The sequence below is a fragment of the Panthera tigris genome, chromosome A3 (assembly GCF_018350195.1).
Source record: "Panthera tigris isolate Pti1 chromosome A3, P.tigris_Pti1_mat1.1, whole genome shotgun sequence".
NCBI classification, from domain to species: Eukaryota; Metazoa; Chordata; class Mammalia; order Carnivora; family Felidae; genus Panthera; species Panthera tigris.
The window spans coordinates 52128386-52272564 of NC_056662.1; the positions used below are offsets into that span (position 1 = coordinate 52128386).

At 40.5% G+C, this 144179-nt stretch overlaps 2 protein-coding genes across 2 annotated transcripts; both read right to left on the reverse strand.

Moving 5' to 3' along the window:
- Positions 1-15329: 15329 nt before the first annotated feature.
- LOC102952042 (sulfotransferase 1C2) lies at positions 15330-29257 on the reverse strand. The gene is made up of 7 exons (XM_042979753.1): positions 29107-29257; positions 28548-28673; positions 22580-22677; positions 18733-18859; positions 18205-18299; positions 17893-18073; positions 15330-15442 (listed from the first exon to the last, which is right to left on the reverse strand). The coding sequence occupies exons 1-7, from the start codon at positions 29255-29257 to the stop codon at positions 15330-15332; spliced, it is 891 nt and encodes a 296-aa protein (XP_042835687.1).
- Positions 29258-56169: 26912 nt separating this feature from the next.
- LOC102952335 (sulfotransferase 1C1) lies at positions 56170-106118 on the reverse strand. The gene is made up of 8 exons (XM_007097761.3): positions 106072-106118; positions 84996-85180; positions 82658-82786; positions 63226-63323; positions 60247-60373; positions 59209-59303; positions 57844-58024; positions 56170-57609 (listed from the first exon to the last, which is right to left on the reverse strand). The coding sequence occupies exons 2-8, from the start codon at positions 85165-85167 to the stop codon at positions 57497-57499; spliced, it is 915 nt and encodes a 304-aa protein (XP_007097823.1). The 5' UTR covers positions 85168-85180; positions 106072-106118; the 3' UTR covers positions 56170-57496.
- Between the last annotated feature and the right edge of the window lie 38061 nt (positions 106119-144179).

The following is a 144179-nucleotide window of genomic DNA, read 5'->3' on the forward strand; positions in this document are numbered from 1 at the left end:
AGCAAGCATTCTGCACAGAGTCCAATGCAGGGCTTGAACCCATGAACCGTGAGATCCTGACCTGAGCCAAAGTCTGATGCTCAACCTACTGAGCCATCCAGGTGTCTTGCTTATTCTTTTTTTTTAAAAAGTTTTTATTTTAATTCCCATTAGTTAATGTACAGTGTTACATTAGTTTGAGATATACAATATAGTGATTCAATAATTCCGTACATCACCCAGTGCTCATCATGACAAGTAAGGTAGTGCTTATTCTTTAACTTTACATTAGTGGCATCATATATTGTATACTCTCTCCTGTCTTGCTTTGTTCTCTCAGCAGTTTTTGATTTGATTACAAGTGTCAGTAGTTCGTGTATTTCTATTGCTGTATACTGTACCATACTATTTGTTTATCCACTCTTCTTTTGATGGACATATGTGTTGATTACAACTTTTGGTGGTTATCAATAAAGCTTCTATGAGATTTTTGTATATTTTATGAGATTTTGTACATTCTATGAGATTGTGTGTGTGTGTGTGTGTGTGGACATATATCTTATTTCTCTTGGGTATATGCCTAAGATCTGAACTGCTGAGTCATAGATATGCTTAGCTCAAGTAGAAACTGCCAGTTTCCCAGTGCACAGATAAGCACACAGATTAATGACTTAATGACGTCAAAGAGCCACATGACTACTTGTCTGAATGACTTCCAAAAGCTTCTAATTCTGAGATTCTTTCTAGTAGAGTAGGAGGAAGGGCAGCTTTTTGTTTATCTCAGTTGCTGGCTCAGGTGGGATCGGCCTGGTAGGATTGTAAGTTTCACTCACTTTGGAGTGAATCCAGCATGTCCCCATGTCACTCAGCACCACTGTGTTGGACAGTCAGGCTTCTCTGGGAATCACCTCTGCTAGAATTTCTCTCAGCCTCAAGATTGACAACACTGGAAGGGGACTCTTCTCTATGTCACCTTAAAGGAATTTTAGAGCCCATACTTTTCATCTATTTTGTAGTATGTTTCCTTTGGCATGCTGGGCATTGGCTATAATCACAAATTTCAAGCAAGCCATTACATAGGCCATCCAGGAAACGTTCGTTTCTCAACTTCAGCCTCAGCTACTACTGCTGCTTCCTCTGAGAGCCCTCCAATGTGCTGCAAGAGTTTTTCCAGAGAAGACCCACCACCTGGAATCCCGGAGTGAAGGTGCAAAGAAAGGAAGAGTGTGCTAACTGTATCAGAGCTGATTGCTTTATTTCCTTTAGATAAGTCTAGATATTTTCCCATTTATTTTACTCTATCATCTATCTATCTATCTATCTATCTATCTAATTAGTTTGATCTATCTGAAGTTGCTTTTGAGATTAAAAATGTCAGACATTGGCTGGCCCAGCTTTAAATTATTGCCTCTCATGTCTGAGTCCACCAGTATGTGGTATTTCTTGAGATGCAGGGGCTGGAACAAGGCAGTCCAGGTTTCTGCTTGGCTGGCTGGCCCCTCTGAGTCTCTGCACTAGGGACACTGAGAGACAAGAGGAAGAACTTGGATTTGCTCCCTCTGTGAGCAGAACCCCAAGCCGTTTCTTCCTCCAGTGTGCAATTCCCTCCTGTAGCAGCAGCTGAACCCAGTGTGCAGGTTACCATCACTTACACGACCAGACTTTTATGGCCTCAGGGACATGAACAGGGCCAAGCAGTACTTCCTCCCCAGAGGTTGGGGTTTCCATTCCAGGTGCCCCATCCCCCAGCTTCTCAGTGTTAGTAATTTTAGTCATTCTGAAGTTGCTGCCTTTTTGATACTTGTTTTTTCTATTTTTTTGTGGCCATTTTCAAATGATTCAACCTCATATTTACTTGCACATTTGAATTTAATAGTACAGGTCACTCTGACAAAAGGAAAATAATGTTCTCTTTTTCAGTGAGACGCAGACACTTGGCACATGAGAGATTTACTGAGGACAATGTTTGTGAAGGAAATCAGGAAGGGGGCTGTCAGAGCATGGTGCAGGACAAACCCCTGTGGAGGAGAGGGGGAAAGAAGAAAGACCAGGTGAGAAAACTCTTAGGCCGTGGTCAAGGTCTAAGAGTTTTAGCAAAGACACTGTGGAATTCTTGAGCCAAAGTTGCCTAGTAGAGAAGATACTCTTGCAGGGAAGGTCAGGGACAGGTGAAGGATGAACTTGGCCAGCAGACCTCAACAACTTCATACCTTGCTTTAGAGACATAACCACCATTTTCCTAAGTTCCATAGTTATTGTTACAACTATAAACTCTGTGTTTAAAGACCTGCAAAACCAGCACATTAGTTAACATAATGTTTTTATTTCCCAGGTGCATGCAAAAAGGAAAAAATGTACATAATTTCTAGTTCTTGCCTGAACAATTTGAACAGGTTCAGAAAGTCATTTCTAAATGGAAACTGATAAAGAAAATTAAAAAAAACCCACAAGATAAGGTAATAAAATTTCCCCTGAATATTCTAGATTTTGTCTTCCTCTCTGTAGAGTTCCGTGTGGAAGGTCAGAGAAGTGCCAGGCATCTTCCTCTCACAGTCTTCACTGAACCTCTCATTCTGTGCACTTTGAAGTAACTCTTCCAATCTCCCATTATCCCTGAAAGACAATGAAATCATACTTGAGAGATTGGGTAGGAAGTCTATTCTGAATGCTTTCCCCTTGAAGTGAAATTTTAGACATAAGTGAAAAGCACTAATTTCTGTTACTAATTTTATTGCACGTCACAAGCTATTTTCTTTCAAATAATGGTTTGAGAAAATCTCAGTTATTGGCAGCCTAGTGACAGTTAAAAATTTAATGAGCATATTCTTTCCCAAAATAATAGTTACACAAGAGCATTGTTCTCAATGAGCTTCTTGATGTCTGGAAAGTATCTTTTCTCATAAATGGGGAGATGTAGAGGTTCACAACTTTAGAAGACAAGGTTTTGTAGCTGGTCATTGGGTTTGTCTTCATAACTGTGAGTGAAGTGTGCTGAACAATCCTTTGACAGTTCTCTCCCTCTAGCTTCTTCCCCACAAATACTCCATCTTTTCATGTTCCTGATGGTGTGTGGGGGAAACAAGTGTTCATTAGGGGATTTTGGTAAGAAAATCAAGAAAAGCAAGGAAACAAAATTTGGGAGAGGTTTTTTCAATTCTCTTTATCTTAGTAATCATGCTCTTATTGGTCTTGCTCACCTGAAGAACATGAGGTGATCTTCATCTTGAATTCATTACATTATTTTGATTTATTTCTCTCTGTGTTTCTTCTGCTTTTCTCACCATTCAACAGTCTTCACTGTAGCTTCCCTGTCAGAAGATACATTACCTTTCAGTAAAGGACTGAACATATCTAGAGCTTCTACCCTACTCTGATGGGCCTGTGTCCCTGCTCTATTACCCTATCCCTAATCCCTGCCCCAGACATAGACCCTAATTATTTTCTTTGTAGTTTCACTGAGCAGCTCCTGCTCTGACCTTCCCCATTCCCATTTTTTTCTCTTACCTACAGAATTTTCTTTATTCTTGATTTTGTACTAGAAACCCCTTCATTAGAAAAATATTTGAGGGGTGTCTGTGTGGCTCAGTTGGTTGAGCACCTGACTTCGGTCACGATCTCGTGGTTTGGGGGTTCAAGCACCATGTTGGGCTCTGTGCTGACAACGCGGAGCATGCTTCAGATTCTCTGTCTCCCTTTCTCTCTGCCCCTGTCCTACTCACTCGCGCGGGTGCACGCGCTCTCTCTCTTTCTCTCTCTGTCAAAAATAAATAAATATTAAAAAAATAAAAAAAAATATATTTGACTAATATTCCACCTGGAGTACTCTCTTAGTATGAGAGTATTATGAGTATGTCTTTACATATTTATTTTACTTTCTAAGGAGCACGAATGCCATGAATAATATGAAACATGTAGGAAGATGACTTTCATTTCTGAATTTTTTAAATTAGAGAAATAAAGTAGTGTAATCACCCTGGTAGGTATTTTTCTAATCCAAGTATTAGGCAATATTTGCACCAAAGATTGACAGAACCTTTTCCCAGGGAGTTGAATAAACTAACTAATGGTTTCTGAGTCAAGTAGAACACGAGTTGGAGAAAAAAAAATGTTTTATGTGATTTATGGGTACTTTGAGGTAATAACCTTACATGGATCTGATAAAGAAAGAAGTAAATTATCTCTGAGAATAAAGTGAGAATACAGACAATTTGAGAACTAAGAAGTCTGTAGAAACCAGTTGCATAATTCTTGCCTTCCAAGAACCTCTTAGAGAGAGAAAACTATTTTGGATTTCCAAAGGCTACCATGGTTCGATCTGCTGTCCCAGACATAAAGGTCTAGGAATCTGGTTCCTGCCACATGGCACAAGGCAGTGTATGTGCATATTTTATCCTGGTAGTTTGCTTGCTTTGCTGATATGTGTGCAGTGAATGGAGGGGGTATATTGCCTCCTCTCTTTCATTTCCTTGTGGAAACAGTGGTTTATTAAATTCCACCTTGTCTTTCTCTTTCCATCATCCTTTTACATGGTCATACCAGGAACCCCTGTGCACTGAAAGAAAGGAAGAAAATGTGGGCGTGGGTTGACTTGCCTAAATGCTAGTATGTGAAGGGTCCTTAGGCTGGGGCTGAGGTGTCAAAGGGAGGTGCTTAGTGAAGTTGGCTTCAGAGCTGGATTGTTTTTGTTTCCTTTCCTCTCACTGTAGAGTAGACATTACTAAGACTTCATAGGACCCCACAAGATCCACTCTCCCCTTTCACAGATGCTTCAGAGTACTGATTCCATGTTCCAGGGCCAGTGAGATGTGGTCATCCTGTGGAAGTAATAGCAGGACACTGTGTTGTCTTTGACATTCCTTGCCAAGTAGGTTATCTGTGATGATGGGTGAACCAGAGGTGAGAGAAAGAAAATTTTATTATTTGTGTTGTCACTTGTTTGTAAATCAAAGAATGTTCCCACAGGGAGTAGTAAATGCATGGGTTCTCTAGCAGAATTCAAGGAGCAATTTAGTTCAGGAAATATTTTAATGTTCTTTTTCTTAGTTTGTGAAAATTTAATGTTTTTCTTCTTTGTTCAGTGAATATAGTAATATTTTGTTTCTTTCAGGCTAATACTGAATCTTCTGAAAAGCTCCTAGGGCTTTTGCTCAGGCCTGGATACCCTTACTTCCTTTTTCTCTTTGTCATAGGATCCAAGGACTCAACGTGTTTGAGTTCTTTTTTAAATCTGACATTGCCCAAATTAACTCTCTGTGTTGGTAGTACTAATATGACTTTCCTAACTACTAATACTAATTACAGCAAAACAAAACAAATAAAACTTACTGAGCCTTACTAGCAGGAGACTTTCCCAAGGGCTTTATATGCTCCAACTCATTTATCCTTCAAACTTTATAAGATAGATAAGAGTCTGACATGAATTCATGAGTGTTTTCCCAATACCACCAGGCAATTCTTCAGCCCCAACTGGGTGTCTTACAGTTCAACTCAATTCTGACACTATCTACATAGAGATAGTGTCAGATCCCACAGGTTAAGGGCTCAGACTGACAAGCCTATCCTCCCTACACTCCTACTTGAGATATTAATTGCAAGTCCAGGTTGTTACCCAGGGTTTGGACCTACTGGCTATAGATCAGAGTTTCCCATGCCCCCCTTCTTGGGTTCAATTAATTTGTTAGAGTGGTTCACAGAACTCAGAAAAATATTTTCTTTGCTAGATTACCAGTTTATTATAAAAGGATATAACTCAGGGTCAGCTAGATAGAAGAGATGGGTAGGCAAGGTATGTAGGAAGAGGCATGGACTTCCACATTTCATGAGTGCATCACTCTTCCCAAATCACCACATGTTTACTAACGTGGAAGCTCTAAAAATCTAGTCCTTTTGAGTTTTTGTGAAGTCTAATTACATAGACAATTGATTAAATCATTGGCCACTAGTGGTTCAACTCAATCTCAAGCCCCTCTCTCATCCCCAGTGTTTGGAGTGGGGCTCAAAGTTCCAATCCAGCTCCCATTACTATGTGACCCAGGGGCTTTCCAGAAGTCACTTCATTAACGTAACAAAAACACTTTTGCTGCTCTCAGGACCTGGGAAATTCCAGGGTTTTAAGAGTTCTGTGCCAGGAATGAGATAAAGACCAAATATATATTTCTTATTATAAATCATAATATCACAGTTGGTATGATCATTGACCCCATTTTCCAGATGAGGAAACTAAAGCCAGAGAAGTGAGGTGACTAGTACAAGGATGCACATCTAATAATTGGCAGAATCAAGGCTCAACCCTTGCAGTGAGTTCCAGAACTTATTAGATTGCTTGTCTAGGTTGACAGAGTCATTAGCATGCCCCTTTCATGTGACCTTGAAAGCAGGACCCTCAAGCTAAGCATGAGGACACTTTTTGAGAGTTTTATGGCTGTTCACTGTGGGGAACTAGTCCTGGGACATCCTTAAAATAATTTTAAAAATTTAAGAATCTTAGCAAGTTCTGACAGTCTCTGTGACTAAAGTCGCAGATTCCCTTTCTTGATGTGGAGCTTGTGCAAGCCTCCCCTGCTTCAGCTCCAGCCCTTCACTAGGCATGATAATTTCATCAGTTTTTCCTGCACTGATCTGAGGGCAAGCATATCAGAAGCTTTAACACAGGAGTGAATTAGACTCCTAGCACCCACTCACTGTGAATTTATGGGGACCTTCAGAATGAGTGATGCCCATCTCCTTGCTAAGGAAACTTTTTTCTTTCTTCTCTCTTGTCCTTTCTATAAGTTGGCTACTATTGATCACTCCTTCCCTGATGTTCTCCCTTGCTCCTAGGTTCCTGCATTCATTTATTCATTCATCAAATACTTATCCAGCACCTGTTATACACCATCTAACAGACATGATCTCTTCTCCCAAAGGCACTTCAATACTAACAAGGAAGTCAAGGGTAAACAATTATTCATGTAATTAATTGAGTACATTGTGTTTTGTAAAAATGGGAGAATTTTTTTGAAAGTTTTTGGAGACACCCCTCCCTCCCAAGCCATCAGAGAAATGAGACAAGGGATCATTGAAATGACACCAAATAGACCAATGGAAGAGAATACAGACTCCAGAATTGGACCCACGAATGTATGGCCAACTAATCTTTGACAAAGCAAAAAAGAATATCCAATGGAAAAAGTCTCTTTAACAAATGGTGCTGGGAGAACTGGACAGCAACACACAGAAGGATGAAACTAGATCACTTTCTTACACCATTCACAAAAATAAACTCAAAATGGATGAAGGACCTGAATGTGAGACAGGAAACCATCAAAACCCTGGAGGAGAAAGCTGAGAAAAGACCTCTCTGACCTCAGCCGTAGCAATCTCTTACTCGACACATCCCCAAAGGCAAGGGAATTAAAAGCAAAAATGAATTACTGGGACCTCATGAAGATAAAAAGCTTCTGCACAGCAAAGGAAACAACCAACAAAACTTAAAGGCAACCAACGGAATGGGAAAAGATATTTGCAAATGACATATCGGACAAAGGGCTAGTATCCAAAATCTATACAGAGCTCACCAAACTCCACCACAAAAAACCAAATAATGCCTTGAAGAAACGGGCAGAAAACATGAATAGACACTTCTCTAAAGAAGACATCCAGATGGCCAACAGGCACATGAAAGGATGCTCAACGTCACTCCTCACCAGGGAAATACAAATCAAAACCACATTCAGATATCACCTCATGTCAGTCAGAGTGGCCAAAATGAACAAATCAGGAGACTATAGATGCTGGAGAGGATGTGGAGAAATGGGAACCCTCTTGCACTGTTGGTGGGAATGCAAATTGGTGCAGCCACTCTGGAAAGCAGTGTGGAGGTTCCTCAGAAAATTAAAAATAGACCTACCCTATGACCCAGCAATAGCACTGCTAGGAATTTACCCAAGGGATACAGGAGTGCTGATGCATAGGGGCACTTGTACCCCAATGTTTATAGCAGCACTCTCAACAATAGCCAAATTATGGAAAGAGCCTAAATGTCCATCAACTGATGAGTGGATAAAGAAATTGTGGTTTATATCCACAATGGAATACTAGTTGGCAATGAGAAAGAATGAAATATGGCCTTTTGTAGCAATGTGGATGGAACTGGAGAGTGTTATGCTAAGTGAAATAAGTCATGCAGAGAAAGCAGATGCCATATGTTTTCACTGTTATGTGGATCCTGAGAAATTTAACAGAAGACCATGGGGGAGGGGAAGGAAAAAAAAAGTTGGAGAGGGAGGGAGTCAAACCATAAGAGACTCTTAAAAACTGAGAATAAACTGAGGGTTTTTGGGGAGCGGGGGGTGGGTGGGTGATGGGCATTGAGCAGGGCACCTGTTGAGATGAGCACTGGGTGTTGTATGGAAATCAATTTGACAATAAATTTCATATTTAAAAAAAAGGAAATGACACCAAAGAAGTGATGGGGTGGATGAGAGCTGAAGCATCGATGGCATGGTCAGCCTTGGGTGGGAAGGGGGTTTTATCTGCCCCAGAGACAAGAGGGGGAGATCTAGATAGTCACTGGGAAACTTGGGGGGGGGGCGGTTCAGGCTTTGAGAAGTCAGAGGAAATTTTGGCACAGAGACAGAAGGACATGGGGAGGAGAGACACCAGAATTTGCAGTGATTTCTGCAGCATTCTTACACAAGTTTTGTCAAACAGTTCTGTGGCTTGAAAGAGAGAAAGCTAAAAGGTGAATTGATCCAGACCTGGGCATTGCAAGTTGAAGACAACAATTAAAAAGCAGAGTAATTGGAAGTAATGGAACCAGAAAGAAGGATTCCAATTCAGACAGGAGGCAATTGGTATTTAAGATGTCTGAGGCACAGCAGTTGGTTGTTTCTATTTAACCACCCATTAAAGGCAAAATGGGCTAGTTTCTTCATAAGACATGGAAGAATTTTCAAGGGCCATGAAAGCTACTGGGACTCAGATTCCTGAATGTTGTGAAATGACATTTGGGATCTTACAGTGGCCTGTTGTCCTAATGGTCAGGGTTTTTAATTCTATTGCAAACTATGATTTGCTATGGTGTATAATTAGGCAGGAACATGGTACCCAAGGTAATTCTGGGGCTTCTTTAAAAGACCTGATAACAACTTTGAGTAACTCACAAATTTGAGCTAATGGAGAGGGAAGTTAAAGAACAAGCTTAATTTCAGAATTACTTCAAAGCAACAATAATGTATTACATTAAATTACATTTGATGATTTAGGACAATTGCTAATCAATGTTCCCAAGAAGAGGTCTTACCAATTTTACTTCAGAGAGTCTAAGTGTTCTCTATAATTAGCAGTAGGGTATTACTGTACACATCACAGGTTATCAGTGGAAACATTGATAACCACATAAACATATGGAAACGTTGATTTGTGTAGGAATAATGAACATATAAGAGTGGTTTGGTACCATTTAATCCTGTACTGGGTTATAACATTCCTTCTGAAATCTTGTTTATACAATTAATAGTTTAGCAAGACATTTTTCCTAGGTGTTACAAAAAGCAAACAAGTTCAGCCTAAATTTCCACAAATCCAAAATCCTTTAAATTAAGTGGCTGTTTAATTTTCATAAAATAGCACTTTTTTTTTTTTTTTGCTTCTTAACTTGCAATCCCCCCCCCACAATGGATGGTGACATCAATTGCAAAATGAGTTGTTTTAATGATTTGTTGGAAAGCATTACATCAGCCTTTTCTAAGCCTGTAAACTGATTTGATTTTATTTATGTCTGTTTAAGAAACTTAATTTGGGGGTGCCTAGGTGACACCATCAGTTAAGCATCCAACTTCAGCACAGGTCATGATCTCAAGGTTCATGAGTTTGAGCCCCACATCAGGCTCTGTGCTAACATTTCAGAACCTGGACCTGTTTCAGATTCTGTCTCCCTCTCTCTCTGCCCCTTCCCTATCAGCACTCTGTCTCTCAAAAATAAATAAAAACATTAGAAAAATTAAAAAAAGAAAATTAATTAGTAGATGTTTCTACATAGGTGATTTTGTTTGCTGGGTGATGAAGGAGAATGCTCTATCACTAAGTACTTTACCTGCTTCCTCCCCCATATCCTGGGAGCTATGGTCACAAAGAGATGTCTTCTCTAACAGCCTACCTTGCATAAGTTAGTGCTGTGGCCACAGTCGATCCCACTTTCCTCTCTTCATCCAAACACATCACTCACAACTCTCCCAATCTGTCCCTCCTTTCTGCCTTCACTGTGTCTATTGTCCTTCACTGCAGCTACTCTTGCCAGTGCTCTCAATGCCCTTGCTTTTTTGTCTTTCCTTTTCATTGGGAGTTTGGATAAATATTGATCAATGTTCTCTGCTTCCACAAGAGGGCCTTTTTCTCAATCTATATGCTCTCCATGGTTAATCCTAGTCCCTTGCTGGGCTTCACTTCCTGGCCATGGTCTGGTGACTCTCCTATTTACCTCTCCAGTCCAGTGGCCTCTCTCTCTCTTCTTAATTTTTTCTATTAAAAAATTTTTTTTGAGTTTATTTATTTATTTTTAGAGAGAGAGAGAACAAGCAGGGGAGGGGCAGAGAGAGAGGGAGACACAGAATCTGAAGTAGGCTCCAGGCTCTGAGCTGTCAGTAAAGAGCCCAACACAGGCCTCAGACCCATGAACTGTTAAGTCATGAACTGAGCCGAAGTCAGATGCTTAATTGACTGAGCCATCCAAATGCCCCTCTAGTGGTCTCTTTGGAGTCCTATCTCCACTAACACATTTCATGGGCACCTCTTAATTCCCCAAAGAAAACTAAACCCACCATATTCCCAGGTGCTCAAGTTGGGGACTTGGTAACATGGGAGGCCCAGAGAAGTTAATTAACTTGTCCAAGATCACACAGCTTGTAAGTGGAAGAGTCTGAGGTTGAAGGATTTTCTCTTTCCACTGATCCACATAACAGCTTCTCTTTTATTTGGGGGTTAGGACTATTTTCCTATGCATCTTCAGGTCTCCAGTCATACATAGCACAGTGCCTAGCACACTGCAAAGTTCAGTAAATTTTTATTAAAACAAAGAATGCAAGTATATTCAAACATTTTCTTCTACTTTCTCACTATGCATGTAAGAAAATGAAAGCCAAAGGAGTTAGAGCATTTTCTCATGGGTGTGGTGCAGACTCACTCTTGGCACTTCATACACATCACCAACTGACTAGGAATTGTATTGATTTCTCTTCTGCTTCTTCCATCATCAATAGTTAATGGATCCAGTCAGTTAAGCGTATAACTTTGGCTCAGGTCATGATCTCGTGGTTTGAGCCATGTGTTGGGCTCTGTGCTGACAGCTCAGAGCATGGAGCCTGCTTCAGATTCTGTATCTCCCTCTCTCTCTGCTCCTCTTCCCACTCATTCTCTCTCTCTCTCTCTCTCTCTCTCTCTCTCAAAAAGAAACATTATTAAAAAAAGAGCTAATGAAAGGAGAAGTAAGAGGATATGAGGAGAATATCTAAAATAAAATAGAATTATATGGAAACACTGCTGAGGGGATGCTCATGGTCAAGATGAAGCAGGTTTAGGAAAACTTACTTCCACCTGTATATATCTCACTCCTGGGCAGGAGTAGATGACAATGCTGCCTGATTCTGTATGTGTGTGTGTGTGTGTATGTGTGTGTGTGTGTGTGTGTGTGTGTGTATGTGTGTGTGTATGTGTGTGTGCATGTATGTGTATGCGTGCATGCATATGTGCCAGTACTTTGGTGTTTTGATGCATATTGCCTAGCACTATTCACACTGATGCTTGCTCTGCCAAGGGGAATAACCAGGAGATTGGAGGTGATGTGTGGGAGCACTAACCCTACGTTACCCATGAGGGTACACATGTGAGAAGCTTTTGCTCTTAGATGTGCTCTTTGGCTTCCCATAACCTGCCTTCCTATCTTCCTCAGCAATTTTGCACACTTGCTTTAGGATATGTAGCAATGAGATCATTAGGCCAGCCTGGAAGCACTGAATTTCATTCCAAAAGGCATACATGGCTTTGGTCAACAAAATTCCCTGCACATCTTCCATTTTGGGGTGCTGAATTTGGCCTTTCTGCTCTGGGCCATTGGGAAATGGTATTCTAAAATAAAACAAATAAAATAAAAAAGAGAGGGAAAAGTATTTTATTTTAGTTGATGTAGTTTGTCTCAGTAGAGATGTTCAGAAATGTACAAGCTTGTAGCAATGTGTAAGCTTGTCTTATTTGGGGACAGTGCTAGCTGCCAAGTGGTAGGGAAGGAAATGCTCCCCGGAAAGAGAGGATCAGGGTGTGATTTCACTTGCAGTGCTGTTGATTATAGCTGAGGCACTGTAATTTTTATTTTATCACATCATGACTAAGCACAATGGGAGATGTCAGCGTGTTAACTCTTGGCACACTCTGAAATGGTTCACCAGAAGACCTAAGAACACATCTCATTATGGCTTGGTTGAGTGGTATTCTGACTGTCTCCACAACTGGATGAAGAGCCTGAAACAATTTAAACTGGTCATGTGGGGTTAGGTAGCTTGTTATCTTCTCTTTTTTCTTTTTGTTCTTTCTTTCCTTTTTCCTTCTCTTCCCACTTCTTCTTTATAAGTTAATATTCATTAGTATCCTGCACAGTTTTACCATGGCTTTATTTTGTTGAAAATTTCTATAAGTGTTCACTCATTGGAGTGGTGGGAGAGGCGGACAAGAGAGCTTTGCCTAAACATGACCTACATTTCGTGTGCCATTTGTTTACTAAATCATACCACTAATGTAATATTTCATTTTCTTGATTCATTCTTCATTCTTGCTTGGTTACTACTAATCATTAGAGAGTAAATTTCCATTTTAAAGATATTATTCAAAATCAGTGGGGCACCTGGGTGGCTCAGTAGGTTAAGTGTTTGACTTTGGCTTAGGTCATTATCTCATGGTTCATGAGTTGGAGCCCCACATTGGGCTCTCCATTCTCAGTGCGGAGCTTGCTTCAGATCCTCTGTTGGCCTCTTTCTCTGCTCCTCCCCCATGCTCTCTCTCTCAAAAATAAATAAAAACTTAAAAAATTTAAAAATATCAGTGAGCTATTTCCTGTAACAACAAAACTTTGCACTTACTAAGCAAAAAATTAATACCTTTCTGTTTTCACTTCTTTAAAATTTTTTTAATGTTTATTTGTTTTTGAGAAAGCGTGTGAGTGGGAGAGTGGCAGAGAGAGAGGGAGACACAGAATCTGAAGCAGGCTCCAGGCTCTGAGCTGTAAGCACAGAGCCTGATATGGGGCTCGAGTCCACAAACTGTGAGATCATGTCCTGAGCTGAAGTCTGATGCTTAACCAACTGAACCACTCAGATGCCCTTATTTTCACTTATTTAAATTTCACTGAATTATGACTACAAAACCCCAAGCAGTCACATAGAATGACAGAATTGAAGAAACTAAAAATTTGCATCTTTGTTTTTATAATTACTGTGCTATCACTGTTCTGAATCTACTACTGTTGAAACAGGAATATTCATATACAACAGGGACACAAATTGTACTTGAAGTGAGTTTGAAGGATTCTGAACCGTTATGAACTTACCCTGAAAGGAAGCAGGCATCACTGCATCTGTGTGTCAGTTACAGAGGCTGGCTGTATACTTGGGTGTTCTCTGAATTAACTTCCATACAGAGGTAAGTAGACATGAAACCAAATCGCAAAAAATTAAAATCTAAAATTGCCAAATATGAGGGATATAAACAACTTTTTTTACACAGGAAAAAGATGCTAATTTGAACTTACATACATATGATTAAAATTTAGTAGTAACCAAGCAATTGTTTAGAATTTAGGGCTAATAGAAGATGGCCTTTTGCCCCCCACTGGAATATTTATCACTGATATTGTTTAGAACTGCCAGAGGAGGGTGATTATAAAAAACAGTCAATTTTAGTTGGCTTAAATCAAACTCTTATTGCCTTCTCCCCAGGTAAACTGCTCCTGTTGCCCTCAGCTTTGGAATGCCACTAGTTGGGACTAAAAGTTGGGAATCTGTGATATGAAATGTGCCCACCTTCCTATAGTCATTCATCTATGCATTCATTTGCTTATTCACTATATACTTGGTGGACACTTGTTATGTACCTTGCATTGCATTACGTATTGGGAGTAAAATGTTGAATAAGACGTGGAACCAAGTGCTAAAGAATTTATGATCAAGTACGAGATATAACAAGTAAATTGACAAATAAATGTGGAGCAAGAGGGCTACAGGTGGGGTAAAATATGGGAAACCAGTGAAAAGGTCTTGCATCTTGGTTATGCAAGCCCTCAGTAGCCACAGCATTGCGGCTGAGACTATCTCTAAATCTGACAACCATGCCTGGGCTGACTTTGCTGATGCTATCTCCCGTTTTCTGCTTTTAGCAGGATATGACTCAGGCTCCCAAGTGGACACCCTTCAACTTCCTGTTTCTGTAATTAAGCACGCTATGACTCCTAATTAGGTTTTGGTCATCTGGCATCCCCCTCCATGCCCTTCCCTTTTCTTTCTCACCAGATATATTCGCATTATGGACTACTGCACAGAAGTGAAAAGCAGTGAACTACTGATGCAAGCCAATGGAGGAATCTCAAATGTTACATTGAGTGATAGACACCAGACACAAGCAGGTACATACTGTACGATTTCATTTATATGAAGTCCAAGAATAGGCAAAGTCAATCTGTGCTGACAGAAATTAGAATGGTGGTTTTATCCAAGGGTAGAGATTAACTGACACTCTGGACATGTTTTCTCAGGGCTGGCTGCATCAAGACTACCCTCAAAGTGTCCCTTCCATGCTAATCAGGTGGAACCCCAGAACCTAGCACAGCTGGAGTTTCTTGAATGACTGGGACAGATATCAGTGATTTCATATTTTCAACATAGATATAACCTAGTATTTGCATATTTACACCCAAGGTATTTTATATTACACACTAGAAAACTAGGATGCACTTTCCAGAATAATGGAGACCTAAAAAAAAATCTTTGCAGTATTCAAGTCTTTATTTTATATTTTATTTTATTTTATTTTATTTTATTTTATTTTATTTTATTTTATTTTACTTTGTTTTGTTTTGTTTTACTTTATTTTATTTTATTTTATTTTATTTTATTTATTAAGCCATTTTATTTCTTACTTTGGAAAGGATGGTTGAGAAAATAAGCATTAGACATAATCCTTTTGAAAAATGAGGTTGGTAATAATCACAGAGACAGTGGTACCACAATTGTATATTTTTACAATATGCTTTCAGAGATTCTTTGGGCTTGACTGAAGGATTGAAGATAGCTTCCCCATTCTTGTCATCTACCTTTCTATGTACATCTTGTTCAGAGTTCCATGCAGAAATTTATTGAGGTTCCTTCCATCTTTTGTCTGTAGATTTCATCAAATCTTTCACTCTGAACCACAGTGAAGTGGTTTTTCCAATCCCCCACAGTTCCTAGAAGAGGAAAACCAAGCTCGACAACACGTTTGCCTTTCTCCCCCTCCCCATCGATGCCTACACTTCCACCTGCAGCCCTCTGATCTAAGAAGGACCCTAGCATGCTCTGCACGGGGGGTGGACTCTTAGCTAGAGTGGATAATTGCCGCAAAGGTGCTGGTGCTTGGCCTCACTTGTGATATATTCACATAATGGACCACTGCACAGAAATGACACAGACCAATGGAGGAATCTCAGACGTTACACTGAGTGATAGACACAACACACAAGAAGGTACATACTGTATGATTTCATTTATATGCAGTCTAAGAACGGGCAAAATCAATCTGTAGTGATAGAAATTAGAACGGTGGTTGTATCTGAGGGTAGAGATTAACTGGGGTGCTGGTTATATGGGTGTATACATTTTTTAATATATTGAACTGCATATTTCAGAGTTTGAATTTTTTGGTAAGTTACTTCTCAATTAAAAAGAAATAACTTTTGGGAAAAATGTCATTGAGACACTGGATATGTATGAGCTTTTTCACCAACTAGTAACTACAAAAATAATGTTAAAAAGGGGAAATACTCTATATCTCCGCAGTGCCTCTTCTGAAAATTTGTGCAACAGAAATAAAAGCATCAGGACATAACGTGCATACAAAGATGTTTACTATAACATTATTCATAAAGATAAAATATTAAAAAAAACAAACTGTGGTATCTTTCACTAGGGGAATAGTTGAATGAGTTATGATGCATCCATGCTTCGGCATAACATGAGACCACTAAAAACAGTGAGCTATATGGACCTACATGCCTTGCTCTGGAGGGATGTCTTATATTCTGGCAAATGAAGGTGTGAAGTATGACCACATTTGGGTTTTAGCCTTCACCATGTTCTATATTTTTGTTTGCATATGTATGAGCCTGAGGGAAGGAAGGTGTATAGAAAGATAAGTTTGTCTGGATCTGAAGAAGGGCTACTTGCCAAATCTTCACCATTGATTATCTGAAGAGAAAAGGAATGGCATTTTTTGGTTTGCTGTACTAGCATGGGATGATGCTGTAAATTCAAAAATGCAACAAAATAAAGTAATAAATTAAAAAAAGAAGAAAAGTTGCAAAGCAGTAGTATACCATGGTTCCTCTGTTGTGCAAAAGAAGTCTGTGTTCTTAAATAGAAAGGGAGCCATACTACTGGTGGCTACTTCTGGGGGGCAGGGTTTTGGTGAAGAAAAAAAAATTTTTTTCATTAAAAATGCAATTCCATATTGATCTAATTTTTTTTACAATGATATATATTACTTTTTAAATAAAAAATGATAAGGCTTTTTTTCCTCAAAAAATATTAGCTGGAGCCAATTAGAATTCCTGTTTTGGGAAGTAGAACTAAAAAATTAAGACAATGAAGCAGTGCTCAGTAGCAGTGATAGTTGGAAGTCATGATGGCCCATGTGTGGGCCATCATCAAGACCAAGCTATGAGCAGGGGTGCCTGGGTGGCTCAGTTGGTTAAGTGTCTGACTCTGGCTCAGGTCACAATCTCAGAGTCTGTGAGTTCAAGCCCTGTGTCGGGCTCTGTGCTGATAGCTCAGAGCCTGAAGTCTGCTTCAGATTCTGTGTCTCCCTCTCTCTCTGCCCCTCCGCCACTCTCCCTCTGTCTCTCTTACTTTCAAAAGTAAATAAACATAAAAAATAATTTAATAATAAATAAAGACCAACCTATGAGAAGAAGCCGAGTCAGCAGAAGCTATAAAGTAGAAGTGTAATGGGCAGAGTGACAGGAAGCTGGTCAGTGGAGGAAAGCACTCCTAGCAGATATGTGAAGGGCAGCTGAGTCCTGTAAGGGATGAAGCTTTCTAGCAAAAAGCTGTATCCTCCTGCTGCTGAGGCTCTTACTCTGAGATCCAGGGATCCCCACAAGGTCTAGACCAATGGTGGCTCTTGCTCTTAACTACCTGCAAGACTGCATTTCTCTTATACCTCTGCCTGACTTCTCCTAACAAACCCGTTTCTTACAACCAAATACCCCAGAGAGCTCTCTTCTGTAACAAGATTAAATCCCCACCTTATTAGTGGCATATTATTTTTAATAGGCTAAGTGTATTGTCTTGAAATTAATAAAACCTAACATCTTCTTGGGGCACTTGGGTGGCTCAGTTGGTTGAGCCAATGACTTTGGCTCAGGTCATGATCTCGCAGTTTGTGAGTTGGAACTCCACATCGGGCTCTGTGCTGACAGCTCAGAGCCTGGAGCCTGCTTCGCATTCTGTGTCTCCCCCTCTCTCTACCCCCCCCCCCACTCACACTCTGTGTCTGTCTCTCAATAATAAATAAATTTTAAAGAAAAAAATTAAAAAAAAACCCCTAACATCTTCTTGATAAGAGGCAGACAGATATTACTAGACAAACTGAGTGTTTGGTTTATACTTATATTTATATAGTATTTGAGGCCACACACACCTTTTCTTATGAAGGGGGAAATGGACTGGTCCAGGATGGATTTGGGAACTGTAGATCGATTTGTCATGGGATTTTCTTTCATTTTCTCAAATGATGTCTCTTGGACAATTTTATCTAGCACTGTTTCATGCAAGCTCTTTCCCATGAACTGCATCACTTTCTGAATTTCTTGCTTTGGGTCCTGTGGTGAGGGTAACATTGCATTGGAATGGAAGATGGTATCAGGACACACATAAATTCTTCAGGGTGTCCCTCCCAGAGGTGCAGCCCTGAAAGAGCCTAGAATGATTTTTCTGAAGGGCCATTACTCACCCGTTTTATGTCCTCAAAGAAGAGGAAGAGAATCTGGTATCTGTCTTTCATCTCCCACCATCCCTTTACATGGTCATACCAGGAACCCCAGCCCACTGCAACAGACACAAGAAACATAACACTCTACATAAGGATCACCCAAAGTCCCAGATATATCCTGAGTCCTGATCTGTTTGACTTAGAGGGTGATATTGTATGGTATAGCCCTGGGGTAATTTATCCCAACATGCTACCTAAAATGGATTCATATTTATTGTGTATAATCACATATGCCCTGATATTGGAACAAGGATACTCTTTGGAATGGGGATGACTCTATGGGTCAGGTAACCTGGGGTAAAGGCTTTCAAATTGGGTGAGAGATATTTGCTGGGACTATGGGTATTCACTCTGAGCTCAGGCAGCCTGCCCTTCTCAGTCCCAGTCTGAGGTAGGACACATATAAGGAGGAACACAACCTTCTAAGGAATCAAATGATTCCTAGATACCTGGATTGGGAACCCAAAGATGTGAAGGATTATCCTTTACCTTTCCCATTGATGAAGGTTTCAAAATACTCTTCCCAGGTGCCAGGGTCAGGAAGCATTTGATTCATCCTTTGAAAATGGTAGTAGGAAACCATGCAGTCTTTGGCATTTCGAGCTACATAAAGGAACTTTGGGGTGACAATAGAGGAGGGTAAAAGATGGTATGAAAAGTGAATTTTCACAGAATTCACTCAGTTTGAGCCATGCCAATGGTGGCCACACACACCTGCCTCAGCTCTCCTGTGCTGACAGTTCAACTTGGCCATGACCTCTTCCTCCTCTGGCTGTCCCCTGCTTCTCTGCTGATTGTCCTCTTTATCCAAACTCAGTCCTGTTAAGTAGCCTGATTCTTGCTTGCCCCTTTAGTGTCAGAGTCCAATCGTTCTCTAGCAACTATGACCTCCCGTCACACAGAAACTACCACATGCATGTGCTGATGATCCTCCCAACATCTCATCTCAGTTTCCCGGAGAAGCAGGATGACGTCTCGGTCTTATTTCTTTCCTGTTCTCATCAACTCTATTATTTTCATCTTGAATCACTTCAGGTCTTGCCCTACAAAGCATCCTGTTTAGGTTTCATTTTGACCACAACCTTGTCTCCTACCCTCCCAGCCTTTCACTTTAACCAAATATGACCTTTAATGATTGCTAAGTACTCAACTCACATTCTGACAGCATCAATCCTGAGCTGGTCTCATTGACTGGTCACCTTAGATCCATAACTAGTCATTTCAATGTTGTTTGTTTGTTTGTTTGTTTGTTTGTTTGTTTTTACCTTAAAACAGTTCTCAACTAGGAATGATTTTGCCTACTGGGGGACATTTGGCAATGTCTGGAGGTATTTTTTGTTGTCACAACAGGGGGTGGCAGTGCTACTGGCATCTAATGAGTAGAGGCTGGGGATGTTGCTCAACATTTTACAGTGTACAGGGCAGCCCCCTGCCTCTCCACCCAAAAGAATTATCTCGCCCAAAACGTCAGTAGTGCTACTTCCTATATTCTGATGCTTTGACATCCTGGGGCTTTGCTAACCTTGGATGGACTGCCCCTGCCAGGTTTAGCAGGTTACTAGAGATAGTAACAACTCACAAGCACGCTCACTTATCACTCCACCAGTCTGGAGCCTACATCTCAAACACCTCCCTTATTGGGCTCTCACACTCTGTGCCACTATCCATCTGCTCTAATCACCCCAGGGCCAGGACCACAAAAGCAGAAGCATCATCCCTTTTGCCCCAGAGACTGCAGAAATCATCCAAACTACCCAATCCTAAACCTGCTTACCTGCCTCACCCATTCCTTCCTTCGGAAACCAGAATAAAGGCTCTTGACCACATGTTACCCTTGCTCCCTCTGCCTCCTGACTGACCCTGGTGCTTCCTAGGCGTGAGAAGTTTAAAAAAAAATCCACCTGAATTCTTAGGCTTTTTAATTTCTGGTTGGCTAATCATTTAATTAATCTTCCTATCTTATTTCTCACTTCCAGCCACAAGGCTCTCCCTTCCCTCCTCAAAACTTCATCCCATTTCCCCCACCAAGTTCATTTATTCTCTCTTTTGTGGTGTCCGTTCTGCACTTCACCTGTTGTTGAATTTGTGTGTGTGAGTGTATTATTAGCTTTTTTTAGTTCAGAAATTGAAAGGGCTAGAAAGAAAGGGACTAAGTAACAGTGTGAAATAGCCACAGGTAATTAATAACACATTTTTTGGAAGGTGTATGACAATAAGTGGCGACAAAAGCTATTTCTGTGGCAATCTCACATCCCACAAACACTGACAAGAAATTTGATTGTCAGGGCTTGGGTTCTACTTCCAGTTTTGGGGTCGTGGTTCAGGTCTGAGGAACACCATCTTTCTAACGCTGGTGGTTTTTATCCGAAAGCAGAGACCATGGTGATGGAGCTTAAGGCCACAAACCCGGAGACAGCGAGAGGGAGAGAGGAAGGCTTGGCTTGTGAGGGTCAGTCCTGCAGGCGCAGATTCGCGATGGGGTCCTAGTGCACAGCAGGAGCGGATACCCTCCCGCAGGCAGAGGACCCAGAAGCAAGTGGGGAGATGAAGTGGGACGGGGCGCCTCCTCTCTCACCCACGGCGGTCTCTCTGTCCCCGTGGCCACCCTGCTGCAGCCAGCCCAGGCACCCTGGCCCTTCCGGGGCCTCGGCGGCCCCTCGGAGGCACCACGTGCTGTGCCCTCCCAGGTCCATGTGAGAGAGCCACCGCAGGTGTTGGCAAATCAGAGAGCTTTGGTTGGATTTTTATAGCAGATGCTTATATATTGTTTCAGTCACAGAAATCCTGATTATTTGTTTAACTTAATAAAAATTATGCTTTAAAAATAGCATCTTATTCCCTTCTTTGATTTTTGATTCAATCTTTCAATTTTCTTACACAACTTATATTTCTATATCTGGTCATTTTGATATCTGAAGTCCTTGAGGTCCAACCCTGCTGTTTGTTCTTTCTGCAGACTCTTTCTCTTGCTGGCTTGTTCCTTTTGTTGTTGTTGTTGTTGTTCAGTTTATTTGTTTGGTTGGTTTTTAATATATTTTTAGCTTGTTCCTTTGTATATTTTGTAATGTGAGATGGTCGACTCAAGACGGAGCACTGCAAGCAGAAGGTATGCCCCCCTCCCCCCGACCATCCCATGTTTGTGTTTGCTGGTCATCCTGGGGATGCCACCAATGGAACCACCTTATACAGTTTCTCAGCATGGGGCTTCTTGGACAATGCAAGAAGTGCAGCTTGAATTTCCTCCTTTGAAGAGGAGACCTTCAAAATGTGGCCACACATTTTTAGGGAAGCTGAGAGCCCAGGTCAACACAGAGAGACTTCTGTCCATTGACAGTGAAGCCCTTCAGCTGTCCCAGCTTGGGCTCCTTACTTTTCTGGTTCCTTCTGCTCTGGGATTTGCCCCTGTGCAGCCATTGAAACTCACGCTGCTGCATTCTCCAGGTCATCAAATACCCACAGGACAGCTACGGTGTCAGTGACCTCTCTGAGTTCCAGTGCCCTCTTCATTGTGGGACTGAGGGATTTCCTCAACTGTATCTGGATCTCAGTTACACATTTACAAGGAAACCTGTCATTTGTTATGTGTAATTGCTAAGTGTTTTATACAAGAGGTTTCAGGGTGTTTAGTCTTAACATAATCCCAGAAATGGAGGTTCTTGTTCCCTTATATAACTTTACTGAAAGGACCCACATAATCGCTATTGTTCCCTAGAAATACACCCTTCCTAGCCCTTTGTTCCCTTCATTCCCACCTTTGAGAAAACTTCCTTAACATCGCTGGCTGACACCTTAGTTTCTTTCCTTGACCTAATTCATTTGTTATTCATTCAGCAAACACATTTTGAATGTCCTCTATGTGCCAGGAACTGATTAGACGCTGAATACAGAATAAATAAAGTCCCAGAAGCAGTAAAGCTAAGAGCCCAGAGTTTACTAGAGGTTAAGGCCAACTGCTCCCCTCAAGAAACACTGCTCCATCTATTTACCCTTTTAAACAATCATCAGGGTTTTTTTCTCCTCACTTTTTCTTCTGTCCTCTATTATGAGAATTCCATTGCCCACACCCTTGGATCAACTGTGGACACTCACTATCTCTTGTTCTCTCCAAAAATTCGTCTGTACCTTCAAACAATCCACATCTTATTTGAAAACATTCAGGTGAATATCCTGCTGAGTATAGAAGTTTACATTTTCTCTTATTGCTGATCAACAGCAATACTGCAGAGATAGCGGAGAAGTAAACATGATGGCAGTGTTGTGAGTTAGGGTCTGGCGGATTTGCTCTCAGGAGGGTTAGTCTTCCCGCCTGTCCCCAGGGAAGCTATTGCTGTCTTACCTTGCAGTTATTTTCCCAGAAAGATGGAGGCAAGAGCTGAACTGGAAGGTGAGTCCTTAGTATCCGTGGAGAGGGCATTGCTTTGGCTTTTTCCACCCCTTTGAAGTAAATCAAGAGGAAACATCTGTGTAATACAAGTACTGCATGGGGGAACTTATATTCTTGGCTCTGTCCAGAATGTCCCATCACCCCCCACCCCCATCTTTCTGCTTATCTCTTGACTTCCTTTGGGATTTCATAATAAGATTATTTATTTTACCATCACTTCTGTAGACTCAAACAGCTTGAGAGTTGGAAGGGAGCTTAGATTAATTTACTCTGTCACTTCTAGGATGTGGAGACAGAAGCTGAGAAGGGACAAGTGAGTTCTTATTGTAGCAGAGCCAGGGGGAACCAGAGTGCAGGCCTCTCTTGCCTCCCAGCCAGTGCCCACCCCTGCGTGTCTGCAACAGGCTGCCCATGTACTTGGCCCATTGGCTAGTCACTTGTTTCATCTCTAAAAACATATGTACTTGTCACATGAGTTGTGATTTCCACTCTGTCCTCTAAAACACTGACTAGACACTTGCTCTGTGCAATCATTGTGTTAGACTGACGTAGGGGATGTGAGATAATAGAAAATTTATATTTGTCTCTGCTTCTGCTTCTCGGCACAGAATTCCTGAAACCCCTATAATTTCCTGGGTGATAAGGGTGCCCTTCTTTTTGAAAAAAGTTTTTTTAATGATTATTTATTTTTGAGAGAGACAGAGAGAGAGAGAGAGAGAGAGAGGAAGTGCATGAGCAAAGAAGGGGCAGAGAGAGAGATGAAGACACAGAATTGGAAGCAGGCCCCAGGCTCTGAGCTGTCAGCACAGAGCCCAATGCAGGGCTTGAACTCATGAGGTGTCAGATCATGACCTGAACTGAAGTTGGATGCTTAACCAACGGAACCACCCAGGCACCCCAGGGTGTCCTGTTCTAATGAGCTGACTCTAAGTGGGCTCCTGGATGGAGGCTGGTCACCAGCAAGACCAGCCATGATTAGAAGCTTGGAATTTTCAGCCCTATCCCCCATTCTCCAGAGAGGGAGGAAGGGCTGAAAATGGAGTAAGTGATAGATCATACCTGCACGATGAAGCCTCCATTAAGTCCCTAAAGTCTGGGGTTTGGAGAGCTTCTGGGTTGGTGAACACACGGAGACTGGGGAGAGTGCTGCTGCTTTTGAGCAGCTCAGATCATGTGCCTCTTCTGTTTGGAAACCTTCTATACTAAAGGTGGTTTTTCACACTTGCTCCCCAAGCTATGTGTTTGAGGTAGGGGATTCAAGGTGGAGTTGAAAGGATGTGTTTCATTCTGGTCATCTTTGGTTTTGCTTATTTTATATGTTTTGAACCCCTAATAATTTTTTTTAAAACTTGTGGCAAGATACACGTAAAGTAAAATTTTCCATCTTAACTCTTTTAAAGAGAACAGTTCAGTAGTGCTAATTGCATTCATGTTGTTGTGCAACCAATCTGCTTAAACACTGTACCTTTTAAACACTAACTCCCCATTCCACCCTTCCCCAGCACTGGCAGCCACCATTCTTTCTGATTCTATGAATTTGACTCCTGTGGATACCTAATATAAGTGGAATCATACAGTGTTTGTCTTTTTTTGGTGACTGGCTTATTCCACTTAGCATAATGTCCTTAAGGTTCATCCTTGTTGTAGCAGGTATCAGAATTTCCTTCCTTTTTAAGACTGAATAATCTTTCATTGCATGTATGTATCACATTTTACTCATCCATTCATCTGTCCTGGACACTTGGGTTTCTTCCATCCTCGGCTATTGTGAATGATGCTTCTATGAATGATGCTTCTTTAGTCTCGGTCTTTAATTCTTTAGGGAATATACGCAGAGGTGGAATTATTGATTCATATGGTCCCAATAATTAAAAAAAATTCTGGTACTGAAAAGAAAAATTAGCAAGCTACTGGTCTATAGTTAAAGCCCATATTCCTTAGCAAGACTGTGAAATTGTCCTGCGTCTAGCTCCTTTCCTCAGCTTCCATCGTGTCTCCTGCTCACATGTTACCCTTCAGAGCTATTTACACTTGTTCTGCTTCTCCAGGTCTCTTGTCTTCCTTGCCTATATCTCTGGGCACCTGGTTCGTCCCAGTCACTTTTTAGAGTCTCTCCAGACACTTCCACTGCTAGCAATATAGTGTTCCAGACACTATGAAGACCTCTTCTGTTGTAAAGCACCTGTAAAATCTGATTAAAACACCACAAACATCCTTTAAATGCATAACCAATCTCGCAAGAAACTAAGAAGGCTCCCCAGGGGCCCAAGTGTAGAGGGACTTGCAAGACAGGGAGGTGAGAAGGAAGAAGAAGATAAGGTTGTGATGACCTGAGGATGTTTGCCCCTCAGATCCTGGGCTCAATGACCCCTGTGTGGGAAGGGGGCTGGTAGTCTTGGGTTTTCATCCTCTTACATGCAACCCTCCCAGCAGGCTTGACCTAGCTCCAGCTTCAAACTTTGCTCCCAAAGAATCCTTACAATAGACAGAGATTCTGCAGGTTTAGGGCTTTACATGGAGCATTCCACCCATGTTTTATTTCACAGATTCAAGTAAATTATATGTTTTCTCCTTCTCTCTCTCTCTCTGTCTCTTATCAGTGCTTCAGGAGAGCTGGTTGGGGTGGTCTCATTTCCTGGGCACTCTGCCATGAGTGCTCAGCCTCAGGGGGTGAGAAGGGCAGGGGAGAGTGTCCATGAACACACCTCAGGTCATAAAGTCATTCCCGAGCCTGCCCCGTGGAAGAAGAGGGCCAATGGAGTAATTTTTGGCCCTCATCATCTGCATGAGAAGCTTGCAGTCTGGCAGGAAAAACACAGCAACAGCAGCAGTAGCAGCTTGTCATTGCAGGTGTCAGCTTCTCCAGGCATTGGTTTTCAGGCACGTTCTTCACCCTGCTGATGGTGTCCTATGCTAACCTCTACCCAACATATCCACTCCTTGTCATCATATGGTCTGCCTTTGCCTCCTCCATTGGACCATGAACTATTGAAGGCAAGTGGAGGTATGGAGTCATATATGCAGCCCAGGGCCTGTAGTATAAGTTCTTGTTGAGCTGTAGGAGTTATTTCTAGATCTCACCTATATACAGTTCTCTCTCTCTCTCTCTCTCTCTCTCTCTCTCTCTCTCTCTCACACACACACACACACACACACATGCACCTTTTCAAATTCTTCCCGGCCTTGCTTTTATTAGGTCATATATGCAATGCTTTAGATGTCAAACAGCTCTGTTGCTAGGAGTTGGTGGGAGAGTAGGAGGACTCCTGGGAGGGAGACTGACCATGCGGGACACAAACTTCCATTACATCCAGGAGTGTCCACTCACTCTTGAACCCTCTGAGGGTGGTTGGTATACTTGACCAACACCCATCAGTCTATTTCAGCAACCATATTACCCTCCTAATGGTAGCCCTCACCTCAGGTGGCAGGGACCATCTGCTCTTAAATAAAACTACTGCCTAGCTGAGTCTTCACCCAGCCTCTGTCTGTTTATAGCTGGAAAGACCATAACCCTTTTCAGTGTTTATCACATCTTTGGACATGGGGCACCTTGTTTTTTTTTAAATTATTTATTTATTGTTGAGAGAGACAGAGAGATTGAGAGAGAGAACAGGGGAGGGGCAGAGAGAGAGAGGGAAACACAGAATCCGAAGCAGGCTCCAGGGTCTGAGCTGTCAGCACAGAGCCTGATGTGGCGTTCAAACTCAAGAACTTGAGTCAAAGTCAGACGTTTAACTGACTGAGCCACCCAGGCACCCCAAGGGCACCTTGTTTTGTAAAGATCCATCTTGATTTCTGTATGATGTGCCATGCTGGGCTATTGGTTATTATCCTTTCTTGAATTCTGTAGCTACTGGCATTGCCTTGAGAGAAGCTCTATCCTGCTTTTTATGCTGACTTAACAATAGCATATGCTTATGCTGGATACTCTGCTCCCCCACTGCCAAGAATGTCTCACTAGAAATCATGTTTAGGATTTTTTTCCCTCTCCTTAATCTCCCAGATTGTCAGAGGTAAGATGATAGTGGCTGGGGTTGAATGTAGAAATAAGATAAAAAAATGGGCTTGGATGACCAGGGAACACATGCCGTTGTGGGGCAAGGGATTTAGCCTAAGAGGTGATCGGGAATACCTAACACTTAAATGGTATCTACTCTGTGCCAGGTGTTGTTCTAAGCTTTTGACACATATTAACTCATTTAATCCCTACAATGACTTTTTAAAGTAGGCACCAATTCTATTGACATTTTGCAGTGGAGACAATTGTAACACAGAGAAGGTAACTTGCTAAAGGTCACTGAGCTGAGTGAGTGATGGCATCAGGATCTAAACCCTTGTTGTCTTTATTCCTTATACCATCCTGCTGCTCAAGGGATCAAAGGACCAGACACCAACAAAAATGGAAGGCCCTGGCTACACACAGAGTGGGGTCACAGTTAAGCAGGCAGAGAGTACTCTGCGTGCAGTGTCAGAGACTCACAGGTAGTTCAGAGCATCGATCAGACCAGGCACTGGATTGCTAAGCTAGTGAATAACCAGACAGGAATTGAGGGTCAAAGGAGTCTGAGTGGCTAGGCAAGTAGAACCAGAAGGACAAGAAAGTACCTAAGGCTATTCTAACTTGGACACAAGTTTAAGGTTTGATGGGCATCAGATAAGGAACTTCTCTATCACAAGGCATTGGTAGCTCCGTCCACAATTGGTTCAACACTAGAGTTGTGCTGCTTATAATATTGCAGCTCTAGCTAGTTGTGTTTCCAGTTTTTCATTGTGCTGTCCTATGCAATACTGAAATAGCAAAGTAGGTCTTCCTCTTATCCTTGTTCTGTAACATGCTTTCAGCAGCTGCCAGTTACCTGGAATGGCTTCTTTTGCCTTCTGGTTGCCCTTTTTTTTTTTTTTAATTTCAAGAAGTGTATTGAATTCCAAGAAGTTCTGGTTGTCTTTTTGTCTTTTTTTTTTTTGTGTGTGTTTTGAATACTCAATTCTAGGTTGAGTATTACCCTAAAAAAGTCTCCCTACAGAACAGAAATAGTTGGCTGCAAACGCATTATTTTTGATGATTATCTGTCACTTTCTTGGCTGCTCTGGGATTTTGTATGGGTGGAGTAAGGAGAGGAGAGAGTGCAAATTGTTTCATAAATAGCTCTCTACCTTCTCTGTGTGTTCTATAGCGTGATGGTCAGAGGGAGCATTTAAGAAGAAAATAAGGCAACTCCTTTTTACTTAGATTCACTTTTGGCAAATAATTTTAGGTAATATGTAGAAAGAATCAGAGAGGGAGAAAGGAGGAAGAGAGAGGAAGAGAAAGGGATAAGGAGAGCCACTGGAATGCCCTTCAGTAGGTGAATGGATAAATTGTGGTACATCTAAGCAATGGAATATTAGCACTGAAAAGAAACGAGCTATCATGCCATGAAAATACATGGAGGAAACTTAAATGCACATTGCTGAGTGAGAGAAGCCTGTCTAAAAAGGCCACATACTGTATGATTCCAACTATATGATATTCTGGAAAAGGAAAAACTGGAAAGAGTAAACAGATTAGTGGTTGTCAGGGTTGGGGAGAGAGGGAGGGATGAACGAGTGGAGCACAGAGAATTTTTAGGGCAGTGGAGCTACTCTGTGTGGTATTACAGTGCTGGACCCAGGTCATTATACATTGGTCCAAACTCATAGAATGTACAACATCCAGAGCAAACACTGGGCTTTGGGTGATTATGATGTGTCAGTGTAGGTTCATCAATTGAAACAAATGCACCATCTGGGGGAGGGGGTAGATATTGATAATGGAGGAGGCTATGCATGTGCGGAAAATCTCTGTGAGTCTACTTTGTTGTAAATCTAACACTGCTCTAAAAAAAATCTTAAAAGAAGAGAAAGAATGGAATCATAGCAATAATGGGGGAACTCTCACCAGAAGGCTGGGGTGGCCGAGCCCACTCGATGAATGGATGGCGGTGTTGAATTACGGCTCTCTGACATTTCTCCACATCTCCATTCTGCTCAGTCATGTCCACAATTTCCTGAATCCACGTGGTCCCTGGGGCCCAAATGGAAAGGGTGAGATATAGAAACTGGTTAGACAATCTGTCTTAAGTGTCCTGGGTGAAAAAGGGGACGTGGATACTGATGGTATTTGGTTCAACCTCCCCTCAGGTCAGGATCCTGTCCTGAACATCCATGTGGGAAAACCCCACAAGGTCTCTATGCACAGAAGGAGCTGCATGACGTTGTCACCCAAGAGCAATCCATAATAGAGCACAACAGGCTGGGTCCTCTAAAGCCATTATGCTTGACCCTAATAAACCCAGGGACATTAGGCATCCCAAGATTGCCTCATCATGGAATAGCGAGAAGGAGCAGCTTTCCTTGAATGAGTGAGTGCACTGTATCAAGGGGGATTATAACTGACATGAGCAGCCCTTTCTTACTCCACAGGCTGAAGTTTGGTTGTCCCCTAACCCCACAGTCACCTGATTTAGGGTAGGTACAGATGAGGAGATCATCTGGCTTGGCCTCAAAGTTCTGGATCTGGCTCCAGTTGTCCACAGTGCTAGCCTGCAGGGGGATCCCTGCCACCTCTCTCAGTTGTAGCTGTGTCCTCAACTCTGTGGTCAGGGCCATACTGTCTTGCAATGGGAGGGGGAGTCCCTGTGGGCACAGGATAGAGGACTTTTAAAACAATTGCGGTAAAATACACATAACATAAAATTTACCATTTTAACCATTTTTAAGTATCCAGTTCAGTGGTATTAAGTACATTCTCATTGTTGTGCAGCCATCACCAACATCCATGTCTAGAACTTTTTAATCTTCCCAAAATGAAACTACACCATTAAACACTAACTCCCCATAGTTCTTTTCCCCTATCCCCTTCTACTTTTTCTATGAATTTGTCTACACTAGGTCCCTCATGTGAATGGAATCATACAATATTTGTCCTTTTGTGACTGGCTTATTTTACTTAGGATAATATCTCCAAAGTTTATCCATGTTGTACAATGTGTCAGAATTTCATTCCTTTTTGAGGCTGAAAAACATCCCACTGTGTGACAAAAACTACATTTTGCTTTTCATTCATTCATGTATGGACATTTAGATTGCTTCTAATGTTTGACTTTTGTGAATAATGCTGTTATGAACATGGGTATTTAAATATTTCTTCAAGATCCTACTTTCAATTCTTTGGGGTATATACCCAGAAATGGAATTGTTAGATCATATGGTAATTTTATGTTTAATTTTTTGAGAAATTGCCATGCTGTTTTCCACAGTACACAGTATACTATTTAACATTCTCACCAGAAAGGAACAAGGGTTCCAATTTCTTCACATCTTCAACAATATTTGTTATTTTCTGTTTATTTTATTTATTAAGTATATGTTTAAAATGTTTTTAATTTCTAGAATAGTCATTCTAATAGGTATGTGGTGATATTTCATGTAGTTTTGATTTTCATTTCCTTAATGATTAATGATGTTGAGCATCTTTTCATGTGCCTATTTGTCATTCATATATCTCTTTTGGAGAAATGTCCATTTAAATCTTTAGCCCATTTTTTGAATCAGGTTTTTTGTGTGTTTGGTTCTATTGAAAGAAATGTATGAAATGCACAAAATGAGAAAGCCAGGAGAATGGGCCACTATTACTCTAGAATAATTGGCTACTGCGATCCCAGAAGACATTTATTGCTACTGCTAGTAATTAAATATTACTTAAAAGCTAACATTTATTGAACACTTCAATTTGCATGTGCTGAGATGAGTTCCTTGTATACATAAATTTAACTATTGTATATAAATTCAGTGCCAGGACTTTAGAGTTGAAAGCATCCTTACAGGAAATGTTCCATACTTACTGGAAAATGAATAAGAGAATCTGGCCCAGCCTTTCCAGGCAGTGGGTGAGAGGGAGTTTGTGCTACCATAGTAAGGCTCATTTTCAAGGCTCTACTCTCAGAGTGAGGTAAATCTCTTAGAATGGAGACTATGTTTTAAGAAAATGAAAGATGAACTATTTCCAAAAAAAAATTTCAAGTGTAAGAAACAGCTGGTTTGATGATATGTCAAAGAAGGTAGAGTTTGGATAATATCAAAATTACCATGTGATCAACATTAAGAGGGAGGTGGGAAGAGAACTAACATTTCTTTAAAAAAATATTTTAGTGTTTATTCATTTTTTGAGAGACAGTGAGAGACAGAGCATGAGTAGGAGAGGGGCAGAGACAGAGGGAGACACAGAATTGGAAGTAGGTTCCAAGCTCTGAGCTGTCAGCACAGAGTCCAATGAGGGGCTCTAACTCACCAACCATGAAAATCATGACCTGAGCTGAAGTTGGACATTTGACTGAGCCACCCAGGCATCTCAAGAGCTAACATTTCTTACAGGCCTTCTATGTTAGATCTTTTATATACTTTTCTTTTCTCTTTTAATTCATATCATGATTTTATAATTTATATTCATAAATGTGAGGAAGCTGGGAGTCACATGATCAATAAGTTGTCCAAGGTTGTAGCCAGTGTGTGTCTGCAAATTCCAGATTCCTTTAAAAAAGATTAGCTCTCTTGTTTTTTATTGTGAGTGTATATATGTACCAGAAAATTTGGAATAAGCCCAAATGTATGAAGAAAAATTATTATTTTTATGTTTTTATGTTTTTTTCAAATATATATTGATATGTCTATATTGAGGGGCGCACACAATTATAATCTACAATATAAACATATTCCAAAAAAGATTGGATTCAGAGAGCTTCTCAGCTGATGAACACGTGGAGGTGCTGGAAGCATGGTACCCCTGGAGAAAGCATGGAAACTCATGCCCCTTCCCACACACCTTTCCCTATGCATCTTTCCCATCTGGCTGTTCCTGAGTTATATCCTTTTCTAGTAATCCAGTAATATATTAAGTGAAGTGTTTTCCCAAGTTCTATGAGCCATTCTAGCAAATGAATCAAATTCATGGAAGGGGTCATGGGGACCTTCAACCTAAAGGTAGTTGGTTAGTGGGGTGACTGGGTGGTTCAGCTGGTTAAGTGACCCACTCTTGATTTCACCTCAGGTTGTGATCTCATGGTCGTGAGATCGAGCCCCATGTGGAGCTCTGCTCTGAGTGTGAGCCTTCTTTAAGATTCTCTTTCTCCCTCTTCCTCTGCCTCTCCCCCTGTTGTGTGCACACTTCCCCTTGTCAAAAATAAATAAAAAAATAAATAAAAAGTGGTTGGTTAGAAACACAGGCTGTAATATGAATTTGTGACTGGCATGTGAAGTCAGGGTTGAGGGGAGCAGTCTTGTGGGGACTAAGCCCTTAACCTGTGGGATCTGATGCTATCTCTAGGTAAAGAGTGTCTAAACTGCCAGTATCCAGAAAATCTGAGGATTGCTTGGTAAACCGCCCCAACCCTGCCCCATATCTGGTCCCAGAAGTATAAAGTATGTATGAAGTATGCTACTTAAGTAGCATAAAGGAGAGGCACAGAAAGAGTTCTTCCTTTACAGGCATAAAGGCATAAAATTTCCACTTGAGAAACCAGCTGGAAACTTTGTCATCCCTGCAGGTCAGGGGCCTCCTTTGTGAAGCTGTCTCTGACTCCATGGACAGAAAGAGTTGTCCCTTCTCATGGGATCTTGTAGCATTTTGTGTGTAGATTTTATAGCTCTTACTCCACTGTCCTACAATTACTTATTTTTATTTCTAGCCATCCCGAAGCTCAGGGACCTACCTGGTCTAGTCCCCTTTGTAGGCTCAGCATGTAGGGGAGAGATCCAGGTGGGAAGGAGAGATGATATTATGGGACAGGCATTTTGGAGATTTTTGACTCAGCTTCCTGAATTTCTAGACTTACATTGTTAAGCTGGTATTTGTTGGTTATAAATAACTTTTATTTTTTTAGGTTCCTTAAAATATTCTCTGGCTTTAGTTAAGCACTTCTATTTATAGCAATATAGCAGCACCTACATAAAAATTTGAAAAATAAATCAGTGAGTTGAGGATTTCTTTTAAGCCATATTCTTACCTTCAAGTTCCAGCTGAAAATCAGCAGCCCAAAGTCCTGACCAAGGGTCAGTGGACACACAAAATGCATTCCAAGGAAGCAGGGTAGCATTCCCTGGGTATGGCAATTGCAGGGGCTCAAATTACCACTGTGTCTGAGGCATACGGGGCCTTCAGCAGGTAAAGGCCCTTTGGGGGCTCTTGGCATCCATGTGGTAAGTTGGAGCCATTCGTGGAAGAATTAGTCCTGAACAGGAACTAGCCCTGTGACCTGGCCTGATGTGGAAGAAATGTAAACAAGGTCAAATGTGGCTTTGACCACTCTGCAAATATCAGCTCCCTTGACTTGATGCAAACTTGAGGGTTGTGTGGATGTTCCTTCCTCTGAATTGGCTTCTCAGTATCTGTGCATGCTCGGTGGATAGCTGAGCTTGGCAGCAGAATCCAGATTTCGAGTTGCTGCAGTTTCTCTGCCTGGCAGAGAATCTAAAACACCTGGGCCTGTGGGAAAACAGGAAGTTGGCTTCAGGAGCAGATGCATCCAGCTCCAGGTAGACTCTTGCTCCTTTGGTGTTTTTTCGTTTGACTTCTTAGCCTGACTCACTGTGAGTGACAGTTCCTGTCTCCAACTGATGTTTTAAGATTAAAACCAGCAATATTAATGAAAACACCTTTCCTAGTACATAGTAAGTGCTTAAAATGCTGGTTCTTCCCAACCTGTATTTAGCCAAGCCTAAATGCAGAGAGGACAGAACCACAGTCTAGAGCTTGGTGTATATCTATTTATACCTTGCCTTGTCCTACATAGGGTGTACTTTTATGGAGGCAAATTATATTCCCTAGTATCCTTGGCTACCTGGAAATTTAATCCATTCTTGTGTTAAATAATCTCTGTTACTGCTATAGTTTTTGCCAACTCCCAACCTTGTTTATGACCCAGTGCTTTTCTTTCTTGAGTTCAAGTGTAACCAGGAATCCTAGCCTCCATTTCTGACAATGTCTTCTTGTATTCTTTGACCGCACCCTCGGATGCTTCTTCACTGACATCTCTGCCTCCTGTTTTCCAAAGGTTTTTTCTATAATCTCAACCCATTTTTCTTCATTCTGCTCTCTTCTCTTTGACAACCTCACTGATTTCAGTGCTGTTAACTCATGGAACCTTGGATAACTCATAAGTTCCCAGCACTAGCTCGCTATCTTTCTCTGTGAAATCCCTCATTACCAGCCACCTACTAAGGTTCTTCCAATGTCAGAGACACCTGGCGTTGTGTACTTCACTTGCCCCACATTCTCTGCTGTCAAGGTAGCACCATTATCCACACCTGAAGCATCACCTTGGACTAAGGATGGGAAAGCCCCCCTACTTAGCAATGTCAGTTATTAACATATAGTTACTGAACACAAATGTAAGCAGTGAATAAACCCATGGCTCTCAAAGAATTTGCAGTTAAAACTACTGTACATGTCTGCTTCTTCCATATCCACAGCAGATGAAGTGTAACATCACAGAACTTTCTAGCATATCTGCTCACCTCTGGCCTCTTCTTTTCTGGTCTCTGGTGCACTTAGCATATGAATTAAGTTTTATGAGTCCAGATCAAGTTATCCACTGATTGTTTATGGCCCAAAGCTTGAATGCTTTTAACTTAAAGTATCTGATATCAAGATTTGTTATAAAAGCACATTAATTAAGGAAGTGTGGTATTTGTGTAAGGACAGACAAGTAGTCTGATGAGACAGAAAGGAGAGTCCTCAAATGGAACCACACAGAGACAGCTATCGAGTTTAGAAGATGGAACTGCAATGGAGAAGAAGAAAGTGTGACCTTTCCAATAAATAGTGCTGGAAATTGGATATCCAGCTGAAAGAAGCTGAATCTTCACCTCATTGTATGCCATACATGAAAACCAGGCCTAGGTGGATTGTAGATCTAAATGTGAAAGGTAAAACAATAAAGGTCCTAGAAGGAAACATGAGAGAACATTTCTATGACCTTTGGAAAAGCCACGCTTTATTAGATGGGCTAAAACAGACATCCACCATAACGGAAAACAATCACAAAATTGGATTAAATTAAAGTGAAGAACTATGTTCATCGAAAACACATTAAAAGAGTAAAAAACAATCTACACAGGAGGAGGAAGCATTTTTCAAAGACTCATATCCGGATTACATATAGAACTCCTTCAGATCTTTGAGAAAAAGATTAACAGCCCAATAGGAAAATGGGCAAAAGACTCGAATGGGTACTTCACAAATGATGACATGGCCAACAAATACATGAAAAAATACTAACGTCAATAATATCTAGAGAGATAGATTTAATCAATAAATTAATAAATTAAAATTAAAATTAATGAAATAAAAACTTACATCACAAATGCAACTACCCAACCACCAGAATGTGTAAAGATGAAGACCAGGTTTCCCAAGTTTGGGGGATGATGAGTAACTAGGCTCCAATTCCACTTGCCTTTTCTTTTATTTTCTTTCTGTTTTTCTGTATTTTCCAAATTTTCTACTGAATTTGTGTTCTTTTGTAATCAGAATATAATGATATTTTTCTCCAGAGCATATTTTATTTTTTTAAATCCTTCTCAGCTATGCATCTGAAAGCAAAGTTACCAGCAGAATGGAGGGATCTATCCAAATAAATCTGGTGGGTTTGCCCTGATTCCTCAGAGTGCATGGGAGGGTAAACTAAGGGGAACAACTTTTGAATTCTGAAGGAAGAACTTCAGGAACATGTTTTGGGTTCATGCCTCTCAACAAGTAGAGTACAGATGACTTTCATGGTAGCGGGTGATTGTCCCCCTGAGTCTAATAGTTTATGGGGTCAGTGACAGGTCACTGTTGCTCTTTCTTTGGCCTCAGTTCTTCCAGGACTTCCTACTCTGCCAGACTTCCTGCAGAAATCATTACAGTTGTTGGCTGTCCTGGTACACAGCAGACTTACCTAGCCTGGTATTTTATCTCTGTGTACATCTCCATGATGTGGATGTCAGCCAATGTGAGTAGGATTTTCTTTCTTGACATTATAGTCATAATTCTTCAAGGTGTTTGTGTTTGTGTTCTGGTGAATAAACTTGAATAAACCACGTTAGTTCATTGTTTAGCAGCTTCCTTTCTTTAAATTAAAATCTCTCTTATGACATTAAGGATGATATAATAAGACTTATTATTATAATTATTATAATTATATTAATTATATATAATTATATTAATATAACTGGCACTGTTCCAAGAACTTCACAGTTTTTGGTATTTAATTTAGACCTCTAAATTATTGTGGGGTGGATGATACTTTTGTGTCATAGCAGAATGACACTGAAGCACTTGGGTAAATTCCCCACTCTGGGTCACAGCAGCAGAGCCACAATTTGAACCCTAGGAAGCTACATCCCTAACACAGGCTTTTAAACAGACTATACCATGTTTAAGTCCATCTACTTCTATAGCATTGTTTCCTGTTGAATGTAGAGTAGCAGCACTAGTACACAATGAGGAATATTCCAGATTGGGTCATATTTTTTGAGGTCAGAGCTCCAGGCTCAATTTCTGGACACAAAAGTCCTCAGATACTTTCTCATAGCATAGCTTACTTCCGACTCCCTTCCCCATATGTTCCCTGGGCCACATCTCTAAATCACTTATAATTCACCTTCTCCTCCAAAGGAATTGTTTGTTCATCTTTGTGGTCTTGTATGTTAAGTATAAAGGGTGCTTTGATAGTTCAGAGTATGGAGAAATATAACTTTTTAAAAACATTTCTTTCCCAGAGGAACTGAAGAGAGATTTTTCCAAATAAGATGTGCAAATGGCCAACAGACACATGAAAAGATGCTGAAGATCACTCATCATCAGGGAAATACAAATCAAAACCACAATGAGATACCACCTCACACCTTAGAATGGCTATTATCAAATAGACAAGGAATAAAAAGTGTTGGCAAGGATGTGAAGAAAAGGGAACGCTTTTGCACTGTCAGTGGAAATGTAAATTGGTGCAGCTACTGTGGAAAACTGTATGGAGGATCCTGAAAACATTAAAGATAGAACTACCATATGATGCAACAATTCTGTTTCTGGATATATAAAGAAAATGGGGAAAAAAGGATATTGAAGATATATCTACACTCAATGTTTTTTTGAGCATTATTCTCAATAAGCCATGACATGGAATGACTTAAGTATCCATTAACAGATGAATGGATAAAGAAGATGAGGCATACACACACACACACACACACACACACACACACACACACACACACATTATTCAGTCATGAGAAAGAAGGAAATTCTGCCATTTGTGACAACATAGATTGAGCTAGAGGGCATTATGCTAAGTGAAATAAGTTAGATAAAGACAAACTACTGTATGATCTCACTTACATGTGGAAACTAAAAAGAAGCTGAACTCCTAGAAACAGATAGTAGAATGGTGGTTACCAGGGGCTAGAGGGTAGAGAAAATGTTGGTGAAAGGGTTATAAGATGAATAAGTTATAAGATGAATAAGTTCTGGGGATCTAATGTAAAGCATTGGGATTATAGTTAACAATATGCGTTATAAACTTGAAAGTTAAGAGAGTACACCTTAAATTTTCTCTCCTCCAAGAAGTAATGGTAGTTATGTCACATAATGGAGGTGTTAGCTAATGCTATGGTGGTAATCATTTCAAAATATTTAAGTGTATCAAATCAACACGCTGAACATTTTAAGCTTATACAATGTAATATGTCAATTATATGTCAATAAAGCTAGAAAAAAATAAAATGATAAAGAAGTAAATAAACCATTTTCAAGTTTCAAGTTCACCTGAAATTTAGTTTTGTCTTTTAAGAGGCTAACAATCCTATCCCCTTTCAAAATTAATAACATTTCATTTTCAATATATTTTTTTTTAATTTTTTTTTCAACATTTATTTATTTTTGGGACAGAGAGAGACAGAGCATGAACGGGGGAGGGGCAGGGAGAGAGGGAGACACAGAATCGGAAACAGGCTCCAGGCTCTGAGCCATCAGCCCAGAGCCTGACGCGGGGCTCGAACTCACGGAGTGCGCGATCGTGACCTGGCTGAAGTCGGACGCCCAACCGACTGCGCCACCCAGGCGCCCCTCATTTTCAATATTTTAATCCATTTCATTTAAAGGAGTAACTAAAGGCAGAGCTACAAATATATCCTCCCTCTGTTTCTTTTTTTTCTTTTTTTTTTTTTTAATTTTTAACGTTTATTTATTTTTGAGACAGAGAGAGACAGAGCTTGAATGGGGGAGGGTCAGAGAGAGGGAGACACAGAATCCGAAACAGGCTCCGGGCTCTGAGCTGTCAGCACAGGGGCCCGATGCGGGGCTCGAACTCACGGACCGCGAGATCGTGACCTGAGCCGAAGTCGGCGCTCAACCGACTGAGCCACCCAGGCGCCCCTCCTCCCTCTGTTTCTACTATTACTTACAGTTTGTGTTTAAAGGCAAGCAATGTATCTTCAGACGAGGAAGATCTAGGTTTTGCTTAGAGAGATTTTAACCAGGCTTCACTTTCAGGATGTTTGAACACCTTGACACAGGGAAAACTGGCAGCATGGAGGTCCAATCACCATTGGTCCCACCACTGAGGCATGTGGTCACATTCTTAGTGATGCTGTAGCCTGTACGTTGCTACAGCTTTCTTATCCAAGAATTCATTTTCTGTTATCACTGTATTAGAGCCCTGACCAAAGAGTTTACTTTTGATAGCATTCACCACACCTAGGTACAGAATCAGGGTCGGGTTTCTGTTCAAAGTGTAACACAGGGTGAATTCATTCGCAACCATGGGAGGAAATGATGGAATGAGCACCCTTCCATGAAAATAAGGCCACAGTGAGAGGACAGAGTACTCTCTTGAACTCAAACTACCACATGATCTAGCAATATTACTTCTGGGTATTTATCCAAAGGAAACAAAACACTAACTCAAAAAGATATATGCACCTTCATGTTTATTTTAGTATTATTTAAAATAGCCAAGTTATGGAAACAACCTAAGTGTCCATTAGTGGATAAATAGAGAAAATGTGATACATACATGCTGGATATTATTAAGCCATAAAAATGGACATACTGTCATTTGTGGCAACATGGATGGACCTTGAGGCTATTATGCTAAGTGAAATAAAATGGAGAAATACAAACACTGTATCTCCCTTATGTGTGGGATCTTAAAAAAAAACAAAAACCAACAAACTGAACTCACAGATACAGAGAACAAACTTGTGGTTGCCAGAGGTGGGGGGTTTGGGGTGGGCAAAATGGGTGAAGGTGAAAGTGGTCAAAAGGTACAAACTTCGAGTTATGAAATAAATAAGTCCTAGAATATAATGCACATCATGGTGACTATAGTTAATAATATTGTACTGCATATTTGAAAGTTGCTAAGAGAGTATATCTTAAAAATTCTCAACATAAGAAACAAATTTATAATTGTGGGTAGTGATGGTTGTTAACTAGACTTCTTGTGATTATTTCACCATATATACGTATGGAATCATTATGTTGTACACCAGAAACTAATTTTATGTCAATTAGGTCTCAATTAAAACAACCAACCAAACAAATGAAAGGGCCTGTGTCCTTAGTATCAGGACAAATGGAAGTGGTGTTGGGCCATGCTTTCTATTGTATAGCCCTGAGCACAGAGATGAGCAGAGGTTCAAGCAGAGGGTGACAGCTTGCGGAAGAAGCGGTAGACAGAATTCTGGGGGTCTGTGTCTAGGACAATAAGGATCTACTTGTTCCTCCTCCATCAAATCTACTCTCTGAGCAGCAAGCAGAGTTATCTTCTCAAAAACTCTCACTTCCCCAGGCGCCTGGGTGGCTCAGTTGGTTGAGCGTCCAACTTCCGCTCAGGTCATGATCTCACAGTTCGTTGGTTCAAGCCCAGCGTCAGGCTCTGTGCTGACAGCCTGGAACCTGCTTTGGATTCTGTGTCTCCCTCTCTCTCTGTCCCTCCCCTGCTCATTCTCTGTCTCTCAAAAATAAATAAATGTTAAAAAAACTCTCACTGGCTTCACCCTGTATAATATCTATCAGGGGTTAGCAAACTTTTCCTGTAAAGGAGGAAGTAGTGAATATTTTAGAGTTTGCCAATCATACGGTGTCAGTTGCAACTACTCAGCTCCACCATTGCAGCATGAAAGCAGTTACAGACAATACTCAATGGGCCATAGTTGTGTTCCAATAAGATTTTCTTTACAAAAACAGGTGGTGCGTCATAGTTTGCTCACTCTGGTATATAGAATAAGGAGAAAAGTCTTGAATTTAGAATAAAAGCCACTTTTGGTAAATTCCTCCTACCTATAGCTCTGGGTTCTCTGCTGCCATTCTTCTTCACTACACAGTCGGCCAGCTATCACCTTCAAGGTGATGTCACTGTTCTTTTTGGTTCCTTTATGTAACAGTTTTGTTTAGATATAACTCACGTACCACAAATTTGCCGATTTAAAATGTATAATTTAATGGCTTTAGTGTCCACAGATTTGTGCCACCATCAATTTTAGAGCATTTTTATCACCCCAAAGAGATCTTGTACCATTTAGATACCTCCTCCAGCCTAGGTAACCACTAATTTCCTTTATGTATCTGAAAATTTGCCTATTCTGGATATTTCATACAAATGGAATCATACACTATGTGGCCGTTAGTGGCTGAATTCTTTCATAATATTCTTAAACTTATAATTTTAATTTTGTGGTCTTTTCAAGGTTCAGCCATACTGTAAATAGCATTTCATTTTAGGTATACACCACATCTTTATTCATTTATCAGTTGATGGACATTTATCAGTTGATGGACATTTTGACTCTTATAAATAATGCTCCTATAAACATTCATATGCAAGTTCTTATGTGAACAAATCTTTTTCATTTATTTTGGATATATACCTAAATATATATGAGTAGGGAGGGGATAATACTAAACATTAAAATAAGGTAAGTATTTAAAAACAGTATAATAGTAATTTTTAAAATTCATGTATTTCCTTAAGAGAATTCACCACTACAAGCTGAATGTACTTTCTGAATTGTTCATATAATCAAGGCAGTGTTTCTTCTTTTAAAACATCAGAAAATGTACTAAGGCTTATACATAGATGTAGCTGCCCTCAAGATTTCAGTATCAGTGGCTTTCTTTAAATTAAAACTCACAAAGTGCATAATTAAGGCATATCAAAAAACTAAATCTTTTACTCTAATGACAGGTTTCCATGCTTAATATTTAGTGGCTTATGTGACAAAATTAGGTCTTTTCAGGGAAAAAATATAAGCCACTGTAAAACATTTAGTTTGAAATGTATTTTAATATCTTCTTAGAAATAAAAATTTATTGGTGCCCAGGTGCCCAGTGCCAAGTGTCTGACTTGATTTCAGTTCAGGTCATGATCTCATGTTTCATGTGATCCAGCCCTGAGTCGGCCTCTGTGCTGATACTGCAGAGCCTGCTTGGGATTCTCCCTATCCCTCTCTTTCTTCCCATCCCCAGATGACACTCTCCTCTCTCAAAATAAACATTAAAAAAAAAAAAGATTTTCTCCCTCTTCCTCTGCTCCTCCCCTGCACACATGCTTGCATGGACATGCGTGTTCTTTTTCACTCTCTCTCTCTCTCTAAGGAAGAAAAAGAAAGAAAGAAAGAAAGAAAGAAAGAAAGAAAGAAAGAAAGAAAGAAGAAACAAAAGTTTATAGAGGAAAGGGGTCATCAAAAGGGAAAGACAAAACCCCTGTTCAGGACTCTTATCTCCTCCTGGATATTAGCCTTTCTTGTATTCAATTCTGCATCCTCTCTCTTGCTGGACAAGAAAGAACTGCACACTCAAAGTCTGTGACGTGTGTGTGTGTGTGTGTGTGTGTGTGTGTATTGAGGCAGAGGCCAGCTTACTAGAGTTATTTTTTCACAAATAATAGCAACTGACCATGCTTAAGTTAGACACAAAAATATTTTATTTGAAAGATACAGGGTAGCCTACAAAACTGAAAGAAAAGAGGAAGAACCAGGGCAGTAAGTGAAGCAGCCCTAGGAATGTGGGAAGAGTACTCAACGGGCAATCTCTCTTCAAGGCACTTCTCTCAAGTTGAGTGAGCCCCAAATAAATTCAGTGTCTGCTCATAATTAAAATTCCAGGGCTAAGTATCTGACTGACCTAGTTTGGCTCATATTTTCACCCTTTGGCCAGAAAAAGGTGGGGTTCCTTTATGGCTAATTCCATGAAATTATATACATTTGGGGAGGAGAAGTTTGTCAAAGCAAAACTGAGATGGTAATAGTGGAAGGGGGAATTAGTGTTGGAAAGGTGAGAACAATGTATGTGTACAAGAAGAAATAAAATCAATACATAAACAGCAATAATGAAAGGGAAAATTCTATAAGTACCATAGAAGAGACATAAATAAAATACTCTGAAGAGTCTGCAGAAGGAAACTTACACACACACACAGATACACACACACACAAATGGTGGTGGCCCATCATGAAAAATCTCACAAAGGAGATGACATGTAAGTTCCTCTTTCAAAGGAGAAGAAAAAGCCTTGTTATATAGATTAGAGTTAGTGGGGCAGATAGGACTCAGACTGAGGAAACAGCCTCATTAAAGATGAGGATCTTGGGTGTGTGTGTGAGATCTGTCTGGGGAACAGAGACTAGTCCTGTTTGACTTGAACAGTGAGCAGCAATTTCCCAACATGTGCTTTGGGAATCCATGTTGACCCCTGAGACTCTTTCAGGGGATCTTCAGGTCAAAAGTTTCCATAATAATAAACGATGTTTGCCTTTTACACACTCATTCTCTCAGGATTGTACAGTGGGGTTTTCCAGAGCTATATTATCTGTGAGAATGCCATTGTTTTGATGACAGATGGGATGATGGAATTAATATGAATTATTCTTGTGTTTTAAAAATTTCTGTTTTAATTTGTAATATGGAAAATATTGCTAGATATAAACCACATAAGTAAAATCTATTTGGGATTCTCAAAAATTTTTTAAGAGTGTGTAAGGATCCTGAGAACCACTGGTATAGACCAGATGGGTAGAGAAATGGAGATATACTATGGTGACTTTTTTAGTTTCTCATGACAAAGAGTGTATGGTTAGTTTGACAGTCAGTGGATTACTGCTGAAGCAGTAGAATGACGTACTCAGAGCTGCCTTTTAAGAACCATATGAACTAGACTATAAAATGGGCTGAAGAAACAAGAGTAGAAGCTGGGAGCAAACTTACAAGGTTATTACTAGGTTGCTCTAGGAGCCTAGGCAAGGGGTATGTGCTACTGAAGCAGAAGGGAGAGTGGGAAAGAGAAGGTCAGCAGAAGTGGACATTACTGGACCCAGCATATGACTAACATGGGGATTACTAGAGAGTGAGATGTTAAGAATACATGACTTCAATGTTTAAACCTAGATGCTTATTATGATTAATTTTATGTGTCAACTTGACTGAACCATAAAGTGCTCAGATGTTCAGTCAAATATTATTTTCTGTGTTTTTGTGATGAGATTAACATTTAAGTTGGTAGACTGAGTACAGCAGATTGCCATCCACCATGTGAGTGGGCCTCATCCACTCAGTTGAAGGCCTGAATAGAACAAAAGACTGACTTCCCTTGATTAAGAAAGAATTCTCCTGACTGAGGGGCTTGGAACTGGGACATTGGCTCTGCAAGTCTCCATAATTGTATGAGTCAATTCTTTAATACATATACTGGTTCTGTTTCTCTGGAGAATTCTAACAAGATTTTGGTACAAAGAGTGGTTCTGGAGGAATAGAATCTTAAGGATGAATTTTCCAAATTGGTTCTGGGAGTTCCTGGAATTGGTTCTCTAATATGATAAGATTTAAAGACACTAATGATACTATTTCCGGTAGTAAAGAGAACATCCTTTGGCATGATTTAGCAGTAGAGATATGTGAAATATCACCATTGGATACTCCTAATCAAGCACTTGGGAGAAGCAAAGATCTGGGTTATCATGCATGTGATATGTTCAAACATTTGTCATTATAAACTGGTGAGTGTAATTAGATTGGCTGGTTGCTTGCAACATCACTGGACACAGATATTGCTGGACAAAATGAGGAATGAAAATGACAAGCTCAGGAGCTTGAATTCCCTGCTAAAATGCCACATAAGTGATCTGAAAGCCTCTATGTCTTGCCTGAAAGAGATCCTCATCTCTTACATCTGCAGGGCTGAGATGTCAAAAACCAAACCCAGAAGCTATCCTGCAAGTGGCTGGATTACAATACAATGCAATTATTAGAACACAAATAGAATACCCAGCTCATTGGGTATCTACTGTTAAAGTGAGGTTATTGACTGGGAGGAGTGAGATACTGAAATTTAGAATGGGTGTGTGTATAGAAACCATTGTGGAGCTGGGTATTCAGTGCCCCCTGAATTCTGATAAATCTTCATTGCCAGTAGAATGGTCTCTCCACTTCCATTGGTGGGGATTGACCCTGCATTGCCTGAGGAGACTGTACTGGCTTCTCCTGAGACAACTGCCTTGTAAGAAACTGCTGATTCTTCTCAGGACTCACTCTAGCACCTTCTTTGATTCTAGACCAATACCTAGACTCAAGTCCCAGAAGATCCCTAAAGGTGAGGTACAGTGTGACTCATAAGAAGGTGCATTGCACTCCAAAGAACTGAGTTTTTTAATTTATAAAACCAAATCCTGGGACTATGTGTAGGAACGTATATAAGGGTGAGGAGTAATGGTGGAAGGAATATAAAATTTAATTAAGCCAAATTCATGCATGAGGGCCCACTAAGCAGAGATTCTGCATTTACTGTTGCAACTCTGGGGGTTAGGGAGCATTGCACTGTGTGGGTGGTTGCCTGAAGCATGGCCCAAGAGATGGCCCACTCTAAGCCAATGAGAAATACTGTGCCTGAATTGGTTTAATGTAGAGGAAGACATTCAAAGGCTTAGGGAGACCAGAATATTAGAGTGGATTTGTCATTTAGGACCTATTCAGCCACACTGGGAGGGTCCAAAAGGCATCCTTTCCACCACGGCTGTGAGGAATAAATTTATGAGGGAAGCCTGGCATCCTTGTGGAGTTTGGTGACTGTAAGTCCCCACCTCACTGTGGGTCCTGCAGTCTGTGAACTGGGTAGCCTAATGCAAGGAGAGTAGTTAGATTCTGGGGTGGCAGGGCCAAGGGATGGCACTCAACCACCAGAGACAAAGTGGGTATGGTTGTTACCAATCCATCTATCACAGCCACTAATTCAGGAAACAAACAGGTGAGTCTTGGCATGCTGCCATGGCCAACTGCTTAAATCCCAATGGGGCTGGACAAATGGGAAGCATAGCACCTGACTGAGTTTGCCAACACTGTTGCTGAACAAACATGGATAAACTTGTAGCAAGAGAAGCCAATAACTCAGAAGGCAAGGGTTTGGAAAAGAGGAAGGGAAAAATTTATTTCAAGTGCCAGCAGTTGAGGGAGGTGGCAGGCTCAAGCCTTAACAACTGACCTCTCCACCTGCAAGATGGGCATCTAGAGTTTTATAAGGAGAGGCTGGGGGTAGGTGATGGGTGTGTGCAAGAGAGCAGGCAGAGAGTACGTGGTCACCAGTGGGGGTCAGTGTGTGTTAAGCATGTGATCACGTGCCAGATGTGGTCTTCTAGGCATTCTGTTGCTGTCAGGGCTTTTCTGATCCAGTCATTGTAAAATGTCCTTGTCACTGTCTCAAGAAAGTGAGATAAGGAATAAGCACAACGTGTTTCTGTTAGAGCCTTAGTTAAGCGGTATTGTCTATTTCTGGTTTTAACTGTTGGGGTCTATAGTTGAGCAAGAGGTCGCTGTAAAGGACAGCTGAGTCAAACCAGTGCTCAAGTACTCTGATGTGTACAGACCTACGACATTGCCTCATTGATTGTGGTGTCCCTAGAAGTGAAATAGGAAGCCTGCTAAATTCTTACTTGATCTGTATAAGCAGAAAAGTTCTAGGTCAAGTGAACAAAGTCTAACCTCACTCATCAAAACAGATCGTTAAGGCTCCTCACTCAATTCTGAGACAGGAGTCAGTTTACAGACGTAGAATCTCATAGGATGAAGGAAGGCCAGGTCCTCTTGAGGAGAGACCCTGGTAAACTATCAAAAACATACTGTTAATCTTTCTCTCTCCCTCCCCAAAGGAACCTACAGCTATTTACCAGGATAACTGTGCACTTGGGAAAGGGAGATAATCAGACCTGTTAAGGACTACTGGACACTGGCTCTGAATGGACACTGGCTCCAGGAGACCCCAAATATCACCATGGTCCCTTAGTCAGAGTAGGGGCTTAGGTGATCAGTAGGTCAGGTGATCAATGGAGTTTTAGCTCAAGTCTGTCTTGTAGTGAGTCCAGTGGGTCCTCAAACCTATCCTGTGGTTATTTACCCAGCTCTGGAGTGCATAATAGAAATACACATATTCAGCAGCTGGCAGAATCCACCCTCATGGTTGAGTGTAGAGTAGAGCCCACCTGTAGAGTGAGGGCTATTGTGATGGGAAAGGCTGAGTGGAAGCCACTGGAACTGCCTCCACCCAGGAAAATAGTAAACCTAAAACAATGCCACATTCCTGGAGACACTGTAGAGATTAATGTCACCATCAAGGACTGGAGGGATGCAGTCCCACTACATCCCCATTCAACTCTCCTATTTGGGTTGTGCTGAAGACAGATAGAGCTTGGAGAATGATGTGGATTATTGTAAGTTCAACCAGGTATTAACTCTAATTGCAGCCTCTGTACCAGATGTGGTCTCCTTGCTTGAGCAAATTAATGCATTGCTGGTACCTGGTATGCAGCTATTGACCATGCCAATGCTTTTTTCTCCATATTTGTTCATAGAGACCACCAGCACTTTAGATTTCAGTGGGCAAGGCTGGCAATACACCTTCACTGTCCAACCTCTGGGGTACATCAGCTCTCCAGCTCTATGTCATAATTGATCACCTTTCCGTTCCACAAGATATCACGCTGATCAATTACGTTGTTGATATTATGCTGATTGGAACTATTGAGCACTAGGCTTATTGGACACTAGACATATTGGCATGTCACAGGGTGTGAAATAAATCCAACAAAAATTCAGTGGCCTCCTACCTCAGTGAAATTCTTAGGGGCTCAGTGGTGCAGGGCATGTTGAGAAACCATTCTAAGGTGAAGAATAAGTTGTTGCACCTAGCCCTTCCCACAACCAAAAGTCCCAGTGCCTAGGATGCCTCTTTGGATTTGTTGGCAACATATTCCCCATTTGGGTGTGCTACTCTGACCCATTTACTGAGTGACCCGACAAATATGCTAGTTTTGAGTGGGGCCCAGAACAAGAGAAGGCTCTGCAGCAGGTCCAGACTACTGTGCAAGGTGCTCTGTCACTTGGGCCATGTGACCCAGCAGATCCAACAGTGCTTGGAATGGCAGTGGCAGAGAAGGATGCTGTTCAGAGCATCTGATGGACTCCTACAGGTGAAATGCAGCCCTTGGGATTTTGGATTAAAGCCTTGCCAAGCTCTTCAAATAACTACTCATCTTAAGAAACAACTCTTGGCCTATTACTGGGTCTTAGTAGAGACTGAACACTTAACCCTGAGCCGCCAAGTTGTCGTGTGGCCTGAGCTGCCCATCAGGAATTGGGTGTTACCTGACCCACCAAATTATAAAGCTGGGTGTGCACAGCAGCACTCCATAATCAGATGGAGGTGGTATATACATGATCAAACCCAAGCAGGCCCTTGGGCACAAGTAAGTTACATGAAGTGGCTCCAATACCCATGGTCCGGCTCCTGCTACATGGCCTTCTCTCTCCCAGCCTACACCTGTGGCCTCATAGGGAGTTTCTACCATCAGTCAACAGAGGAAGAGAAGACTCAGGCCTGCTTTACAGATGCTTCTGCAGGATATGCAGGGTCCATGTGAACATAGAAGTTGCATGCTATAGCCCCTTTATGGGGCATCTTTGAAGTATGACTTCAAGCAATGAACCTCATTGTTCACTTTGATGCAGAAATGACCAGATGTGTAATTATATACTGATTTGTAGGCTATGGCCAATTGTTTGGCTGATGGTCAAGGACTTGGAAGGAATATGTTGGAAAATTGGTGACAAAGAAATTTGGGCATGGTATATGTGGATAGGCCTTTCTCAGTGGGCAAATAATGTGAAGATATCTGTATCTTGTGAGAATGCTCAGTGACCTCAGTGATAATCAAGTGAGTAGGATGACTTGTTCTGTGGATGTCAGTCAGCCTCTCTCCCCAGCCACCCTTGTCATTGCCCAGTAGGTTTGTGAACAAAGTGGCCATGGTAGCAGGGTGGAGGTTATATGTGGGATCACCAATATGGGCTTTCATTCCCCAAGTCTGGCTATGGGCACTGCTGAGTGTCTTATCTGCCAGCAGCAGAGACCAGTCCAGAGTCCTAGGTCTGCACCATTCCCCAGGGTGATGAATCAGGTATAGGTTAATTAGGCCACTTCCACCATGAAAGGGGCAGCATTTTGTTCCCACTGGAACAGACACTTACTCCAGATATTGTTGCAGGACAAAGGACCAGTTCTGAAATCAAGTTTGGCCTGCTTGCTGCTCCAAAGTCAATACTCAAGAGACAGGTGATGATGAAAAAGGAAAAGTTGCTTTATTCAGGAAGCTGGCAACCTGGGAAGATGGTGGACTCATGTCCCAAGACTGTCTTCCCTATCCAGAGGAACCAGTGGAAAAGAGAGAAAATGGGGGAGCGGGCTACATGCAGGAAAAACTGATGCTCAGGGGTTAATCATTTGTCCTTGCAAGGCCTCCAGAATCCTCTGTTCTGCCAGTAATCAAGGCTCCCAGGTGTCTCTCAGTAAAGGATGCCCCTGCAGCCAGCAAGCCATGTCCTGGCAAGGAAGTCCAGATTCCCACTGCCTGTACTAGGAATCAAGACACCCAGATGTCTCTTACTGAGGATACCATGGTCAGTGGTGGCTGTTTTCGAGTGCGGTAAGGCCTTATCTTCCAGAAAGTCTAGTCCTTCCTTCCTCAAGGCCAGGGGTCTGCAGGCTCTGAAGGGAAGTAGGTTGATTCTGCTATAAACTATGGGGTTTAGGTCAGCAAGCAAAGAGTGCCTACCTTGAAGCAAGTTAACATATAAGACCTGTTGGAGTGCTGTTACAATACGATTTGCCTTCCTTGGATGCAATGCTTCTGCCAAAACTATTATCCATGGTCTTACAGAATGCTTTATCCAGCACCAAGGTATAGTAAACAGCCTTGTTTCTGATCAAGGAATCATTTCATGGTAAGTGAAGTGAGCCAAGGGGCTTGTACTCACAGAATCAGTTCACTGGTCTTACCATTCCCACTGTCCTAAAACAGCTGGCTTGATAGAACTGTGGAATGTCCTTTTGAAGACTCAGTTACAGTGCAGGTGGGGTGGTAAGATATGTTAGGAGGCTCTATAGTCTCTGAATCAACATTCAATGTATGGTGTTGTTTCTCCCATAGCCAGGATTCATGAGTCCAGGAATGAGGTGTGGAAATAAGAATAATGGCACCAATTGCTATCAACACCCAGAGACCCACCAGCAAAAGTTTTGCTTCCTGTTCCTGTAAGCTTCTGCTCTACTGATCTAGAGGCCTTAGTTCCAAAGGGAAGGATGATTCCAGCAGGAGACTCATTGAATTGGAAATTAAGATTGCTGCCAGGCCATTTTGGGCTCCTCATGCCTCTGAATCAACAGGTAAAGAAAGTAGTTGTTTGCTACCAAGGGGACTATACTCCACAATGGAGGTGAGGAAGAGTATGTCTGGAATACAGGAAATCCTGTAGGGCATCATTTAGTATTACCATGCCCTGTGATTAAGATCATTGAAAAACTACAACAACCCAATCCAGGCAGGATACTAATGGTCCAGATGCTTCAGGAATGAATATTTGGGTACCCCCACCAGGTAAAGAACCACAACCTGATGAGGTGCTTACTGAAGGCAAAGGGAATATGGAATAGAAGAAGCTAATTATGAATACCAGCTATGACCACATTACCAGTTACATTAATGAGAACAGTAACTACTATGAGAATTTCCTCCTTATTTTGTTATGAATACGTTTGTGTTTATGTACTGACTTTACATCATGTTATTTAAGTATTTACTTCATAACATCATAGTATTTAAGCTGTAGGACATCAAGGAGAAAAATTCCCAAGAAAATAGTGCTCCTATAAACAGCAACTGGAAATCAGGAGCAATTGTTTATGAGGGAGAGGGAACAGGGGAAGAGAAGGAGAATGAGTTAGGTTTTAAACATTTCTGAGACTGAAGTGCCACAGGTACTGTAGGTGGGAATATCTATGAGGCAGTTGAAAATATAACAATCGTGGGGAGGGTTTGAGACTGGATATTTCAATGTGCGAGTGAATCACACAGGAGCACCATTTGGAGTTTTTGAAGGGAGCAGAATATATTCAGATCTGAATTTCAAATTCATAGACGCTAGACTTAAAGGAAACTTAGATGATTCTCTTGTTTCCACCTCCAACCCAGAGGGAAGCATGTAGTCTTCAGTCTCTTTCTTACAATGAACCCCCAATCTCCTAATAAGAAATATATGTACTATGAAATGCCCTTGGATTAGTTGACAGAGGTGCAAGCATGCTCTCCTATTTGAGTGAGAAGATGAGTCAGGTTCCTGAGGAATGGAGGACTTCTACTTCTGTTGATGAACGACTTACATTTTTCACAACATTCCAGAAAGAAGCTGAACTCCAAGGTCTTTTATCACTCACCTTGACAGGCTTGCTGTATGAAGCTTTGTATGCAGATTGCTTTATGATTTCAAAGTATTTTTTTCAGCTTTAGATCTTTTATTTTTTTAGATTTATTTATTTTTGAGAGAGAGAGTACAAGCAGGGAAGGGGCAGAGAGAAGGGGACAGAAGGTCCTAAGTGGGCTCTGTGCTGACAGCAACAAGTCCGATGTGGGGCTCAAACTCATGAACCATGAGATACCATGACCTGAGCTGAAGCTGGATGCTTACCCAACTGAGTCACCCAGGTGCCCCTAGATCTTCTTTGACATAATATAATACCAGCTTGAATTCCTAAAGACTGTCTGAAAAGACAAATCTTTCATCTTGCTGGGGTTGATGTGCCAGGCAAACATTGTGCCAGGCGTTAAGACATGTGCACAAAATCAAATGCACTTTAAAACAGCTTCAATTTTTTTTCTCTAGGTCTATCATCTATCTATGTATGTATCTCAATAAGAGATTTTGTTGTAAAATTCAATGTCAAGCAGGAAAGTATAAAAGTTTTCAAATTTTCAACTTTCTCTCAGAAATAAAGTATTTAATAAATATTTATATCCAGAAAATAAGGCAGTATTTTGTCCCTTTTAGTGAAGTGGTGCTCACCTGGTTAGGAATTTTGCCATCATCTTACTTCAAGGGTCCAGTATTTACCCCCAAATCCTTTCTGATGCTCACTTTCCCCACCCATCTTGTCCTCTTTCCCATCCCTTTCTCCTTCAGCTTTGTGTCGCAGTCCTGACACACGCTCAGGCCCTCTCCAGGCCATCTTCTCTAGCCACCTTGTCTCTCAGTCCCCCATTTCAGACTTAATTCTTGACTCTGCTCTCTTGATCACAGTAGGACTTGTGTGACAGGGGACATGCTCTCTGGCACCCCTGCTGGCTGGGACCTCCTACTTTCTGCTCCATGGGAGGGGATTAGGGTATGCGCCTAAGGTTCCAGGTGGTTCCCACCTGAGTGGCTACACACCATGTGTCAGGGAACAGGGTGTGGTGGGATAAGAAGGGGGACTTGAGCTGGCAGGCCTATCCCACGTGCGCCCACACTGCCATTCCTCTCCCTTGCCAGTCCCCATCCTCACCCTGTGGTCTGACTACACAGGGCCTGGCCTCAGAATAAAGCATTCTAATTATGCAGAACTCATGGTTCTTGGTGGCACTACCACAGCGGTGTGCTTTTCACATGGGACTCAGGGTTGGGTTCCTCTTTAAAAGCTCTGGAATGGGGCAGCCCTACTGGTGCCCTGCCCAGATTCCCGTGGATTGGCACCCCCAGCCTCCATCTCATGCCCCAGGAATGTGCTTCCTTCTTATAGGCCCTGGCCTGCTTCCTTCAGAGAAGGAAGTCTGCCCTTTGGCACTGAATGGCTTTGCCCAGAAGCTCTGACAGCACAGGAATCTGGGAGCTGACATCCCTCTGGGGCAGCCACATGGAGGGACTGAGGGCAGGAAAGGAAAGCCCAGCTCCCTGCCCTGCCTCTAGGAAGGACTCTCCCAGGAATGAGGGACTCCCTAGAGAATGAGACTGAGGCTGGGACTGTGCAGAATCCCTCCCCTTCCTGTTTCCCATTCTCTGATTATTCTCTCATGGGAACACTTTTATTTTTTATTTTATTTTATTTTTATTTTTTCAATATATGAAATTTATTGTCAAATTGGTTTCCATACAACACCCAGTGCTCATCCCAAAAGGTGCCCTCCTCAATACCCATCACCCACCCTCCCCTCCCTCCCACCCCCCATCAACCCTCAGTTTGTTCCCAGTTTTTAAGAGTCTCTTATGCTTTGGCTCTCTCCCACTCTAACCTCTTTTTTTTTTTTTCCTTCCCCTCCTCCATGGGTTTCTGTTAAGTTTCTCAGGATCCACATAAGAGTGAAAACATATGGTATCTGTCTTTCTCTGTATGGCTTATTTCACTTAGCATCACACTCTCCAGTTCCATCCACGTTGCTACAAAGGGCCATATTTCGTTCTTTCTCATTGCCATGTAGTACTCCATTGTGTATATAAACCACTATTGCTTTATCCATTCATCAGTTGATGGACATTTAGGCTCTTTCCATAATTTGGCTATTGTTGAGAGTGCTGCTATAAACATTGGGATACAAGTGCCCCTATGCATCAGTACTCCTGTATCCCTTGGGTAAATTCCTGGAAGTGCTATTGCTGGGTCATAGGGTAGGTCTATTTTTAATTTTCTGAGGAAACTCCACACTGCTTTCCAGAGTGGCTGCACCAGTTTGCATTCCTACCAACAGTGCAAGAGGGTTCTCATGGGATCACTTTTAAAATAGGTTACTTGCAGAGGTGTCTGAGTGGCTCAGTAGGTTGAACGTCCGACTTCAGCTCAGGTCATGACTTCACGGCTTGTGAGTTCGAGCCCCTGCATGGGGCTCTGTGCTCACAGCTCAGAGTCTGGAGCCTGCTTTGGATTCTGTGTCTCCCTTTCTTTCTGCCCCTCCCCTACTCACACTGTGTCTCTCTCCCTCCCTTTCTCGAAAATAAATAAACATTAAAAAACAATAAAATAAAATAAGTTACTTGGAATCTTCATTCCAAGGTCTGCTTCTGGAAACCAATCGCAAACAGGGGATGCCATGGGCTTCTGGAGAGCCCTGAGAACTCTCTGCCTTGGGGGCAACCTGTGGCCAATTGCAGCTTCCTGCTGCTTCTAGAAGCAGGGTAGTGACCTGCCATTCCACCAAATCCCATCTCCCTAGGACCTGAGAGGGCAGAGCTGGGACATGCTCTGTGCTAGTGTCCTGTGTTCATAGCACATGGTGCTGGCAAGGATAGCTGAGCTTATATTTGGGTGTCACAGCCTACTCTGTAAAAAGAGCCTCATGTAGGAAGCTTGCCTGGCCTGCTTCTCTGCATACCCCGACAGTTCCCTACTCCACATTGCTAATCCTGGTGGTGGTCGGGGATGTTCTCCAGCTCCCAGGAACTCAGGGAGGCAGTCAGTGGTCTTCTGGTCAAGGCTATGATGGACTGTGGAATTTTAAGCATAGTGTGGACCAAGCCCTAGCCATTCAGTCCTGCTTTTCCTGCCAAACTTTGGACTTGAGCCTGACCCCACCAATGACTGCTCCTGGGGGACTGATTACCCACAGACCTAGGCAATACAGGGGTTCACTGGGGTGACCTAATACACAGAGAGATGTCCATTAGCCACTTGCAACCCTTCCTGGTCCTCATCTTCTCCTGGCTGGGGACCTTGTTCCCACTACTGCATGATAGCCACACTCTGTACTTACTTTATAATCCCTGCTAGCCTGGTCCACACCCACCATGGGTCCTGGATATGCTCACCTGCTTGCTCCTAGAACCCAAAATATGTGTGCTGCTTCTCGGAGATGCGTCCAGATGAGGGTGGTGGGGCAGACCCCACCTTAGGAGCTGGGCATCTCTGCTGCCCTGGGCCCTGTCTGGGCCTACTTGGCTGGAAGTACTGCCCCCACAAGCCTCAGAAGGAGGCAGGCCTCTCCTAGGTACACATACTTTTGTTGCTGGAGGTGCCTGCACTGTTCTTTGGGAAGCAGAAGGAGAAGCTCTGGCAAGATCTAGATTTCTGGGGCTTCAGTTTGATCCCATCCAAGACTCCTGCTCTTGCATTCCAAATGTGGGAGTCTGAGTCTTCACAAATATGGACCTTCAGGATGCCTCTAGACTCATTCACACCAAGTCCTGGTCCAGATAAAGCAGATCCAGAAACTCAGGTCTGAGACAGGATAGTAGATGATATTTCAGGCTTTAAGGATCCCTTCTTCTTTGTTTCTGGTGTTTTTGCAACAACCTTTTTAAAATAGAAAAATCCTCTTAGCTCCCATGCATACCAAATGAAATGAATTTGGCCCAGGAGCTATAGTTTTCCAGCCTTGTGACCCCTAGACCAACAAAAAAGTAGGGAGAGAGAAGGGCAGGGCAGTGATGATGAAGGAGGGTGGATGGTTTGCCACTGAAAAGTAAACTCAGAAGAAAGCTGGTCATCAGATTTCACTAGTATAAACTCTAATTTCTTCAAGCCAAAAAAAAAAAAAAAAGTGGATACCTAGAAAGATTTAGGAGTTTTTATTCCCATGCCTTGCCTTCCTTTCTCCATCATTTTTTAAAGTTTATTTATTTATTTTGAGAAAGGGAGAGAGAGAGAGTACAGAGGAAGGGCAGAGAGTGAGAGAAAGAATCCCAAGGAGGCTCCACACTGTCAGTGCAGGGCTTTAACCCATAAACCATGAGGTCCTGACCTGAGCTGGTATGAAGAGTCAGACACTTAACAGATTGAGCCACCCAGGTGCCCCTCTCCATCATTTGTTATTACCATTTCACATACTTGAATTCAGAATATTCCAGATTATGTGGACTAAGTTTGATGCAGATGGATGTTTTGAAGTTTCATTACCAGCAAACCCCACACAGGTTTATTATGAGTGAGATGGGTAAGGGACAGAAGACTGGTGGATGCAGGGTGGGGAATGAGATCCTCTTCTCCAAGGGTAGGCAATGGGCTTGGGTATGTTAGGATGGGAAACCCATAGAATACCAAAGAGCAAAAGAAGGGCCCAGGAGCCTGGGACAACAGATGGCTTGGAAGGACGGAGGGACCAAGAAGGCTACACTATTTTGGGAAAGGGGAGCTTCTGCTCAGGGCTACCTCACACTTACAGACTTTTCCATGACAAAGACACTCTGATCCCAGCGTTCTACTAGGGAAAAACTGCCTTTCTAACCATATTTCCACTAAGCCTTGGTTTTCTTTTTCTAAACATGCCAGTTAGGAAGGTTTTGGTATTTGTTAGATAATCAGAAAGGATCCCCGGAACCCCAGGTTGTGATGGCAGTGTTCTGAGTGCCCAGATGAACCGAATTACAGCCTGGAGGAGGTGCAGGCAATATGCTCCAGCTCCAGGAATGTGCTAAAAAATGGGCCTGGCCAGGAGCAGGGACATGAGTTCACTTAGCTCTGCTGGGTCCCACCTGTTGATTCTTAGTCATCTCATCACCAGTGAAGTCTTTGGGCAGTGTGACCGGATTCCTCAACCTCTTATTCTGGTTTCAGGATTCCAAGCTCAGTTCCATTTCCCATTACTCTGTTTTTCTCTCCTAAGTGCATGGCTCCAAATCCCTTAGGCATGAATATTTACAATATCATCTTACACGACCACAGTATATAGAGGAATGTGTGTGTGTGTGTGTGTGTGTGTGTGTGTAAATATGTAATATGTGATTAGAAGGATATTATATTGACCTGGATACGTGGATAGTCACCTTCTCCATCATCATCATTTTATAGAGCTGGGACTAAAGACTTAAAATTGAATGAAGCCTGGGACACCTGAGTGGCTCAGTCAGTTAAGCCTCAGACTCTTGATTTCAGATGTGATTCATGAGATAGAGCCCCACTTTGGGCTCTGCTGACAGCATGGAGCCTGCTTGGGATTCTGTCTCTCTCTCTCTGCTCTCCCTGCCCCCTTCTCAAAATAACTAACCAGGTAGCTAACTAACTAACTAAAATTGAATGAAGCCATTACTTCTTGTTAGTACTCCAAGTATTGTTTTAAAGCATATATCAGAACGTGAGAGAGAAATCCATGAATACTCTGCAACTGAAACTGATGGAGAATACAAGAATGGAATTTATTTTTATAATGAAAGTAAAAAGAATCTTACAATTCATAAAAGAATAGCTGCACATTTTCCCAATTTGTGAACTCCAGACGCATTACAGATATTCCCTTTATTTGCCCAGGTCATACTGTGTACAGAAAGGGAGTTTTAGCAGTCTGCTGTCTATATTTTTAGGTAGCTCTTAGAATGTGAGCTGGGAATGTGGTGTGGGTGTTCACTGATAAAAAATGTATTTACTATTCAATCATGCTGGTTCACTTCACCATGTATTTCCTCAGAGCAGCTTGGCACTGCACAAATACTGTACTGGATTATTTGCCATGTGGTTAATGATTTTCATGCTTAGAAAGTATGACGATGAAAGAATGCAAATGGGGCTTCTTTTGTTCCTGCACAGAGTTGATAATATTCTCTATATTATGATTTAGTGGCATAGGAATGCAGTACTCCCACAAACTGTACCTTCCTGACATCCTTTTAAAATAATACATTGATATTCACACTACTTGTGTAAATGATGCTAGACACTTTCTTGAGACAGGTTTTAATGAAAAAAAGAGGCAGAACATAATTACATGTGTAGCTGAATAATTTATCAATATTGACCATTTTGCTTAGAGCTTCTTTTTAAGAAGCATGAAAGATGATCCTTCCAGAGATGTGATACTCAAGATTTTCTTAAAGTGCATGTGGTGCTGGTACTTTATTTTCTTTGAGGGAGGGGGGCTAATTTGAAGATTTTTCCTCCATTTCTCTCTAAAAAGCCCATCTGAAATATATATTGTTTTCTGCCTGTCTGCCTTGTGTTGGTCTCAAAAGTGAACTGCATCTGTTTCCGTTTCTTGTGCTGCTTATCACCCATTCCTTTCTGGCCTTTCTTCATGTCCAGCTTGAGACCTCCTGAGTCAGGCACAGTTCACTGGCTTCCCTTCTTTTTACCTTCTGCACCTCATAACCTAATACTTCCAAGAGCTGGGCCATCCTCTGTGTCTCGTTGTTGATGGTTAAGGATAAAACCTGGTTCCCTTTTCACATTCTCCATAGTGTTCACCTTCTCCTTCTCTGCTTCTCACTCACTTTATCTTATGTTGAAGTTCTACTCTACTCTATTTCTCTCTTTTAATGAATTTTGCATCCAGGGAGCCAGGCTATTGTGAGATAGTGATTGGGTTATATCACGGGTTTGCAGATAAGCACACCATCATGTGGTGGGTGTCTATGTGAATGATCATGTAATTTAATTTTAAATTTCTACCCAAGATTTGGTTGCATTTGGATGAAGTATATCACAGTGGCATAGAATTTCTGAGAGTGTAGGAAAGCTCAGGATTAAAGTTTAAGTATTCTTGATTATGAGGCTCAAGTGTCTAAAATCTAGGAAGGAGGTCCTTGACTGATGGGCTCCCCTGTTGCCCTCAGATCTCTGTGCGGAAGGTCAGGGTGCTCCCTGCCATCTTCTTCTGGTAGTCCTTGTCAAATTCTTCATTCTGGGTCACAGTGAAATGGCTCTTCCAGTCCCCAGGCATCCCTGAAATGGAGCAAAGTTTCAGTGATTACCACACAAGAGTACAGGGTGGAGTGAGCACACACCCTTGGAACGAGGATAAGAGTGGGAAAAAAAAAGGAAGTTTGCCTCTGAAAAATTATGTAGTGTCACTGACAAGAATGCATAATGGGGCAAGAAACATTACTGGAAAATCTAAGCAGAGCATGGGGACCACAGCGTCCAATCTGGCATCTGAGAATATGAGTCTTAACGTACCTTTCCTCATAAAAGGGGAGATAGAGTGGTCCAGGAAGCTGATAGGCAAAGTGGTGTAGTTGGCCATTGGGTTGTGCTTCATTACATCAAAGGAGGTGTGGTAGATGATTTTATTCAGAATTTCCTCTGGTATTTCTTTCTCCAAGAACTTCAAAATCTTCTGAATTTCCCGCTTTGGGTCCTGTATGTAGAATAGTTATACAAAGCAAATAATTTGAGTTTTCCATTAAGGATGACATTCTGTGTGGACAAACAGTGTTTGGGGAGAAATGAGTTAAGGGATCAGTTCAAATATATTCAATAAACATCCCTCAGGTGACGACTATGTGCAAAGGTGCTGCCAAGACACAAAAATGAGAGCTGTTCCTGCCCTCAGGAGGCTCATGCTGCAATAGGGAGATGAATGTAGACATAACTAACTGTAAGAACTGGCCCAGAAAACATGCTGTACACACACACACACACACACACACACACACATACACAGAGAGAAAGATTGAGAGAGAGAGATCCATGAGATTTGTTGAAAGCAGCAATTATGTTTCCTGGTAGAGATGAGGAAAAGTTGTATAAAGGAGAAAAAATGTTGCAGGTGAGTCATGGTATGACCAAATTTAGTATTTGAGCTATAAAAGATGACAAAAAGTCTGTGAATTTAATAGAAGGTCAGTAAGGGGATGAATACAAAGGAATCTCAATTTGATACAGAAATGTGAGTTCTTGTGCACTGGTTCTTTGATCAAAGAGTTGCAGAAAAGGAGCTATAGCTTTTGATTAGATTTCTCACCATTGGCACAAGAAGTAGTTTAATTCTAGGACACTAACCCTGGGGTCCTGAGAGTGATTTTGTCATGCCTCTCATACACAATGATTTGAAATGGAAAAATCCGTCCTCTGTCCCAATATGTGAAGCCAGTCCTGCCAATGATTAAACTTCAGTTTGTGATGTGGGCCTGGGGTGTGGAAGATGGAGAAGGAAACTCTCCCTGCATGTTCACTGAACACAACTAGGCACTTTGCATATGTGATCTTATAAATCCTTATAATAATTTCATGAGATACAAAATGAGATGATACCCACTTTGTAGGTGAAGACATGGTTCATGAGTGTCAGAATTAATTCAACTATAAAGACATGTGATATTTCCTGAGGAGGAAGGATCTTCCAGAAACTGTGAACTGAAGCAAAGAAAATTGAGAAGAGCAGAAAAGTAGTTAGAACTTTCAAGGGTAAAACTGAGTCAAGAAGAGTGTCATGGAGAGAAAGGACTTGCACTGAAGGCTCTCCTGTGGGCAAGCCCACAAACAGGATCACGACTGTGGTTTGCTGCCCTGGAGAATATGGTAGACTGCACTGCCCCTCACCTCCTTCATGTCCTCATAGAAGATGTAGAGAATACGGTGTTGGTCTTTTGCATCCCACCATCCCTTCACATGGTCATACCAGGAACCCCATAGCACTGGAGGGAACAAGAGAGAAGTGGGGGGGCATCAATATCAACTTGAAACTTATAAAATGAGCATGGATGTCTCAAATAAAAGGGAAAAAGGCAAAGAAGACAAAGACCCTGGACAGAATTCTTATTTGCAGAAGACAGTTTTTTTTTTTAATATTTAAGGAGATGATAAGAAGTATTCTGGATTCCTTGGTTTTATATTTCTTCTCTGGAACTTAATAGCACATTAGATACTGTGTAGTTGCCAGGAGTCATAATCTTTCTTTCTTTTGCATCACTACATGATGCCTAGATTAGTGTTACACAATAAACATTGTATCCTAGTAGGCTGATTTTCATTCTGAAAAATCTATAATTACCAGATATTTGGGCACCTTTACTCTCTGTAATGGTGAATGAGAGGAAGAGAGGTGCACTGGGTGTCTTCTGTTGGCCCTGCCAAATCCACTCTGCACCCTCCTCCACCCTGTGAGGTTGACCTCTAGGGACTGCGTCGATGCCTCCTTTGTGCTCAGACTTCCACCTGGGCTTTGCCAGGAAAAGGTACTCAGAGGCTTTTGGGGGTAAAGGAGAGTAGGGAAGGTATGTTTATTTCCCTGATGCTCTTCCTGTTGGCTCACTGTTGTGGTCTGTTTCCCTTAATGAAGGCTTCAGCTCCTGTTAAGGGGCCCTGTCCTTTTTCCAGGGGGCAATGGCTCCCTGCTCGTACTCACCCAAGAGCACTGTATTATCACCTGTTTGTTTCTTTAAACTCTGCCCGTAGCTTTCTAAATAGTCTCTTGGTTAAATTCTCCCCAAATGATCCAGTTTGAATGTGCCATCACACCCTCCTATGACCTTGATGACTACAATCATTCACTGAAAACCCATCCTTTCTGAAGTCAGTAGTGAACAAGGAAACATGAATGAATAAGGACACATGCACCCACAATTTCCTTTCACTTACCTTTACCAGCTTTGAATGCCTCAAGAAACTCCTCCCATGTACCAGGGTTAGGTAGTAATGCAGCCATTCTTGAGAAATGGTAGTAGGACACCACGGTGTCTTTTGCATTTCTAGCCACATAGATAATCTGAAATCAGCCAGCAAGTGATTGAGACAGAGAGAAAACAAAACACAGAAATATTATTGCTTGATGCAGAGGACCTTAGTATTAGAAGAATCTTAGACTATCCCATTTGAGTATCTGAACGTGTGTGCCTTTTCTGTGATCGGGATGACCACATTTTCCGGTTTGTCCAGAGTTCCAACATATATCTGTGGTTTCAGATAATGATTAGGAGCATCCCTCCTTTTCTTAAAGGTACCCTGGTTTGCCTGATAAATACTATGGTCACCCTAACTATGATATTCCTGGAGGCTAAAGAGGCCCCTGTGTTTTTTTCCAGTGTGTAAGGTCGGTCCTCCTTGGCTTGCACTAAGTGAGGACTCTAGGTTATTGTATGGGGGTAGCTAATGCAGTCAGCCATTTGGTCTCATCTGCGCATGAACTGCAGCTTTATAGATTAATGTTATCACTCCTACTTTTCATTTGTGATAAGATTGCAGGACCTTTGACGGCAGTGCTAAGTCTCCCTTTGGAGCTGCTTGTGATGATTCTTTTCATTGGAAAAGCAGGGGTGTGGTTTGGCCGGGGAGATCTCACCTCTTTGCTTTGTGTCCTGTGGTTCCCTTTCTCCCACTCACTGTCCAGGCTCTAATGCCCACCTGTGCTGCTGTGTGCATTCTCAGCAGAGCCAGAGAGGAGGAGCACATTAATGGTGTCACAAGCATTTTCCCATGTCTCACTTACTGAACAGAATTTCTGTGTCCAACACAACCATTCACCCAGTGGTATTTCTCTCTCAGCCAATCTCCCCAGGCTCTTGCTTTCCCAGCTGCCTTTCCCCCACTGCTGTCTTAGAGGAGCACAGACCCAACATGTTTCTCTGCCTCTTTTCCTACTGCTTGATTTTTCTCTGATATTTGTGAAAGCATGTAGGGAACCAAAAAGTGTGACACAGCTGCACCATCTTATAATGTAAATACATTTCTTAATGCTGGTGTTGGTTACTGCCTTTTTGTAAACTTGAGTAATTGTGAAGGGGCAGTCTGTGCTAGATGGGGAACATATCCAGTGTGCTTGTGGCAGGAGTCTGATGACTGGATATGACCTAATGTCCAGGACATTTTCTGAGAGCCTGCTGACTTATCTGTGTGAATCCCTCATGGCTGCTGTAACAAATGTACTGGCTTACACAATAAGAGATTTATTCTCTTATGGTTCTAGAGGCTAGATTTCACTGGGCTCAGGTCAAGCTGTTGGCAGGGCTGGTCCCTTTGGTGGCAGTAAGGGAGAATCCCTTCACTTGCTGTTGCTAGCCCTCAAAGGCCACTTGCATTCCTTGGCTCTTGACCCAATCCCTGGCTTCACTTTTCACATCTCCTACTTTTTACTTTGATCTTCTTGTCTCCCTCTTCTAAGAATCCTTTTGATGATATTTAGGGCCCACCTATTAATCTAGGATAATCTTCAAATCTCAAGATCCCCAACTTAATCAAATCTGCAAATCTCATTTTACCATATAAGGTAGCATTCACAGGTTCTGTTGATTAGGACATGGATATCTTTAGGGGATGGCTATTTAGCTTACCACTGCATCATAAAATGAAAATCTTGGCCTAAACTCTCTAATGTCACTTCCTGCTCAAGTAATCCACAATTCTAAACAAATAAAAGGAGGTGCCATCATTGAGATTTTTACATTTTTAGAAGGCCTGATTTTTATAAAAAGAAGGTGCTAGTATGATGACTAACAAAATGCTATTGTGTCTTCTCACATTGAATCTATAATACCATTTGGAAATAATATTGCTTGTTGAGCATCAAGAGTCACATGAGTTATCTACCTGTGGGAACAAAGCAGGAAGTTTTCACAAATCAAAATGACCTGGGTGTAATCTCAGAGAAGCAGGTAATGAATGGGATAGCATATTGGAATGTGGAATCTTATTCAATTGTATTGTACCTTGTTTGGAGATGGGAGATGGGCAAGATGAAGAGCTGGTGACTCATGGAAGCCCAGAAAAAAAAAAGTCAAAAGCAATCACTTGCCCTGTGTATCTGAGCACCACACATAGGGGAAATTGTCTTGACTAAACAGACTTGACCCTTATGGTTTTCTTGGTAAGGGTTCAGTCTGGGTTTCTAAAGTAGCTTGCCTGCAAGGAGATGATGTTCTGGTCTAGTTGATACAAACATTTTGATTCTGCTGGATGGTTACACTTTTCACTGCAAATTTATAAGTCCGTATTTTGCTTATATTCCATATTTCATTCACTTTAAGACTCACTGATGAAGCATATATCAAAAAGCAACACTAGCATTTTGCTGTACATTACACATTGATCCTGAATTTGGAAGGTCAAAATAAATGAAAAATTTTGAAAACGGAGGACATAGTGTTATAACAGTTCCTGGGAGCTTGCTCCACAAGATATTCTGTAAGGGTTGTCAATGTAGTATCATGATCTTATGGTTGTTCATCCTTCTTTGTATTGCTCTACCTTTCCCTTCACAAGTTTTCCCTAAATAAATCACTTTTATGCCTTGGCTTTTGCTTCTTAGATGATTCAAACTAAGATAAAAGCCTTCTTCAGGAAATATGTGCTTTGTTTCACAACTTGTTGTCTTTGGATGTGGCTTCACTGGCAGCTAATCAGAATGATTTTGTATGAAAACTTCCTAGTATATACCCAGAAATAATATTTTGAAAGAAAGTTGGATTCAGGGTGGAGTATGTGGGAATGTGGAGGTAAGGACACCATCTGCTTTATACCTTCATTGGTTATTTATCTTTCAACATCTTTGATTGTTTCCACTTAGATGGAGATAGTGTTTGTCCATATGAACAAAACTGGGCTTGAAGAGTTGGATTTTCCTACCTTTGAATTTTCTTTCCAGAAGGAAGGTGGCAGCAACTGAACAGGAAGGTGAGTCTTCATAGTTCTAGGAGAAGGCATTTTTTCGGCCAGATCTAGACCTGGGAAAGAAGGCCACACCATTTCCTTGAACATTTTTCATCATCAGCCCCCTGAATTCAATATTATTGTTTTGTTAAATATCTAGAATGAGATTTACCAAATAGTTGTCTTTGCCTAAAATTATGGTTTTACATGTCTAAATGCTTCCCTCCTGGTGACACCTCTACCATCCATTCAGGTAGAGGAAATCACTGATGAGATACTGGAAACCACCAAGGAAGGCAACATTACTCTTCTTATTTGATGGATTGGTTGTACTTGTGTGGGAAGATGAAGATGCTTTGGGAGGTCTGAGGATGGTGATAACTATGACCCCAACAAGCACTTGGATATTTTGTCCTTTGGAGTTTTCTATTACTGCAATGGAGAGTAGATTAAAGCAGCTGGAGAAGAGCTGGTGTCCCTCTTGATGTAGGTGAATTACTGGCCAGCTCTACAACACAAGCAGTTCCATTGATCTTTCTTCCAACCTTTACTTTCCAGGCCAAGAACTGCAACAGCCACTATCTAAACACCACACTGGTCTCTGTGCTAGGATGTATTTTCAGATGAAAAATTGAGCCTTACAGTAGTCAAGTAATTTCAGTAATTTCTCCAAGTTAGTAACTATGACAGCCAGGGCTGGAAATCAGTTAGTCTTTGGTGTGGAAAGCCAATGGAGCGGGGGGAGGTGGGGCTCAAGAGACTTTGTGAAAAGCACCAGAGAGGCAAGGAACAATTAGATAAATCACAACCAAATCCTCCTTGGAAACAGAATGTCCAATCCTGAGTGTTAAAATACCAAATATAGGCTGGGATTTGGCCACACAGAGTACCAGTCTCAGGGAGGGGGCTTGTCACTGAGGCAGAGAGGCAGACTTGGTTGGAGAAGCACAGCTTCTAGTGGAGAATCAGAAGGAGGAGGCACCCCCTGGAGACCTGGCAGTGATGGGAAATAAGGAAGTAAAAGAAAGAAAAATAAAGATCCTGCAGAAATGAAAGAAACAGCATGCCAATTCTTCCTCCCCACCAACCACCAATGTTGTCCATGAACAAAACTGCACAGTAGAGGGCAGAATGGACAGAAGAGGGTGCTTTCAAACTAGAAATTATGACAATAAAATGAATACAAACATAAAAAAGCAGATCTCATGAATACAAAACTGCTATGAAAACCAGAAAAGGCAAATCAAAGCCTTTAACCTGATGAAAATTCTCCCCTCAAAACCAACTACAATCCTAAACAAAATTGTGATACAATACTCCAATCTTGATTAAATATCCAAAACAAACGTTTGGGAAAAGGAACAAACAACTCAGAAATATAAAAATTAGGAAATGAAATAGACAAAATTTATTTATAAAAATAAATAAAATAAAATAAAATAAAATAAAATATATAAAAAAGAAAAGGGGATAAATGAGAAAAGATTTTATGGAACTGAGAAAAGAAAAAGCACAATAACATAAGAAGGGAAGATTAAATCATAAGGTTGACAATGAAGGATAGGTTTGAAAGGAAATTTAAAAAAGGATGTTGAAGAAAAGCAAGAAGGTAACCAAGAGATGGACGATGAGGTAAATAAACAAGTAAAAAGGGTCAGAGAGAAAGTGTCTGATTTGGAAGACAAGCCTGGCAGCTCTAACGTTGGTATAAACTGCAGTTCCTGAAAAGAAAATGAAAATGGTGGAATAGAACTAATATTTAAACTTATAATATGAACAAACTTTCTTGAAAAGAAGACTTGAATTTGTTGAGATTTTAGCTAAACTATTCCATAATGTCTCGTAATCCATTCTGGGTGGCCAAGCAGCCTACAGGGGCCTTGAGCATGCCAGTTCACGCCCCAGCTGCATAACAGTCTGCAGAGACTACCCAATGGCCCTGAGATCAACAGTGTCTGTTACCTCCCAAGGCCTTCCCTGGGAGCACCCTTTTAGATAAGACCCCTGTAGAGCCTACCAAAACCCTGCTCCTTTTGGTTTGGATTGACTGTTCTGGACTTAGCCCAGAAGCCCCAAAGCTTTCCACTTATGGACCTTAATAAGGGCATGTGCCCCAGGTCCCATCTCTCTACCAGCATCCTGCCTTGACCTCTCATTTGGTCACTCAAGGCATGCCCTGCACTTCCTCCAGGACCAAGGAGTAGTGGACAGTGCTATTTCGATTCCTTATGGTCTTTCCTTGAACTGAGGCTCACCAGACCACCAAATGTTAATTTAACAAAGTCACAATTAGGTTCACAAGTAGGATGGACTAAATCAGCTTGCTTTTGATAATAAGAAATGCATTTTAGTTTCAATGGCTTACTGATGGGCTTTATCATGTGCATAATTCCATGGGGGAGGAATCCACTGCCTACTGGAGTTTGGTTGCACTGTTTTGCCCTACTGCATACTGCCTTTTCAGAGAGCTGCACCAAGTTTCCATCCCAAAAGTGCAAGTTACAAAAAAAGCAATGATAATTCTCCCAAACCTTGAGAGTATTGCTAATCAGAGCTGGTTTGAGGGGCCATGGATGTATTTCCCACTTATTAATGCCCAAGGGTTACCCTCAGTGGCTGTTAGACTTTGAGCATGTTTCTCAGCTTGTAGTACAGACCCAGATGCTGACTGTTAGGGGCAACTGGCTAAGATTTTAGCAATATCCTGTTGCCCTTAGTTAACAGAAGAGAATATGTGAGTTGCACACCCGGCTCACACATAGGGCCAGATAAATGTGCAGTGCCCCTAAGAGGAGAGGGACACTCCCTGTCTCTGATTGGCGGTGCTTATGGGATGTACTAGGACTCTAAGTTATAACTTGGATGATAGGGATGTCCTCACTGGGGAGGTAATGGCCCCTCAAAAAGGCAAGAGTGGCTGGGTCCCACAGTCCCTCTGTCACTGCATACCTTGTTGCTGTGGCAGTTTGTCCCCTGACCCTATGCGGTATCAGGGGTCCCACTCCTGGTGTATAGGGGCACAAAATCTAATAGCCAAGTACAAATGACTTGAGCACCTGGTGCCTGCATCAACTAAAACTGTCTGAGGAAATTAGCAAGCTCTGTACTAAATGGAAAACACTCATAGAGGTGCTGTGGGCACTGCTCAGTGTTGTGGTGTACCAACAGACCAAGGGACTGGTTCTATACTCTAGGGACCTGGGGCCAGCCCTAATGAGTCTGCCACTGCTGGTCTGATGGAGACTGACACTAAACCCAGTGAAGTCAATTGGGACACCCTGGAGAGGGAAGCAGCAGGTATTGGCCACTGGGGACTTCTACCACAGATTTTTCCAGTGAGGATTCAGAAAGTCAAATCAGTGGTGGGTAATAGAGAATTAGAAACTGAAATTTGAAGCTTTACACATCTCAAGATTAAAAATATCTGAAAGGACTGTAGAGCAGGAGGAAGGAAAAGGGGCTGACTGGCTGTTGAGAGTGTTTAATACGGACTCTGAGCTATTATTACTCAACTCACAGACATGAGTCAACTAGTTAGTATTTACAAGAAGCCCCAAATGGATAACTTCTTAAAAGTCCAAATTCTGGACAGACACAGATGACCCAACCCCCAACCCATAAGAGACTACCCCAGGACTAATTCAACCAGAATTAAAGCAAAAACTGCAGCCACAGATTGTTTCCATGTCCTAACTGGGATTTCTAATAACAAGGGAGAATCCAAACCCAAAGGCACAAGCCCCAAAGATATAGAGGGCAAATCCAACTCTCTGCTTACTTGGATTTTCAAGGTTTGTTGTGAAGTTTACCCTTTTATCATAGTTATTACTGCAAAGATTCAAAGCCAGTGGAAGATATTCAATGAGGCCCAACTCCTTTCCTGTATGATTGATATGGTCCTGTGGGTATATCACTCCTTTGAATATAGCAACCTATCCAGATGACCTGGATTTCATCTCCAGTCTGAGGAAGTCCCAACTGATTATGAATCCAAAGAATTCTTCTTGCAGGGAGCCTCCACCAAATGACAGGACCAAACTTCATTTTAAGAGGACCTCCCATAATATTCTGGAGGCCATGCTGGGAATAGACTTGACAGTTCTTCCTTCATGAGGGAGACACTCTGCCAGCTGGGGGTCCAGATCTCATATCTGGACAGTTATGGTGCAAGCTCCTCTCAAAAACTCATGTTCATTTTGAAAAAGACCCCAATCTCAATGGCCCAGATGACTTTAGGGGGTCTCAAAGCTCCCTCTGCCCCAAAGAACATCACTGACCTGTGGGCCTGACAAACCCCCAGAGCATTACCCTACAACTGAATGGCTCATGGAACTTGTCACCTCCTGGGGATAATTGCCTATTCATGACTCAGTAGTCCACAGGGACTAAGGCAGTAACCTGACATTCTTTTCTTTGTCAAACACCATAGCCCAAGTCATAGAAATCCCAGGTAATCCTTCTAAATTTCTCAAATAATCTCCTACAGCCTACATGTCAGAGCCAATAAAACCACAAAGGGAGTACAAGGAAAGCTGGCTATGGCTTTCCAAACCAGTTGCCAGTGGTGGTGGCCTCCCTGGCTCTCTTTTTCCCTATTATAGGTTTGCATGCACTTACTTCATGACATGCCTAGTAGAATAAACCCAAATTCCTGGATTTCTCATAAAAGGTGCCAGACAATAACCTGCCCAATTTCCTCCTCCAGGAAAAAAACTAAATACACCACATTATTGACTGAGTACACAGGACTTAAGGTCTGTCATTAGAGATATACTTGAATTGGGGTCAGTAGGCCCCCCATCTCACACTTTAATAGCCTGGCCTGGTCAGTGTGAAAACTGGCTACCAGTTAATGGAGATTAACTATTGACTATTATTGGAGGGGGGGGTGCCTGGTGGCTCAATCAGTTAAGTGTCTGACTCTTGGTTTCAGCTCATGTCATTATCTCATAGTTTGTAAGACTGATCCCCACGTTGGGCTCTGTGCTGTGTGGAGCCCGCTTGGGAATCTCTTTCTCCCTCTATCTCTGTCCCCCCGACCCCCGTTCACCTCTCCCCTTCTCTCTCAAAATTAATAAACTTAAAAAAAAGAAATACTTAAAAAACCACAATTGACTATCAAAACTTAAATGCACAGGTTTCTGTCATTAAGTTTCCCATTCCCAGTATTATAGACATGGTAGATGACATCCAAAAAGCATGCGGTCCTTACTTTGATGTCCTAGATCTAGCCAACGTGTTTCACTTGATCCTGATAATGGAAGACTCACAACTTCAATTTGCTTTCCGTTTCAAGGGCATTTTGAACCTTTACTTGGGTGCCCATGGGTTATTTAAACATTTAAGCACCCTGCTTTTGCATATAACCAATGCAGACAAGATTTAAATTCACTCCAATTAACCCACTGTAGCCTTTGATATTATATAAGTGACATTGTCCTTTTGGAACCTTTTGAGGATGCCATCCAGGAGACTTACACTTAGTAATGTATTTATAGCAGAGAGGATGGGCCATTACCTTGCATAAGATCCAAGGACCAGCCACTTCTTTCAAGTTTCTAGACATAATGTGGCAGCTGTGGACTGTGAAGTTTCTCTCACTATAAAACATTAACTCCTTATAATTAAGCCTCCTGTTACATTATAGCAGGCAAAACACATATCAGGTGTCTTCATTTTTTGGGGGCAACACATTCTACATTTACCATTTTACTAAAACCTATTTGTGTTGTTAGATGCAATCCAGCTTCTTTCCATTTGGGAGAACCTCACCAAACTGTCTTGCATCTGGCCCAGCAAGCAGGTCCTGTCCTTAGTCTCTCTGGGCTCAGGCTTTTGAGTTGAATCAGTGGAGATATTTGATTAGGCCTTGTGGAGTCTTGGGACTAAGCATGGCTTTATCTGACTGTCCATGGGACCTAGATCAAAGATCTGCCCCAGACAGCAGCTTAGCACATGCCACTTGAGCATGAAATTTTGGAAGTCCACTGGGCCCTTTTGGGAAAAAAGGCATTCATAGCCCACCCTGATTTGCAAAAAGTCCCCATCCTTCATTGGGTTAGCAATTCAACCCAGCAAATGTTCAGCATGGTCCTGAGACCTCATTGTTAAAGTGAAAATGGTACCTTTAAAAAAGCTCAATCTGATGTCAAGGGCCTTTCCAGATTACAGGAGGGTGTGGCTCCTCAAAGCTCAGCCTCTTGCCTACTATTAATGAAGGCAACTGGTGGCAACCCCAATGTTGGCCCCTATAGCATTTTGAGAAGCTCCCTGGGACCAGTTGTCTGGCATGGAAAGGGAGTGAGTGTTCTTCACATACAGCAGTGCTGCCATCATACACAATGCTGCCCACCAGCAGGCTGCAGTGGTCATCCCTAGTCAAGAAGGCCACTCCTGGCTTGGCCCAGATGGCAGGGTTGGTGGCAGTGTGCTTGGTTCCACAACAGACCACAAAGTGAGACTCCCAAGGGCATATATTTTTACTGACTCCTGAGCTCTTAGCCAGTGGGCTCTCAGTCTGGTCTGGATAATGGCAAAAGGATAATTCAATGTCTCTGGGTGTCTCCATTTGGAGAGGGACAGCCAATTCACATATGCCAATTATAGTCACTCATGTCTGCGTACAAATGCCAACAAACAGCAGAAGCACATTCTAATAACATTGCAGACTCCTTGTTCCAACATTCCAATAACATTCCAGACATAACCACCATATAACTATTCCTCCAGAGATGCCATGCCCACCAGAAGAGCAGACCCCTATTTCAGGCCACAGGGGAGCAACAACACTCACTGATTGGGGAAACAGGCGTGGAATCCTTTTCACCCTTGCTCTATCCAAACTGGTGGTAGATAATTGATTGCTCCTTTGTCCCCAAACAAAACTCTGGAAGATTATCAGGTCAGTGTGACAACTTGTGATGGCAAATTTGTTGTATCAGACTGCTGCTGCCCTCTGCTGGAGCTAGTGGGTATGTGAACACCATCATCAATACCTTCTCAGGATGCCTACAGGCTGTTCTCTCCAGAAACACTGCTTCCTATTGCTCAATATCCTCCTTAACCAGATATGTGCTTGTCCCCTTACACCCACCAGACATTACAGATTCAGATCAAGATAGCCTTCCACCTCCCAAGCAGTTCAATAATGGGCTCTGGAACATGGAATCTTGTGGAATTTCTGCCTAGCTCACTGACCCCAAGCAGGTGGATGTATGGAGAGGAACAATGGCTTTCAGAGACATGCTTCTCAGATTTTAAACAGAAGGGAGGCCCCAAGTGGACAGAAATTTTCCCCGTGGCTCTAATACTGCTTGATTCCTGGCTCTCAGCTCTTCCTACCCCCACACCAAATACATCTTCTCCAAAAACCCCTTTCTGGTACTGACAGGGAACCCTGACTCCTCTGACATCAAGGAGGATGTCATTCACTTCTGTTCACTGGATGAATGCTTCCCTCACCATTGTGATCTTTCCATTGTCTCACTGTCGTCCATATGCTGGCAACCTCATCAGGGGTGGATTGTACAATATGACCCTCTTCTAATAGAGAGCTCAATGGAACAAACCCTACCAAATTGCTTAGAGATCATGATTATACCAATTTCTTTGGCATGGATGATGTCCCAGTATTAGCCACAAAGCTAAGAACACTGGCCTTGCTCAATATTCTGGTTTTAAGGCAGGTTAATTAAAGCAAATTCATAGAAAGTTTTGTGGGAGATTGAAATTATGGCTTCAGGGTCAACTAGTGGGATTGTGGATCTCAGAGAGAAGAAAAAGGTATTCTGCCCAGTGGATGCCAGTCACATTAAGAAATGAAGCCCCAAAAGAACCATAGAATCCAATGGTGGGTCTCAGTGGATGCAGGCCAGGTCTCTACCCCACCTTAGATGAAGAGGTAAATGACCTCTTGCTCCTAAGCAAACATGCTCCTCCTTTTGTTGCTATCCAGATTGCTTTCCCTGAAGGACACCCCACAAGCTAGTCAAATGCAAATGCTCTCTTTTACTGTGGCTACCTTGGATAATAGGGTTGTTGGTAGATCCCTCCAGCCTAACTCTATCTCAGGAGATGAGCTGGAACAAAATTAGCCAGGTATACAACTGTACTGAACGATGGCTGAGCACCAAGTGTTGCAGGCTCTATGTAGCAGGGGTCAATTCAGCAGGCACAAATTCTGACCCAGAGTTCATCTCTTCTATATTAAATGGTGCCAATGGAAGTGATGCTTAAAAGAGTCATTCCATCCTTACACCATGCCTCAAATTATATTTACCCCAGGCCAAATGGCCCTACTGTCATAACCAAATCAGACCCATCTTGGCTGGCAGGTTTGTGCTCTAACCACCCTATCATAGTTTTCATGGGGTTATCTCTGGATTGTACATCTGCCATCCACAAAATATCCCTACTGTGAGCCTATCAATGTATCCAGAATCTATATGCATTATGGATGTGGTCCCCACAAAGTTCAGTCATGGATATTGCATGCTCCTTTGCAAAGTGCACCCTGATGATCTAATGGAGCCCAATGAGGTCTGCCCATCTAGTACTAGAGTCCACACTTGTAGTCCCACCCCGAGCCAGGCCTCTAGGACATGTACTTGGTATTTAACACCAGCAGCCACTTCTACCCTTCATGGATCTTCACCTGGGAAACCACCCTCTCCTGGCCTCACCATCCCCAAGCACAGCAATGCCTCAGATAACACTGCCCCAGCCCAAGAGCTCTTGCTGCCATTAGAGTTGTGACTGCCTTACAGACAGCAATGCCACAACCCAAGGGAAAGATGAGAGACAATGTACTTCAACCTTACTTGACCTTGGGATTCCCACCCTGAGATCACCTCTGCCCCAGGAAGGAAATGACTGTGGTAACTGTCAGCACAGAGGCCTCCATTTGTAAAAATGCCTCCACTTGATGGAACCTGAAGACCTCATAGATTCTACTTTTCTGAAAGAGCTATCTGCTTCTCTGGAGAAACTTGCCTCCATCAAAACAATTGCAAAACCTCTGTTGACTGCCTGGTGGTGGTAGACATCATTTTACCTTTGTGGCAAGCCAAACAATGTATTCTTTTTTTTTTTAAACAATTTTTTTTTGTTTATTTATTTTTGACAGAGAGAGTGTGAGCATGAGCGGGGGAGGGGCAGAGAGAGAGGGAGACACAGAATCTGAAGCAGGCTCCAGGCTCCAAGCGGTCAGCACAGAGCCCGACGCGGGGCTCGAACTCACAAACTGCGAGATCATGACCTGGGCTGAAGTCAGATGCCTAACCGACTGAGCCACCCAGGCGCCCCCCAAACAATGTATTCTTAACCACGCTAGCCAAAATATAACACTTCTCTGCAACACTTTCTTAACCATGCATATCATAAAAAGTTGATTATTATTGATCAACTCTGAAACATACCAAACTAAAATTATTATATTTTAAGATAAAGAAAACAATTCTTACTCCAGGTAAAAGATGAAATGATTCATAAAGTCAAGAGAATTAAACTGGCATCAGACTATCAAAAACAGCATACAAAGCAAGTAAACAGTAGAACATTTTCAAGAAACTTAAGGAAAGAAAGTGTGAATGAAAGATATATCCAGGCAAGCTGTGCTTCAAGTATCAACACTATAGAAAACAGTTTAAAACATTCAAGAACACACACAGAATACAATATATATGTATTTTCCTGAACAATTCACTAGGGTAAGTTTGATTTAACCAAAAGGAAAACATTAGTACAAGGATTGATAGTGAGAATTTCACATTATTTAATACTAGAACTAAAACTTAAAAGGGATGAAGGGATAGGTGGAAGAACAATATGTAAACCTTATAGGCTCTAATAAAGTAGAAAGAATGCAACTTAAAATTTAGAGTAGGATTACTGGTGGTTGTATAAGTAACAGGGGGAATAAAAAATTCCTTTGAAACTGGCAGATCAGGTAGTAAAAGCTTAAGTAAGAAAAAAGAGGATTAAGTACTTATAAAAGGTGATAATAATACATAAGCAACCAATTGCTAGAAAAAACTTAAGAATTTCCTAAAGAAAAAAAAATGAAAAACTCCCACACAAAGCCATCCAAATTGGTAAGGAAGAAGTAAACCTTTAACTATTTGCAGATGACATGATACTATATATAAAAAAACCCTAAAAACTCCACCAAGAAACTATTAGAACTGATAAATAAATTCATCAGAGTCACAGGATACAAAATTAATGTACAGAAATCTATTGCATTTGTATACAATAATAACTAAGCACCAGAAAGAGGAATTGAGAAAGTGACCCCATTTATAATTGCATCAAAAATAATAATATACCTAGGAATACAGTTATCCAAGGAAGTGAAAGATCTGTACTCTGAAAACTATAAAACATTGATGACATAAATTGAAGATGACACACAAAAAATGGAAAGACATTCCATGCTCATGGATTGGAAGAACAAATATTGTTAAAATGTTCATACTACCCAAAGTAATCTACACATTTAATGCAATCCCTATCAAAATACCAACAGCACTTATTCCAACAAATAATCCTAAAATTTGTATAAAACCACAAAAGACCCCAAATAGAACAATCTTGAAGAAGAAAAACAAAGCTGGAGGTATCACAATTCTGGACTCCAAGTTATACTACAAAGTTGTAGCAATCAAAACACTATGGTACTGACACAAACATAGACACATAGAGCAATAGACCAGGATAGAAAGCCCAGAAACAAACCCAAAATTATGTGATCAGTTAATCTTCAACAAGCAGGAAAGAATATCCAATGGGAAAAAGACTCATTCTTCAACAAGTAGTGTTGGGAAATTTGGACAGCTACATGCAGAAGAATGAAGCTGGATCACTTTCTTACACCATACACAAATACACTTCAAACTGGATGAAAAAAGCACTTGGGTGACTCAGTCAGTTGAGCATTTGACTTCAGCTTAGGTTATGATCTTGCAGTTTGTGAGTTTGAGCTCCACATCAGGCTCGCTGCTGTCAGCTCCTTCAGATCCTCTGTCCTCCTCTCTCTCTGTTCCTCCCCTGTTTGTGTTCTCTTTCTCAAAAATAAATAAAAGTTAAAAAATGGGTGAAAGACCTAAATGTGAGACCTGAAACCATAAACATCCTAGAAGAGAGCACAGGCAGTAATTTCTCTGACATTGGCCATAGCAACATTTTTCTAGACATTACTCCTGAAACAAAGGAAATAAAAGCAAAAATAAACTATTGGAACCACATCAAAATAAAAATCTTCTGCTCAGAAAAGGAAACAATTAGCAAAACTAAAAAGACACCTTACTTAATGGGAGAAGATATTTGCAAATTATATATCTGATAAAGGGTTAGTATCTAAAATATATAAAGAACATATATAATTCAATGCCACAAAAACCAAGGGCACTTGCCACTAAAGTGGGAAGTTTTGCCACTAAACTGGGCAGAAGACATGAATAGACATTTCTCCAGGAAGACTTACAGATGGCCAACAGACACATGAAAAGATGTTCAACATCACTCATCGTCAGGGAAATGCAAATCAAAACTACAATAATGGGTGCCTGAGCGGTTCAGTCGATTGAGTGTTGGACTTTGGCTCAGGTCATGATCTTGCAGTTCATGGGCTTGAAACCTTCATAGCTCAGAGCCTGGAGCCTGCTTTGTATTCTGTGTCTCCCAATCTCTCTCTGCCCCCTTTTCATGCTCTCCCTGTCTCTTTCTCTCTCTCTCTCAAAAATAAACTTAAAAAATATATGTATATATTTTAAAAAAATATGAGATATCACCTCACACCTGTCAGAATAGCTAAAATCAAAAACACAAGAAATAACAAGTGTTGGTGAGGATGTGGAGAAAAAGGAACCCTTTTGCACTGTTGGTGGGAATACAAACTGGTGCAATCACTGTGGAAAACACTATAGAGCTTCCTCAAAAAATTAAAAACAGAGCTACTCTACAATATAGTAATCACAGTACTGGGCATTTACCCAAAGAATATAAAAACATTAATTCGAAAGGATATATGGACCCCTATATTTATTACATCAGTATTTACAATAGCCAAAATATGGAAGAAGCCAAGTGTCCATCAATAGATGAATGGATAAAGAAGATGCAATATTACTGAGCCATAGAAAATAATGAATTCTTGCCATTTGCGATGAGGTAATGACATGGATGGAGCTAGAGTGTATTATGCTAAGTGAAATAAGTCAGCCAGAGAAAGACAAATACCATATAATTTCACTCATATGTGGAATTTAGGAAACAAAACAGATGAACAGAAGAAAAATTAAAAAAAAAAGAGAGAGACAAATCAAGAAAAGACTCTTAACTATGGAGAACAAACGGATGGTTACCAGAGGGGAACTAGATGAGGAGATGGGTCAAATAGGTGAAAGAGATTATAAATACACTTATTGTGATGAGCACAGAGTAACATATAGAATTGTTGAATCACTGTATTGTATACCTGAACTAATATAACACTGTATGTTTACTATAATTGGAATTAAAATAAAAAACTTAAAAAAATAAAAACTCCCACACATTTTTAAAAAAAAAAAAGAAAAACAAAAAGGATATAACAAATAGGGAAAGAAACTAAATATTTCTTATTGCACATGACAATATTGTCACTAGCTAGACACCAAGACCTGATCTTACCCACCTGCTTGTTAACCACCAACATTTGTCTCACATTTTCCGTCAAGCTCTTCTTTTCAGCTTATCTCTTAACTCGGGCAAAAGACCCAATGGTCATGGCATCCTGTGATGGAAACCAAAACTATCCCTCAAGCAATAATGACTGCCCTGATGATGAGCTCCAACTGGCCCAGACCACCCAGACCAGTTTGAGCTCAACACTCAACTCACATCTGTGCAGATGGACCATGGAGTGACCTGTGGAGTGACCAACAGTTACCTTTACTTCATTATAATATTAAAATCTCCACCCAAGGAGGAGCACAGGCCTCAGTAACATAACATGCAATGTATGTATAGGCATGGTTCCTTAAGGCGCATGCATGACGTTATGCCTCCCCCTTAACATACATGACAAAACTCCCCTTTCTGAATATTTATCCTAACCCTAAATAAAATGAACACATTTACCCTTGTTGTGAGAGTCATGGCTTTGGAAATTATTCCCCATGATCTCCTTATTTGCTGCAAATAAAGTTTCCTTTGTGTGACAGCTCTACCTGGTGTGGTTTTTATCTGTGACTCACTAAGGAGTAAACTCATGTTAGTTTGACATATGACATATGATATATGACATAATTGTGAACAAACATATCAGTCATATCAATAAATGTGAGTGGGATTAAATCATCTATTATAAATAGATGATTCAAGGGGTGCTTGGCTGGCTCAGTTGGAAGAGCACATGACTCTTGATCTTGGGGTTGTGAGTTTGAGCCCCATGTTGGATACAGAGATTACTTAAGTGAATAAAAATAGGTTCAAATTGGCTCATAAGAGAAAACCCAATCATATGAAGCATAGAAGACACACCTAAAACACAAGAAAGAGTAAAAATAAAAGGGTAGATAGATATACAAAATGCAAATGGAAACTACAAAAAAGCAAGGATTATGATATTATCAGATAAAGTAGTATTCAACCCCAAAAGCATTATATAAGAGAAGAAAGGAACTCTGGAGGTGCCTGGGTGGCTTGGTCAGTTAAGGGTCTGACTCTTAATTTTGGCTTAGGTCATGATCTCATGGTTCATGGGATTGAGCCCTGCATCAAGCTCTGTGTTAACAGTGCAGAGCCTCCTTGGAATTCTCTCTGCCCTTCCTTGTGCATGTACTTGTATGTGCTCTCTCTCTGTCTCAGCATAAATAAATAAACTTAAAAAAAAAGAACTTTATAATGCTAAAGTCTCCATTATAATAATACAATAGAAAATCACGAATATTTATGTACCATATAACAGAATAACCACTTATATAAAACAGAAACCACAGTAGATGTAAGGAAAAATAGAAATACACTAATAATAGGATGTTTAATTCTTAGTACATGACAAGTCAAGTGGACAAAAAGAAAAAGCATATATAAGATTTAAGCAACATACAGAATATATTAGATGTGGATAATAGAGAATGTATTTTCTCAAGTGCACACAGAATATTTATAAAAATTGATAATATAGTACAAATGAATAATTTTCAAAAAGGTGGAATACTACAAACAACACTCTTGATCACAAGTGCAATAAAACTAGTAATTAAATACAAAGCCCCCCCCCCCCCAAAAAAAACACCCTTCCATCCGGAAATTAAAAACTTCTACTAAGTGCCTCTGGTGTAAAATTACAGGAATTCTGAAAAATGTGGTAAAATGAAATGTAAAGAAAACACTACATATCAAAACCAAATATATTTAAAATAGCAATCGAGAAAAAATGTATAGTCATAAACAGAGAATGGCTGAAAATGAATGGATTAAATCCCCAGCTCAAAGAACACTGACAAAATTCAACAGTGATTTATGATTAAAGACTCTGAGAAAATAAAGAATTGAAGGGAGCTTCTTTGCCCTGATAAAGAATATCTACAAAAAAGCTTTAGCTAGCATCATACTTGATGGTAGGACCTGGATGCTTTTCCCTTAAGATCAGGAAGAAGACAAGGATGTTTGTTTTCATGATTTCTGTTTGACATTGCACTGGAGGTTCCAGGGAATGCAATAAAGCAAGGACAAGAAAATAACAGATATCCAGACTGGAAAGGAAGAAGAAAAATATTCATTATTCACAGAACACATGATGGTTCATGTAGAAAACCCAACAGAATATACAAAAAAGTTACTAGAGTCAATAAGCTAGGATGCAGGATACAAGGTCCAATACAAATAGCAATTATATTTCAGTATACCAGCAACAAATAAAGATTAAAATAGAAAAATGCCATTTATAATAGCATTAAATAAACATTTTTAGGGTTAAATTTGATTGAAGATGTGCCAGACATAAGTGATAGAAGGTACCAGACACCAGCAAGGGAAATTAAACAAAGCCTAAATAATTGAGATGAACCACATTCCCAGATCAGAAATCCTGATTTTGTTAGGGTAATACTTCTTCCCAAACAGATCAATAGATTCAATACAATCCCAAACAAATATTGGAAGATATTTTTTTCCTAGAAACTAACAGCCTGATTCTAGAATTTACAAAGATCCTAAAATAGCTAAAGCAACTTTGAAAAAGAAGAAATCTGAATTAATAATACCTAATTTCAAAGCTTATAAAGCTACAGCAAGCAGAAGGTGTAGTGTTGGCATAGAGATAGACACAAAATGGAGAGGAACAGAATAGAAAATCTAGAATATACCTATACATATATGGTTAGTTGATTTTGGAAAAGAGGCCAAGGTTATTCAATGGGAAAAAAAGATATATTTTTTTCAACTAATGGTGCTAGAATAGTTGACCCAATCAATAATGGGTTTTCAATAGGTATTATTTTAAAAATAAAAAAATAATTTGGGCTTGAGAGTTAATAATTTGCTCAATGTCACCCAGATAAACATTTGAAGCTGGATTATTTGATTCCAAAGTCTATGGCTTTTCATCATCGGGTTGTCATCTATTACAAAAGCTAGTATTTGCCACTATTTACTTTATAAAAACATGTCCTTTATTCTTAACTGATTTCAAGCTCTTCAAGGGTGCTGTCTGTGACTGTGTGCTGTTTCCTTTTTTTTTTTTTTAATTTGTAAGTTTAATTTTGTGGTTTTTTTTCAAACTTTTACTTACATTCTAGTTAGTTAACATATAGAGTAATAATGGTTTCTGGAGTGGAATTTAGTGATTCATCACTTACATATAACACCCAGTGCTCAACACAGCAAGTGCCCTCTTTAATATCCATCACCCATTTAGCCCATCTCCCACCCACCTCACCTCCATCAACCCTCAGTTTGTTCTCTATGGTTGAGTCTCATATGGTTTGTTTCCCTTTCTTTTTTTCCCTTCCCCTATGTTCATCTGTTTTGTTTCTTAAATCCTACATTTGATATCTGTGTATGTGTGCTGTTTCTTAGTATCTTTGGTGTGAAGTGTAATTGTTTGTTAATGATAATGATGCTATATATAATTTTGTTGGATTCTGTGGTTGACTGGTTATAGATGAAATATATTTGAAGATAATCCTCTATGCCAAAGGAGCACAATCACAGAGGAATATGGTTCTTTTTTTTTTTTTTAATGTTTATTTATTTTTGACAGAGAGAGAGAGACAGGGCATGAGTGGGGGGAGGGGCAGAGAGAGAGGGAGACACAGAATCTGAAACAGGCTCCAGGCTCTGAGCTGTCAGCACAGAGCCCGACGCGGGGCTCGAACTCACAGACCACGAGATCATGACCTGAGCTGAAGTCGGACACTCAACCGACTGAGCCACCCAGGTGCCCTGGAATATGGTTCTTAATCACTGGATGCTAGGAGTCCTCACCCTGCCTTCTCTGTGTTATACATTAATGATCACTCTTGAATTCCCAATCACCAGTAGGAAGTAAGCTGTCTGATGTTACCCAATTGCATATTTTATTTTATTTTATTTTATTTTATTTTATTTTATTTTTAGATTTTCTGTTAACAAAATTTCTTTTTTTTTAATTTCTTTTTAAAAATTTACATCCAAGTTAGTTAGCATATAGTGCATCAATGATCTCAGGAGTAGATTCTTTAATGCCCTTTACCCATTTAGCCCAATCCCCCTCCCATCTGGTAACCCTCTGTTTGTTCTCCACATTTAAGAGTCTCTTATGTTTTGTCCCCCTCCCTGTTTTTATATTATTTTTGCTTCCCTTCCCTTATGTTTATCTGTTTTGTATCTTAAAGTCCTCACATTAGTGAAGTCATATGATATTTATCTTTCTCTGACTGACTAATTTCGCTTAGCATTATACCCTCTAGTTCCATCCATTTAGTTGCAAATGGATTTCATTCTTTTTGAATCTTATGGGAGTCCTCTGTGCTTCCTGGATTTTGATGTCTGTGTCTTTCCCAGGTTAGGAAAGTTTTTCTTTTTTTTTGAAAAGTTTTGTTTGCTATGATTTGCTCACATAACCTTCTACCCCTTTTTCTGTCTCTTCATCTTCTGGGACTATGATTCAGAATCATAGTTTTTAATGAGTCACTGATTTCTCTAATTCTTAAATCGTGACCTTTTGCCTTAGTCTCCCTCTTTTTTTCTGCTTCATTATTCTCCATGTTTGTCCTCTATATCACTGATTCACTGTTCTGCCTTACCCCTTCTTGCCACCGTGGCATCCATTCGACATTGCACCTCAGTTATAGCATTTTATTTCATCTTGACTAGCTTTTACTTCTTTTATCTCCATAGAAAGGGATTCTAATCTATTTTTGACCCCAGCTAGTATTCTTATTATCGTGATTCTAAATTCTGGTTCAGACATCTTGCTTGTATCTGTGTTGATTAAGTTCCTGGCTGTCATTTCTTCCTGCTCTTTCTTTTGGGGTGAATTCCCTCGTTTCATCGTTTTGAAGGAAGAAAAGGAATTAATAAGGTAAAAATTTTTTTTAGTTAAAAAATTAAAAACAACACACACACACACACACACACACAGACACACAAATCAAATAAATGATGTTAGGCCCTAGGTGTGTTTTGGTCTGGTTGTTGAAAGAAGCTTGATAGATTAGAGAAAAGAGAGGGGGAAAAAAAAGAAAAACATTTGAAAATTTGAAAAAATGAGTAGAATGAAATATAATAAAATGAAATGATGGAATAGAATTTGAAAAATTTTACAAAAAAGTAAAAAAAATATAGTAGAAAAAAGTTAAAGAAAAATATTTTTAATAAAACTGGAAAATAAAAATAATTTTTTTCTCTTTCTGTTTACAAGAAAAAGAAAGGAAAGGAAAAAGGAAAAAAAAGAAAATTGAATAGATGGACCAGTGAACGACTGAAATACGACTGAAATTACATCATTTTCTCCTAGATGTCAAACTATGAAGCACTTTATAGTCCATAAACTAAGCAGGCAGAGAGAGTTGTGGTGTTCCTGAAGAGCGAGATTGGCCCATTTGGGCTAGGCTTAGTGTAATGGTTCCATTCTCCAGTAGGTGGTGCTGCTTAGCTTACTGGGGTGGATTGTTGTGGCACTTGTAGATGTGTACACGCATGCACGGGAGGGGTGAAAATGATGCCACCCAGCTACCTAGTCTCTAGTATCAGAACTCTGTTCTCCCCAATCAGCAATTGTGCACCCATCCTTTGTCTCTGGCTTCCATCTACTGCCTGCTTTTACACTGTCTGTGACCACGCCATCAGGTTGCCATGTGGCACCTCTCTCCTGAGTTCTATCTCAGATGTGGCTGTGTTTCCTGACCCCTTGCTTCTGAGGGACTGCAGCTTTGACCCTCTGGAGGAGGGTCTCACCAAGCAATGGCCGGATGCTGGCTGCACCCAGGAACGTTTGTGGGACCGAGCTGCTGCCAGTGCCCAGAGACTGGCGCTGGGTGTCAGCCTTCCCCAGAAAAAGTTCACATGATCATGTAGCAGCAGCATTTCAGGGATTATGGAAAGTCACAACACACATCTGGCACCAGGCTTCACCCTTAATGACCTTGTTCCAGCAGCAGCAAATGTGGTTGTTCTCTAGGGTCTGCTGGGACCAGGTGGCCACACAGCCTCTTCCAAATGTCCTTCCAGCAGGAGAACCACCTTTCCTCATGTGGCCTGATGATCCCCAGACCTCACTCTGCTCCTGGGAATTTGCCCTTCCCACCAAAGCACTGCCAGGTATTGAGCTGCAGAGTTTCAGACTCTGCACTCCCCCTGTTTATAGAGTCTCAATGGAATTTAAACCCTCTCCTTTCTCCTTTCTCCCTTTTTAGTTCAGTTCCTGCAGCTGTTTCCACTTTTCCACTTTCTCTCCAGCTGCTTGGGGGGGGTGCCTTTCCTGTACTCTCCCCCCATTTCTGTCCTCTCTCCTCAAGCAAAAACAGCTCCCTGCTCTCCATGGCTTCTCTCTCCCCAGTTCACCTCTCCACACCATATACCTGCTGAGTTCTCTGGTTCAGGTTGTGCAGATTGTTGTGTTAATTCTCAAATAAGTTTTCTAGGTGTTCAGGATGGTTTAGTATTGATCTGGCTGTATTTCATGGACACGAGGTGCAAAATAAAACTTCCATGCTGTTCTGCCATCTTGGCTCCTCCCCAATCATATATTTTAGAAGAAGAATTTAAGAGTATTATTTCTCAATTGAAGTGAGTACTTTGATTGTAACCTTTTCCCCAGTAACCTTGAAATATTTTCCAGAAGGTTGATTGTAGAAATAATTCTATTCTCGGATGCAAACTCACCTAACACAGTAGTCATGGGTCTTAGCTACAACATCATAGGCCTTATTTGGGCACTTACCTGAGTTGAAGGGTGGGGGTAGAGTCCACTCAATGAAAGGATGCCGGTCAAAGGTGTTGGCCCGTTGGCACTTCTGCACATCTCCGTCATTTTGGATCATGTCCACAATCTCCTGTGTCCAGGTTGTACCTAGAGGCAATACTGATTGTCAGTTCCATCCACTCACTTCACAGTTCAATTCATTTCCTTGATTATTTATGTATTCAGTAAAATTTACATTTGCTGAGTGTTAAACAGAATCAGCTTACTTACCTTATTCTCTTTAATTCCCAGTGCCTTGCATAGGGCTTTGCACCTGGTAAATGTAGTCTGAGTGAATGAATACTGAATCAAGTGAATGTAGGGACATACAGAGATGAATTAGCCACCCTCCCTGTCCTATGACATTTACAATCTTTTTGGAGGTGATAAGATAGGACAATGACTGCTTTTTGCCTAGCTTATATCCATTCTTCCTTTCTTTCTCAAGTTAATAGATCCTTAATTTTTAGCTGGGCATATAGCTACTTGCCTCAAAGGTAATATTTTTCTTGCATGATGTGGCCATGTCATTTTGGGAAGTTGTCTTTAAAGGGAAGGGACATGGCCTTACTCCTCCCTTCTTACCTTCTTGCTGCTTTTTGGAATGCGCATGTGATAGCTAGAGCTCCAGGAGTCAGATTGGACAATAAAACCAAAAGCTACACCTGGAGATGGTGCAGCAGAAAGTTAGAAAAAGCCCAGGTCTTTGATGATCAAGGCAGCCACCATTTCATAACTGACTACTAATTCTCCAGACTGCTTTTTCTTTTGTGTTATTTTGGGTTTTTGACACTTCTGGCCAAATTGAATCCAAATAGACACAGAAGAGGAGTGGACATAGACATAGAGATAGGCAAAGAGGCAGACTGTGCTCATTGTCCATCAGATACCCATTTTCCTCTTTACATAAGAAGTATTTGTGTCTTTCTGGCTTTTAGCAAAACCTGCTCCTTACTGATACATATGACATATACACAGATAACTAGAAGATGAACAGTATATAGTAAAAGCCAGAAAGGATGTGCAAAGGGCTAGAGGACTGGTCTACAGAGGAGAAGATCCAACTTGCTGTGGAAGAGGTCAGTAAGTCTCAGCTGAGATGGCTTTGGAGTGTAGAGTCAAGCAGGACTGAAGGTCCATTCACATTAAGAAGCCAGGGCATCCCAGGCAGGGAGCCTCAGGAGCAAGATAGAGTCACATTTCCTCACTGGGAAGTATAAGCAGGCTCACAGTGGGTAGGAGGTGGTAGGGAAGGTGAGGGAATAAGGCTGGAGACTTGGGGACTGTCTTATGAGGGGCTTTGGGACTGACTGCATAATTTCAAAGGTGAGCTGAAAAACATTTCTGCTCTGAGGTGCAATGCAAATTCAAATTCAGTTCTGGGCAGGAGAAATGTCCTGTGCAAATCAGACAGAGAAGGAGATTCTTGAAACAACTGAACCCTGATGACAGGAAGACCCTTCTCTAGTTTAAGTAATGCTTAATCATGAGAACAGAGTGAGGTTAAGGAGGGAATTCCCAGCCAGAGAGGACAGGAACAGTCTAATGAAGGTTTGAAGAACTGTAGTGACCAGACTATTTTCTGAGTTCTTTCTGGTTATGAATACCTAGAGTCCCTCTTGGTGAGTCAAATGGTCACTGAGACTTTCCCAAACTGGCTACAGCTTCAACTTCCATGCCTCACTCCGTCACTTGACATTATAAGCACAGGTAATGCAGGGGGATCATCAGTCATTCCTGGAGCTTCCCCAGTTAGGATTCTTCCACCCCTGTACAAGCCTGGGAACACTTGCCTTTTCAGACCTTCACTTTTGTCACAACCTCCTCTTCATTTTATGAGGTCCTGGTAAGTATCATCTCCCCTCCTCCAGATTCTTCCCACTGTGCTTGGGGTTTGGACCCAGTACTATCAGAACATTTCATATTGGGGTGAAAGCCCTCATTTCCACATCAGTGTCCCCCACTAAGAGATGTTTTTTATGGGCAAGGGGTGCTGTCACTCCAGGATTTCCTCGTGGATGGGAACCAGGAGTGGCTGGGTTGGCAAGATGACTGTCATAACTTCTGTGCAATTTCTCAGACTCTGCTTTTAAATAATTCATTCAGTCCTTTGAAGATTTGGGATTCTGGCAATCTCTTTCTCCATCAGAGACCTAAGAAAACAGGAGAACCTTGGATCCTAGGGGATTGGAGCCCAGAAACAAGTCTGGTTTCATTTTTCCTGGGGCCAGGCCTGGAGAAAATCTGCATTTTTTAAAATCAGGAGGCCCCTGCTCCTCTATAGCTGGCCTCCCCACTTCCAGTTTTGCAAACCTACCTGCCTTGGCATAGGATGCAATGAGGAGATCATCAGGTCTTGCTTGGAAATTCCAGATGTTGTCCCAATTTTCACTCATCGTCTTGGTCACAAGGATTCCATTCACTTCCTTGGTTTCTGGTTGTATGTATTTTTCCCCCAGCTGAAGATCTTTCATTTCCTCCAGGGACATCTTTCTACATAGACTTATGAGACAGATGCATAAAAGAAAAGTGTGCTTGTGTCTGCTTAGAACAGTCATTCCTGTCAAGAAAATATTCTCTGAGAAAGTTAGGAGAAGGGCACTTGGGTGCCTCAGTCAGTTAAGGGTCTGACTTTGGCTCAGTTCATAACCTCTCGGTCTGTGAGTTTGAGCCCCCATCGGGCTCTGTGCTGACAGCTCAGAGCCTGGAGCCTGCTTCAGATTCTGTGTCTCCCTCTCTCTCTGCCCCTACCCACATGTACTCTCTCTCTCAAAAGTAAAATAAACGTAAAAAAAAGAAAGAAAGAAAGGAGAGACATGGTGGGCATTCATTACTATGCTTAATGTTAACTTAAGTAAGAGAAGTCATGGTGGAGCCAGAAAGCATTTTCAATAGCTTTGTTTTAGAGCATCAGGATGGTGAAGACAGGAACATATTTTAGAGGAAAGCACACTGGGAAATCAGCTAGACTGCATGGGTTTCAAGGAGCTCATCAGAGATGGCTTGTCTGAGGCCTGAGTGACAAGAGGGGACCAGGGCAGAAGGCCACTGGGTTCACAGGCCCTTGTCAAGTTTGAGCAACAAGAGAGGGCAAGAACAGAATCAGCACTTGGGCTAATTGGGTCGGTGAAATCACGTCTGACCTAGACAGCTCTAGATCTGACCAGAGTCATAGAGCGGGTGGGGCAGAAAGGGATCTCAGTGTGTCAGGTCTGCATTACACGAAAGTCTCCCTGCAGGTCTACAGCTCCAGGTATCACTCCCTGCCCCAAATCTCTGGCTGAAGAGCAACATTTGCCAGCTGAGAAGGTAACCTCAGTTTGCTTGGGGGAGTAACCCCCACTGGCTTGGGATGCCACAGCTGTTCCCTTTGCAGATAACTTATTTCAGTTTCTTGAAATCCTACATCTATTATAGAAATGTAGCACACTAAATCAAACCACAGCATTACTAGTTTTAAGTTTAAGAATAATCTTGGCACACTTAGTAAGCACTTATTATGTAGAAGAAACTTTGACATACTGGAATATCCAACAGATAAGCCTTGCAATTAGAAGTTAAAATGTTATTGGGGTGTCTGGGTGGCCTAGTCGGTTAAGTGCCCAACTTTGGCTCGGGTCATGATCTCACAGTTTGTGAGTTCGAGCCCCGTGTTGGGCTCTGTGCTGACAGCTCAGAGCCTTGAGCCTGCTTTGGATTCTGCGTCTTCCTGTCTCTCTGCTTGCACTCTCTCTCTCTCTCTCTCTCTCTCTCTCACACAAATAAATAAAATGTTAAAAAAATTAAAAAAAGAAGTTAATATCTTATTATTTTAATGTTTAGACTTGGGATTTTAGGCTGAAAGTTTAGGCAATTTTACTTTGTTTACGAGAAATGTTTAAGAGAATTTAAGAGTCAATTCAAAGCTTAATTTTGCTAGATTTGTGAGATTTAATGAAGTAATTAGGATTTCTTCCTATTTTGTTATTGTCAGACAACAAAAGAACTTAAAAAGAATAAATGTAATTTAAAATATTTAGTGGAATCTTATTAACTAGGTTGAAGAAGCCTTTGTAAGTGGAAAACATTTACACATATGCCCTTGATATTCTGTGATCTACTGTTTTAATCTTAATTCTCAGTTTTGCTTTCTCATCTGTAGCATGAGGGGATCAGGCTATAACTCCAAGTTGCCTCTGACTTAACTGCATATCTAATTTAACATTTTCTTTAGCTGAAAGTCAGATAAAATCATGACCACTCCATTCACAAGGAGGTTTTTGCTTCCTGAGATCTCTTCCCTCAATCCTAAAATTTAAAGTGATCAAGCAGAATATGCAATTGCTCTCTTGACAGAGCTTGACTGTGGCATTTCCCTTCACCTGTTCTCTACCTTGGGGGTCTTCATGCAGGCATGGCACACCACATCCAGGTCTGTCATTCCAACTGGTCTGTCCCTCCTCCATCCCTCTCCTAGCTATTTTCAGGCAGCAATAGATGCTTCTGGATCACTTGGGATGCCTTTGTGACTGCAGGGGAGGCCTGGGAGCTTGTGGTTCTCCAGCAGATGGGCTCTGGGTCTTGTTCTTCCATTTGGATGGGGCAGGTTTGCATTTACCTATCTTCTATTTTGGGTTTCCAGATACATTTTGTTTTGAAGAAAGGGCTCTGGGATGCCTAGAACAAGTGTGACAACCACCTTTTTAGGACACTGCTCTCCACTTCTAAAGCAGCAATTACTGTACTTTTCCAGGAATTAATGTCCCTAAAGTCAGAGGAGATGAATATTGGGGGTGGAGGAGGAGAGACAGGTGGAAGTGTACCCTAAAGCATACTGAAGCAAATGAAACAATTTTGGAGAACTTTATTTTGTCTTAATGATTAAATGAGTTGCAGTGGAATATTGTTCATAACTAAAAAGATGTGAGCTATTAAGCCATGAAAAGACATGGCAGAAACTTAAGTGCATACTACTAAGTGAAAGAAGTCAATCTGAAAAGACTTTATACTGTATGATTACAACCACCTGCCATTCTGGAAAAGGTAAAACCATGGAGACAGCAAAAAGATCAGTGGTTGCCAGGGGTTGGGGGGAGGGAGGGAAGAATAAGTGCAGCAGAGACTGTCTTTAGATACTCTGTATAATACTATAATGATGGACACATGTCATTATACATTTGTCCAAACCCATAGATAAGACAGCACCAAGAGAGAAACCTAATGTAAACTATGAATTTGGGATGATTATGACGTACTGATGCAGGTTCATCAATAGTAACAAATGTGACACTCTGGTGGGGGATTTTTCAAAAAAATTTTTTAGTGTTATTCATGAGTGGTATTTTAAAAAATTCAATTTCTGATTGTTCCTGGTAAATGGAAATACAATTGATTTTTATGTATTGATCTGTACTCTGCAATCCTGCTAAATTCACTTAATTAGTTCTACAGGGTTCCTTATTGGTTCCTTCAGAAAAACAATATTACTTGTTTTCTTCCCATTGCCTTATTGCATTAGCTATGACTTCTAGTAAAATGTTGAACAGAAGTGGTAAAAACAAACCCCCTGGTCTTGTTCCAATTTTGGGAGTAAAGCATTCCATCTTTCGTCTTCAAGTATGACATTAGCTATAGGTTTTCTGTAATGCCCTTTATTAGTTAAATGAAGTTCCCTTCTATTCCTAGTTTGATGAGAGTTTTAGCATAAATGGATATAGAATTTTGTCAAATTATTATTCTGCATTTACTGAGACCATTACACAAATTTTTCTTTTTAAGTCTATAAAAAATTGTGAACTACATTGTTTGATTTTCAAATGTTAAACCAACTTTGCATCCTTGGGATAAATCCTACTTGGTCATGACATATTACCATTTTTGTCAATTGTTGGGTTGGATTTGGTAGAATATTTGAATCCATGTTTGCAAGGAATATTGGTGTGTAGACTAGTTGTTATTCTTTAATTGAAATGTCTTCATCTGGTTTTGGTGTTAGGTTAATGCTTGCCTTTGACTATTTATGCCTTTAAATTGTGTGTTTAGATCATTTTCATTTGCTGTGATTATTGATATGGTTGAGTTTAAATGTACCACTTTTCTATGTGTTTTCTATTTGTCTCATCTGTTCTTTGCTGTTTTTCTTGTCCTACCCTCTTTTGGATTAATTAGAATACTTTTTATAATTTTATTTTATCTTCTTTATCTGCTTATTAGTGATATATAGTTGTTTTTGTTTTTAAATGATTGCTCTGGAGTTCACAGTATACATGTTTTAATTCATCACATTCTACCCTATGTAACATTATACTAATTCATATATAGTATAAAGATGGTAATAGCACATACTTCTTTTTGTTTCCACTCAGCCTTTGTGCTTGGTTGCCATTCATATTTACCTCCACGTACATTATAGACCCTACAATACCTTGTTGTTATCTTTTGCTTTCAACAGACATCTTTATTTTAAATATTTTTTAAATTATGAGAAATGCCTTTTATATTTACCCACATATTTACCATTTCTAGTGCTCCTCATTCTTTGTGGAGACCTACATTTCTGACCGGTTATCGTTTACCAGAAGAACTTCGTTTTCTGTTTCTCCATTTCTTCGACTGGTCTGCTGGTAATTCTCTCAGCTTTTCTATGTCAACAAGTGTTTTTATTTTGACTTCATTTTTGGAAGCTTTTTGCTGGGTCTGGAATTGTAGGTGCATGTTTTTGTCTTTCAGTACTTTCAGGATGTTGTTCCATGTACTCTGGCTCATCTCTGTTTCTCTGTACTGCATCTTGTTTCTTGGATGGCTCTTAATATGTTCTTTTTGTTTCTGGCCCTCAACAATTTCATTTTATTGTGCATTCATGTGTTTTACCTCATGTTTCTTTTGCTTGAGATTTATTTGGGCTTCTTGGATCTGTGAGTTTATACTTTTCATCCAATTATGAAAATTTTGGTTATTACTTCAAGTTTATTCCATTCCTCATCTTTCTCCTCCCATTTTGAGACTCACACTACACATTTGTTAGACTGCACAATGTCCCACAGTTTTTTTATTTTTATTTTTAAATGTTTATTTATTTTTGAAGGAGTGACAGAGTGTGAGTGGGGGAAGGGCAGAGAGGTAGGGAGACACAGAATCTGAAAAAGGCTCCAGGCTCTGTGCTGTCAGCACAGAGCCTGATGCGGGGCTTGAACTCATGAGCTGTGAGATCATGACCTGAGCCGAAGTCAGATGCTTAACCGACTGAGCCACTCAGGCACCCCCACAATGTCCCATAGTTTAATGATGCTTCATTCTATTTTTCCCCTAATCTTCTGTGTTTCATTTTGAATAATTTCTATTTTGTTACACCTCCAAGTTTACTAATCTTTTCTTTAGCACTGTCCAGTCTGTTGCTTATCCTGTTCATAGTGTTGTCCATATTTGATGTTGTTTCTTTTTTTCATCTCTGGAAGTTTAATTGGGTCTTTTATATATCTTACATATCTCTGCCACCATGATCACACTTTCCTCTACCTTTTTGAGGATATGGAGTATTTTTAAAATAGCTGTTTTATTTTATTTCTTTTTTGGGGGAGGATATTTTTTAAAAATTTATTTTATGTAACCAAAACAGTTCACCCATTTCTCATAACACTTTCTCCTCACCTCTCCTCACCTCTGACAACCACCAATCTGTTTTCTGTATCTATGAGCTTACTTTAAAAAATACATGTATATTTTTTTCTGGATTTCACATAGAAGAGAGATCATACAGTATTTGTCTTTCTCTGTCAGATTTATTTCAGTTAGAATAATGCCTTTGAGGTCCATCCATATGGTTGCAAATGGCAATATTTCATTATTTTTTTAAGTAATCTCTACACCCAATGTGGGGCTTGAACTCCTAACCTCGTGAACTTCAAACGCTCTACCAACTAAGCCAGACAGGTGCCCCTTATTCTTTTTTTGTTTATGTTTTGTTTTTAATGTTTATTATTTTTGACACAGAGGGAGAGAGAGAGACAACACATATGTGTGGGCACATGTGTGTGAGAGGGGGAAGGGCAGAGAGGGGGGACATAGGATCTGAAGCAGGCTCCACACTGACAGCAGTGAGCCCGATGTGGGACTCGAACTCATGAACCATTAGATCTTGACCTGAGCCAAAGTCAGACGTTAAACCTACTGAGTTGCCCAGGCACCCCCCCTTTTTTTAATGGCTGAATAATATTCCATTGTATATGTACACCACAAATCCCTTGTCAATTTATTCATTGAAGAACACTTAGGTTGTTTCCATATCTTGGCTATTGTAAATAATGCTGCAGTGACATTGGGGGTGCATGTATTTTTTTTTAATTAGTGTTTTCATGTTCTTCATTAAATACACAAAAGTAGAATTGTTGGATCATATAGTAGATGGATTTTTAATTTTGTGAGAAATTTCCATACTGTTTTCATAATGGCTGCACCAATTTACCTTCCCATCAACAGTGCACAATCCTCACCATCACTTGCTATTTGGTGTCATTAAACAGGTGAGCCTCCTTCACTTTAAGTCTGGGAGTGGTCAGCTGCCTCTGTGTTGAGCCCTGGGGCAGGGAGTCTGAGCACATGAGCCCCTTAAGAGCTGTTTCTCGGTTTGCTATATATAGTCTTAGGGGTCTTGGGACATGAGCTTCCTTGGTTTTCAAAGTTAGATGTTTTAGAGACCCATTTCTCAGGTGTATACCTTAAAAGTTGGGGTGCTCGATGTGGGCTCTTCAGGGAGAAACTGTGGGTTTTGATTTTCCTCCCAGCTGTGAGTTGCAGCACCAAACGTAGGATTTTTGGTGAGATTTTCTCCCAGTCTCTCTACCTACTTCAATGTGGTCTTCCCATTTGCCCAATCCATAGCTGTTGCTCAGTCAGCCTTTAGGTTTTTTATTCAGGAAATTGTTCCATATGTGGCTATAGACTCAGTGAGTTTGTGAGAGGAGGTTGAGTTCAGGATCTTCCTACATTGTAATCTTGAACTGGAATTCAGTCTTTGGTGGGAAATATCCATGATGCGGAAGCTAGGCATACACTGGGAGGGGATATACAAAGAATCTCTATACAATCCTCTCAATTTTTCTGTGAACCTAAAATCACTTTAGAAAATAAATTCTTGAAAGATTGGAGGAAGATGGCGGCGTAGGAGGACGGCTGGGCTCACCGCAAATCCTGCTGATCACTTAGATTCCACCCACACCTGCCTAAATAACCCAGAAAACCGCCAGAGGATTAGCAGAACGGAGTCTCCAGAGCCAAGCGCAGACGAGAGGCCCACGGAAGAGGGTAGTAGGGGTGGCGAGGCGGTGCGCGCTCCACGGACTGGCGGGAGGGAGCCGGGGCGGAGGGGCGGCTCACTGGCCAAGCAGAGCCTGAGTCTGGCTGGCAAAAGTGGAGGGGACTGACGGACTGTGTTCCCACATCAAGCGCAACTTAGCATCTGGGAGGTCATAAGTTAACAGCTCTGCTCAGAAAGCGGGAAGGCTGGATGACAAAGGGAGGGAGAGCTGCTGAGCCCCCAGACGGCAGAGCTCAGCTTGGCGGGGAACAAAGGCACTCGCCAGCGCCATCTCCCCCGCCCATCCCCCAGCCAAAATCCCAAAGAGAACCAGTTCCTGCCAGGGAACTTGATCGCTCAGCGCGCAAACACCCAACTCTGTGCTTCTGCAGAGCCAAACCTCCGGCAGCGGATCTGACTCCCTCCCGCTGCCACAGGGCCCCTCCTGAAGTGGATCACCTAAGGAGAAGCGAGCTAAGCCTGCCCCTCCTACCCCCGTGCACCTTGCCTACCCAACCCAGCTAATACGCCAGATCCCTAGCACCACAAGCCTGGCAGTGTGCAAGTAGCCCAGATGGGCCACGCCACCCCACAGTGAATCCCACACCTAGGAGAGGGGAAGAGAAGGCACACACCAGTCTGACTGTGGCCCCAGCGGTGGGCTGGGGGCAGACATCAGGTTGGACTGCGGCCCCGCCCACCAACTCCAGTTATACACCACAGCACAGGGGAAGTGCCCTGCAGGTCCTCACCACTCCAGGGACTATCCAAAATGACCAAACGGAAGAATTCCCCTCAGAAGAATCTCCAGGAAATAACAACAGCTAATGAACTGATCAAAAGGATTTAAATAATATAACAGAAAGTGAATTTAGAATAATAGTCATAAAATTAATCACTGGGCTTGAAAACAGTATAGAGGACAGCAGAGAATCTCTTGCCACAGAGATCAAGGGACTAAGGAACAGTCACGAGGAACTGAAAAGCACTTTAAATGAAATGCAAAACAAAATGGAATCCACGATGGCTCGGATTGAAGAGGCAGAGGAGAGAATAGGTGAACTAGAAGATAAAGTTATGGAAAAAGAGGAAGCTGAGAGAAAGAGAGATAAAAAAATCCAGGAGTATGAGGGAAAAATTAGAGAACTAAGTGATACACTAAAAAGAAATAATATACGCATAATTGGTATCCCAGAGGAGGAAGAGAGAGGGAAAGGTGCTGAAGGGGTACTTGAAGAAATTATAGCTGAGAACTTCCCTGAACTGGGGAAGGAAAAAGGCATTGAAATCCAAGAGGCACAGAGAACTCCCTTCAGACGTAACTTGAATCGATCTTCTGCACGACATATCATAGTGAAACTGGCAAAATACAAGGATAAAGAGAAAATTCTGAAAGCAGCAAGGGATAAACGTGCCCTCACATATAAAGGGAGACCTATAAGACTCGTGACTGATCTCTCTTTTGAAACTTGGCAGGCCAGAAAGGCTTGGCACGATATCTTCAGTGTGCTAAACAGAAAAAATATGCAGCCAAGAATCCTTTATCCAGCAAGTCTGTCATTTAGAATAGAAGGAGAGATAAAGGTCTTCCCAAACAAACAAAAACTGAAGGAATTTGTCACCACTAAGCCAGCCCTACAAGAGATCCTAAGGGGGATCCTGTGAGACAAAGCACCAGAGACATCACTACAAGCATAAAACATACAGACATCACAATGACTCTAAACCCGTATCTTTCTATAATAACACTGAATGTAAATGGATTAAATGCGCCAACCAAAAGACATAGGGTATCAGAATGGATAAAAAAACAAGACCCATCTATTTGCTGTCTACAAGAGACTCATTTTAGATCTGAGGACACCTTTAGATTGAGAGTGAGGGGATGGAGAACTATTTATCATGCTACTGGAAGCGAAAAGAAAGCTGGAGTAGCCATACTTATATCAGACAAACTAGACTTTAAATTAAAGGCTGTCACAAGAGATGAAGAAGGGCATTATATAATAATCACAGGGTCTATCCATCAGGAAGAGCTAACAATTATAAATGTCTATGCGCCGAATACCGGAGCCCCCAGATATATAAAACAATTACTCATAAACATAAGCAACCTTATTGATAAGAATGTGGTCATTGCAGGGGACTTTAACACCCCACTTACAGAAATGGATAGATCATCTAGACGCACAGTCAATAAAGAAACAAGGGCCCTGAATGATACATTGGATCAGACGGACTTGACAGATATATTTAGAACTCTGCATCCCAAAGCAACAGAATATACTTTCTTCTCGAGTGCACATGGAACATTCTCCAAGATAGATCATATACTGGGTCACAAAACAGCCCTTCATAAGTTTACAAGAATTGAAATTATACCATGCATACTTTCAGACCACAATGCTATGAAGCTTGAAATCAACCACAGGAAAAAGTCTGGAAAACCTCCAAAAGCATGAAGGTTAAAGAACACCCTACTAACGAATGAGTGGGCCAACCAGGCAATTAGAGAAGAAATTAAAAAATATATGGAAACAAATGAAAATGAAAATACAAGAATCCAACGCTTTGGGACGCAGCAAAGGCAGTCCTGAGAGGAAAATACATTGCAATCCAGGCCTCTCTCAAGAAACAAGAAAAATCCCAAATACAAAATCTAACAGCACACCTAAAGGAAATAGAAGCAGAACAGCAAAGGCAGCCTAAACCCAGCAGAAGAAGAGAAATCATAAAGATCAGAGCAGAAATAAACAATATAGAATCTAAAAAAACTGTAGAGCAGATCAACGAAACCAAGAGTTGGTTTTTTGAAAAAATAAACAAAATTGACAAACCTCTAGCCAGGCTTCTCAAAAAGAAAAGGGAGATGGCCCAAATAGATAAAATCATGAATGAAAATGGAATTATTACAACCAATCCCTCAGAGATACAAACAATTATCACGGAATACTATGAAAAATTATATGCCAACAAATTGGACAACCTGGAAGAAATGGACAAATTCCTAAACACCCACACTCTTCCAAAACTCAATCAGGAGGAAATAGAAAGCTTGAACAGACTCATAACCAGCGAAGAAATTGAATCAGTCATCAAAAATCTCCCAACAAATAAGAGTCCAGGACCAGATGGCTTCCCAGGGGAGTTCTACCAGATTTTAAAGCAGAGATAATACCTATCCTTCTCAAGCTATTCCAAGAAATAGAAAGGGAAGGAAAACTTCTAGACTCATTCTATGAAGCCAGTATTACTTTGATTCCTAAACCAGACAGAGACCCAGTAAAAAAAGAGAACTACAGGCCAATATCCCTGATGAATATGGATGCAAAAATTCTCAATAAGATACTAGCAAATCGAATTCAACAGCATATAAAAAGAATTATTCACCATGATCAAGTGGGATTCATTCCTGGGATGCAGGGCTGGTTCAACATTCGCAAATCGATCAACGTGATATATCACATTAACAAAAAAAAAAGAGAGAAGAACCATATGATCCTGTCAATCGATGCAGAAAAGGCCTTTGACAAAATCCAGCACCCTTTCTTAATAAAAACCCTTGAGAAAGTCGGGATAGAAGGAACATACTTAAAGATCATAAATGCCATTTATGAAAAACCCACAGCTAACATCATCCTCAATGGGGAAAAACTGAGAGCTTTTTCCCTGAGATCAGGAACACGACAAGGATGCCCACTCTCACCGCTGTTGTTTAACATAGTGCTGGAAGTTCTAGCATCAGCAATCAGACAACAAAAGGAAATCAAAGGCATCAAAATTGGCAAAGATGAAGTCAAGCTTTCGCTTTTTGCAGATGACATGATATTATACATGGAAAATCCGATAGACTCCACCAAAAGTCTGCTAGAACTGATACATGAATTCAGCAAAGTTGCAGGATACAAAATCAATGTACAGAAATCAGTTGCATTCTTATACACTAACAATGAAGCAACAGAAAGACAAATAAAGAAACTGATCCCATTCACAATTGCACCAAGAAGCATAAAATACCTAGGAATAAATCTAACCAAAGATGTAAAAGATCTGTATGCTGAAAGCTATAGAAAGCTTATGAAGGAAATTGAAGAAGATATAAAGAAATGGAAAGACATTCCCTGCTCATGGATTGGAAGAATAAATATTGTCAAAATGTCAATACTACCCAAAGCTATCTACACATTCAATGCAATCCCAATCAAAATTGCACCAGCATTCTTCTCGAAACTAGAACAAGCAATCCTAAAATTCATATGGAACCACAAAAGGCCCCGAATAGCCAAAGTAATTTTGAAGAAGAAGACCAAAGCAGGAGGCATCACAATCCCAGACTTTAGCCTCTACTACAAAGCTGTCATCCTCAAGACAGCATGGTATTGGCATAAAAACAGACACATAGACCAATGGAATAGAATAGAAACCCCAGAACTAGACCCACAAACGTATGGCCAACTCATCTTTGACAAAGCAGGAAAGAACATCCAATGGAAAAAAGACAGTCTCTTTAACAAATGGTGCTGGGAGAACTGGACAGCAACATGCAGAAGGTTGAAACTAGACCACTTTCTCACACCATTCACAAAAATAAACTCAAAATGGATAAAGGACCTGAATGTGAGACAGGAAACCATCAAAACCTTAGAGGAGAAAGCAGGAAAAGACCTCTCTGACCTCAGCCGTAGCAATCTCTTACTTGACACATCCCCAAAGGCAAGGGAATTAAAAGCAAAAGTGAATTACTGGGACCTTATGAAGATAAAAAGCTTCTGCACAGCAAAGGAAACAACCAACAAAACTAAAAGGCAACCAACGGAATGGGAAAAGATATTTGCAAATGACATATCGGACAAAGGGCTAGTATCCAAAATCTATAAAGAGCTCATCAAACTCCACACCCGAAAAACAAATAACCCAGTGAAGAAATGGGCAGAAAACATGAATAGACACTTCTCTAAAGAAGACATCCGGATGGCCAACAGGCACATGAAAAGATGTTCAACGTCGCTCCTTATCAGGGAAATACAAATCAAAACCACACTCAGATATCACCTCACGCCAGTCAGAGTGGCCAAAATGAAGAAATCAGGAGACTATAGATGCTGTAGAGGATGTGGAGAAACGGGAACCCTCTTACACTGTTGGTGGGAATGCAAATTAGTGCAGCCGCTCTGGAAAGCAGTGTGGAGGTTCCTCAGAAAATTAAAAATAGACCTACCCTATGACCCAGCAATAGCACTGCTAGGAATTTATCCAAGGGATACAGGAGTACTGATGCATAGGGGCACTTGTACCCCAATGTTTATAGCAGCACTCTCAACAATAGCCAAATTATGGAAAGAGCCTAAATGTCCATCAACTGATGAGTGGATAAAGAAATTGTGGTTTATATACACAATGGAATACTACGTGGCAATGAGAAAAAATGAAATATCGCCTTTTGTAGCAACGTGGATGGAACTGGAGAGTGTGATGTTAAGTGAAATAAGCCATACAGAGAAAGACAGATACCATATGGTTTCACTCTTATGTGGCTCCTGAGAAACGTAACAGAAACCCATGGGGGAGGGGAAGGAAAAAAAAAAAAGAGGTTAGAGTGGGAGAGAGCCAAAGCATAAGAGACTGTTAAAAACCGAGAACAAACTGAGGGTTGATGGGCGGTGGGAGGGAGGGTAGGGTGGGTGATGGGTATTGAGGAGGGCACCTTTTGGGATGAGCACTGGGTGTTGTATGGAAAGCAATTTGACAGTAAATTTCATATATTAAAAAAATAAAAAAAAAGAAAATAAATTCGTATAAAAAATTAAAATGAGTTTTCCATTCTTCCTTGTGATATAGCTATTAATGTTTCATATAACAATATTTTGTCTCCACCCAGAATGTTCAAGTAAACTTGATTCTTCAGAGATATGTAGTCTGTTTCATGCACACCCAGAGCCACTACACATATTTTCTTTAGCATTTGTAGATTCGTAGATGCTATTTAAAAACAAAATTAACAGGGGCGCCTGGGTGGCGCAATCGGTTCAGCGTCCGACTTCAGCCAGGTCACGATCTCGCGGTCCGTGAGTTCGAGCCCCGCGTCGGGCTCTGGGCTGATGGCTCGGAGCCTGGAGCCTGTTTCCGATTCTGTGTCTCCCTCTCTCTCTGCCCCTCCCCCGTTCATGCTCTGTCTCTCTCTGTCCCAAAAATAAATAAAAAAAAAAAAGTTGAAAAAAAAACAAACCAAAACAAAACAAAATTAACAGGTTACCAGTCTGACAGGATGGCTTTAATAGGGCCATGGAGACATAGTCATAACTTTAAGAAGTGACTCTAATGGTAGAAAATCCTGACAGGCCAGTGAAGCCAACTTTGGCAGGTGTTGCCCGCCATACCTGTTGGTGCTACCTCTTCTTCCTAAATGGGATGTATGTTTTGCCTGGGTTCTTTTAGAAATTGTTCTAGGTTCGGGTAGAAGTATGAGATATTTAAAAAACGGCATTTTTTCCAAATGTAGAGAAATATGATTCTACCAGTGATTCCAAAGACAGCTTCAAGGAAGAGAGAATCTGGTCCATGATGGAAATCCCTTTTCATCTACTATCATCTTCCTCTCCACCATGCCTGTGCTGTACCCATACTGGACTTATTTCCATTTTATGAACCAGTCACAGTTAAGATTACTCCCATTTCAGCACATACAAATGACCATACCAGAGGCTGTATTTAACCACAAGGTGGATGCCTCTCCCCTAATACAGGTCACCAACCATTTGGGGCTTTCAACTTTTGACTCTACCAACAACTCTACAGCCTCCACTTTCCATCATAAAACCAAAGCTCCCACCCCCACGCCCCCGTCATTCTCTAGGTCTCACCTCCACCATTTTGGCCTTTCTTACTTACCTCTCCCTCACTACTTACTCTTCCCGTGTCTCTTCAGGTCGCGGGGGAGCTGCTGCCACACTGATCTGGGCCCACTGTAGGGCAGTTGACAGCCCTTGCAAAATGCATTGTTCTGAATTGCAAACTATACTCTCAAGCCAAACACTGGAAATTTTCAGGTCATGCTTCAGTTCAGGGAGGGGACTGCCTTTTCAGCCACTGGCAGTTTGATTTCATAGGACCACTTCCTCTGTTAGTGGGCACTACCCACTTCACTATTACCTGCGTGGATACTTTTACCAGCCTACTGCTTGCTACACCCACAAGGAACATTTTCATAGAGCAGATAATATTTCTTTTCTAAGTATGTCCTGCCCCCATTCAGCCCTCTTGATACCACTGACTCAGTTCAAGGATCTCATTTTACTGCCCTGGGCCCTCCTGCAGGACATCCAATGGAAATTTCACATCCCATACCACCACAGTCCTCTGGCATTATTGAATGTCACAGTGGTCTTTTGAAGTCTTTGCTCCTTAAGTGACAGGGCAACACACAGACTCCTAAATGAATTTCATTGCTGCAGGCACACTTTAAACTCTTGGCCATATGGCCACCACTCTCCTCACACCAATGGGCTTGTCTGGCCCTGCTGCCTGATTCTTATCACAAGAATCTAATGCCTTCACCTTATGGGAGATATTATTTACATGTTTTCCAACATTTTTGAGTCCCCTTCCTGATTTCAAACGTCAAACATCTTGCTTTCCAATATTCACTGGTGACCCAATGGGGGACAGGTGGTTAGTGATGATCCCCTGGTTGTAGGTAGTCCTGGCCCATTAGAAAAACAAAGACCCCCTCTACTGCTGCTGGGCCACACTTACCCACTTGATATGCAAATTCCAGCTGAAATTCCGAAGTTTAGTGGCTTCAGTGGATAGCTCATTTTTCCTAACCACACCTCCCCACAAGAAGTGAGACCCTAAAAGCCAATAAGGAGCTCAGGATGCCTGACACCAGAAATGTTAGATGATGGTATGTTGTGACAGTCACAACACTTTGTCCTATCCCACTTTGGAAGAGGTTACCAGCAAGCAGCTGACCCACAATGGTCCCATAGTAAATCACTACGAGGAGCAGTCAGTGCACAGGCATGAGATTATAGCATACAGATGTTTGCTGCTGCTGGTCTTACTCTGTGCCTCATGTGCCATGCCATCTGGGTCATGGGGCTTTGCCTGGATCCCAGAGAGGCAACACTAGAGAGTTGCTGAAACTGCCTGGCCACTCACCTGAAATTGCACCCAGAGTCAGGGGAAGGCTAGTGTTGGAAGTCAGTTCTGGAGGGGCTACACCTGAAAGGACGCCACATGTGGATACTAGCCGGCAATTCAAGCCCTCTCTCTTAAATGGGACCAATGGCACAAATGCTTAAAGGCCACCAGCCCTGCCCAAATGATCACCAGCATCCTCACCTCTGGAAACAGGCCATTACACTGCCATAATTTCAATCCTAATTGGCTGATAGGTGTATGCAGTTCACACCAATCTCTGGCAAGACAAGGCCAAACATCAAACTGCCAAGCGCATATCACTAAATTTTCTTAAAACCACGGCTATATGTGTGCCTCCAGCTGTTCTGTTCAATGATGGAGACTCATGCCTTGGAGGAGAGCACCACCCAATCATTTGTGAGGTGCATCTCTGAGGACCCCCAAAATTTATTGAGAATTTGTGATAAATTCTCCTGGCAGGGCAAGCAAACCTTAATCAGGGTGTTTTAAATCCATGAGACCCTGTTAGACCTCTTGGCCCCTCAGTCCCCCTCCTAAGTGGCTTCCTGGAAGAGCCACTCTACTATGGCATGGCTCCCTTTGACTGTGGCTATGCTGGAGATGGCAATGCCCATGTCCACAATGGCATGAAATCTGAGACATGACCATACCAACAGCATGGGACTTGAGGATTCTGGACATGATAGAACCCTAGCCCATGACACCCCAGGACACAGCCTCATCCTGAATGCTATCTCTGTGACCTTCTCCTGTAGCAGAGATGACATCCAGGAACACATGGCAGTTGATGATGGTGAATACTCCTCGGGACTTGGTTGTGAACTGAACAGAATTTATTTATCAGAATCCGCTGCTGTTGATCCCCATTTGGCATAGTTAGCTATGTTTATCCCAGGCCCCCTTGCTTGCTACTTGACTGTGAGGCAGGCTGCTCTCTGCTGTGCCTTTAAGCTTTGGGAAGCCAAGGTATGTGTCCAGTCTTACCACTTTGTGGGGCCCCTTTAAACACATCACTCAATTGCTTGCTGTCATCCCATCTGTTAGATTGGTCCATATCATGCATCCTACTAGGAGTTAGTGATTTTAATTTCTGTTGAGAGGACCCTTCCCTGGCTGGAGGTGCACCTGGCATAGCACTCCCCACTTCAAGAATAAAGCCACAGGGTTACCTTCCCACACCACCCTTCCCCATAGTCACTGCTCAGGGCTCCATAATCTCCCTGTTAAGCCCTCTAATAGTCTTGTTTGTTAGTGCATTTCTTACTGATTTCTTAATACAGATGGTTTTAGATAACGATGTGGCTTTAGATTACTTATTGGCCCAGCAAGGAGGTATATGTCCTATAAAGGCCACCTCCTGATGCATATGTATTAATAATTCTGGACAAGTTCAGACAGCCCAACAGGTACAACTATCTTATCCAAGGGCTTTATTTTCTTGGCTGGACTGCAACAAATGAGGGGAAAGATTTGACAGGATTTCGAACTGTTGTTCGTTGAATTATATTGTTGTTTGGCATTTATGCTTTGTTCATATGTTTCACGTGCTGGGTGACCAATCCATGTCAGCAGCTTTTATTATCTCTGCTGTCTGGACAGTGCCCATGAGTTTCCCTAAAGACTAAAGTCTAGGCATTGAGGGGTCACTTGTGATGTGAAAACAGCTATTTTGAGTTGCTGCCCAGGGATTTCACAGTATGACAACTTGCTCACACCCAGGGTCTGAAATTCAGTTTAGGATGCCCACCATAAGTTCCTGCTTGACTTTTACCAGGGCACCTTCTAAAATAACCACTTAGGGTTAGGCCCATGAAAAGTCAGTGACGACCATCCTGATCACCTTGTAAGAGATGCTTGCTACCCCACTCTTGATCTCCTGCTTACTGGTGACCTGGGACTGAAGACAGCCCTTCCCTGGGCTCATTGCATCACCTCCCTTCTGGGATCTCTAAATAATAAATCTGTGGCTGTACTTCGTTTGTGTGGGTATACTGAAATTGCATCTTCAATCAAAATGACTCCAGGGTTTTCATGGCCCCAGACTGGGAGGTCAGATGTTGAGAGAGCTACCTGTTGCCCCTGAGCTTGTGCCTCTTCATTCAGCAGGTCAGTCCTGCATATTCATACTTCAGCACATTTGCTCTGGCTTCTCAGCACAATTTATGGTCAGGAACACTTGATATGTGGAACTTCTTTAGTTCTATTTTGAAGGTAGGATCCTCCAGACAACATTTTTGTTTGCTCTGCTGGGCTCTGTGACTGCTTTTAAAGCATTTCAGCTGATCTTCTTTATGGATGAATACAGCTAATAAGTGTAAAAGGAACGGTAGATATAAAAACAATACCAGTGGATGCTAACCACCATTGGATACAGTGTTGAGAGAAATAGGATATTCACACAAAGTATCCACTTGCAGCAGATTATAGAGGGGAAAATGTACTTTCTAATTAAGAGATGGGGAGGCGATGACCTCCACCAAGTGTAAATTAGCATTCCTGATAGCAGAATGACCTGGATTGTGTGCCAGCTGCAATGCAGCCAGATATCAGAGGCATCACCTGGGGCATTTTCTAGTAACAATGTCTAACCTGAATTTCATCATCAAGAACAAATTGGATGCAACCAGAATGTGGGCTGTTCTGTGAAATAACTGGCTTGAATTTTTCAAAAGAATCAATATCAGGGAAATAGACAACAAAAGAGAACAAAATGGTTTGGGCCACGGGTACTGATCCAGATTTATAAGAGACAAAAGAGACATAACAAAAGGCAACGCAAGGATCTTTACTGAGTTCTTAACAGGAAAAAAAGCAGCTTTACAGGACATTATTGGGCAAGTTGGGGAAGTCTGAACATAGATTGCCTGCCTAGTGGTGTTCTAATAAGAGAAGAGAATGTCCTTACTTTTAGGAAATATCAACTGCAGTATGTAGGAGGTGAAGTGTCACAGTGACCTCAATTTACATTCTGATGTTCCTTTAAAATATTATACATTTATTTGTAAATAGAGGGAAAGGGTGGGGAATAGATGCAGCAAAATCTTATTCCTTGTTGAATCTAGGAGAATGTTTATAGGTGTTCTTCACACTATTTAAACAAAAATTCACGTAGGGGCACCTGGGTTGTTCAGTTGGTTCAGCATCCGACCCTTGATTTTGGCTCAGGTTGTGATCTCAAGGTTGGTGGGTTCCAGCCTCGCATGGGTTCCAGTACCACATCAAATACAAGATATATTTGAAAAATATTTTGTCTAGTTTTTTAAAAGGACGTTCTATAACTATCGGCTTGTTCAGGGTATTTGTTTCTCTAAACATACAATTCTGTCTCTGGCTATGCCTAATATAAACTTTAAAATATTGATGGCTTCATAGTCATATTACCTAAAGTTCTAAGAAGTCTTCATATGCTGTTTGACCTTTCTGCTGGTTCTTTATAAATGAGGTTTTAATTTTGGAGTTGTGAGTTTGTTTTCTGTGGGGACACATGTCAGAGTCCTATGTGGTCTGGTTGCGGGCTTGTCTGTCTGAGGTTTGGATGTGCCCCTGTGAGGTGGACCAGAGCTATTTCTAATTTGTGACTTATTTTTATGTTAATTTATTGTTTTGCAGTTGCTGGGCCCAGTGGGTTGTAGAATTTGATCTGTAGCACAGACTCAAGCTCACAAATCTTTAGGGGACACTTGTTTCCATCCATAACCCACGAAAACATAGTCAAGCTTCCTCACTGTCTCCTGGTACAGAGAGACAAGTTTTCTTCAGAACACTTTTTTTTTCAGAATATTTTAAAGAATCCAAGTTCACAACAGGGCTGTTTATCTTCAGTTCCCTCAGGTCCCCTCTTCTGACCTTCACAGGCGAGGAGATGGGCATTTTCCCCACCACACCCAGCAGTGGTCGGTGCCCTGCTACACCAAGCCTTTTTTCCCCTGGGTACCTTTAAATGTCCTTTTTTCTTCCTCCATGCTCAGCTTCACATTTAGGTGGATGGGGAAGCAAGATACATCCCTGGCCCAAAAGTATGCTTGTTGTATGTAATAGAATTTCTTTGCATTGGCAGGATTTTCAAGCAATTTTGTTTGTTTTGTTATTGGAACCAGTTTATTAATCTATTATTTTTGGCTTAAGGGAAGAAACTATTATTCTGTACACCAGCAGAAAGGACTCCCCTGGGTTTTAAACTTTTAAAACTTCTTACATTGATTGAAAAATTAAATAACATTTATTTAAAAACCAAATCCTTCTTAAAAGATCATCTAAACATAATAAGTTCGGTGAAAACAATTTCCATGACACAGGAAAATAGTGGTGCCCTGGAAATCTATAAACAAACTAGTTTCAGCTTCTTGATCTCAGGAACCACATTCCATTTATCTCAGGGCCTCCACAGTGCTGGTCTGATAACTGGCACAGAGTGGGATCCTGATTTTTGTTATTGTCATTAACTGACTTTAAATGTGCTTATCTATCAAATCAATTAGGAAGACACATCTTTTTCTTCCTGAATCACAGCTTGCCTTCTGTGCGACCTTAACCCCAACAGCATATCATCATTGATACTACTTACAGACAAAGCCCCAGCCTGTGTATTTCGTTGTGGGAAAATGGAATTGGCATGTGGTCAGCTCTCCTATGCACTGTGAAGGTGGGAGTTTCCTCCTGATTTCAAGCCCTCTGGGTCCAACCTCAATCACAGCTAAGCCAGTGGAGGCATGCATGAGATAGGACTTGCCCAGGACACTAGCCCATGAGTGCCCACCTGCAGGCCCCTAGTTCCAGTCCCCTGTCTTGGTGGAATGTGAATGTGTCCCTTTGGGCCAGGGATGTATCTTGCTTCCCCATCCACCTATTTACTGCATTCTGACACGACTTTGTTGGGCTCCCAGGCAAGGTGAAGGGCCCAGGAGCCCACACTGCCCTGTAGAGCAGCTTTCAGGAGGTTACTGGGGGTAGTAGTTAACACTACTAGTGCCCACCTGAGGGGAGAACTTCAGCTCTGGAATGTCACAGAATTGACCTGATGCAGTTCACTCACTTGATCATGCTGGCCACACAGGGACTGTCTCCACCACCCAAGTTCTGGCATCTCGGGAAGGGGTGGAGATTTCAGTAACGGGACAACCTGTTACCGAGGTAAAGGGTGAAGCTTTCAGAGAACCTCTGAGCCTCATTTATGCAAGATGTAGGTTATGCAAGATGCCCTGCACTACCTCAGGCTCCCGTTTCTCCTGTGGCTTTGGAATGTCACAACTCAATGTCACAGCTCCCTGGCCTGAGGCTCCAGAGAGCCTGCGCATTGCCCTTCCACTCCCAGAACTAAATGTCTATGGTTGCCTAGCCTGAACCTTTTCTGAAGATAGTAAGTTAGGAGGAGAGAATTCTTTCTGTAGCCACAGAAAGGCAAAGAAGGCCTATGGTCATCCCTGTAGGCTGCTTGCCTGGGCTCCTGAATCTGCTGCCACTGTGCCCTTCAACTTTTTCAAAACAACGTCCATTGAACAGGCAGGGAAATCTGGCTCAGTCATGACACCCTTGGCAGAGAACCTGAGACCTAAGTGTCTTGGTTCATCTGAACCCTGTTTTAGGATGGTCTCTGTTATTTGACAGACACAGATTGGGAGCCTTACTCTGTGCAGGTAGACCAGCAGTGTCTCCCACTTGCAGGGAGGGGAAAGACCTGGCAATAGTGTGCTCAGAGAGAATTTAAGTTAATTCTGAGGAAAGAGTTATACTTTAATCCAGTAAGGCCACCATAGGAGCAATGGACAGAGGCCTTGGGAAATTTGGGACTAGGGGCAGAAAAGTATCTTTTTTCTCCTTCAGATCTTTGAAAAACAGATTTCTCCTTTATGAGCTGTAGAAAGTAATCGGCTTTCATTCCATCTTCCTGACCTTGCTTTATGTTCTCCTTGAAGGAAACTAATCTGGTGATTCCATATAAGGACTTTTGGGTAATACTCACAAGATTCCAGGCAAGTGGTTTTATGAGACCTTGATCGTTGCTTTCTATTTGTTGACACTCGATGACTCTGCTTATTTTAGGATTTTCTTGCAGGATTCTTTGTGATTCTGAAGCCTCAGATGTGTGCCACAAACAAGGACAGGATGTACACTGATCCTGTCCCTCAGTTCCCTTGATATAGGACCCGCTAAGGTAAGTCGAGCATCAGGCTACATCTAAATGCTTAACAATGGAAAGAGGAAGTGAAAGAAGTAGCCAATGAAAGCCCTGGTCATTATCTCCAGCAGATCTCACTGACAACACAGACAGACCTTTGGTTCCAAACTGTTTGCTATATGGCTGTCTATTTTCTGGCACTGGTAAACTATTTTGGAATTACAAATTTGGAATTACAAGGAAGAGTAATTCTATGGCATGTGCAGCATCACTTTCCCTGTATATCTGTAGTGTGCGCTAATAATTGATCAGGAAACTCTTTCCAATGAACCGAAATGTGTCCTCAGAATCCTTCTTAACATTTTTCAAAGAGTTCCAATTGATAGTAGTTGGCTAAAAGATGAAACCTTTTGCCATTCCTGGTTTATGATGTTCATAATGCTCTGATAGAATATAAGTCAAAGGTTAAAAATGCAATGGATCTTTAAAATTTGTTTAGGATTCCATTTATTGGTAATTGCAAAGTAAACATTTTTTGTTTTGTTTTGTTTGTTTAATTGAACTACCTGGGTGCCTTACACAATTCTATTATCATAAAATGTCCTTACACATGGTTATCTTGCATTTTCAAAATCTGTTTGTTTTAATTTATTTCACAAAGTGATAGCTACATTTGCTTATGAGTTTATGCTACTCACAGTTTAAACTGCCTTTTTTCTTTCTCTGATATTTTCAAGGCTTACATGTTAATATTTGCCCTCTTATGGAAATTACCATGCAAGGAAACCATTGGCCCCCAAATGAATTAAGTCAAACAATAAGCAGCTAACACTCATTAAAGGCTCAAATATATTGGGCTCAATTTCTAAGTGCTTTACTTGTGTTACTATAATTTTAAAGTTCTTACCATAGCCATGCCGGAGAGATAGTATCATTTTTTTCCTATATTACAGATAAGGAATTTTGGGGAATCAAATAGCTATGTCCTGGGTTAGGAAACCATAGGGAACACATTGCAAAGCAGAACACTGCTTTCTGGCCTTGCTGAAAACAGCAGACCATGCTTCCTTACCTAGTTAATGTATATCTAGGGGGCTCTCACCTCACTTTTCTATATGTGTTGGAATGTCACTTAGATCATGATGGATTTCTGTCTTTATTGTTTTCTATCAATGTCCCCTACCAACTACCTACATTACAAAATTGGGTAATTCCCCCTTGCAAAGCTTTTCCAGTGTTTTCCATGGGTTGAAACGGCAGTTTCTTCTTGGCCTTCTCAGCAAGGCCTCTCTCGAGGAGGAATATGGAAACTTGTCTTCGGTCTCCAAAGACTCTCCCTTGGGATGCCTTTTTAACCCACTGGAAACAATTCAGACTGAAAAATTTGGGAAGGAAATGATCTCCTGTAACACTACATGACCTTATTAAACAGGGCAAATGGACAGAGGTACCCTAGGTCTAGGCCTTCATGGCTCTAAATCAGGACCTGGACCCACGGGCCTCTTGCAGAGTGTGTTTGGTCAGGAACAAGGCCAGTAAACTCCCTCCTGATATATTGGATAATAATTATCTAAATATGCCACCTCCTAATAGAACCCAGTTGCTGGAGGAAACACAGGCCATCCATAATGAAGGGGATGCTGACTTTCTCCTACTGTTTTTAATAAAGGTGAGGGCCTGTCCCTCATTCATTTCCCAGGTTAATGGCTATGATAATTGGAGCCAACTGTGGTTAGTCCACCTCAGGATGGCAACTTTAAAGAATATTCCCAAGCAGCTGCTGAAACTCCCTTTGTTTCAGGAAATTCCCTGTCTTCTCTAGCCTGACATAGACTGCCTAATTCCACTAGTTGGTGGAAAACAAACAAAACAAAAACCTGGTGCCTGCTCCTCTGTCTGAGCTGACAAGGTTTAGAACCAGGAGTCCTCTTTCTCTGCCTTCTATTAGCACCTCACATCTTCTGCCTTCCCCTCCCCCTCCTCCTGTTTCTGTACCACCTGGGGTGCTCCCTGCATACTGGCTCCTCAGTGCCTCAGGCACCATACGTTCCTCCTCCTATCCTCAATGTCATGTAGCAAAGAGCACCCCCTTGGACCAACTACTTCAGATTCCCCCACTGGTGTCCCAGGTAAAAACTTACAATGGGAACAACAAATTATCTTTTAATGTGTTATTTTATTTTTGAGAGCAAGAGACAGAGTGTGAGTGGGGAAAGAGCAAAGAGAGAGAGGCACATAATCTGAAGCAGGCTTCAGGCTCTGAGCTGTCAGCACATAGCCCAACACAGGGCTCAAACTTGGGACTGATGAGATCATGACCTAGGCCAAAGTCAGATGCTTAACCAACTGAGCTACCCAGGTGCCCCTAACAAATTAACTTTTTAGTGGATACAGAATGTATTGGATGTTTAAGCTAATCTAAGTTTGTTGGTTTGATACAGACTTGTTTATCAGCATTAAATAAAAAACTTTTTATTCTATCTTGGTTTGCTAAAGGCCAAATAATCTCATGTTATCTCTGTTGTAATTTGTTAGCAAAAGGATGACTTAGAATAATAGTTAATTCTGTCTCAAATTTTTCATGGGTAATTGAGATAGCTTTCAAAGTCTTTGGTAACCTGAAACTTTAAAGTTTTATTTGCACCATAAATGGGATTGAATTCTTTGGATATCTAATAAGATAAAAAGCTAAGGCACTGATTAGTAGATGTAGGTTTGTTCTTATTGCAGAACAACCAAGTCTATTTGGGTCTGGTAAACATGCTTCATGCTTTTTTAAGATTTTACTATGGAAAACCTTCTTTGTGCTTACTTGATAAATTTACCTTCTAAAAACTGTTGTAACGGTTCTCAATTGGTTACTAAGTTTTCATTGGAGGCTAAGGTTTCTAAGAGTTAAAATTCTGCTAAGTGTACTTAAGACTGATGGAAATAAGGAAAGCAACTCTGTATGTAGGCAAGTAGGAGGTATGTAAGAAAGATATAAGGAATGAAATACATTTTTTACTAAAGGTAAAAGAATGTAATTTTGTCCTAAATGAGACTGGTTGTTTGGAGAGAAATGACGTGGGGCAAAATCTGAATGCAAGGAAAGTTATAGAAGGTTCATGAAAGGAAATCTTTGAAAATAAATTTTATGTGTGGTCAGGATGGACCAAGGTTGGAATGAATGAATTTTAAAAGTACACTGGTATAAAATTGGAATTCTGCTTTCCCCTCTATTCAAATTACAAAGTTTTCTTGGACTGTGATCTGCTCTTAATAAGAAAATGTAAACAAGGTGTTTTCTTTTTTCCTTTTTTTGTCTGCCAGGAAAACCAAAGCTTATGTTTTGTGTTTTTCAGGTCTTTGATGACTTATTTAAAACTTCTCAGTGTTGAAGGAGCTAAATTTTGCTAACAACTAAATGACCTTACTGGAAAAGCTATTATAGAATGTACACATGCCAGTTTAAAAGAAATGCTTCATAAAAAAAAAAAGGGGAAACCCACAGAATTCCTCCCCTTGGAATTCACTACGTAAAGCCTTATACACTCTAATTTTTTAAAATTGTGTTTTCCAAGGACTCACAGCTGCCAAACAGCATTTTAAACCATCTCCTGGCTCGACTCCATGAACCAAGGTTTTACTCAAAGACATACAAGGCAATAATTCTTGGAAAGAACCTTATGAACTGATAACACGGGGAAGGCAATATGCACATGTTCTTCTCCCATCAGGACCACACAGGGTGCCTGCCCATCTGATTATAACCATATCATGAGTTGGAAGGATCAGCCCTTCACCTCTCTTTCTCCCATGGCTAATTTATCCTTACAAGGACAATAGAGGAGACCATGCCTACGAACGACCAAGGCAAATGATGTCACCTGGGGACAACTTAAGAAGCTTGATCAAAATGCCACTGAAGTCATGCACCATGTTGGAGCACCACCAACCCCAGAAAACAGGTTTTTAGCATATTTAGCTGTGGTTTCTCAAAACTTGGCTAAGGTAATGTTTTTCTTAATATTTCTCTTTATCCAGACCTCTATTGCTTTGTCATCATTTCATTGGGCTAATATCATAGACCCCCCCCCCTTTCTTTAAGTTGGTTACATTACTGGTTAGTCGTGGCTCTGCATCCCACCACTAACCATTAATGATTCTTTTTGGACTGGAGACATCTGGCTTCCGCCAAAAGGCCCTCTTACTGAATGGAGAGATTGCTTAAAGCTGAATACTTCTGTTCCTTTTGTGTCACCTTTCCCTCCTATTTGTATAACCACTATGAACACTTCTGAATGTTTAAAAATCACAGCACAGATATATCTTCACTACATGCCTAAACAAAAACTATAAAACAAATTTGACATTCATTTCAGTAGCCTCTTTTGCTACATACACCTCCACCAATGATTCTTATCCACCTGCCCACCCCCCATTGATCATTGCCAGATAAACAAGATATGGTCCCCTAGTAGTTCTTCAGTTATCTGGCAGCCCCTGCCAGACCTCACTTGCCAATAAAAAGGAATTTTTTCAAAATCTTACTCTCATTAACTGGGGTCCTAAAGGACACTTAACCTCAGCAGGCAAACCTATTAGGTTTTCAGAACCTAGCAAATCTTCCATCCTTTGGGCTGATGGCAGACTTTAAGTCCAATATTAAGAATTGAAAACAAAGTTTCACATAGCCCAATGCATAAGACAAGTTATGGTGTCTTAGCCTCCCCCCCACCTTTTTTTTTTAAACATTTTTTTTAACGTTTATTTATTTTTGAGACAGAGAGAGACAGAGCATGAATGGGGGAGGGTCAGAGAGAGGGAGACACAGAATCTGAAACAGGCTCCAGGCTCCGAGCTGTCAGCACAGAGCCCGACGCGGGGCTCGAACTCACGAACCGCGAGATCATGACCTGAGCCGAAGTCGGCCGCTTAACCGACTGAGCCACCCAGGTGCCCCCCCCCCTTTTTAATACACTCTCTCCCATAGGCATTATGCTAATAATAACAGTACCTATTATATGAATTTCACACAGAATGTCTCAGACAGCGTCATGATCTATATATCTCATCCCTATGTTTTCATAATTTCCACTAAGCTTGTTAATATAACATTTGCCAACCCATATTATGTTTTTGAAATACCTCCTCTGGCTTGGTACACAGCCTGTATCAGCCATTATAATACCAAACTTCCTGTCTCACATATGTGTATCTTAATAAGACATCCTCAAATTTGGCTGCCAGTAAATTTAACAAGGCCCCGGGAAGTTTCCAATGGCTTCACTGAATTAGCCCAAGCCATTTCTAAGTGGAGACCTAAAAGATTTGTTGGATGGCTCATTGCCTTCCTTATCTCATTGGTTATCATCTTAGCCACAGCCTCTGTTGCAGTGGTCTCCCTGACAGTCTATCCATACTGCTAAAGTAGTCAATCACTAATGACTAATATCACCAAAGCAATGATTACTCAAACACAGATTGATAACAGTATCATGCAGAAACTGCAAGCTGCAAGAACAGCACTCAAGCGTATGGGGGACCACCAACAGACACTTGTTGATCAAAATATACAATGTGACCAGCAACACGACAAAATTTGTGTCACTTCCTTATAATATAATACGTCTTATACTCCTGGGATTTAGTAAAAAAAAAACACCTACAAGGATCTTTTTCCACCAATTTACAGTCTGAGATGAATGCTCTGTCTTCCCAGCTGCACCAACAACTATTAGATATTCAACAGAAAGCACAGATACAAGTTGAACAGGAGTTATCTGAAAATGTGGAATGGTTGAATCCAACCAACTGGTTCCATGGCCTCAATTTATGTATTTGGATTTTTGGAGCTCTCTGCTTGTTAATCTTTTTTTAAATTTCTCATAGCCCTTTGAATGATCTACACTGTAGTGGCCTCCTTAAGATGTCATCAACAACAACTTATTGCCCTCCTCAGCTCCCATGAACAAGAATATTCTTCAACCAAAAAAAGGGGGATATGTGGGAAATCAAAGAGCTATGTCCTGGGTTAGGAGATTATAGGGAACACATTGCAAAGCAGAACACTGCTTTCTGGCCTTGCAGAAAACAGTGGCCATGCTTCACTTCTCTAGTTAATGTATATTGAGGGTTTATGTCCTGCCTATGCTCATAAATTCCTTAGAGCATGTTATCACATGGAATATTTTATCTTGTTTTAACTTGTTTTTCTGCACGTTTTCAATATGTTCTTATTTGCACATAGACCACTGACTTATTGTTTCCCTAAATGTATGCTTAATGAATATGGGAGCTTGAGAGAAGCTTGGGGAAACTTCCCTTAGCCTCCCTCTCACCTCTCTTGTCTTGAATGGAGTCTTGAGTAATCCTTTCTGCCATCCTCAGCTTTGCTGGTCAAAGACAAAAGCTGAACCCACAAGGAAGCCAAGTCCTAGAGAGCTTAAATAACCTCCCAAAGTCACATTGTTGGTCAGGGATTTCCTGTCAGCCAAGGTTGGAAGCCTCTTAACCACAATACCGTTCTTTCCACAGAGGAAAGAGAGGTTGCAGCTCTAAAGGAGATTAGTTCAGTGCCAGAATACTCACTTTGAATAGACAGAAACAGATATATTAGATCTATTAGATTCCCCGTACTTTTGTTTTTATTTTAATTTTTATTTTTTTTGAGGGAGAGAGAGAAAGAGAGAGAGAGAGAGAGAGAGAGAGAGAGAGAGAGAATGTGCACATGCACACACCTGCACACGAGTGAGCAAGCAAGTGGGGGTGGGGCAGAAGGAGAGGGAAAGAGAATCTCAAGCAGGCTCCACACCCAGCTCAGAGCCCAACTTGGGGCTCGATCTCATGACCCTACGATCATGACTGAGCCAAAATTAAGAGTCAAATGCTTAACCGAATGATGCACCCAGGCAACCCCAATTCTCCATATTTTGAAAGAATGACTTTAGATTATGAAATTAGAGTAGTAAACATAACTTTTTTAAATGTTTATTTTTGAGAGAGAGAGTGTAAGTAGGAGAGGGGCAGAGAGAGAGGGAGGTACTATGGAGTTTTTTGTCTGAACTCTATAGGTAGATAGATGATCTTTATTTGTCCATCCATGCATCCATCCATCGTCCAGCAGATAGTTACTGAGCACCTTCCGTGTGCCAGGCACTTCCTGAGTGTTGGTGTGGTGGGATGAAGCTTCTCATCTGGTGCAGGGAGACACATAATAGCAACATGATGAATAAAATTGTAGCAGGTGGTATGCTATGAAGAAATAAGGAGAGTTAGTGATGGAAAGCAAAGAGGTCATGGCCAAGAAGCCAAGAGTCATAACAGATGCTCTCTGAGTTGGAATTCAGGCCTGAAGGGGTCAAGTCAGTGAAAAACCTTGACAGGGGAATGCCAGACAGACAGAACTGTGGGTTCTAAGACTCAGGGCTTTATCTGCCCTTGGAGCCAATAGAAGGCCTGAGCCTCCAAGTGTGCTGACCGGGAGCAAGATCAGAAAGGTAGGTGGGATCAGCTTAAGTAGGCTTTGAGACCTAAAGTGAGTATGGGTTTTATTCTACATTAAGATGGCCTTTTGAAGGGCTTGACTCCCTTGCTTACAATCAGGGCTCTGATTTACACCAGACAGGCTTTGATTTACCCTGGCTGCTGTTGGAAAATAGTTGGTAGGGGACAGGCACGCCAACAGCAAGAGCATCTCAGAAACTGTTCTGCAGTCAAATAATTACTGGAATTTGTTCAGCCTTGGAGTAATGCTACAAAGGCATTAGTTTTATAGACTTGTTCTAGAGTCCAAGGTTCAACAATGTACTCTGGCTAATGCTGTTACAGACCTGTGGTGTCCATGGGGGAGTGAACCAGTCACAGATCCCAGCTGCCTTACCTGTTGGCCCCTTTTCAGTGGATACACCTGTTGGGAGTATTGACTTACCATTTGGATACCTGCAGGGATCATTTCTTTCTCTCCACAATAGAAGTATTTTCAAGGAAAGCCAGACTCACTACTCGGTTACATGTGCAGGACTTCACACGATTTCATCATTGGTGAAAATAAACTCAATTGTGTGCGACCACAAAAGGATTAAAAAATTGTTTACCTGATCATGAAGAAGTAGAGGGCATGTGTAAGTGAGCCTGTGAACAGATACACAGGCTATAGGGAGTGGGCTGCAGGGGCTGCCTGCTGACTTTATTTTTCCTTACTGGTAAAGAGGAAAAACATAGTTGAGTAAAACTCATCTCTCAGAAAGGGAGAGGACTATAATTTTAGTAAGTTTGTATTTGAAAACAAAACAAAACAAACCAAAAAACTTTCTAGAGGAGAAAAGTAAACTTTTCTGAGAGATGGAGTTGCATTCCCAGGAAACTTATTACCCCAACTTGGATTTCCTAAATAGATTCTTCTGTAATTACTGAACTTCTGAGATCAGGGCTATGTCCCATCTGCACTTCCCCAGTACCTATTATTTGTTCTAGTTTGGAGAGGAGGTTATAGGACAGTGTATAAGAGAGGGAGTTAGCAGAGGTGGATCCTAGAGGTGTTCTAAAGGAAACTTGGGATTTCAGAAAGGGTTCATTTCCCTTCAAGGGGGGACTCATGATTGCCAAGTTCAGAGGCTGGGTTGGGCAAAAGCACCTGGATATGGCTCCAGAGTTGAACTGGAACCAAAACGGCCTTGGCTGGTTAGACACTCATAGTCGCAACATGGAGACATTTCCCAGGAATGCTATAGTTAGGACTCTTTCCTAACCAGGCAGGAAAATGAGCTCAATGTCTCTCCTGGGTGGCTTAGAAGTGCCTGGCCTTCAGCTCTTGGTGTGTGCAGCTGAGAACCAGTCAGCTCAAAAGAGTATAGAAATAAATCCAGACACATTTGTTAAAGGTGAAGAGAAAACAATGCTTCTGTTGCAATCATTAGCAAGATACTGTTGCATCTGTCCGGACCACCCCCAACTTAGTTTCTGGCCAGGATCTTGTTATGGATTGAATTGTGCCCCCCTAAATTCACATGTTGAAGTCCTAACTTTCAGTACTTCAGAATGTGACTGTATTTGGAAATGGGGCCTTTAGTTAAAATGAAGTCATTAGGGTGGACTCTACTCCAATCTGACTTGTGTCCTTAAAGAAGAGGAGATTAGGGTGGAGGCACACACAGAGGAAAAACCATGTGAGGACACAGCAAGATGGAGGTCATCTGCAAGCCAAGGAGAGAGGCCTCAGGAGAAACCAAACCTGGTGACACCTTGATCTTGAATTTCTAAGCTCTAGAACTGTGGGACAATAAATTTCTGTTGTTTGAGTCACTCAGTCTATGGTATTTTGTATGCCAGCCCTAGAAAGCTATAGACATTCTTTAAGACCCAGCTGAAGCTTCCCTTTCTTTGGTAGTCTTCCTTGACCTGTGTTTCCTGATTTAGTCTGTTTTGTGCCTCTCTCCTCAGGTGACTGTATAATTTACACCTAATGGAGTGAAAGGAGCTACTTTTAGCAACTCTCACAGGACAAGTAGATTTAAACTTGTTATTTACTGGGCAAATGGAGGATATGGGGTCATCTCTCCCTCCCCCATGCCCCCATGACACTTTGTGATTTCATCTATGAAGCATGCTGTCAGTAAGTCTCCTAATGAACATCTATCTCTCCCTCACCAATAGGACGATAAGCTTCTCAAGAGCTGGATTGTGACTTGCTGACTCTGTGCCAGTCACTGGAACAGTGGCTGGCACATTGGTAAATTTGTTAACATTAATTGAAAATTGAAAGCAAGAAAAAAAATGGGCATTGACTTTTGAATGTTCCCTCTCTGTAAAGAGAGATTTCCTACCATTCTTACTTTTTGTTTTTTAATATTTATTTTTGGGAGAGTGCAAGCAGGGGGGAAGGGCAGAGAATGGGGACAGAGGATCTGAAGCAGGCTCTGCACTGACAGGCTGACAGCAGTGAGTTGGATGTGGGGATCAAACTCGCGAATTGTGAGATCATGACCTGACCTAAGTGGGACACTGGACCCACTGAGCCACTCAGGTGTCCTACTTCTTTTCTAATTTCATACTCTAATAAACTTTTCCCTGCAGTTCAAAAAAAAAAAGGAAGAAAAAATTTAAAAGCACAAAGGCAATATAGGATGGAAAGTAGCCTTTCTCTCTTCTGTTTCTACTCTCAGCTCTTTTCTCAGAAGGTAAACAATTGTCAATGGTTTCTAGTGCATCTGTCCATTAAAAAGTTATGCATGTATGTCTGTAAGTCTGTCTACATCTATCTCTCTATCATCTATCATCTCTATATGATCTATCATTTCTCTGTTTTATTTGGTTTATCCAGAAAAGATCATCTTAAAAACACTGCTTAGTACCTTGCCTTTTAAAAACTTAATACAGCTCATATATCTTTTGATATGAGTGCTTACAAATATTTATTCTCATCCATTATTTTGCACAAATACTCTTTATTCCATTGCACAGATGCATAGTTTATTTAAGCAGTCCCCTAGGCTATAGAGGACTTTTTTGGATATATGTTTTGAAAATTTTCATGATCAGATCTGCACTGCAAATTGTAGGGCAGGGGAATGTACATTTAAATTTTTGATAGACACAAATTTCCTCCCAAAACAGGACTAGGATGAGCATGTGTCTCCTTCCCCATATCCCTTCTGGCACTTAGTGTTCTCTAACTTTGTGATATTTATCAATCCGTGAGGAGAAACATACCTCATTTGAATAGAAGCCTTTTATATCCAAGAAAGAGCAAATATCCTGCACATAAATTTCAATATTGTTTCCCCAGTTTGTCATTTGTCTTTTAGCTGTGACATTTCTCTCCTGAAAGTAAAATATATAAATATTTACATATTTAAATTTGTCAATATTTTCCTTTATGGCTTCTGGGTTTTGTGTGCCATGCTTTGCAAGATCTTCTTTATTCTGAGATTCTAAATAGATTAACTCTTCAATTCCTTGATTTTTTAAAAATGTTTAAGTCATTTACTCATTAGGAATCATTAGGAATTGGTTCACTTTAATAAGAAGACTGTGGTAGGATGTTAGCTTTATTTGGTTCAAGGGTGAGCCCCTGATTTGAATACAGTTATTGAAAAATGTATCTTTTCTCCACTGGTTTAAAATGCTACCTTTATCATTATCTAAATTTCAACATGAATTTGGAATTTTCTCTTTTATTCTAAAGGTATATTTCTTCTTTATTGTAGAAGAAACTTTTTTATATATTATCATGATATATTTTATTTCATTAGACCTACCTCTTTCTTATCACTTTTATTTTTTAGCATTTCCCAAGCTATTCTTACAGGTTTATTAATATTTTTTTGGTCAAATTCTCAGAAAAAAAAGGAAATGTAAAGGAAAAGGAATCCCCCCAAAAGAAATTGCGATAATATTTAAAATTGTAAAACTGCATCAAACTTTTGGTTAATTTATGGAGAATTGACAGACAGATTTCAAAATTGAGTCTTTCTATCCAAGGGCATGGTGTGCTTTAAACATTATTTCAATCTTATTTAATGTCTAGAGATATTTAATACAAATTACATCAGTCATGAATATTTATAATATTAAAAATCATTGCATTAAATTCTACAAAGTGAAAATTAAGAAATTTTCTGTTTCATGGTAGAATTGATCACATCTTTCTCTGAATTTGGGAAATCACATAGATAAAAATAAACAAAAGTATATAGCAAGAATAAACTTGGGTTCTTCAAGCACAGGGTGGTAAATTTATTTGGGGAGGGGAATGGATATAGTAGGGCCTGTTGTGAAGTGCAGAGTCTGTATACAATCTCAAGGCATTCAAAGTAAAAAATACTTTTTTTTAGGAGAAAAATAGATTGTTTTTCTGAGCAAGTAAATAATATATGTTTGTAGTTGTCTCAAAAATTTGTAGTATATTATGACATAAGGAAGAAATGGTAATCACTCAAAATAACACCACCTTCATACATTTCCATATCCTTATGTACAATCAAATGTAAGTATTCTGTATCTATAATTACATATATATAATGTATCTATCCATATTTATATTTACATATGCATATATATTTCTTTATATATACATGATATAGAGTTTTATATAGGCATCCTTTTAAAAATGCAGTTAAAAATTTTTTTTAATGTTTATTTTCTGAGAGGGAGAGACAGAGTGTGAGTGGGTAGAGGCAGAGAGAGAGAGGGAGACACAGACTGTGAAGCAGGCTCCAGGCTCTGGGCTGTCAGCACAGAGCCTGATGCAAGGCTTTAACCCATGAACCTTGAGATCATGACCTGAGCTGAAATTGGATGCTTAACCGAATGAGCCACCCAGGTGCCCCTTAAAAATGCAGTTGTGTGTGTGTGTGTGTGTGTGTGTGTGTGTGTGCTTCATTCTTCTATTATATACCATACCTCTTAATGAATTAAAAACCTGATATGTGTCTTTTCTTCATGCTTAAACACTTTTGTATAATGTGTACCTCTGCATGCTTATTGTTTACTTTTTTAAATGAGATCCCATTTTATGCATTACTCTATGTTTAATTGCCATGTGAATACTGCTAACCTTGTTGATTAAAAACAGCCCAAACTCATTCTTTTCAGTGGCTGAATAACATCCTATGATGTGGATGTTGGGGAAATAAAACTTCCCTGAATTTCTCAGTTCTCCTATAAAAATCCCTAATATCCTGAGAATTCTGCACATTAATAAGAATTAGATCTCTAGTCGTTGGTCTAGTTAGTTAATCTGACTCAGAAGGATAAAAACACTGCTCTTCATCTCTTCCTAGAGGGCCAAAAGTTTAGGGCCTGGTTTAAGTTCCTGAGGTAAGCCCCAAGAAGCCCAAGAAGACAGGGCATTTTTCCCTAATCCCTGGCCTATGTTGTGTCTGGATGCTTTTGTGGGAATTTTTCCATCTGGAACACTGCAGGAAGAGCACCTCCAAGTGAGCATTAAGGTCCACCAACCACTCATCTTTCTTTTGTTTGCATGTTTGAGTACTAGACCAATCAGTATGGTCAGGGAAGACTCTAGGAATGGTTTTTAAAGGATTAGCTGCTATTTTGCAAGCTTTCTCCGGTCCAAAGAAGACTATGTTGGAGACTGAGGATCTCAGATATCATCCTAGAGATTATATCATTCTTTTTCCAACATCCATTCTTCCTCTCCTACTAATAGGTGCACAAGCTGATAAGTTATCTTTTAGTCTTGGGTCATAGATCCTGATAAAGAATTTAAACTCTTTAAAAAACCATTGGGGAACCTCCCCTGGTTTAAGAAATTCTTTAACTATGGCCCTTAGTTCAGTCTTTGACCAAGGAGTACAAGATATCCGAGGAGGACTCCCTACAACCTCAGGAAGTTTTAGTTTAAAAAGTAACTGCTTCATTTTCTCTTCAGAGTGAAAAATTGTAGACCATGAGTACTCAGGTAAAAAAGGACAGAAGGAGGCACATCAGTCCTGTAATCTTTTGTCTTAAGTACTGTCAGCAACTAGACCCCAAGACCTGACCTTTCCTGACAAGCTTCTTGTACCCACCAACCTTTGTCCCACATTTTTTTCCCTTAAGTTCCTCTATCCAGCTTATCTATTAATTCAGACAAAGGTCTCTACAGGCATAACATCCCAGGACAGAAACCAAAGCTACCCATCAGGTAATGATTGTCTGGAAGAAAATCACTGGTGGTCTAGACCACCCATATCAGTTTAAGCCTAACCCTCAATTCACATCTGTACAAATGGACCATGAAGTGTCTTCTAGAATGACCGACAATGACCTTCACCTCATTATAATACTAAACTCTCCACCCAAGGAGGAGCACAAGCCTCATTTACATAATATACAATGTATGTATAGCCATGTTTTAAAGCACATGTATGGCCTTCTGGTTGCCTCTACACACAGTCCTAAGCCTTCCTTATCTAAATATTCATCCTAACTCTAACCCTAAATAAAAGAAAGCCATTCACCCTTGCTCATGGAGTCACAGTTTTGGAAGTTATTCCCTGTGATCTCCTAATTTCTGCAAATAAAGTTTACTTTGTGTAATGACTGCACCTGGTGTATCTGTGAAGCACCAAGGAGTAAACTCACATTGGTTTGGTGACAGTACCTCTTGGGTTTTTAATTTTTCACCGGCCTTCTGTAATGAGTTTTTCAATGAGGCTATTTTAGAATCTTGACTTTTGGAGTCTTCTACATACCAATTAAAGTATGCATCCCATTCTATTTGTTTAATTTGGGAACCCTTATTTTCAAGTCCACTTTTTTTTCTTTTTCTTTTTTTTTAAATTTTTTTTACGTTTATTTATTTTTGAGACAGAGAGAGACAGAGCATGAACAGGGGAGTGGCAGAGAGAGAGGAAGACGCAGAATCTGAAACAGGCTCCAGGCTCTGAGTGGTCAGCACAGAGCCCAACATGGGGCTCGAACTCACGGACCATGAGATCATGACCTGAGCCGAAGTTGGACGTTTAACCGACCAAGACACCCAGGCGCCCCACAAGTCCACTTTTTAAATGAATAATCTTATCTAACTGGAATGTTCCCCATGATCGCCACTGTAATTCTAGGTTATTTTTTGTAAATTTTTTCCATCTTGCAGGATATCTGCAACTTCCAGGACTGTAGTTCTTAGACATAAAATAAACAGGTGTGCCTGAAGTGTCATGCATGACTCTAGAATTTAAGGATCTCATTAGCTAAGTCTTTGGATTTCTTGGAGCTGAACCAATACTGTAAGGGGATGTGCTGTAGGTTTGGGGGTTGTGTATGTTATACAACATATCTCATTTTCTTGAGCCTGGCAGGTGACCTAGTATCCATCTAACCCATTCTATGACCAACTTACCCTATCATGGGAGTCTTCTTGAGGTGAACATTCACTTTTAAATGCTTGGCCCATGCCCACCATTTTTTGTGACTTTTTGGCTTCCAAGATGCCCATACATTGGACCAGAGAAGGCTCGAAAAATAGCAGCTAAGCTTTTAAAAGACATTCCTAGAGTCTTCCCTTCCCATACTTATTGGTCTATTACTCAAATATGCAAACAAAAGAAAGATGAGTGGTTGTCAGACTTTAGTGCTCACTTGGAGGTGCTCTTCCTGCAGAGTTCCAGATTCCATATAATAAAAGAGGTGAGGAAATCTGCTCAGATGCCCTGTTTGTAAGTGGGTTAATAAAAAGGCACAAAATATGATGAGAGGCCACAGGCCTAACCGAATTCACTGATATAGCTGAGTATTTTGAAAGGACCTAGGGGAAAGATTGTAAACAAAAGCCTGCCACATGGTTGGCTTTCTAGTTACAATGGCTCCAAGGCCAGAGACCTAAAGTAACATCTGGTCTTCCCACATTTCACCTTTCTAGCTGTCCACCATCAAAATCATGGTCTTAAGATGGATGTTTCATTTGTAATAAAATGAAGCATTAGCAAAAAGATTGTCCTCAAAGACCTTAGGCAAATTCTTCAGTTTGAGTGCCCCTCAAGGGAGGGCTCACACACAGGCCCCTCCCAGAGTTGATGGGACTCTATAGGATTCTCCAGGAAACTGCTATCAATAATTCCCTTAGAGCTCAGGGGAAAACCAAAAGTAAATAAATAAATAAATAAATAAATACATATTTAAAAAATGAAAAAAAGTGAAAAACCTTGCCAAATTATAGTTGATACCAGAACCATGCTGTCTGCTTTAAACCCCCATTTTGGACAAAACAAAACAAAACAAAACAAAACAAAAAACCTCAGTGAAAAGTAGGTTTCCATACTGGGGGTATCTAACTTTATTTACGATCAGAAACTTGGCCAAATTGAAGGGTGATATTCAGAGCCTGATAGGAATTTTTCTTGGCCTTCTCCCTTAGCTAAATGTACCCAGAGGAAAACAAGACATTCCCATAGATGAATGGGTGTGTCAATCCTTTGGTATGATTTAGGTTGCAAACCAATTCTTTGAGAAATGAAAAACAGCTATCCTTGTTTAACAAATCCAGTTTTTACCAGGCCAGAGAAACAATTCAGAAACAGGTTCAGAAACAATTCACAGACCACCAATCGTTTTTACCAACCTCCCAAACTCCCCCATTTATCTCAAAAGGCTTATAAGTATTGTACAAAAATCTGGCCTTAAGGGAACAAAGGCCTTTCTAGAAGGTGCCTACATTTTTTCCCCCTGTGCCTTTGAAATATAAATTTACTGTGTTCTACCTGGTCTTCTCCAGAAACTTCTTATCTAGTCCATCTCTTTAAAATGTTATGGAACCAGGCTGGAATGCTGGAGGAAAAACCAAGCAGCACTCGGAGATCTTGGTGGATTGGAGATTTATTTAACACCGGTGGGCTTAGAGGAGACCGTTTTCTCCAAAGATCTGAGCCCTGAATGCAAGTGGGAAGGGTAATTTATAGTTGTCAGCTTCCATATCTGTGGCAGGTTTTTGGGCGCATGGCAAACAGGGCAAGAAGAACCCAGAAGAGGAGTCTCTAAGCTAGAGACCAGAGTTTGTTTTAGTCCCCTTGGCCATCTTTGGTGAAGTACTTTATTCATTTCTCCAACAAAAACACAAATTCCAAGGGCACTTGGGTGGCTGAGTTGATTAAGTGATTCTTGGTTTTGGCTCAGGTTATGATCTCATCGTTGGTGAGTTTGAACCCCACCTGTCTCTGCACTGATGGTGCAAAACCTGCTTGCTATTCTCTTTCTCTCTCCCTCTCTCTCTACCACTCCGGTCCTCTCTCCTTCTCCCCCTCCCCTTGAAATAAATAAATAAACTTAAAAAAATAAAATGCAAATTCTAGGGAGATAATCTCACCAAGAAAAAAAAATTAGGCAGAAGTTCATTTAGAAGTTGACTTGTCAAAGACAAATAAAATTGTTAAGTGTCTTCCTCACAAATATTAAAAGAAAGTTTTAGCCATCCAGATAAATAACCTTAACTTATTCCATCTACCAGGAAAACAAACTCACATCCAACTTTTATAACTAGTCAATTCTGTACTTACTACATGGTGGTACTTTTTTCTTTTTAAGGCATGGTGGTAATTTTAAAACAGAAGCTACAGGGTCTCTGCATGTCTCTGTATGTTCACATCTCTCTCTCTCTCTCTCTCTCTCTCTATATATATATATATACACACACACACATATATGTTGTAAATATATATATACACATATGTTATATATATATAATATACGTAAATATATATATACATATATGTTATATATATATAATATACATATGTGTGTGTGTGTGTGTGTGTGTGTGTGTTGTAAATGTGTTTCTACCTCTGGATGGTATTACTAAAATTAATTTGTAAAAAAGCTCCATCTAATGCTTGTAAGGACTGGGTATTCTAAAATTGAGACAGATAGAAACTAACCCAGATGTTTTTCAAGTTCATGTGATCTGGAAAAATATTTGTCTTAAAAGCTAGTTTAAGGTTAATGGTTTAATTAATACAGACATGTCTTTAGAGTTAGCAACACTAAATATAAAACTTTTATTCTACCTAAGTTCACTAGCCAACTAAATTCATGTTATCTCTTATAAGATCTGTAAACAAAAAAATAATGGCTTAGGATAATAACTGACTTTGTCTAATGTTTAATAAAGTTTTTATAGGTAATCAGAACATAAGTGTTAAGAGCAAGTAGATTAATTTTTTTTAACTTTTATTTATTATTGAAAGTCAGAGAGAGACAGAGCAAGGGCATGAGGGGGGCAGAGAGCAGAGGGGGAGACACAGAATCTGCAGCAAGCTCCAGGCTCTGAGCTGTCAGCACAGAGCCTGATGCAGGGCTGGAACTGACAAACTGCGAGATCGTGACCTGAACCAAAGTTACACACTTAACTGACTAAGCCACCCAGGCACCCCAAGAACAAGTAGATTAAATAAAAAGTTTTGGGTAAAATTTTAAAATAGCTTTCTCAAGTCTTTTTGTTAACTTAAAACCTTAAAGTTTTGTTAAGTTAAATGATGAGTTATAGCCTTTAAATATCTAAATCAATTCCAACTGAGACAAAATACTAAAATATTTACTAAACATAGGTTTACCTATTGTAGCAGGATTCTTGCACAGAGAGTTGCGACACCAAAGCTTTTCTTTCCAGGAGGCAACTTTATGTCTCATGCCGGCATGGGCTCAGTGGGTTTGTATCCAAAAACAGCCCCAAGTGCAGCGGGGTGTAGCCTTTTATACAATTTCTACTTCTTTGTCTCCCATATATGGTGACATATAGTTTGATTGGACACAGTCCAAGTTACAGAGTTGTGTCAGAGGTACATATATCCGGATATAGGAGTTGATTGGACCACGCTGCCTTTTTTTGTTTTGAGGAGGCCTCCACCACATTCCTTAGGGAGGGGTTCTGCCACACTATGTTTGGCTCCTTATTACAGAAAAACGAAAGATATGTGGATATATTAATGCTCCAGTGGAAAGTTAAAAATGCATATGCTTCTAAAAATTTTAAGATGTATTTATGAATTTGCAAATTTAAAGAATACTAGTATGATAGATAGTTCATGATTACCTGCTCCTTGGTTTTCACTAGAAATGAAGATTTCTAAGGGTTAAGAATTCTAATATATGTAATTAAAACTATTAGAATTAAAAAGGAAAACATCTCCATATGCCAGGAAAGTAGGATGTGTTTTCAGTAATTACAAAAAAGGATGAGAAATAGAGGTACATTTTTTTGTTGAGTTAAAAAAAAGTAATTTTGCCTTAAAATAAGGCTAGTTTAAGGAGGAAAATCATGTGGCAAAATCAGAATGTAGAAAAAAATAGTTGTAGAAGTTTTGAGAAAAAGGAATCTTGAAAAAAATTGTCATGTGTGGTCAAGTTGGCTAAGATTAAAATAGATTTATTTTAAAACGAGTTTTAAAGGCAAAATTAAGCTGGTGCAAAATTAAAATGTGTATCTCTTTCTTAAAAGGACAGAATTTTCTTGGACTTTTGGTCTGCTTTTAATAAGATTATAAAAGATTTTTTATCTTTTAAATATTAACTTTATAATGATCTTATTTAGTTAAGTGCTTTAAAACTTTTAATATTTTGACAAACTTCCCCCAAATTCTAAACTAAAGCTTTTTGACCTGGAATATTCCAAAAGATTTTTCAAACTAATTAGACATATTTGATATGTAAATTACACAGAAAGCATTGTCAAATAAATAATACTAAGCCTTGCTTGCATTATATTTGTGAGACTATGGTTCATATAAAGTCCATTCTGCTTCCACTAAAGTGGTCCCTCATTGTCAGACTTTTTCCATTCTGCTGTCCTTGTGATATGTCAACAGTGCTCCTGAATCAGAAAAACTAGGGTAGGCAGGGGCACCTGGGTGTCTCAGTCACTTGAGCATCTGACTGTTGATTTTGGCTCAGGTCACGATCCCAGGGTTATGGGATCGAGCCCCACTTCGGGCTCCAAGCTGAGCATGGAGCCTGCTTAAGATTCTCTCTCTCTCTCTCTCTCTCTCTGTCTCTCTCTCTCTCTCTCCTGTAACTCTTTCCCTCCACTCTATCTCTGTAAAATAAAAAAATAAAAATAAAAAATAGAGGCTATATTTGAAAGAAAAACTAAGATGGGAAAATAACAATTGTAAATTCAATGAACAGGGCTATAGGAAGTTCAAGAGAGCCAATGGGCTCCTCCCGGCTCCCTGAATCTATTTTTTTGATATTTACATTCTTCCGCCCACCATGGTACATTTAAGATGACTCAAATTATGAATAGACATTGATGTGGAGACTTCTATCAAATGACAAAAACAGTCTACTGGCAATGTCTGACCTGTTCATTCCATAATCCTGGAAAAACTTTCTGTTTGTTCCCCAAGGCTTCAGACCTCCTTCTGGACTCTTTGAATATTTGCAGCTGGATTTCATTCAACAAGAATAACATGTTCTTGTTATTGTGTGTGTTTTCTGGATGGGTTAATGCTCTTCCCTTCTGTAGCTGGGGTGGAGGGGTGCAAGAGCACCTGGCTCCCAAACAGACAGGGGTCCCAAACAGACCAGGCTCTGCCACTTACCAATGATAAAATCCAAAGGCAGAGGGAGGAGTGGTGGTGACACAAGAAAAGAATTTATTTCAGTGAGCCCAACACCAGGAAGACAGCAGACTAGCATCTCAAAGACTGTCTCTAAATGCTGAAAGTACTTCTAGGTTTATGTATGAAAGTGTGGGACAAAGTTTGGAGGATATGTGCAGGTGGGAAGTAAAGGTCAGGTCCATCGTTGTCTTGGGGTCAATCATGCAGCCGAGGAGGAGGTGTCTTCCTGGATCAGAACAGTCCTTATTGTTTGAGGGGGTAGTTTTGGTCCCCATTAGGGGGTGCTTTGCCTTCAGGGTCATTTGCCTGAGTTAAGAGATACACTGGAAAGAACTTAATTAGAAACTTTAAGGTCAAAATAGAGGTAGCTGAAGTCCTCTTTCACTGCCACAAGACTGATGACCTAACAGTTAAAAACAGGAGTGCCTGGGTGGCTAAGTTGGTTAAGCATCAGACTTTGGCTCAGGTCATGATCTCACGGGTTTGTGGGTTTGAGCCCGACCTTGGGCTCTGTGCTGACAGTTTAGAGCCTGGAGTCTGCTTCTGATTCTGTGTTTCCCTCTTTCTCTGTCCCTTGCCCACTTGCTTTCTCTCTCTCTTTCTCAAAAATAAATAAACATTAAAAAAACACAAAGAAACCCATTAAAAATACATTTTCCACTTGGAGTGTACTTTCTACTATCTCCAGTGACTAAGGCATTCACTTCATTGGACAAATTATACAAGCCTTAGCAAAAACCTTACAAACTCCCTGAAATTCTATCAGTCTACAACCTTCTGCTGATTCCTTTTTGCACTATGCTAGTATGGCAACTACTGTAAGTCTCTAATGTCTTATGCTCCAGCCTGTCACCTACAGGTTAAAGAAGCTTTCTGGATCCTAATTCAGAGGAAACCGCTGGTCACAGTGTAGAGCCTGGGTGACTGGGTTTTCTAAAATGTCATCAGAGGAAGACAGCCCTCAAGCTCCATTGAGAGGGACCTTACCGATTGCTCCTGAACACTGACAGTGCTGCAAAATGTATTAAGTTTTGATTATGCATCACACAGCTAAAGATGGCTTCATCTGACACCTGGTCCAGTCCAGATGCTGGAGGCTCTAAACCAAACTGATGAGGAAGAGAAGTAGCAGACACAGAGGCACATTAAGACAACAGATCAAGACTTCATACTTTAACTGAATGTAAAACTCTTTCTCCTTTCTTTTCCTTTCCTCTGGCATTGGCCTGGAAAGGTAATGTCCTCAGTCTATATTCCCCAGGCTGTTGGGAAGGGGGGACAATCTGTTTTATTCTGGGCCAGCAGAAAATCTAACTGTGCCTCTAACTTTTCACAAACAAAATAAGACATCTCATTAGTTGAATCCCCTAAATTTATATTGTTGAGTTAAACAGGACCTAGAAGGCTTTTGTGATTCAGAATTCACTGCTTTTGGCAGGTCCCTACTTCTCTGACTAGGGATAAATGTAAATGAGGCTATGATCAAGAACTCCTTAATTTCTAAAATAATTACAAAATCTGCTGCTAAAGCAATAGGTACCCAATAAAGATCCTTAGATTCTCTGGCCAAAGTTGTCTTTGATAATAGAATAACTCTTGATTATCTTTTAGCGGGCAAAGGGGTGTCTGCGTTGTGTCCCACACAGTGTATCTCTGTTGCAATTTGTTAGCAAAAAGATGGCTTGAAATGATGCTTAATTCTGTCTCAAAGTTTTCATGGGTAATTAAGATAGCTTTCAAAGTCTTTGGTAACCTGAAACTTTAAAGTTTGGCTTGCATGACAAATGGGATTGAATTCATTGGATATCTAATGAGATAAAATGCTAAAGCATTGAATACTAAACATAGGTTTGTGCTTTTAACTTCTTGCAGAGAAACTAAGGATATTTGTGTCTATTGGAAACATACTTTGTGCTTAACTGATTCATAAATTTACCATCTAAAGATTTCTGGTGTAACTGTTTACAATTGGCTACTACTTAGCTTTCACTGGAGACTAAGATTTCTAAGAGTTAAAATTCTGCTAAATGTAATTAAGATTGATAGAAATAAGGAAGACAACTCTGTATGTAGAAAAGTAGGAGATCTGTAAGAAAGATACAAGGAATGGAAATACATTTTTTGTTGAAGGTAAAAGAAAATAATTTTGTCCTAAGTGAGACTGGTTGTGTGGAAATGGCTTGGAACAAAATCTGAATGCAAAGAGAAGTTGTAGAAGGTTCATGGAAGGAAATCTTTGGAAAGGAATTTTATGTGTGATCAGCAGCCTTGTCTTTTATAACTTTCTAAGGCTTTAACAAACTTCCCAAGATTTAAATTGTAAATTAAGCCTTTTTGAACAATTATGCCTCTTTTATTTGGTATGTTGTTACTCTGGAAAGCCCTGTCAAATAATAGTAAACCTCAGGTTGTTGCTGGGTAAATGCTATAACTGTTCATATGTATAAATGCAATTCCAGCAGTTTTAATATGTTTTGGTAATAAGGTCATCATGATATACTGATTATTGAAATATTATGTGTCACAGAAATAACTGGATTACCTTGTCAACTACATAATAATGAACCCTCAGATTAACCATGTCCATTTTTGAGTCTTTTGTCATTTATAGTTATTGTTCTGATGCTCTTACAAAGAACATCTTCAAGGAGATTTATAAAAAGGACCTTTAAAACAAATAGAGGTATTTGACATCTTTAAAATCCTAAAAATTAAAATGGGTAAGAATTTCCAGAACTAAAAAGCTGCATTTGAACTGAACAAGAATTAAGAACATGGAAATAAATGAACTGAGGAAGATTATAGTTTTTGTGACTCTTGTGTTAAAGTATTGCTGGTTTTCTATATGTTTGCGCTCCCAGATTAAGGAAAGTTTCTCTTAAGATATCCATGATATACAAAAATCAGATAAAGTATTCCTCTGTGAACAAATTGAAGCATTTAGCTTTTCACTCTACATGAACCCCCTGAAATTCACAAAATCTCAATGAGTGTTCTCTCTTCCATTACAATCATATTTATTTGCATAAGTTCAATAAGAATCTGCTCTCCTTATAACAGGACACCATTAGAAATACTGGTTATTTTACCAAGGCTTTGACTGGAATGTCATATTTGAGAGATATGCATAGACTCAGATATGACCAAACAGCTTTAAGGAACAAAGACCTGACTTTATGAAACATGGAGCCATAAAGCCTTTTGGAAATGTTGGCCTGATACCTTGGTTACCATGTTACCAGGTGAGTAAAGAATGTCACTTCCCAGCAGGTGCAGGAACCTCAGGATATCTTGGGGACCTCATGAAGAGAAATTTGCCCAAATCTACAGGCAGCATGTCTGATGTCAAGTACTTGGCTTGGCTTCTAGTCTGGAGAGGCTACTAAAAGTTTTCTTATAAAAAGTTCTAGCAAAGCAAATTTTAAAAGATTTATATGATCAATCACCATTCTTGCTGAACTTATGTAAATAATTAGGCTAATTTTATTAAAACTGACTCTGTTTTACAAACAAATTAGTCTTGATTTGGCTATCTCTGGAAATGAGGGTTATTAGAAAAAATTATGTTTCAATAGCACCTATATAGATGTTAAATTCTAGTTCTGATTGTCTTTAAATGTTTGTTGTTAGCCTAAACTGGACAACTTAAGGTAAACTTCTGAGAAATTGTCATAATAGCATAGGTATGGGAAATCTTCTTGCTTGTTATTCTATGGGAATAGTAACAGGACCCCCTGGGTATATGATTATTTGAACAACTGAAAAAGGGGATGGATTCCTCCAACAATTGTATATGGAAAGCTTTTTCTCACTGTAGACCTATCAGTAGATAAAGACTATATTGCTTTATTAAATTATTCACTCAAGGCTGGGTTAATTCATAAATCACTAAATATACACACCATATCCTCCTGCAACCTGATCTGACAGTTACTAGAAACCCACCCCATATAAACCCAAAGTACCTGGTTTATTTAAAAAAAAAAGAAAAAAAAGTTAAAGTCTAATACAGCAGGGGATTTAATTCCAAAATAGAAGGGCCCCTACTCAGTCAAATTATGTATTCCCACGGTAGTAAACTTAGAAGGGAACTTTTCATGGGCTCATATATCTAGAATAAAACCTGTACTTCCTTTGCAGGGAGCCAGTGAGCAAACTAATGTGTCTTCTTATTCCTGTTAACCTGTGGAAGACCTCAAATTTATCTTCAAATGACAATAAAGGACTTGAGGAAAATTCTGATTAACTATCAAAGGTCTTTTATTTAGGCTTCTCTTTCTCATAATATTAACCTTATTTTGTTGTCTTTTCTGGTGTCTCCTTGCCTGGTTCCAAGACTCCTTCCCTGCCATAACTTCCAGCTGACAGATGATCCTTTCTTCTCAAAGAGGTTCATATATGTTAGACAACATATTGTCTAGACAACATATTGGATTGGCTGCCTCTGCCTTTGTAACTCCTATATATAAATTCACCAACTGGCAATGTCAGCCCTATGTATGGGCATCTCTATGGCCCTATTCAGCAGGAAGAAGCTACAGAAGAGAAGACCTTCCACTCTCAACAACCTTAAATATTTAAGGGTCAAAATTGTTCATGGGGGGACAGACAAAAGCAGAAGGAAATGGCAGATAAAATTAAATTTCCTTATAACCTGCAGCCCACTGACAAATACTTGAGGCAGGCAGAATATAACAGTTCTCCAGGAACTCCTTATTATCTTAATGTTAATGCTTTGCCAGAGGGAAAAATAACCTTAGCTTGACAATAACTAGGCCTCCAGTATCCTATGAATCTTCTTTAGCATATGAAAATCACTTTGGAAACTTCCTCTTGTCTTTGCCTCCCTGAACTCCATAGTATATAACCACTCTTCACAATCCCAGTGCAGCTTTTCTTGCCCAGGGGTCCTGTCCCCATGCTTTAATAAAATCACCTTTTTGCACCAAAGACATCTTGAGAATTCTTTCTTGGCCATCACCTCCAGACCCCATCATCACTCTCACACCTCATCATAAGGACTGTGGGGTTAGTTGGGTGTTGTTAAATGACAATGATGTGCTGAAGGAATAGAGTGAAGGCTCAAATTTGCCAGCTGCCAATTCAGGGCCTGCTATGGTGTGAGAAGTCCTCCTTGGCAGCATTCAAAACGAGTCTCATCTCCCTCTGCTAGAAAGAGCACTGCAGAAAAGTACACTCAGGATTTAATTGTGAATGTGGCAGAACAGTAGGGCAATTTAATGTGCAGCTGTTGATGTGATTTGATGTGATTTGATGTGGGATTTGGGAGCAAAAATGAGGCATTTTTGTGCAAAAAAAGGTGGTTTTATTAAAGCACAGAGACAGCACCCATGGGCAGAGAGACCTGCAATGGGATTGTAAGGAACAATTGATTATATATTTTTTTAAACTGGGGGAACTGTAGAGATAAAGGAAATTGTAATGCCTGAAGTCCCTAAACCTCCCACAAAAGACCACCAGAGTCGTAAGTCAAAGCCAAGCGGCAAGGGTCGTTTATTGCAGGTTCGAACCTGGTCCTCTGCGCACTCGTCACCGGTGACGCAAGAGGCCACGATCAGGGTTGGTATAGCGTTTTTATAGACAGAGACAAATAGCACAGGGGAGGTTTCAAATTATGAGGGGCCTGATTAGTTGATTTTAAAGTAAGGACATTTGTTGTTCTCTGATTGGGTGTCCTTTGTCCTTTGGCGGGAAGGCTTTGTCCGTTACTTGTGGCGGGAGGAAGAAAGGGGGAAGGGGGTAGGTGAGGAATGTGCTAAGCAAGCAGGTTTACAGAAGCGAGAAATGCCGGTTAGTTTATGTACAATCACTCATTCCATTACATATCAGACTACATTTAGGAAGTTTTACATCCCATTCTACTACACAGCGGGTTACAATCAGGAAAGACCTCACAATGCTCATAGCAAACAGCAAGCAAAACAGACTTCTCAGCAATTGTATTTCTTATCAAAGATCCATAATAAGCAGAAAAGAGAACCTAGCTTTAAACTAAGGCAGGGCTGTCATTTGGATTCAAAGCTGTTCCTTTCAAATTTCTAAAAAGATTTTCATATGGTAAGAATACTTCTAGGATCCTAAAGTCCTGGCTGTTGTCAGGCTAAGGTTGTTTTTTGCCTCTAGTGAAAAAACACATTAAGGAAAAAAAAAACTTTAAGACAGTTGGGAGTTCCTGGAGGAATGTCACACTGACTGTCTCAAATATTTGTCAATGGGCTGCAAATAGTAAGGAAATTTAATTTTATCTACATTTACTTTTGCCTTTGTTCTTCACATCAGCTGTGACAAGTCTTTGCTAACACCAAAGCTCTGGTAGAAAGCATGAGAACTGAGGCCTGGGACAGCCTGAGAACCTCAAGCCCCTGTGCTCCCCTGAAACACTCTGGGTCTATAAAATTGGTCTTATTATGGCTCAAATGGGAAAGGTACATCCTGTTTCTGGGGAAAAAGGATTATTCACCAGAAGTATTGCTGGACCAGGTCAGTTTACAGGCAGGAAGTGGTAGATGATACTTAGGAGTGGACATTGTGTTTGACTTGGGACAGAGTGGGCAGGCTATAGAACTAGAAAAGAGAGTTCATTCATGGGGACACTCCCATGTTTCCAAATTTAACATCCTAGCAAGGTGATCTGGAGTCAGTCTTACTCTGTTCTGCTGGAATGGCCTCTCACGGTTTGTATAAAATGATGTACGGCAGAGTTTCTGAATCCTATCACTATGATATTTTAAGCCTACTTTTTTGTTGGAGGTGAGCACTGTTTCACACATTGTAGGATGTTTAACACCATCTCTGGCCTCAGCCCACTAGATGCCAGTAGCATCTCCCCAGTTGTGATAATCAAAAATATCTCCAGACATTATCAAATGTCCCCTAGGAGAAGGGAAACTTACTCCCAGTTAAGAACCATTGTTTCAGAGGAAGAGAAAGATGTTATTTCTTTTCATGGAAGATGCTTTGTGGAGCTTCTGGAAAGTCCCATTAAGAGATCCACAGTGCAGACTCCTAAGTCTCTGGAGCATAGTGTTGTAATAGAGAACTGCTAACTATCTGAAGACCAGCCCCTGGCACAGTACTCAGTTGTAGCAGAGATTAAGCACCAAATCTTGAGATGTCAAGAGACTATGAAGGCAGAGCTGCCCACCATGAACTAGGTATTGCTAGGCCTGCCAAATCATAAAATTGCATAAGCAGCAATGCATTGTTTATTAGAAATGGACATTTATGATCAGACCAGAGCATATCCAGAAGGCATCAGCTTCATGAATAGATTCTCAACACTTCTCTGTTGTCTCAACATCTCTCCTGCTCACTCATCATTTTCTCTGATCCTTTCCTTCCTATTTTTCAAACCTGCCTGGACATCCTTCTTCAGACCCCTCTCTTACCTGACCATGCTCTTCTTGGCCCGTCTCCCTCTGGAAGCTTTCCCTTATTGTCAGACCTCCAGAACCTTCTGATAAGATCAGTTCAGCTTTTTTCTTTCAGTTCTCCTCTCTGCCTGCCCATGACCAGCTGATAGGAGTGAAGATGTGAGTTAGAATAGATTTGCTGTCAGCGTGTTTTATATGTTGATGAGATCCAATAATAGGCTGTTTCCACATTACTGGAATGGTGCAAGATCATGGTAAGGTTAAGAACTCTCTCTCAGGGGTTCCTGGGTGGCTCAGTTGGTTAAGTGGCCAACTTCGGCTCAGGTCATGATCTCACAGCTTGTGAGTTCAAGACCTGTGTTGGGCTCTGTGCTGACAGCTCAGAGCCTTGAGCCTCTTCAGATTCTGTGTCTTTCTCTCTCTCTGCCCCTCCCCTGCTTACACTCTGTTTCTCTCTGTCTCTCAAAAATAAATAGACATTAAAAAAAAAAAAACTCTCAGTGAGTAGAGCTTTGAGCAGTACATCTAGTCATCATCTCTTTTCTGAGGCAAAAGTTGCCCAAGTTGAGGATATACATGGACTTTTGGGCAGGAGAAAATGGGCCACTGATTGACCAGTGTCCTGAAAAGTTAGGAGATGTCTAAGGAAAGACAGAGGAAAGAGATGGTGAACATACATTAAGGCCTCTGGACCAATTACAGCAGTGGGGACTGTGGTTTGTCCTATTAACACTCCTGTTGTAAGATTTTCTTTTTTATGTTTTAGAAATTGCCACCAACATTGAAGAAATTAAAAGACAGGATAGATTTAACTTGGATGACACATGGAGCTGAGTGGGGCAATGGGGGCTGTAGTGGACACTGGTGGCCTCCATATGCCATGTGCTTCTGAAATCACCCCAATACCAGGATCTGCATTGTGGGTCTAAGCAGGAAGTCTGTTCTGCAGGCACTAGTGGCAAGCTGGGAGTGCTGGAATTTATACTTCCTTTGGCAACCCTCAACTAGTGATTAGCAGGAGTATAAACATCCTGCCTCTGGTAGCACTCCAATGTGAACATCCCAAAGCATGTACTTATTGGTTTGTAACCTGGGGAGCTTTTTGGGTGTAATCTGAAACTGGCCTCTAGACAAAAGGCAAGGACGCAGCAGGGACACACCGAGTCAGGCTACTCCATGTTGGTAAGGGGCAGGTTTAATAAGCAAGGGAATTTACATATGAGACTTGTCAAGGGTGACAGCAAGATGATTAGATCCATGCACCTACCAGCCAAATCTTAAAAGTTTATATACAGGCCTTAAGTGGGTTCAGTCACTATGCTTTCTCTATGTCAAAGCTGTGTCCTTGGGCAGCCTTTGTTGACCAGGGAAAGGCAAAGAGAACTCATGTTCCAAGGACAGGGGCAGGGATGAGGAGCTTCTGATTGTCAGTGTCCAGCTCATGGATCAATGTGCAGTCACATCTCGCTGACCTCCTTCAACAGGGCTTTGAAGGATTTCTTAGAGATTCTTTGTGGGATGCTCATTTAGTTGTCTTCTGTGAAGCTTGTTTAGCTTACACTGTCTCCCTCTTCCTCCCTGAATTACACCCACTTTTCTGCTGGAGGTCCCCTCATCTACCAGAGAAACCACTTACATTCAAATTCTTGCCTCAGATTTGCTTCTGGGAGTGCCCAGAGGATATTAACATACAAAGAAAACCTAAGAAAACTAACTGATAACTGTTAGAACTAATGAAAATTTGGTAATGTGATCACTATATGTGCACATACACATGTATAAAATACACACATATAATACAATGACTTTTTTTGATGGTAGCACTAAAGAAAAAAGTTTAAAAATGTAAAAAAGGAAAGAAGATCCTTTTCATTAAAGCAATGAAAATTAAAACTTAAATATTAAAAAACAAAAATTGAATGTGTTTACAAAATATGTGAAAAAATTATTAAAGGAAGAAAATTTTACAAAATATAAATATGGACAATTATAATCCATGTTTCTGGGAGTGAAGATTTAATATAAATAATCAAGGATATAAAAATTATTCTGTATACTATAATACAATCTCAGTGAAATTGTGATTTCTTTAATTTCAAAAAATATTCTAAAATTCATATGAAAAAATAATTTTTTAAACTAAATACAAATCAACTTATAAAAGAGAAGGGAAATGGGGATCTTATTCTTATCGGAAGGTTGACATTGCCATAGATAAATAGCTTAGTGGAAGAGAATGTATGCATTCATAGTTTCAGAAAGAATGAAAGTAGAATCTCAAATTGGTGGGAAATAAAGTGTTATTTAGTGTTTGGAGAATTGGAAAGAAATTGAGCTCGTTCCCTACTTCATACTATATATGATTATGGATGCATTTAAGATTTACACCTTAAATGTCCTCAGAGATGGATGAATGCCTTCTTAGTCTTGAATATCAAAACCCTTAAAACCATAAAAGGAAATAAGAATTTGATTACAGATCCTACAAATTTGACAAAAGAGAAAATCATCTGCATGATAAAATATAGCATAAACAAAGTTAATATAAACAAAGATTGGTGGAAATTAAATATATAAATACACATACATATATATAAATATATTCATACCTTACAAACTGGTAAGAAAAAATATGAAAACATCAAAAAAGTAGTTTTTTGAAAACAAAAAAAAGTAGAGGCAACAGCTATGGACAGAAAAGTCAGTCACACACACACACACACACACACACCCATATGCACACAGACTCTAAAGCATGAATGGTATATAATTACAAAAACAAATCAAAACGCACAAAATAAAAATGAGTAAAATCTGTTGTTTATCAGATTAACAAAAATTAAGTAGCCATGATAAGGCCCATTGGTAGGAAAGATGTGGGAAAACTGGTATTCTCATCCACTCCTAGTGGGAAGATCTCCTGGGGAAGCTTCTGTGAGAAGTGATCTGGCATATCTGTATATCTATCAACTCTATTAAGTCTCCCCAGCCTGCAGCTAAGGCATGGTGCTGAAGGATGAAGAGTAACTTAAAACCTCAATGTAGAAATACAAGGCAGCTTTATTCCTACCCTCATCAAGGGATTTCATCAAGGATTCTCAGTCCTTTTCAAATTCTTGGAACCATATAACCAAGATATTTTGTTCCAAATACATCAGCTCTATATACCTAAATCTCAGTATTGCACCCCTTAATACCTGCAGAGCCATGCAGTTATAGTCCATTCCTTGAAGAAAGCAACTTTTGTAGTAGTTGGTCGTGAGCACTCAAGGAGTTCAAAGGGTGATGCAGGAAATGTTTTTATTTACATCATTCAATTGATTTTCAATCAGGAGAGAATGATTACCAAGTAGGAAAACTGGATTCACTTTTTCTTCAGTCTCTCTTCTTTTTTCATGTTGACTTTAGATGTGGACCTTACCTTGGTCCCCAGAGCTCTTTATCCATTATGTCTTCTTTTTTTAGGTTTATTTATTTATTTATTTAGAGGGATAAAGGGCACACATGACGAGGGAGGGGCAGAGAGAGAGAGAGAGAGAGAGAGAGAGAAAATCCCCAGAAGGCCCCGTGCTGTCAGCACAGAGCCTGACTCAGGGCTTGAGCCCACAAACCATGAGATCATGACCTGAGCCAAAATCAAGAGTTGACTATTTAACTGGCAGAGCCACCCAGGTGCCACTCATTATGTCTTCTTCTTGGATTTCAAAGTTTAGTTGTCCCGGGAATCAGCTTTTAAGTCTATTGTCAATTCAGGAATGATAGGTGAATCTCTTTTGTTCTTACTCTATCTTTAAGTGGAAATTCTCTTTCTGAGAGTGGTATTTCAGGGGGTTGGATTATAGGACTGATAGAGGCAGTGGAGGGATGCCTGATTGGGCAACTTCACCCAGGCCACTCTCCATCCTCTCTTTTAAAAACATTTTCTGGGGATTAGCTGCTTTCCTTACTTAAAGGTGTCCTCAAAGTTGGCTAGAGAATGAGCCTCCTCTTAGTTTTCTTTTGCTTGGGGTGGGGAGCATAGCACGGTTTCATTACTACAAGCAGTGGGAACAAGAATCACAAACACACGGGGATTACTTTGTTCTGTGCATTAAAGTCTCTGTATATTGTTCCTGATTACCTTTTGAGATGGTAATTGAAGTCTTTTAGGATTTCTCTAATTTTATTTCTGAGTTTAAAACTCTCCAAATTCCTCCCCTCTTGATACTTTCCTTGCACTTGGAGGATAGTTGTAGCTTGTGTCTCTCTGAGGCCTTCTGCCCAGACAGCAGCTCTTGGTCAATAAAGCTTCTTAGTGGCTTCTCCTCAAATAGGACAGTTTTACTTGGTCATATGGAAAGTCAGCTCTTAACTGAAACATAGTTGAAATACCAAATGTATAATGAATCTGAGATTCTTCTTATTATTATTGTAACACAAAATAAACTAATTATTACAAGAAATGTTACTGCATGGTGCTTACATCCCAAATCTCCATCTACAGATCAGATACATTAGGTAATTGTTATTTAAAATTGTGCTTCTCAGGGGATCCTGGGTGGCGCAGTCAGTTAAGGGTCTGACTTCAGCTCAGGTCATGATCTCATGGTTTGTGAGTTCGAGCCCCACAAACCATGGGGTCTGTGCCGACAGCTAGGAGCCTGGAGCCTGCTTCGGATTCTGTGTCTCCCTCTCTCTCTGCCCCTACCCCTCATGATCTGTCTCTCTCAAAAAATAAACATTAAAAATTTAAAAAAAAATTGTGCTTCTCAGTCAGAGATAGACAAATACCATATGATTTCACTCATATGTGGAATTTAAGAAACAAAACAGATGAACATAGGGGAAAGGAAGGGAAAATAAAACAAGACAAATATCGAAAGGGAGGCAAACTATAAGAGACTCATAACTATAGAGAACAGAGTTGATGGAGGGGAGGTGGATGGGGACATGGGCTAAATGGGCAATGGGCATTAAGGAGGGCACTTGTGATGAGCACTGGGTGTTATAAATAAATGATGACTCACTAAATTATACTCCTGAAACCAACAATACAGTATATGTTAACTAACTTGAATTCAAATAAACTCTTGGAAAGAAAAAAAAGTGATTCTAAAACCTATTTATCAACTCTTCTCTTTTGTGAGTTATTTATACACAAACATATCAGTGGTGCAAAAGCACTGTGCCTACACATTGTCCTTTCTCTTAATAAAGGGACTCTTCTTTTGTTTGTGAAATTCACACTAGGTTACATGTATAAATGCACGGTATGATGTTCTTCCTTTATCTGTTATGTATATTACAACACACGTATATTTAAAAAAATTCTCATGATGCTCTGCCATTGCTCCCTTTCCCTCTTCTTCTTCCCCTTCTCCTCCTCCCCCTCTCCCTCCTCCTTCTCCTTCTTCTTCTTCCTCTTTTTATTTTTCATTTTTTTGCTGGAGAAGGTCTATCAATATTTTAAGTTATGTTTTAGCTTTATGCCCAACTAGACAACCCCCTGGGGGGAAAGAGACTAAATGCTGATATATGCTTCACTTTCCATCCACACCTCCTTGCTCAATATATTAAAAATCAGTGTATTTTCCATAGTCTCTTATTTTTTTCTTCTTCCCAGATCTCTGTGCAGAAGGTCAATGTGTTCCCTGCCATTTTACAATACATGCCAAATGAGGTCCTTTATCCCATTTTGAAGAGAAGAAAAGAGTCCTTTCAGAATAAGTCTTATATTCGCTGACAGAAAACAACCTATGTATTGAAATGAAAAAAGGCAACAGAAATATTTCGGGTAAGGATGACATATTAAATGCAAAAATATGTGAGCTCACAATGTACAATGTCTTTCATATAGGAAACTGAAGAAATGTTAGTTTTCTCTTTCTTAGTTCTCTCTTTCTAAACATATGGCAAAATATCTAGGGGAATATATTTCCATAGCTTGATAACCAGTGTTATGGGAGAAATGGATCTTATGATGATATAAATTTGAGGAATTTCTGAGATATACAGAGTGAAGCAGCTTTCCTCCTGCACAACATCTCAGAGACTTGAATTTATTAAAGAGGGTCTTGAATCCCTAAGAGAAGATTCTAGTTTGCAGCACTTTCCAATCCTTAAAGACTTTTTTAAAAATAAATTCTCATACAATTTGCATTTTAAAAATAATACCATGGGAAATTCTGACCTTGGCATATAGAAAAGCACTAGATGGCTCTAGTGTTTTGATGGCCTCCTGGGCTCACTCTCAACCTTTGCTTTTGTGTCAAATCCAAATAAGTACTCAAGATTTCATTTGTTTGGGGCACAGAACCAGATCCAATCGCCTTTTATTGGTTTCATTTAAACATTTAACATATACAATGTCCCACGCCCCTGCCTGCTCCAAATGTGGTTTGTGCAATGCCTAGTTGTATTGGAAACAGGATAAAATGTTATTTTTTTGCTTCCATACATGTCATACTCATTAAAACACATAAATTTAAATATATGTAATATGTTTAAATAAATTGCAGTTACATTTATTGATACCCAAATTAACCCATCTTTGGTAGTGGAAGCCTCTTCAAGTCAGCTCCTGAGTCCATCGACATGCTGTGTCATGACAAGAAGTTCTAGGCTCATTTGGAATGTTCTCATCCCAGACTAAGAATCAGTCTTATGTTCAAGGAGCCCTCACTTCTCTTTAGCAGGAAAGAAATAGAGATAGAGAACCTCAAAATGTATACTAAGCATTCCCATTGCCAGTATGTTCATTGGTTTCTAGGCTTTTTCAGAGGTTGTGGTTAAGAATATGCACTTTTTGAGGAGAAAATACTTCATGAGTTCACACTGGTGTTTCCATTTTGAATTCAGGTCTACAGGGTTTTATTTAACCACCTCAAAGTTATATTTGTGTCACCTTACTTTCATGCCAGAAGTTTTCTATCAAGCAAACTTTATTCCCAAATTAGCACAAATTTACTGACAAACCCAAACATGGAAATCCTAAAGAACATATTAGTTAGTCAAATCTAATAGGATACTAAAAATTTAGGACTCATTTAAGAATAATTCAACATCAGATAAATCTATCAAAGGAATTACCACAATCATGAATTAAATAACTTTATTATGGCAAAAAGTTTAGCACCTCTTTATGCTTAAGCAACAAAAATAACAATAATGATAACAACAAAAACCTTACAGAAACTAAGTTTAGAAGAAAATTTCAACTTTACATAGGCTACTTGCCAAAAAACTACAGAAAATATCCACTTAGGGAAGAATTTGAAAACTGAAGCAAGAGAGATAACACTTTTTAGTTTTGGAAGATGAGAAAACCTACAGGGAAAACAAAATAACTCATAAATCAAAAGAACCAAACCAATAAGTTATTTCTGCAAAGTTTTTGATACATTATGAGCACCCCAATAAATATTGCTCTTCATAGAGATAATAAATCTTTAAATATAATCAAAATCAAATAATATAGATAAACAATGCATAGATAATTATAGAGAAAAATGTAAACTTCATGACTTAAAAAAAAGCACTGGATAAAACTGCCAAATTTCCCTGAGTTAACCCACAGATTGCAGCAGGTAACCTCAATAAAAATCTCAAAAAGATTTTGAGGTAAACTTGAAAAGCTGATTTAAAATTTATGTAGAACAATAAAGGGATGTGAACAGATAAAATAGTCTGGGAAAGAAAAACAAATCAGAGATCAATCTTTTTACCAGATATTAAGAATATTTTAAAATCAAGGGTGCCTATAAAATCAATGTGCTTATAGTTTTGTCAGTTCACTCTCCCATTCAACCAATATTTTTTTGTCCTTCTATTAATTTATTTTTTTAAATTTACATCCAAGTTAGTTAGCATATAGTGCAATGATAATTTCAAGAGTAGGATCCAGAAATTCATCCCCTATATATAACACCCAGTGCTCATCCCAACAAGTGTCCTCCTTAATGGTCCTTGCCCATTTAGCCCATCGCTACACCCACAACGCCTCCAGTGACCCTCAGTTTGTTCTCTATATTTAAGTTTCTTATGTTTTGTCCCCCTACCTGTTTTTATATTATTTTTGCTTCCCTTCCCTTACGTTCATCTGTTTTGTATCTTAAATTCCACAAAGGAGTGAAGTCATATGATATTTGTCTTTCTCTGACTGACTAATTTTGTTTAGCATAATAGATTCTAGTTCCATCTGCATTGTTGCAAATGGCATGATTTCATTCTTTTTGATTGCTGAAAACATTCCATTATATACATATGTAGATAGATATAGATATAGATATAGATATAGATATAGATATATAGATATATAGATATATAGTCATCAACTGATGAATGGATAAAGAAGACCTGGTGTATATACCAGGGCTCTTTCCATACATTGGCTATTGTTGATAGTGCTGCTATAAGCATTGGCGTGCATGTGCCCCTTCAAAACAGCACACCCACATCCTTTGGATGAATACTGACTAGTATAATTTCTGGGTCATAGGGTAGTTCTATTTCTAATTTTTTGACGAAGCTTCATCCTGTTTCCCAGAGGGGCTTCACCAGTTGGCATTCCCACAAACAGTACAAAAGGGTTCCTCTTTCTCCACATCCTTAACAATATCTGTCGTTGCTTAAGTTGTTAATTTTAGCCATTCTGACTGGTGTGAGGTGGTATCTTATTGTGGTTTTGATTTGTACTTCCCTGATGATGAGTGACGTTGAGAATTTTTTCATGTGTCTGTTAGCCATTTGGATGTCTTCTTTGGAGAAGTGTCTATTCATGTCTTTTGCCCATTTCTTCACTGGATTATTTGTTTTTTGGGTGTTGTGTTTGATAAGTTCTTTATAGATTTTGGATACTAACCCTTTGTCTGATGTGTCATTTGCAAACATCTCCCATTCTGTTGATTGCCTTTTAGTTTTGCTGATTGTTTCCTTCACCATGCAGAAGATTTTTATATTGAGGAGGTCCCAATAGTTCATTTTTGCTTTTGTTTCCCCTGTCTCTGGAGACATGCTGAGTAAGAAGTTGCTGTGACTGAGGTCAAAGAGGTTTTTGCCTGCTTTCTCCTCTAGGACTTTTATGGCTTCCTGTCTTATGTTTAGGTCTTTCATCCATTTTTAGTTTATTTTTGGGTATGGTGTAAGAAAGTGGTCCGGGTTCATTCTTCTGCATGTTTCTGTCCAGTTTTCCCAACACCATTTGCTGAAGAGACTGTCTTTATTCCATTAGATATTCTTTCCTGATTTGTTGAAGATTAGTTGGCCATATGTTTGTGGGTCCATTTCTGGGTTCTCTATTCTGTTCCATTGATCTAAGTGTCTGTTTTTGTGCCAATACCATACTGTCTTAATGATTACAGCTTTGTAATACATCTTGAAGTCTGGAATTGTCATGCCTCCAGCTTTGGTTTTCTTTTTCAGGATTGCTTTGGCCATTTGGGATCTTCTCTGGCTCCACACAAATTTTAAGATTATTTATTCCAGCTCTGTGATTATTATTAAGATTATTATTCCAGCTCTGTGAAGAATGCTGGTGTTATTTGATAATGATTGCATCAAACATGTAGACTGCTTTGGGTAGTATCAACATTTTAACAATATTTGTTCTTCCAATCCATTAGTATAGACTATTTTTTCCTTTTTTCGTGTGTCCTTTAATTTCTTTCATAAGCTTTCTATAGTTTCAGAGTATAGATTTTTCATCTCTTTGGTTAGATTTATTCCGAGGTATTTTATAATTTTTGGTGCAATTGTAAATGAGATCGATTCCCTGATTTCTCTTTCTGCTGCATCATTGTCAGTGCATAGAAATGCAACCAATTTCTGTGCATTGATTTTATATCCTGCTACTTTGCTGAATTCATGGATTAGTTCTAACAGTTTTTTTTTTTGTGGAATCTTTTGGGTTTTCCATATACATTATGTCATCTGTGAAGAGTGAAAGTTTGACTTCCTCCTTGCCAATTTGGATACCTTTTATTTCATTTTGTTTGATTGCTGAGGCTAGGGTTTCTAATACTATGTTGAATAATGGTGGCAAGAGTGGGCATCCCTGTCATGTTCCTGACCTTAGCGGGAAAGCTCTCAGTTTTTTCCCACTGAGGATGATATTAGCAGTGGGATTTTCATATATGGCTTTTATGATCTTGAGGTATGATCCTTCTATCCCTACTTTCTTGAGGGTTTTTAGCAAGAAAGGATGCTTTATTTTGTCAAATGCTTTCTTTGCATCATGTGATTCTTGTCCTTTATTTTATTAATGTGGTGTATCACATTGATCACTTTATGGATATTGGAATAGTCCTGCATCACAGGTGTAAATACCACTTTATTGTCCATTCAACCAATATTTTTAAGGACTTTGTGAAAACTTAGGTGTACAGTAGTCCTATGAAAGCCACTGGGGATGAATGGGTAAGCAAGATGCATATGGTCATTGCCTTCATAGAATATATAGTCTGACTGTGGAGACAGATGATGAATAAGTAATTGCATAAAGTGAGAGGAATATCATGAAGATCGGAGCACAATATGTTGGGAAAGC

Coding starts and splice junctions, on each gene's coding strand:
- LOC102952335 (XM_007097761.3), bottom strand. CDS start 85,167: ATGTCCCTGGAGGAAATGAAAGATCTTCAGCTGGGGGAAAAATACATA. Junction 58,025..59,208: donor TCTATGAGGACATGAAGGAG/GTGAGGGGCAGT, acceptor TTCTACATACAG/GACCCAAAGCGGGAAATTCA. Junction 57,610..57,843: donor CTCCCCTTTTATGAGGAAAG/GTACGTTAAGAC, acceptor GCTCCATTTCAG/GGATGCCTGGGGACTGGAAG.
- LOC102952042 (XM_042979753.1), bottom strand. CDS start 29,257: ATGGCCCTGACCACAGAGTTGAGGACACAGCTACAACTGAGAGAGGTG. Junction 28,674..29,106: donor CTGTACCTACCCTAAATCAG/GTGACTGTGGGG, acceptor TTTGGGCCCCAG/GGACCACGTGGATTCAGGAA. Junction 15,443..17,892: donor TTCCCCCTTCATAAGAAAAG/GTGTGTGTGGCC, acceptor TTCCTCTTCTAG/GAACTGTGGGGGATTGGAAA.